The sequence below is a fragment of the Falco punctatus genome, assembly GCF_963210335.1.
Source record: "Falco punctatus genome assembly, chromosome: 2".
NCBI lineage: Eukaryota > Metazoa > Chordata > Aves > Falconiformes > Falconidae > Falco > Falco punctatus.
Genome location: NC_137581.1, coordinates 12,487,739 through 12,609,634, shown reverse-complemented (window position 1 = coordinate 12,609,634; position 121,896 = coordinate 12,487,739). Strand labels below are relative to the sequence as shown.

The following is a 121,896-nucleotide window of genomic DNA, read 5'->3' as shown; positions in this document are numbered from 1 at the left end:
TGGTTTGTGTGAATTCACAGAAGCAGCTCAGGCATGTAAACCCTTCCAGTCCAAACCCTGGATCTGACTGGACAGCCGGGTGCTGGCATCCCAGCTCTGTTCCCACTGAAGGAGCTGCACCTTTACCCCTGCAGTGCTAACCCATGGGGAACAAAGCAAGGACCCACCTTAGAGCATCTGATAGCCTCAGTGGTCACGGCAGGGATGCGGGAGGTCTGAATGAATATTGATTGAGGCAGGGGATAGAGTGAGAAGTGCTCAGCATTGGTCCCTTGGGTGCGTTCATGGCTTACACACCCCTGGGTCCCTCTGTCTGGAGGCGATCGGCCACCCGTGGTTGTGCAGCAAGACCTGGGCAGTGATGTCTTCTGCCAGTCTGGGTGGAGCACTGAAGTGAGATGACACAAATACAGTCCCTGGTGCAGAAAGGTGCATGTTGGCGTAGCCAGCGGCTGTGCAGCGCTTCTGTGGTGGGCAGTGATTGCAGCAGGGGGGATCCAGCCACCCTCTGCGATGTGCCTGGGTGGCAGTAGCCCGTCTGGACTTGTGCTTTCCAGGTCAAACTCCTATGGTAGGACAGGATGTGTTGGAGCAACATGGAGGAGATGGGAGCATTTATGTATCAAGCCTTTCCTTTTCATACTGCTGCAGCCTGGCTAGCTGGCTCCTCTTCAGCGTTTGTTGGTTTGGAGTGGGTTTGTTATTTAATTTTATCCATTTTTTCCCCAATAGTTACTCCTTGCCAAGAATATCAAACCTGAGAACTAGGGCAAGCGTGTTGCGAGAAAACTGAGAGATGCCATGGGATGCCTTGGTACAAGGGAACGCGAGGGGGGACTTGACAGAAGGCCTGGAGGGCATTTGGACTGTGCTCAACTGGAGACGGACACAGTGCAGAACTAGCAGATGCAGAAAGTTAAAGTAAAAAATAATAAAATGGTGAAATTAAGCAAAGAGGAGAGATCAGAAGGATTGTGATGGATGAGCAGGAAAGATGAGCGGAGTAATGTGGACAGAGAGAAGCTCTTCCCACCCCTGTAACACGCCTTAGCCAAAGAGGTGATAACTCACTAACTAGGACCAGATGGGCTCATTTGTCTGCGCTCGACAGCTCAGCAGAACTTGTTTCAGCTGCCACAAAGGATGAGTTTCAGAGTCTCAGCACAGATCATTGCTCTTTTGACAACCAGTTCAGGGGCCTGTCAACAGGTTTTCCAAAGCACTAAACATCTGCAGAAAAATGCTGAGCAACATCTGAGATTGTGGTCAGCTAAGAAGCATCTGAAAGGGAGCTGGGAGCTTTTGGAGATCTAATTTCTGTCCCAGGATGCTCAGAAACCAGTGCTCTGAGACATTAATCCTGTGACTGGCACGGCTCTGGTTTTATCCCAGCGTTATGCTGCTGGCTGCAGTGGAGTTATTCTTGGTACTTGCTACTGTAAATGGGAGAGCAAGACCAAGATGTTTCTAAATACTTGGAATTCTTTTTTTAGTGAAATGTGTTTTCTAAGTGGAAATAACAATAAACCAAAGACTTTTTTTAGAATATCCTGAACATCTTAAGAGTCAGCCACATCTTTTCCTGCTGAGTGCAGGGAATCTGGTGGGATGAGCCGCCCCCACCAGTCACAGGGACAGTGAATAACTGAGTGTCTGAGAGCACCAGCTGCAAATCAGAGGTGGCAAGCTGGGCTCTAGAGGGATGGGTCAATGCCGAATGGCATCATTACGGGACTAACCCAGCAGCTGCTCTTTCTAAGCAAAGAGATTTGTCAGTAAATTGAAAAATCCCCGCAAGTTTTCTTAGCCGATGTAGCAGAAACAGAGGAGACATGGGGACAGCAAGGAGGGGGCATGAGGGACATGGTGGGACTAGCACTGGGTCTTCAGCTAAGCCAACTCCTGCCAGCAGAGGAGTGAGTCCAGGCTTGTTTTCTACTCCTGGCTTTTAATTCTCTTCTTTCCTCTGTGATGCCTAGATTTTCAAGAATGGCAAAGCAGTGGAGATACTATTTTTTTCATCCCACATTCAGTAGGACAGAATATAAATGGTAGTTTTAAAGCAATATCCAGGGGGCTTAGAAAGTATGAAGATACTCCTAAGCGTTCTCTTCCTTTTTATTGTGAGCTGGGAACAGGGAAAAGCTTGTTATCTGCAGGTATCTGCTTGTCATCAGTGAGGTGCTGCCTTGTGCAATACAACATGAATTGGCATTGGACACCAAAGCTAGGGAGAGCTTTGCTGTAATAATTTTTGCCCATAAACTGAACGGGACAGATGCAGCAGGAATGGTGGCTCCAGCTCATACCTGTCACCTCCCATAGCAGATGTATCCTCAGCCTCTGGTGCTTCCATGCTGGTGTTATCGTAGGCACGGTAGGAGTGGGGGAGTGAGGAGGAAATGTGATGCTCACAGTTTGAGGTCCTGAACTTGCCCATGGAGCTGCTGCCAAGCAGAGCGCTGGTTCAGTGGAGCCCTGCATCTCGGATGTGACTTTGAGCAATGGTTGGTTTCTTGTATTGCAGTTTGGTTGCCGTTACCCCATGCTGCCACATAACCACAGCCCCATCACAGGTTGCTCGTTCCTTGATGGAGTGTGAAAACACAGGGTCACCCCTTCTCCTCTATGCCAGGCACATGGAAGGAACCCAGTGCTTATGAAAACACCCCCAAATTTTTCTTCCTTGCTTTGAAGCATTCAGATCCCAAAGGCAAGCCTTGGGCTTCCTCGGCTGCATCTTTGCAATCCTTTAATGCAACCCCAGTATGATGCAGAGATCACAGTGAAGACAAAACAACCTCACTTGCCCATCAGGGATTATCTCTTGCAACGGCCTCTTTGTTGTTCCAGCCCAAGGGGCTCTTCCTTCTTACGGGCTGTAACACATAGTGTGACGGGTCAAGGCAAGGCCGGAGATCCCAAGAGAAAGAAATGAAAACAAGCTCCTTTAATATAAACTACATGTTTTCTTGCCATGCTCAATTTACACACTGCATTTTTGACTCCTCTCTGATGAGCAGTGTTTATCTGGCAGGGGACAACTGTCATTAGCAACGAAGGGCAGCACGAGATATTTCTGTGCCTTGTTTAAACAGTATCTTTTGTTTCTCTTTTCCTTTTAAAATGATTGAGCAAATGACTCAAAAGCAACTGAGGCAAGGCTACAGCACCCTGCTCCATTTCTGCATGCCTCTAGCTATTTTATGTTTGAGGGAAAATAAAACATTAAGTAAAGCATTTCAACCTGCTGATTCAGAAGGGTCAAAGAAAACCTGTCTCCAGGAGACAAAAAAGAAGTGAGCTTTCGGCTTCTATTGAAACTGCTGGCTGGCATTTATGAAAAATTTTGGGTCATGGTAACACAGACTAATTTTTCAATAATATTTAGAATAATCATGGAGACATAGAATCATTTAAGTTGGAAAAGACCTTTATCGAGTCCAACCGTTAACCCAGAACTACCAAGTCCATCACTGAACTGTGTCCCTCAGTGCCACATCTACACATCTTTTAAATACCTCCAGGAATGGTGACTCAGCCACCTCCCTGGGAAGCCTGTTCAAGGGCCTGACAAACCTTTCGGTGAAGAAATTTTTCCTAATATCTGATCCAAACCTCCCCTGGCACAGCTTGAAGCCATTTCTTCTTGTTCTGTTGCTTATGTGGGCGAAGAGACCGACCCCACCTGCCTGCAGCCTCCTGTCAGGCAGCTGTAGGGAGCGATAAGGTCCCCCCTCAGCCCCCTCCTCTCCAGGCTGAGCACCCCCCGTTCCCGCAGCCGCTCCCCATCAGACTTGTGCTCCAGCCCCTTCCCCAGCCCCGTTGCCCGTCTCTGGACACGCTCCAGCACCTCAGTGTCCCTCTTGCAGTGAGGGGCCCAGAACTGAACCCAGCGTTCGGTGCGGCCGCACCAGGGCCCAGCACAGGGGGACGGGCACTGCCTGGCCCTGCTGGCCACGCTGCTGCTGACACCGGCCAGGGCGTTGCTGGCCGCCGTGGCCACCTGGGCACACGGGGGGCTCATGCGCAGCTGGCTGTCACCCAGCCCCCCCAGGCCCTTCCCCGCCGGGCAGTTCCCAGCCCCCTGCCCCAGCCTGTAGCGCTGTGGGGGGCTGGTGTGACCCACGGGCAGGACCCGGCACTGAGCCTGGTTGAACCTCAGACAATTGATCCCGGCCCATTGGTCCAGCCTGTCCAGATCCCTCTGCAGAGCCTCCTGCCCTCAACCAGATCAACACTCCCCCCAGCTTCGTATCATCTGCAGCCTTACAGAGGATGCACTCGATCCCCTCATCCAGACGGTTGATAAAGACATTAAACAGAAGCGGGCCCTGATACTGAGCCCTGGGAACACCGCTTGTGACCGGCCACCATCTGGATGTATCTCCCTTCACCACCACTCCGGGCTCAGCCATCCAGCCAGCTTTTAGCCCAGTGAACACTCATCCAAGCCATGCGCAGCCCAAAGCTGGGGAAGTGGATTCACCCTGGGCAGAGATTGCTGGAGCTCGCTGCACCGCAGAGGGCCAACAGGCAGATAATGTACTGTGGGCACTGGGGTCCAGCGTTTGAGCTTACCCCCTCACCCACTTTTTTTAGGGTGTAACATCCCAGGTGGGGCTAATTTAACATCTGCACCCACCTGGTGCTTAGCTACCTGCCTGTTCCTTCAGGGCAGAGATGCCTCCTGCATCTGGCATGGAGGTCTCGGTGGGACAAGGTCCCCCAGGCTGTGCCTGGCATGCAGTGGCCGGGGGACACCAAGGGCTGATGTGCCCATAAGTGAAAAGGAGGGTCTGAAACCTGGGACCTCCTCAGGACCCTCCGGTTCCTCTGCATGGATTATTTTTATGGCTCTGTGGATGTAAAATAAAAGGTTTATTTTTATTTTAAAAGAAAGGATTTACCCACAGCCTAAGACAGGCTGGAGGGCTGATCCCCACTCCAGCTCCCTGGAGAGCTGGGGAGGTGCTTTGGGCCAGTCTCAAGGACAGTGAGTAAATCCACTTACTTAAGTGGTGGGCTTGGTTCCAGCCTTGCTGGCTGCCCCAAGGCCTGTAGATGTTGCCAGCAGGAGCTGGGACCAATTTTGCACCTCCAGGGAGACAGAGGGATTTAAGGGTCTGGCTCTGAGCACCTCCCTCCTGGGGGATGGCAGGCAGCTGCCCCTTCAGGGTGTCACAGAAGTATGTCCCTTTACCTTGTGGAAGTGCTCAGTGATCCTTGGGTGGATTTTTGCTGTGGAAATGTCACATACCATGACGCATTTGCAACTCCCTTTTCAATTCCGCTCTGCCAGACAGCAGATCGCATTGCCATGTTGCCTATAGCAACATCTCCTGGTTGAAAATAAGCGAGCTTCGACAAACAGATAGGTTTGCTGGTGGATATGTGAGAAGGGCTGATATTATTATCGTTATTGTTGCTATTACTGTTATTGCTACAACTATTTTTTATAGCTTTAGGGAGCCTCACACAACCCTTTTTGGTTAGGGATGCAGCAGTATGCAATTCAAAAGCAGCATCACCTAGAGGGCACCTCTGCAAGCCCCAGGATGCAGCAGCCTGGGGCGAAGGGACCAGGGTCACAGCAGAGCTCATCCTCTCCTCTTGCTTAAACAACTGCTTTTCTTGGCAGGGATCTTGTGGGAAGAGGCCTACAGCATCACTAAGGAATCCTTTTTCCTGGAAAAAAATACATCTGTGTCAGTGCGTCCAGGGCAGATGGACAGTGCGGCGTGTCACCGATGCTAAGTCTGTGTGATGTGCTGCCAGTCTCCAGGGATGGTGCTGCTCGGTGAGGTTCCTGCTCACCAGGTCACGACCATCACTGCACAACACGGAAGTCAGAGGTTTCTGGCAGAATGTGTCTTTGGGTGGGCTGAGCTGTGCAGGAGTGACTCATGGCTTTGGTTTCTGGGTGACCCCGTTGAGTTGTTTCACTGTGCTCTTGGTTTTCGTTGCTATTTCGTGTTTCAGGGAGCTCATCAAAACCTGTAGCTCAGTGCTCCAGGTATGTGGTGGGAGAGGTGACTTCTCGTGGGCTCTGCATCCAGGCCATGGTGAGCTGGCAAATAATAATTAACAATTAAGAAATTGTTTCATAAGAAGTTATTTTTCGATGAAGAGTGCCCAGTGATTGGGGGGGTGGACTTTGACCTCATAAGCTTTCATTTTTAATCATTTTCCTGTTGACTGTTGAACTTTAAGCACTTTTCTTTCTGAGGCTGAGGTCATTACTCGTGATTAAAAGGATGTGGCTCACACGTGAGTCTCCCTCTCACCTCCTGAGCACTCAGCAGGCTCAGGCTTCCTGAGGTTGGATCAGAAGTCATTGTGCCAATGCGCAGCTTTCCTGGGATTTCTGGTTTGCAGCACGTTTTGCCCAAATTCCCTCAGAGCTTTCTGGAAGGAGTCTGGGAAAGCACCAGACCTTCAGGGCACCATCTCCTGCTCCACCACCCTGGGACCTGTTGACCACTGTGGTAGCATCCAGCCAGGGAGGGTGGAAGTGGGCACCCCAAGGTGTGGTTGTTCAAAACGTTCTTGCTTCAAAGTAGGGAGGAAAAAGAAATTCCCTTTAAGCAGCTGTTTGGTGGTTTCCATCCATTTAGGGCTGGTTTCCATCATGTGGGTTCCCTGCTGCGGATCCACTCTCACTTGTTCACTGCCAGGTCACCTACTGAGCATGGGGATGTCCTGGCCAGGATGGTCCCAGGAGGGAGACAGGGTATTTACAGCTGGGATAAAATGTTCTCCCATGGTGTTTTCTCTAAGAGCAGCAAATCCCAGAGGTTCCTCCTGACCCTTCCTACTGGAAACGAGATGAAAAGAGACAAATTAAATCCCAGTTGCTGCAGCAGGGGATGCTCCTGACAGCTTCCCCATGGAGAGCAGTGGCAGGGAAGCAGCTCCTGGTACCAAGATTTCCTGGGGCTGAGCCAGTCACCACACAGTCCAGGCATGGTGCATCCCCCAGTGTCATTGCAACAGCTTGGGCAGCTCAGTCACACAAGAAGCACAGCAGAAACCTTGGGGTCCGGTGTGGTGTAAGGTGGTAGCTGGGGGTATGCTTCAAGCTCGTGCAATCTCAGATTTCATGTGCAACTTGATTCAGCATCTCTGGGCTTCTGTTCCTGCTATGTAACATACACATGGCCAAATAAACTTGGGGACACACAGATGCTTTGCTGATGGGGACAGATCCATCCTTGAAGGAGATTACTTCCGACCCTCCTGGAGCTGGCTGGGGTGGCATATGGGGCGCCAAAGGAAATGAAACTGAAGATGCAGCGCAGCATCCCGAGGGCAGTCTGGTAATTCAGCATCTCTCCAACCTTCCCCAGTCACACTCTTGACAGCAGGCAAGAGCATCCATCCAGCCCCTTTCCTGCAATCTGGAGATGCCAAGCCACTGCTTTCTCCTCTCTGTTGGTGTGCTCTGCATTGCTTCACTTGCCAGTTTAAACTAATTTTCTCTCGAACGTGGCTGTGCCGTGTTTCCCCGCTTCATGGCTGTCTCCTCCAAAACCAGGAGGCTGCTGTTAGGTGCTTGATACTCCTGTGAGGGTACTTGGGTTTTCCAGGACACCACTGTGCTGATGGCTCAACATATATACACATACACGTACACATACATATACACACATGTATATACATATACATATGCCTACTAGCGCACATTGCCATTATCCATGAATCCAGGTGTTTTGTCCTTATTAATTTCATCTCATTTCTACTATTCCACTCCACAGGGTTGTTCAGTTCCTCTAAAATGACAGTCAAATCATTTTTTTTTTTTTAACAAGTGAAAACTATTACATGTTTATGTTACAACAAATTCATGAGCATATTATTTGTGCCACTGGCACTGGCAGAAATATTAAATGATCCTGAAGACTGATCTTTGAGGATTGCCAGGAGTTATCTCCCTGAAGCCTAAGAAAACCCTTACTGAGACAGAGCACTGGTATCTTGTATCTCCCTTAATTAATTTGCTACCCATCTCACAGTTTCCTTCCACCAGGTATTGTCTTCCCCATTTTAACTAATAATTTCACATGGAATGCAATAAAAAAAAGCGCTAAAGTCCAGAAAAATATGACTGAATGCCTCTCCTTTGCCTAGAAAATCAGTTATTCAGGACAGCTTGCAGAATTCTCTGGCAAGAATTTTGTTTGGCAGACCTACCATAGACAAGCAAAGCTGTAGTTGCCCAGGGCATCTTTCTTGACTTTCTTAAATTACTATTTTCCAGCACCGTTTCTAAACCACCATAGATTAATTTCAAATACTTGCTGCTGAACTTGCAATTCTATGGCCATTTCTTCCCTGCCTCTGGGGTGGAGCTGGTCCAGTTCCTCCAATTTGCATGCACCCAGCTCTTTGAGATTTCTTTCTCCTTTAGATGTGGTTGTTTCCATATCCTTGATGCACATCCATCTTCAGTTTGGCCTGAGATTCAGCATCCTCTTCCTTCCCAAAGCCTGACACCAAACAGCCACCTCATTTGAGGGATGTAGTTCTAGTATCTTTAGACCCTGCCACACCCTGGGCATGCAGAAGCCACGTTTCTTTCTTCTTTTTTCGTTTATGACTCATGAACATTTTGCTAGTTGTTCTAATTTCCTTTGCAAGATCTAACACAGCTTGACTTTGGCAATTTTCTTGTTACCCCTGCACTGCCTGACCTTTAGCATAAACCTCTCTTTGCTGGTTAATCCCTTTTTCCATCCATTGCAGGCTTGCGGTTATTCCTAATATTCTTTTTGTGGTAATTCTTCATCCAATTAAGGCTTTGGCCTTTCCCCTGAGAGGTTTCCTCTCTTGTCTGGGATTGCATTCCAGATTGCTGTAAGTTCAGTTGATTTCCCTGATTAATTCCCTTAATTTCTCAAAATTCCCCCTCTGAAAAAGTTAGCAGCAAGCTAACTACTTCTTTTTAATTTAAAGTGAAGTACCATGAGGACATTCAATCCAAGATATTTTCTATGAGAAATCCCTTTATAATGTCCTTACTTCTTATCAAAGCCAACCTAAAAAGCCTTCCCTCCTATTGGATTAATGACGCTTCAGTGAAGAAACCAGACTGTTGTGTCCAGGAGTAGCTACATCTTATCATTACTAGCAGCGTGATGGGAAGTTGAGGTCTTCATTAAGGACTCCACTCCCATGCTTGTCAGTATCAGCTCTACGACAACGGCCCAGACACCCCTGTCCATACCCACATGACCCCAATGATCTAGAGGAAAGTGCCGGCACTACTCTCATTGAGCCCTTCTGATGCACCCGTCCTCCATCCTATCACTGCTGACACCTACTAGGTACTTCCCAGCCAGAGCGCTGGAGGATGTCATTCTTCTCTCCTGGCTGGCACGCTCAGACCATGTTTCTGCAGAGCCACTATGACCTGCGTGAGCTCCTCTCCATCCCCGCTGCTGAGTCTGTGTCCCACTCATCGGGTCCCACACGCTTCCCCAGCCTGACCCAGCTGTTTTCCTGATCTTGCAGACTCGCCCTGGAAGCTGCCATGAGAAACAGCTCGTTTGCTTGGTATAAAATCAGCCCCTTTTGGACTATTTGTTCTATTGACTTTCCCTTTCTTTCACTAGGTCTCAGCCAGATCTAAGCTCATTAGACCCTGCTTTACCTTAGGCCCCTAATTAAGGTGTCATTTGGAAGCGCCTGTAGGTAACTTGGTTGGTTGGAAACTAGGCTCCATCTTCAACCTCAAGGCTAAGGGTGACTCCTGCCTAGATTCTTTCTCTATTCATCTTCTATCATCTATTGCCTCTTCACTGCTGTCATCTTGCATAGCTTTGTAATCCTCCTAATCCACAGGAACAGGCATAATTTAAAAAAGGAGCTTTGAGGCTTATGCATCTTGGGAGACTGAATTCTTTGGGACCTAGGTACAAATGGGATGTCAAATAGCTACTCTACTGCTGCCACAAGTTAGCATCTGGTAGTAATTTAGGAGGAGCTCTACATGCTATCAACCTCTCTCCAGTGGTTTTCAGCACCATTATTGCAAAGCTCGGATAAATGACAGCAGTATCCTGAACCATTTCATCCTCTTCTCCGTATGTTGCTTTAGTACCGTCCAAGGACCCAGCCCTGCACCTTCTCTTATTTTGGCTTTCTGACCTTAGACCATCTCCTGGATGTGTCTTGAAACCTGCCGGGATGTGCTCTGCCTCCACCGCAACACGTGGTTCTCTTTACAGCTGCGTGGCACACTGCTAACTGGAGGCCCAAACAAACATTAAAATGACAGAGCTATTTGCTTTATTGGTCTGGAGGGAAAAGTTTAGAAGTGACTGGAGGGGTCCAACGGGGGTGTTTCACCAAGTGCTTTCCTGGTGGTTCCATGGGCTGGCACAGGGGGCACATGGAGCCGGTGGGGTGAGAAGGAGATTGCGAAGGGGATTATCCCAGCTGCTGGTAGTGCCCAGCGCCGGGGCAGCGGTGCCCTTCCATGCCACCTCTGCTGGGGCCAGGAGGGACGAGCCCTGGGTCACAGGTTTTGCACATGATGGTAGCACAGCACTGCCAGGGGGCTCTGGTGCCCCGGCGCTGGTCCCACCGGCAGACGCCCAGCACGGCGCGATGCCAGAGCTGCTGCTGCAGTGGGTTTGCTGGCAGGGCTGGGCGCTGGGGAGGCTGCGGGGGGAGAAGCTTCTGTGAGGAGCTGATGCCAACAGGCTATCGGCCTGGCCGGCCGCTGGGCACAGCTGGGCATCATCGGTGACTGCGGCAGCGCCTCTGGGGGAGCCTATTGAGAGGGGAGGAAAAAATCTGCACCAGCGGCAGCGAGGGGGGCCGGGAGGGGCGAGCGGCAGCCCCGCAGCCCCCCGGGGCAGGGCCGGGCCGGGCCGGGCCGGGCCGGAGGAGGCCGGGGGGGCTCCGGGCGCCGCAGCAGAGGCTCCCCGGCAGCCCGCGGGGAAGGGCAGGGCAGGGCAGGGCAGGGCAGGGCAGCCCCCGGCGGGGCAGGCTGTGCCCCTCAGCCCACGGAGCCCGCGGGGGAGCAGCTCCCCCCCGCAGCCCGGGGCAGGGGGTGCCCGCAGGGGGCTGTGACCCGCGGGGGCCGCGCCGGAGCCGGCTCCGGGCAGGGCCCGTGGCCCCGCGGGGAGGAGCCCGGGCCGGGGCCGGGCTGCGGGCAGGGCCGGTGCCCCCGGGGGGGCTGGAGCCGGCCGGGCCTGAGGGGCTGCGCCCCGCGGGGGGCCCCGCGCTGGGGCCGGGCAGGGGGTGAGGACCCTCCCCCGGCGGGGCAGCAGCGGCCGGCACAGCCCGGGGGGCGCCCACCGCAGCCCCCGGCCCGGCTGGGGGCAGGGGCAGGGCGGCGGGGGCGGCACCAGGCCCGGCCGGGTTGACCCGCCAGCTGCTCCCGGGGCAGAGGGCACCCCGCACTCCAGCGAGCTGGGGGTGAGTCCAGGCGTTCAAAAACGTCTTTTCTACTTAGGACTTCAAGTGCATTTTTCACATGGGAAAAATCTTGCTGCTGGTGAAATATCCAAAGAGAAAGCCAATGTGTGCCGGGTGGAGGCTGCCAAGTACCGGTAGATGTTTGCTCTAAAGAGGTGTATGAAATTCCTCTGTAAAACCAAAATGAACCCCGTCTGTGGAACCTGTTTTGGGTCTGAACAGATCGACTGGATGATGAGGCAAGGAGGACTTACACACCTAGAGGCCATGTAATAAAATAGTTTTCAAATGTGCAACCCAGGTCCCACAAGCACGTCATCCCATTTCCTCCATAGAAACTCAAAGCCCTGTGCTTGGGTCAAGTTTTTTAGCAGGTAAGGCCAAAGTGTGAGCTGGCCTGGCCACAGCCACTGGCAACAGGGGAATAACAGACATTTTTCCCCTAGCGTGGACATGCAGTACGCTCCAGAATCAAGTTCTTCACCTTCAAACCCTTCTTTTGCCACCTGCGGTGAACAAACTTATTCTTTTCTTATTTTTATTAATTTTTTATTCTCATTCTTCATTCTTATTCTCACTAATTTTCTTGTTCCCTGTGGTGAACTGAATTTTTCTTATTCCTGTTCTTCTTGTTTTTCTTATTTTCTTGTTCCTGTTACAATTCCAGTTCTTATTCTTTTTCTCATTCCTATTTGTACTGTAGAATCACAGAATGGTTTGGGTTGGAAGGGACCTTTGAAGGTCATCTGGTCCAACCCTCCCTGCAATGAGCAGGGGGGCATCTTCAGTTAGATCAGATGGCTCCTATTCTTATTCCTATTCTTAGTCTTATTCCTCTTGCTCTTCCTCCACTATTGCTATTACTAGAATTGCTATCACTATATCACTACTGATATTAGCATCATCATCACCGTTCCAGGCAGGAGCCACCCTTTGGATCAAAATCTGACAGTGCTGTGTGCTGCGCAAACACACACTGTCCGTGACTCCCATCCCAGAGCCTTCCCCGTTTCCCTGCCAGGGAAGAGCAGGCAGGGCAGGGCAGCAGGGGCAAGCAGGTCCTGTGCTGCTCTGACACATGGGCAGACCCCTGGCCGACGGCTGGCTTTGCCCAGGAGCTGGCACGTGGCTGCTGGAGACCGGGGCTGGGGACCTATTGGTGGCTGGGTACAAGGACGAGGGAGGCTGGTTGTGCAGCCCCAGCCAGGGTCAGGTGGGGCTGTGGGGCCCCACGGGCAGAAGAGCCAGCGCACACAGCCAGCTGGGCAGGGCAACAGGGTAAGTAGCTCACGGCATCTGAAAATAAAGGCTCGTCTGTCTGAAAAGAGCCCTGTGGCGAGGGCGAGGCATCACTTAACACCGAAGTGAAAGGGCTCTTACTCCTGCACCAGATGTAGGCTTGGGGAACTTGTGCAGTGATCTAATTTTAAAAGCAGGGGTACACTGAGCTGGTGTGCAGATACTACTACTACTACTACTACTAATAATACCAAGCTGTAAATAATAATTGTAATAGCAATAATTATTATTATTATCGTTGTTGCTGTTGTGGTTATTATTATTTACAGCTGGAGACTGTGCTTTTGGGCCACGACACATGGCCCCACTGTGCAAGGCGCTGAGCAAACACCTAATGAAGGGGAGCCCTTTCCTCCCAGCTGTTCAACGTTAAAACTAAACCAGGAAATGTGGATAAATGGTGGCACACGAGGACCTCAATGACTGACTGGCCTTTCGCTGCCTGTTTCTGGCAGGGCTGAGTCAGAAAAAGACCCGAGAGGCAGCAGGGTGAGAGGGATGGAGCAAAGAGGTGGTGTGGGATAGGGACTGCAATGCTGAGCAGCAGCAGGATGGCTGAGCAGGATGGGGGACAAGGGCATGTCCTCCCTGCAGGGAAACAGGGCATGGATGATGATGTGTCGCTGCGGAGGAGCAGGGCAGGGATGGGGACAGCCCACTGCAGCCCCTTTTGCTGACCCCACTCCCCACCGCGGCAGCCGGCGGGTTGCTGCTGCCCTGGCCCAGACCTGGGTTTGTGCAGGCGCTGGCTCTGCCTCTCTAACCCGCTTCAGCCCCAGACCTCACTGGGCCAAACCCACACAATGTGGGCTCCCTACAGGCGTGGGGTGAGCGTGTCCTGCCCGTGGGCCCTTCTCCAGCCCCTGTAAGAGGTGGCCAGAGCCACACACCCTGTGGGTTCCCCGTCCCTGCATCCTGCTTTGCCCGGCGGCAAGGAGGGGAGAGGCTTCCCACGGCTGGGGTCTGCACCTGGGCGACAGGCTGATCCTGCTCTTTGACAGTCCTGGGGCAACCGATTCCAGTGCTCCGTGGTCCCCAGGGGGTCACCAGGTCCCACTGCTGCTTTGATGGGCTCGGGGTATATAGACAGCGTAAGAGCAAAGACATGGTTGCCACCAGTCCTCCAATAAGAGCAGAAACCCACTGGATTTCATGCTTGGGCTGCTCATTTCTGGGTGTGCTATGAATTCAGATGGAATTCATCCCCTGAGCAGCTATTTTTTTGTGCACTAAATGGCAATGCAATTATAAGACTAAGCCTACCAGAACGGGCTGCCTTAAAAACGCTCTGAATAACTGGGCCAGCTCCATCTCCTCACAGCCTTGTGACACTTTTCTTCCTCCCAGCGGGATTTCTCCCACCTGGGTTGATCAAGTCCCAAACTAGGGACTGGTGGGGGGATGTCAGCTGCTGGCACGGTCCCCCATCCTCGCCTTGAGCCCAGCTGTCCCGTGGGAAGCTTCACATGCCTGGAGGGTCACCGGCTGCCCACCTCGCTTCTGCAGGGGCCTGAGGGTGCTACCAGGGTACGTGGGCGATGGGGGGCTGCAAATGGGGAGTCAGAGGCCACCGAGCAGCCAGGTAAGCCACCACCATGGCCAGGAGTGGGTATGATCTCCTAGGACAGGTGGTGGCACTGCCATCCTCCAGTTTTTAGCCTGATGATAGCTTTGTCGCTGCCTCTCCCAGTGGCACCTGGAAAACACGAGCTCCCATCCAGCAGTGAGCTTTGCTGTGGGTCCTCAGCTCCCCACAAGATAGGGAGGCCAATGTGGACCTGGATCTCATCTCTCATCACTGCCCTGCTTTGCATCAAATTGGAGGGCACTGGCATAGGACCGAGGTTCAGGCTGCAGCAGGGCCATGCAGGGTTATTCCGGAAAGTATGTGAGCTGATATTTTATTCATCTGAATTTGAAGCGGTCGGTATGAAAGAAAATAGCTTGTGGGCTTTCATACCTCAAGTCAATGAATTCCTGGACCTTTTATAGCTCAGGAATGCCGGGCGCTCTCAGTTGGTTTTACAAGGCTGTGAAGCTGCAGCTTAAGGTCTGGATGAACATTAATCACGGCAGAGACAATGACAGCTGCTCATGCTTTACCCGGCTTTCAGGCGGGTACCGCACTTCTACACATTGAACACCGTTTTCCCCATTTGCTTTGGTCTGCAGAGAGAGGGGGTTATTACCTTCAGCCTGTGGGAGCACTGGGTCCACTAGTTTTAGTACTGGGATTCAAGGGGTGGGTCCATGCCCAGCACGTAGGGGCAGTGCTAGCATGGGTTGCAGCTCAGCACTGGTCTCAGGCACATCCCTGCACTTTGCTTTCCCCCTAAGGCTGCCTTTTGAACAACACTCTTGCACCATGGGGGCAAGAAGGACTGTTTCCCAATTTCCATCATCTCTGGAGCAAGAGCTATAGACCTGCAAGAAAATGGGGTTTGGGATCCAGGTGCATTTAGTCTCTCAAGCCCCCACCACTGCAGGCTGATGACCAGGAGAGGCAGGCCAGCACAGACCCCCTCAAGTACCACCAACCCACCAGGGCTCTCCCACCCTTCCACTTTCTGGGTGAGCAGCTCCTCTGCCACAGGGTACCCAAAAAACTGACTAAGGGTGGTCCAGAAACACAGCAGGCGGCTCAGACCTAGCCCGGTTTGTTTGGCTGCATCCAGAGCCCAGGCTGGGGATCCTGACGGCAAGGAGACACCTGGCAGCATCCTCCCTGCTGGCAACGGATCTCTGCACTTTGCACGTGTTTCACTGCAGCACGCCTACAGTCCATCACCAAGAGGTATTTCACGATGTGAGAAATCACAGCTTTTCCCCCGAGAACGCACCTCGCTGCTGTCTGTACGCTTGCTCCTCTACAACAGAGGGAGGGCAGAGCCCTGAACACGGTAACAAACCAGAGCAGATGTTGCAGCTGTACGGCGTGCTGAATCCAAGTGGATGCTGAACAGGTCCCATCGTTTTGGGTGGGACTTAACTCGTGACTTTTGAATGCCTCTAAATGGCAATTTTGTTAATATTTTTAGCCCTTCTGAGCTCTCTCCCTACACATGGCAAGTAAGGAGACCACTGCCCAGTATTTACTGCTGGGAGCATGCAGTGATCAGGGGTTTTAATGTTTGAACAAATTGACTCTGGAAGTTTGTTTCTTTGCATGTTTTTTCATGAGGTTAGTATGCAAAATGCACTTAACCAGGAGACAGCGTTGCAGTGATGTTCTTGTTTTTGCTGGAGCATCTGTGGTGAAGACACAACCCAAAAATGGGATAAAACCGCTCCTTGTCATACCTGAACACAGCTGGCCACGTGGCTTTTCTCACCCTAATAGTGGTTTGTCCTGTGTTAGTTTCTTCTCTCCCATGGCCTTGAAAAACCAAGCTAAGCCCCAAATTTTACTGTCAAATCTTGACTGGAAGAAAGTTGAAAAGCCACAATCACAACAATCACTGAGTTTTTCTTCTTGATGGTAAAGAGCCAGGGCACAACAAATACTTCCAGCTGCTGTGTCTTGAAGATGGAATAATCAGATGGGTCAGGCTGACCTGTGCTTGCACAGGGAACATGAGGTGCTGGGATGTGCGTGAAGCAAACCGCTGCTCCAGTTTCTGCAAAACCCCTGGATCTTTGCTGACACAGCCCTGCCCAGGGCAGGCTGTTCTTTTAACGTGTGTGAGGACTTGGGGAGAGGAGGTTGGGACAGGCAGAGGAGAACCCAGAGGAGAGAGATGCCCTTAATGGCTTTCATGCCTTTCATGCCTGTAGCTCCCTGGGACCTGATTCAGGAATTTTCTAACAGACACTTTCAAGAGCATGTGACAGCCTGCTGAGCAAACCTCCCTTACTCAAAGCCAGACACTTGGGTAACTTTTGCTCCCCTCCCCCCCGTTTATTTCACTTGCATAAGCAAACATACAAACAGTATTTCCACCGGGCCAGAGCATTCCCCTTGCCCACACAACAGCTTGAAACGGAATCTGATCTTTATTCCTTACTGAGGATGTTACAGTAATTAAAGAATATCTAGATCTACAAGGTGTTTAGGTATCTCGCTCACACTAATACAACACCTGTCAAATAAAGAAGCCCCTGATCCTCAACAACAACAACAAAATAATCAATGGGAGTGCTATGCTTAGCGGGAATATAGGGCTAAAGGATCTTCAGATCTTCACCGAAGTGTCTCATTAAGTTTCCACCCTCATTTCCTTCAGGTGAAGACAATCTCGCTAAAATCCTTCTGCTCCTGCTTGGCAAAACTCTCAGTTTGATGCTCTGCTTTGCAGGCCCACTGATTTCGTGCCCACATACACCTATCCGTGGCACCTGCTGTGGGGCCTTTCATTAAGAGCTATGAAAAACAGAAGATACAAACCTTAAAGTCCCCGAGGTATCACTTCTTAGCCTTAGCACATTGTGCACAAAGCTTAGAGAACTGTTTAAAAAGTCCTTTCTTCTTGGGGACTGAATATAGTCACACTGGAAAAGTGAGAAAATAAACATGTTTATACATTTATTATATACAATATTAAGGCACAAGTTTAAACAGCAAAGAATAAGAAATCTTTGGCTGACCAACAGTATCAGTATTTGCTGTGGGTGACACATAACACTCTTCATTTTCCCCGCTATGTACAAATAACCCTCCAGCTGTACAACACTGTACACCAACTTCTCTATACAACCAACGACAATAAAAAATGACAGTACTTTACAACTAGTTACCAACATCACCTGGAATGGCTACAGCACGGTTTCCCAAAACACGGAACAGTTCAAAGAGCTGGGAAAACCAGCACAATGGAGTTGCGCCGCTCTGCTGAGAGGGGCTGATATATGGCAGTAGTACTCCACACAAGTCCTGCTAGTGCTTGGGCTGGGGGGAGACCCGCTGGTCCTCCAGGAAAACTAACATCTCTTGGGTTCAACACATTAGAGGAGAATGAACCTCTGGGTTTATTTGAGCTGTTGCCTACAACAAGAGTTGCCTACACCATAGTCTCTAACAAACAGTTTCCTGTATGTGACCATGAACCTGGTGCAGCATCAGTTGTAAACACACGTTTGGATACCAGAACCTGGAGGGACTGTGGTCTCCATGAGGAGGAGGAAGAGTGCTGTACTCCAGCTGACTCGGAGAAGCTGAGCTGAACCACTACCAAACGTAACTGAAAGCCACTTCACGCACGCTGATCCAACACTGTTTCAGCTGGATGCCTAGCTGTCTGCCTGTACACAAGTTACTAAACAGTTTCATCAAAAGAAGTAATACAGTGGTAATAAAATGCTTAGGGATTTCCAAGCACCTGGGTATCCTTATTCCTTGGAGAAAAACGACAAAATGAAACATTCACCATCACTTTACTGGTATTCCCTTCCTTTGTCTTCCTCCTGCCCTGCTCCTACCACAGACAACTGAGGAAGGGCCATGGAGGTGGGTCAGTGCTGATGCCACACACAGGCCCAGCTTTTATGCAAACACTTAGAATGTTTAAATTAACTTTAGAGGAAAAAAAATATTTTACATGGCATATATTAAGCTGCATAACATCTTACAAGGGTTTTACACATTTGGTTTCACAATACAAAGCTGCTAATACTTCGAAATACACAGTTCACTTGCCCGCACCACCTACCTACCACTACTTTGTTTAACAAGTGCAAAAATCAGAAAGAGGGTGACACCAACGTATGCCTAATTCTATATACACACAAAAATAAGTGCATAGATTTAATATAGCAATTTTGTTTTTTAAAAAGGTTATCAGCCAGGCAGTACCAAGCACAAGGCTCCGGCCCCTGAAGGCTTTGAGGTTGCAAGGACTTCAGCTTTCAGCAAAAGCAGAATTTAAAGTGCCTGTGTGTTTTCACAATCGAGGGCTCTGATTTGATACCTACAGGCAGGGCTGATCTTGAGCCAGCCCTGAGCACACAATTACTTCCAGCACCCATCACTTTTCCACTCTAGGCAGCTTCACCCCATCACCCTTTTTCCCAAAGCCAAGTTCTTCTTAGTGTCATTATTATGGTGCACCACAAGGTTCAGGAACTGCAAAACCAATACAAAAATACCTCACAGAGGAAAATTTCCCTATCAGCATGCGCAACGTACGAAGCAAATGGTATGCCATGATTAACACAGCTGGTGAGTGGCTGTCTTACAGATGGTCACCACCTCTTACAGAAATCAGGGACTAAACTGAAAATGAGAAATGTTCCATCCTGGGTAAAACAAGGCGACAAGGAACTGCAGCTCAGCCCAGAAAACAGATAATGCTCATGTACTGCTTTGCAGTCAAACCCTTCCTGGCCTGATCCTACACCTCTTAATGCCCAGTCCCACGTCAGCTTGAATGGCAGGTTTGTATGCTCAAGGAAGGTAGGACTGGGCTGTAGGCACTGAAAATAAGGAAAAATCCTGTTCTTAACACAAACACGCCGATTCTTCCGCTACTGTGAACCACTGCACAGTAAGAGGCATCTTCTGACCTCACATGCAAACCCAGATTTAACTCCTCTGAAAACGCACCCACCCAACCCCCCTCTGAACAAGCTCCGTAGTGCACAGCCCTTCAGGGAGCTCGGGGATCCTCCCCTGACTTTCGCTCCTGAAATCTTCCCATCACTGCAAAAGGGGCTGCCTCAGCAGCGTCCCCCTCCCCCTTGCTACATTCATCCTCCACGGGAATTCCAGCTAACAACTGCTCCTACCAAAAAAAGAAGTCTCAGCAAGCTCTGAGGTTGCAAGGCATGAATATTTGCACCATAAATCCAGCTCCAAGAGCAACACTTGTCCAGCCAGGAAAAAGGCACCTGACCTGCCTGCCCAGGAAAACCACACCACACCACTTCAAACGAATACTTACAAGAACCTGCTGTGTATATCTATGGACCAATTATTCACTGAAATTAAGCAGTGAATACTTTTGAGAAATGAATTGGTACTGAGAAAGATGCAAGTTTCTCTGGGGTTATTCAAAACTCCCTCTGGCCTCAAAAGAGCTGGGATTTCGCTCCCTGTCCCAGCTGCAGAGAGGCAGGAAAACACAGTGGCAGTTGTGTACCCAGTCTGTAACTTTGCTGCTTTCTCTTTACACCAGAAAATGCAGTTTCCTTTTCCCTCAATGATCCCGTTCTCATGCCACCTTTCATTTTCAATGCCCCTTTCTGCTCAGAAAAGCCCAGATGTTCGTTTCGTCACTCCTCTTCAGCGCTCATGACTTCTCGCCTGGTCCGAAGTCTCAACATATTAGACTCAAGCTTTGTTTCAGGCATAAACTTTCTCCATCTTTTTTCAAACTCTCAGGGTTAGTTTTTAAAGTTGGCACACCAAAGACCATCTTGGACCTGGGTGTATGCACACAAAACCCCAGAGATGCTGTCCTCTGCTCAGATGAGGACTTCCATCATGTCTGTATCTGGAAACTCGGGCTTGTGGAGCAAGCTGCTCACTCTGCCTTTGCTGTCAGGCGGCTTCCCATGGCTGGAGTTCTCTGCAATGGAAAGAAAGGAAAGCTGGTCTTCAGCTCAATTTCAACAGCAAATCGTTTGAAGCAAACATAAGCCCATTTTGGGGGGATGATGATGGGGCACATCTTAACTGTATGTCCCACATACTGAAAGCCAAATTCGATCAGGAGGCTGAGAACATGTAATGCTGAATTCCCTGCACAATGACAGCAGGTGTGTTGGTGTGCACAGACCCCAAGGGCAGGCACAAAGATGGCATTTAAGAGTTACAAACCAAAGTACCTCTTTAGCTGTGGCCCTAGAGAAACAGGCATTTGTGAAAGGTCTGTATCACTTTACCAAGTAACTACTCATCATCTGATCCACAGTAGCTCTCTGCACGCATACTCCTATTCTGCATCACGTACAAAATTTAGGAGTTTTAAAACATCACAAAGGCAGCACACAAATAATCAGGTAGTTGTTTTAATGTAAACTGTATTACTTTGCCAGTGGGATGGGAAATTACTCTGTAATTTTATCTTTGGCAGCATGAATAATTTCATTTGTGGACACTCTGCCTGCCGCAGGCAAGTGGAGCTTTACATAACTTACTGAGCATGTAACTCTGCGAAGCCAGACCAGGCAGCCTTGGAAAGTTCTCTCCGTAAGATTTTAGTTTCCCTGAAGAACAACACTCCACCCCCAAGACCTTACAAATTGTGAAGGCATCACCCTCCCCCATCAATACTGGGGTGTCTCTGGGGATCTGCTGACAGTCCCGGCGGTGCTGGCATTTTGCACCAATGTAGGGATCCGGCAGAGCTCACCTAGTTTCTCGCTGGCCGTTCGTGTCCCTGGGGGCCGCGGGGCCAGGCTATGCGATGGGGTGGTACCCAGCCGTCCACGGCCAGGGAAGGAGGCAGTGGCAGGCCAGAAGAGCTCAGCACTTTTGTCCGTCTGGGTACTGCTGTCTTTGCTGCCTGTCTTTGCGTGGGAGGCTGTTGGCACTGGGACGGGCATGCAGGACAAGGAGGGCAGCGGAGGAGGCAGCGAGGGTCCCGATGAGTGGTCGTGGTGCTCCTTCCCCAGGAGAAGCCCTGAAAACATACAGAGGTTGTGGCAACATATTTGGAAGAAAAGGGACACCTGGCCTATCAAAAGTCGCTCTTGCTTTAGCAGCTTGATAAGATTAAAAGCTTTATCTGCTCAACAAGGCTACAAGGTTGTGGGAGAAAGACACCTGGAACGAAGAAAACAGGACCTTTGGCAGTTAAACAGGCAGAAAAACAGGAGCTGACCTGGTAACTGATGATCGCAGAATGTCAACAATTTTAATGATGGGACTGACCACTTGTATGCTTTTAACCAATTAGTATCTGTATAGCAGCGTGTGAACAGTGTATGTAACCAGTAGAACTAAGGTGTGACGTGTGTATGAATATTAAAATTGTATATAAGCTTGCAGTAAAGTAGCTTCAACTAGGATCATATTGATATGTCATTGAGTCCATGATTTTTGCTCCTGCCAGAGGTCAGTCACATCCTGGCTCGAACACAAGTGCTGTCTCCCCATCCCACCCCAGAGCTACAAGGCACTGGTGTGGATGTCCCCAGCCCTTTAGCTTGGCTTAACTTTTCCCCTTGATGCTACCTGTTGCTCTTCTCTTGATATCCATATGGTACTTTCCCACAAAACAGCCTTTTGAAAGCAGCTGCCCCTTCCTGCATCACCTTCTGCATGCCCATCCCAGTGGTACCTACCGCTGGCACAGCCTGGCAAGCCTCCACACCCCTGTCCTATGTGGCCCCAAACCACAGGCAGTCCTGCACTCATCTTCCCACTTAGCTGCCACATCACATCATGCACTCCTACCCAAGGGGATGCTCATCCTATTGATTAACTTTAACAAGGCTTTTTTTCTAGCCTAAATTTGTTATTTAATCCCACAAGGTTGAAAACATAATTTGCTTGTGTCTGGGAGGATTTCCACCAACTATGACTTTCTATAATCAGTGCAGAATGATACAATATGATTAAAAATATAATTAAGATACAATCAGAGGTTAAAAAAATGACTGATTTCTTACTTCAGCACAAGGACACATGTTCTGCCCATGGGAAGTGCTCTGGAAATGAGCTGTCAGGGCAACAAGTGCCATGGCCGAGGCACTTTTGCCAAGCTCAAGCAGAAGGATTAGGATGAAGTGATGGATGAACAAAAGCTTAACCAAAAACTGAGCTCACCTATGCTTCCCTTCCATATCTTCTCTTCCTTCTTCTCCTCAGCTATCTGGTTGCTGGTGAGTGAGGTCTGGCGTGAATGCACGCCTGTAGCAGCAGCAATGGAGGGGACGGACCGAGCCGGTCGCAGGCTGGTGTTATCGGCTTTCCCAGGGTCCTTCCGTGACCGCTGCTGAAGGACCTTGATCATGGCATCCTTCTCAATGATTTTGGCATGGAGATTCTTTATTCTGCCAAAACACAAATGCTTTGTTAACAGGAATGGAAATATATGGGCAAGTCTTCCCACCCTGGGGCAGCACGATGGGTCCCTGGGTATGTGCCCTGCTGCTCTGTCCCCTCCGGTTTTGAGCAACTCGGACAAGGCAGCTCTCACTAAAGATAACCCACTGAGAATATCCCTCTGAGGGTAACCATACACTTCAAAACAGGCAGAGTTTCTAGCTAGTAAGCCAAATCTGGGAACGCTTTTCTGCAAGGTTAACTGAACCCATCTATTGCTGTGGCTTTACCAACCCAGCAGGAGCAATGAGGGCAGTATCCCTCCTGCCCAGGCTGCAGATTGCTACCTTCACCAGAATACAAACACACAGGCAATTTCCACCTCCAGAATACATTGGGGCCAAATCTGGAAAGCCTCCTTTGGCAGGCTGATTTAACCCCATGATTTTGGTCTGTTGTCAGCTGGAGTAGAGACCTGCTGAAGTGAGCAGAAAGGTTCCCTTTGGCTTCTCTAACAGCTGGCCTGGGCTCTTGCTTCTCCCTCACTGCTGCAGAAATTATCAGCACATGGTGTGCAGAGCCAAGCAAAGCTCGTACTTCTCTCATACAGACACCAAAGACTCTCAAATCACAAAAAAATAGGATTATCTGAGACTTTTCTCCAGGAATGATTAACACCAAACCATACCAAAAGACTACAAAACGACATTTAAAAAAAAATAAATAATTGTATATGTATAATACAACAGCCAGATGACTACAGCTTGACTCTGATATACCATATATAGTCCAATGCAGCTGCATTTTATGAAGCAGTGAAAGCTAAAATGCCACATCTGGAAAAACTATATGTACAAGGGAGATATCTAGTAACTTCATGTTGGTGTTAGCTTTCATAATCAGATGTCTAATTTGCAATGAAAACACAAGATCCTAATCTATCTTTAATGAAGTCAATGGCAAAAGTCCATTACTTCACTGGAAGCAGGATTAGCTTGCATCTATGAGCAGAAAACAAAACAAAGCCATTAAAAACAATCACTGATATTTTCCACAAATAACAAAATACATCTTTTTATAAAGGTGTCTACAGACCAGTGTTTTTGTGGGGAAGCCAACACTGAAGAAGAGATTTTTAAATAGCTTTTCAATAAAACCCTAGAGGAACACACACACTTTCTCAAGGGATTTTTACTCATTAATGGGCCACTTTTCACCAGGAAATAAGTCTGCATTGAAAGTACTGTGCAGGTCTAATGCTCATTGAACTACACAGCTACATGTCCACTTGTATGCTGAACGTGGAGAAGTATCTGCAACAACAAATATTACTCTTGATGACTGCCTGTACCCCAAAAAGTTAATTTTATATCTTCTACTACTTGTAAATGCATCTTTTTTAGTGGTGCTAAATTTTGCAGGTTTGTTTCTAAATGCCAATGTGACCGTCACAAATCTACAAAGAGCAATAAGCATGCAAGGAGCAAAGAGTGAGGCAAAAGCAAGCCCTCGTGTTGCTGATTATGTAGGAGTGAGATTACAACTTCAGCTTTTACAACCAGACGCCCTTGTTTCCACAGGGGGATTTTCACCGAGATTAAACAAGCATTCAGCTTCCTTGCATGCCAACCTACTTTCAACAGTGGAACTGTCTCTGTTTTGTAAGAAGGTCATTTTTGGCACAGAGGTTTAACAGCAAGGCAGGGAGGAAGTTATCTAATGACAGCAACTCTTTAATCCCTATTTTAATGCTGAAGAGCAAAACTAAGTCAAAGTGAAGATAAACCCATCCTTTCCAGGCATGCATGAAGGCACAGAAGGGCATCCTGGTTTATCTGAACCCAGCCCAAACACCACAACAAGCAGGTATGGCGTGACAGCCCCTTACGTGTACTCCATGTCCTGGCAGCGACGGTTGGCTTGCACAATCTCCTCCTCCTCCTGCCAGCCCCGCACCTCCAGCGCGCTCTCGCTGTAGCTGCCGTTGCGTGAGTGGCTCGGGGCTGAGGCATCCCTGGAAGATCAGTTCAACATGGTGAGTCAGGCTCCTGGGACCGTGAGGGTGGCTTTTGCAATTGAGATTGGCACTTGCAAAGAAAACTCCAAATGAACGTTCAAAGAGCAAACTAATGATGGTTGCCTGTCAGGTGGATGGCTATCTGGCATTGGGTCATCTTGCTGCAGACTACTCTTGGCTTGGGTTTAGTCATTAACTTCATTAATTAACTGGGCTGATGGAACAGAGAGCATGCTGAAATTGTGGGTGACCCCCACAGGGCTAACAACCATCCTGAAGGACAAGGTTCAGACATCAGAGGGACTCATCACCAGGGAAATGGTCCCAAGTCAACAGGACTATATCACAAACAAGAAACGAAACTACATTTTGGAAGGTGAAAAACAGCACAGGAATTGCTCCCTAGACTGGAGTGCAAAAGTGTCCTGAGCTGCACACTTCACCACATTTCAAAGGGAAATCTCATTTTAGGATGTTTTCATGGGATTTGGCTTCTTAAGAAACTGGGCAAGAAGCAAATTATCCCATCCTCCTCATCACTGGAAAGCCTCAGTGCAGTGCCCTGTGTGCTTTTGGGCATCATGCTTTGACACAAGCGAACTGGAGACAGTCCAGAGAAATGCAACATGAATGGGAAGGACACGTGAGGAATGGCTGAAGGAGGTAAGTTAGTCCAGGCCAGGGAAGATACAATGGGGGCTATCTGTTTTCCAATATTTACAAGGCTGTTACAACATTGACAGTGATCTGCTGTTCATCGCGTATACGTGGTATGGACAAGAATCAACTGAGGTAATTTGCAGTGAAGAGGTTTAGCTTAGCAATCAGGAGAACCTTTTCAATTTGAAGCTTAATGAAGTGGAGAAAGAGTGGACTTAGGCCACAAAATTTCCCGTTACAGGTTTTTAAAACTAGGTTAAACAACCACGTTGCAGACTGTGAGATGGACACAGCTATATACCAACAGTCCCTGCTCAGTCCATTGGTGCGGCGGGGAGGAGCTGCCTTACCTATGCTGTGTAATGTGGTAGCTCCAGACTGCCCTTGAGGCCATAACTTGGGTCTGGCGGCTGGATTTGATAAAACTTTTGGGCCGGGTCAGAAAGGTAAATCCTGTCTTCACCGACTGCTGTATCCCACTAGCATGATACCATAGAGACGTTCACTAACCCTGGTGGTGAGACCCAGCAGGGAACGGCAAGCAAAATCCAGCCTTAAGAACATATCCAGTCCTTATGATTTCCCAATACTTTCCGCGGTGAAGAGAGCTGCCTGCTTGCAGCAAGGCCATCTTACCTCTCTGTTGCAGCTGTGGCTGCAGCGTTCATGGCAAAGTGCCTGATCGTACTCTCCTCCAGGTACTTCTGCTCCCACTTGGTCATGTCAGCTTCCAGGGCCAGGATCCTCTCCTCCTTCTCCCGCACTAGCTCCATCAGGGCTGGGGCATTGTGCTCCGGGAGGCTGCTTGCCTGGTAGCTGCCCTGCCTCTGCCAGTGGGAACAGTGACAGATACACACCCTCTGCCAAGAACGAGGAGCTACCGACCCTTTTTCCCCCACTTCTCTAGAGCATGCAAAGACATCGCCACGTCTTTTGGCAGGGGCAGGTGGAAACCCCGGGCTAAACCCCTTAGTTTGCAAGAGGACGGGCAGGTTGACCATTTGCGCAACCCCAGCACACGCTTCTCCATACCATGCAGACAGAAGTAGGGATCTGGCTGTTCTCTGGATGGGCAGGGATTTCATGGGATACCCCAAGCCAAGGGAAAAGATAGGGAAAAAATCTGCTAGGAAAAAGAAGCAATGAAGCTTAAAAGAAGTATCTTCTTGCTGGGACTTCATTGTATTGCTGGGCAGTGCTCGGTCTGGACAGGCAGTTATTACTAGAATGTTCATACATAAAAGCAGAAAAAAAAGCCACATGTAACCTAGCTACACGTAACCTATTTAAGGCAGCAGCTGGGAAAGTACCCTAGACATGGATTTACGCCTGCCTCTTCTTGCACATTAGCTCTCATGTGCCCTCAGAAGATATTTTCTGTGGTGCAGGAGGTAACTTTCTGAATGGAGGGGCAGAGGAACTCCAGGCACTGCAGTGTGGTTCCATCGGATGCTGACAAGCAGCAATGGGTATGCAACACTTTCCACCTATGATGCAAGGAAAGCAGTTACCCAGGCAGGAGTTATGCCACCTAGTCTTGGGCAATTAATTAAAGTATCTAAGTAGTGTGGGTAGCCGCCCCAGGCTCCTCTCACTGCTGGTGGAGAGCTGAGGAGGATGGAGATCCAGTCCCTGGCTCAGCAGAGGTTGGGTGGGATGAGTGCACACTGAGGGGAGAGGCACAAAGTTCCAGAAGTAAATGTTTTTTCAATAAAAAATGCAAGAGATTTGTTATACTCCATAGTGCACAGTATTGTGTTAAAGGGGAAACCCTATCTCAGGAGCACCAGCTTCTTATCTGTGCTACACCACAAACTTCCACCAGCAAAGCTGTACCATCACACCACTGCAAGGGCTGCAGCAACTGTTTCCATTTGCCAAACCACATTTCCTCCTTCTAGACACTCGTCTCCTGCTTGTGGGAAAATAGAGATATCAGGAGAGGGCTGCAGCCTTTGCCTTTGGCGCAGTAACAACGTGTTTGGAAACTGCTTTCTGGAAATGCAATATGGAGCAGCCCTTAGGAGCAACAGCTGCGACTCTGCTCCTGCAAAAATATTGTCAAATTTCCAGCAGGAAGGTAATATTTTAGAAGCACAGTCCTGGCCTGTAAATGGCATCTTGGGATGTCACAGGTACCTGTTGTCTTCCGAGTCAAAACCTCTGCCTTCCCTGCACATTGAGCCTGCAATGCTAAGTCAAAGGGATATTTTTTTGGTCCTTGCTCATGCATCAGTGACAATGAAGACTTGCTGTTTGGGCTCAGTTACCAGCAAGCCAGGAACAGAAGAGATTCTGGCTCACTATCTCCTTGTGTGCTGCATCTCCTCTGCTGACTCCGGTAAAAAGGAGAAAAAAAGCTCTTTTTTTCCTCTGTGATGAGAAAACGTTTCAGTAGATATAACTTTGATAACTCAGAGAAAGCAGCTCGGAAGTAAAAGTTGGGGTATTTTGATGCAACACGATACACTGCAGCATTTAGCTCATAAAACAAAAAGTATAAATAACAATAGTAAAAAATACCCCAACGTCTCCTCTCTGATAGGTGAGACTTGAAGTTAGAGTATCTCTCTTCTTAAAACTTACTAGAGGAAACTGGTGCAGGCATTTAAGAACCACTGCAATCCAAAATCTAATCGCTAATTATAGTGAAAAAAAAATATTAAAATGAAGCAACCTAAGTTACTAAGGAAACTAAGGAATTTTCTGCCAAAATGAGCAGATGTAGCCTGAACTCCCAAGACAAGGACTTCAGTGACAGTCCATCCCAGTTAATATATTGATTTGTCCCTATATTCCAGTCCAGAGAACAAAAACTTTCCTAGTTCTAGTTTTATCTTCACTTGAATTTTCATTGTACTTTTCTCAAACGTTCTTCCATTTACACCAGCATCACCATATCATACTCCATGTAACTTCTTTGTTAAATTGGAGGAGAGCAGGCTAAGGGGCAACTGAGAAAAGCTACTAGAACACAGGAACAGCAAATCCATGGTGGACAGGGCAAGAAAGACTTAACACACTTGGCAAGGAAGAGCCAAGATGGATGGGAAGGGTTTCCAGGGAGCAGCAGTGACAGCAATGCCATGGGATGGGTGCTGGGGGTCCTGCCCTGCCCTGGGGCTGCCAGCAAGAAGGGGATGGGATGCTCTCAGGTCTGGCCACTTCATGACTCAGCAAACCGCTGATATGCCTCTATAGCAATTTCCTAATCAAACCCTGCCAACAGCATCAGCCCTTTGCTTTCCGGCAGCACAAGCTCTGTGCAGCAGCTGCTTTGGTCTCCACTAATGGGTCATAAATAAGGAAGGGTTATTGTAGCAGATGTGGGTGCCGACAGAGATATGAGTGAGCCCTTCGAGAGTTACAAGAGCATCATGCTTTGCCTGTGTTGCTGTTTTCTCCCCAAACAGTGGTTTGATACACACAGTACATCTGCTCGCTCTCCTCTGGAGCCAATGCTCATGTGTTTGGGCCTGGAAATCCTCCCTGTAAACACCTAGTGCCCTTTTTTTTCCCCCCCTTTTCACAGATGACTGCACTTTGGGACTTGGGGATGGAGGAGAAACAACAAAGGAATAACTGTGCATGAAATACAAGAATAACACTATCCCTCTAAGGACAAAAGGGCTGCCAAAAAACAAGGGGACATACACAGAAATGCAAATCTATACTTTAGCCCATTCTGGAGTGGAATGATATTTAAGTAATTTATTGCCTGAAGATGACACCATCTATCTCCAGATCTGTCATGGGTAGAGGTTTCTGTGAACCATGTACATCAGCTCTGCCCAGAACAAATATGGCCCAAGTTCTTGCTCCTACATCATGCCACCTTGTTTTTTCAATGAAAGATCTGCTAAAATCTGCGGGCTAAATCTCATGCGCACATGTACCTCTCCTCTTTCAGTGTGAAGCTTGCACAACCTGTGATTGCTGGAGAGAAATCTGGAAGGATGTTTTCCCTTGGCTGGAGTGGGGGCACACAAGGGGACAGAGCCCTGCCTGCCCTGGGGCAGGGCAGCCAGGACCTCCCAGCCCCACAGCAGGTGGGGTTCGGCTGTGTCCTGCAGCCCCACTGCAGAGCTTCCCGGTCCTCTGCTGAAGATTAGAATCATGGAACGGTTTGGGTTGGAAGGGGCCTTCAAAGACCATCTAAGTCCAACTTCCCTGTCATAGGCAGGGACATCTTCCACTAGATCAGGTGGCTCAAAGCCCCATCCAGCCTGGCCTCGAACACTTCCAAGGACGGGGCATCCACAACCCCATCTAAGGGGAACCTAAAAGTAATGTGGCACCTGGCAGGGCTGTGAGCAACTGTTCCTCTTTAAAAGCAATGGCAAATGTGCTAGGGGCCTGCACAGACCACCCCATCCTCACCTGCTGCATCCGCAGCGAGTCCAGCTCTCGCTCCAGGCGCGTGCGCAGCCGCCGCTCCATCTGCTCCCTCTTCTCGCAGGCCACCTGCAGCTGTGTCAGCGCCTGCTGCAGCTTCTCCACCTTCTCCACATAGGCCTGCTTCCTGCGCAGCTGTGGGAGACAAGGGGTCAGGTCACCCCTGCCCTGGGCCGCCAGGACCCCTGCATACTTGCAGGCATGTGCTGGGCTTGAGCATGGCTTTGGCCGTTTGCTTCAGAGAGTTTCTCCAGGGGAAGGATGGTGCCCCTCTGATGGGCAGGGAAAGGGCACAGCAGGCATCACTGGGACAGCTCTACCCCTTTCAGAGGGAACACTGCCCAGATCTTCCACCCACTGGGGATCTGCTAGCCACGAATCCCCCTGGCCATTTCTAGGCAAGAGCTGTCATGTTGGTGGATACTCTTTTAGGCAAGCTCACAGGCTGGCCTCAGCGAAGAGGAATCCTGGTGGGTTTTATCATCTGGTGACACTCGGCACACTGTCTGCGCCCAAAGAGAGCCTCTCTTTTCAAACCTGTGAATCTCTTCAATGCAGGTGGAACAAGTGGAGTGGCAGCAGCCAGAAGTGCTCCATCTGCTCTATCGTGCTCACAGGCTTGGCCATGCTGATGTATAGATGTGCTGGCAGCTAAAGCCAGGCCCTCCTTATATAGATAATGCGATTACTGAAAGGCTAAACATGACACAAGGATTTTGCAATACAGGGTTTTATGGCCACAGATTGCTCAAGCAGCATACTCCAAAAGGAATTTGCAAATGGACTGCAGACATTCAGGGTGCTTAGTGGCTATCCCCACTTCTGGCCTCCTACCATGCCACCAGGCACTCAGTGACACCGCAGGGTATCATAACTGGGGCTCACAGCAGGGGCTGGCATGTTTGAGAGGCCCTGGGGAGAGAAGGCTGCAGACACCAGACACACTGGGCATCTGCTGCCCTGGGCACTGGGACGGGCAGCAAAGCCTGCGCTGATACCCGACCCCCTGCCAAAACCTGGCACAGAGAATAGGTGAGTTCACAGGGGCCAGGCACACCTGGGTGTCTGTGAGCCATCCTTGTCCCCTGGGAGTGTGGACACTGACCTGAAAACTTGCCCAAGGGGCTGCGGCAGCAGGGGCTGCCTGCTCACCTCATGAAACCTCCCAACCTCAGGAAACCCAGTTCTCCTCTCCCCCAACCTTCTGTCATGCATTTTCTCTTCACAAGCATGAATGAATTTACCTTTCTAAAGGTATTTGCCTTGTCGTAGAGAAAGCAACAGTGCACACAAACTGAAGCCGCAAATCCAAAAAGACCTCGACAAACCCCAAAGGACCCCAAAACACTCTCAATTGAACCACCTGACTTGGAAAGGGAAGATGAATGGGCCTGAATGCTGGATCATGCAGGCTTTGCCAAGCCTCAGAGCTGGGGGTTAATGGGGCATGCTCAAGGTCATTGCCATGATCACTAAGATCCTCTTTAGGACTTTTAGTCTCCCTCCTTTATTTGTACACTTGTTTGAGACCTCAGGTTTTTGAGAAGCAAAACAGGAGGCAGAAAAACACATCAACCCCGGTTGACATTGGGGAATGAGACAAGTAAGAGAAGGTAGAAAAATGCTGTGAACTGGCAAGGCCAGGGCCAAAATGATATCCTAGTGCCTACCTCTGTGGGTTATGATATAGAACCCATAGCTACAAAGTATCTGTGTCTAAATATCTAGGGGATGTAGTGAGAAGTTTGCTGCCTTGTTCCTGGGCATGTGGACCAAATAAACACCAGTGCAGAGTACCCCCTGCTCTGTGGGGCTCCCCTTCACCCCAGGTCCTCTGCTTAGCCCAGGACTCACACGATGCAAAGCAGCTGTGATTTTTTTTTTCCACTTATACAGCGCTGGACTCACCCAGGTCCCCTCCTGCTGATTACAACGATAATAAACCAACTTTTTTCTTGAAATTGTTCTTCTGCCACCCTAAATCCATCCATGTCACAGGTGCAGTGAAATACATGCTTGTTCGCGGCAAAAGAAAAGCTTGGCCTACACAAACATTCCCAGCCAGAGCCAACAACTGGCAGCGTGACCTCCCCAGCCCTGCTGTAATCCAGGCTAATGCTTATGGCTCCCAGGGCTTTCCATGAAAATTAATGAGATTATAATCCCTGCTAGTCTCTGGCAGCAGCATGAAGACTGAATTCCTTGGAAGCTCACAACTCGGCAGAACAGACGCAGCAGTGGCTTCTTGCTGGATGTGCTATTTTGGCAGTAGGAGGGTGCCTGTGCCACCTCCCAGCTGCACCAGCGTGGATCGGAGTGGGGAAGGGGGCTCCCCCAGGGTCCCTCCTTGGCAGCAGCCCTCACCTGCTCCCCCACATCCTCCCAGATGCTAGAGGGTCCATCTGCACCACAGCAGCCAGAATTTTGCTTTGCAGCAGCCCTCTAAGCCCCAGGGTTCACATGCTCATGCACAAGTGCACCTCTGCCTGCGTGTCTGAGGTGATGCACACGCGTCCACTGCCTTAGAAAACCACTTTGTTGGAGTTATGCCACAAGACAGTTCCCACATTCATAAATTTGTAAGGACACTCTTGAGCCAATTCTGACTTCTCTATCCTGCCTGTAGATTCATAAGCAAAAAATTCACCCATACATTTAAAAAACTGAGTACAAAATATTTTGTTTAAATTAATGGGCATTGCATCCATACAGGAGGGGAACTGCAATCAGAAATACATGATACTGAGCTCCACTACCTCACAGACACACAAACTCAAATAAAAGAAAGCTGGATGGCACCTGGAGAGGTACCAGTGTATCCTTTCACCGCAAGGTAGCATCAACTCTACCTGGCACATGTCTATATAATCTGTGTACAAAACCCTCCAGGAGTAGGGACTCCACAACCTCCCCCTGCGAACTACTTCATGGCTTATTTTCCTTTACTGCCAGAAAACTTTTACCCTAATGCCTAATCTGGCTTTCTCTTAGGCAATTTAAGCAAATTACTTCTTATTCTGTTTCCAAATTGTCATCTATTAGAGCAAGAAACATTTAATGAAACAATTCATACATTTACAAGATCAGCAAACTTGCCTGGACACTGTCGAGGGCTTAGGAAAATAAAGATGAAGAAGACCTAAGGCTAAAAGGGGGTGATCCATGCAAATAAGTCCGAGTAAAGATGAGTGGGTCTTGGAAAAATATCTGCACTAGGAACATAACTCCAGTTTGAGAAACAGACTATCGTTCTGTTGATACGAGGTTTGAGTTAAAGACTAAGAGATGGAGAATCCACTATCACCCTAAGTAGGTTGTTTCATTGTTAATGACTATATTTCTGGCCTGATTTGCTCAGCTTTAGCCCCCAAACACTGCATCTCATTATTTCTTCTTACATTAAAGAGCAACGTTTAATCTGGGTGATTAAGCAACCCCTTCTTCATGTTCATGTGCACGGACTGGAGCTCAGCCACCTCTTCACTTCATTTGTTCACAGCAAACAGCAGCTTCTGGGCCCAAAATAAATTCTACAGCTGTTTTCTGAACCCTCTTTGATTATTCAGTCCTCTATCCAAAGCATGGACCAGGCACGTGATTCCAGCAGCAGTCTCCTAAACGACATGTGGTGATAATGCCACCTACATTTTTTGAATTAAATCCTTCTACCAGCAGGCACTCAGGATAATGTAGATTTACATAGTACACTATCTTATGTTAATTTAACTTAGTAGCTACTGCTTATTTCTCAAGCATCAATTTAAAAAGCTGTTAAACTTAATTACATTCTGGTGGTAGGTGAAATCTGGGTGGATTTACAAAGCAGTGCATGAGGTAGAGTTCTGTTAATAATAATAGCCGTTTTCATTTCAGTGATTTTGTGTGTCCTTCAATATATTTTAAATTACAGTAAAAATCCCTAGTTTAAGATGAAGGTTCTAAACTTCAACAGTATCTGCTGCATATGTGTCAAACTGAGCTCCAGAAACACTGGAGACTATTGAAAAGGTGCTTTGATTTAGTGATGAAAACAGGCCAAAAAGCAAGAGAAAGGAGCCTGGGCACACGCCAGCAGCCACAGATTAACTGCACTTCACCCAAACTGCATGACACCACCTTGAACAATTAAAACACAGCCGCCGGGATAAAATTCATTCGAACTCCCCCCAGAATGCAAAAGCAGTTAAACACTACCAGGTCAACACGGGTTTGCTCAGGTTGAGGGTTCTGACAGACAAACTCTGACAAGTACTGTTGTATCACCTTCACACATTGTCACCTCTGAGATCCACCATGCCCTGGCCAAGACATTACCACCTCCATAACATCTGCCGTGCCCCAGGCAGGAGGTTAGCAGCTCTCTAAAGGGGAACATTTGCCCTCTCCTCAGCTCCACCAGTCCCACAGTCCACGACCCCTAGCTCTGATGCTCAGCAGAGATACAATTCTGTTGGATGACTAGACCAGAAACCGGCAACTGAAAAGCTCTTAGAGATACAGCCCTAAGGCTGCAAACGTGTTCGCTACAAACCAGCAGGCACAGGGTAGCTTCTTATACCACCTGCCTGGCAATCTGTGTTTATGCTTCTGCTGCCTTCACCAGTGGGTGTTCAGCACGTCAATGTTACCTGCCAATACCACAGCAACAGTTTGTGGAGCAGCCAGGAGCTAAACGTATTTCTTCCCATCTCCTGCCTTACGCTGCGACTGTGGGAGCAGGTGTTGCCACCTAAAACATTCTTTTATTCAGCCACTTTGTAATGAAATGCAAATAGAAAACCTCTGGTTGCCTTTAAGGCAAACAGCATTAAATGAATTATGTACAGATTAAAGGTATGCTAGCTCCTGCAGCTACCCTGAAGGGACTGCCCCAAGTACACTGGGACAGTAAGCAGGCTTTAGTCTAACTAACAAAGGAGCAGTTAAACTTAATGTGATCCTCTTATTGCTGCTGAGTGTATCCACTGGAGGGAATGGAGTTTCTAGAATGTTTCTAAATAGAAAGTCAGGAACAATAAAGCAATGCCTTCAGCATTTACATACAGTACCTTAAATCTTCCCGACTTTTAAAGTAACCATTACTTAGCCTAACAGGGGATCTGTCATGCTGGATACCCTGACAAAAAACTTTTAAATAGCACTGACGTCAATTCACCCTTCATCTTTTCAAGACAATGAACTGCACATAAGTTACTTGCAGGTATTTGAGAAAAGACCTTCCCTGGTTCTCACAAGACCCCTTGCATCCATGCACCCAGCAGGTTCCTGTGGGTTCATCCCCAGGCTGACCCTGGAAGGGGTGCAGGTGGGAAATGAGGCGATGAAGGGGAACAGACCTGCCCAAGATCATGCCAGCAGTCTATGCCAGAGCATGAACCCCTACCAAGCCTGCTAGGGTAGAGGCTCACCAATGATCTGGCCACTCAGATACTGAAGATTAAGTTTCTTTTATTCCACATAAAACATCCTCCCTCTTTCTTGGTCCCATGGACAGAGATTTTAGGGCCAAAAAGGCCTGGTTTGGCAGTCTTGCCTGATCTGCCAAAATACATAGGCTTTCAATTAGTCATTAAATCCACACCTCCTGATTGAAGGTCCTTAAGGAACACAATAAACTGAGACTTAAAGACCTCCAGTAACAGAGAATTGACAACATCACTCTTAGTTATACTTAAAACTGAGCATTATTTGCATGTTGAGTTCATTTAGCTTCAGCTTTCAAGTACTACATGTTGTTCTGTATTTGCCTGTCAGTTTGAAGAGTCCTCTGTTCCTGGGATTTCTCTTCCCATCTGAATACTTATTTTCACTATCAGGCTTATAGGATCATTGCTTAAATACCTCTTGGGAGATTAGCGCAGATGGCACTTCTTGGGTCTCATGGTAAGATGGGTTTTCTTCAACACTCAAATGAAACCTGCAGCTCTTAGTACCTCTAAATCATGGACAGTCTGCTTCCAGCCAGATCAGCCCGATCTTTTAAGACCACTGTTTAGATGTGAAGTTACTGAGCCCTGCACTGCTGTTCACATCTCAAAAGCCTCCTGGCATTCTTTGGGGAGAAATGGAATACACCAACATCACACATTTGTACCACAGTCCCAAGTCAGTGAGTAGTCAGCTTTTTATTCGATATTTCTGTTAAGACTTACCATTACCTCAGCCACCAGCTAGTTGAGTTTGTTGTTCCTGGTTACGTGTTGGAAGCTCTGCTCTGAAAACAATTGTGGTCTCCTTTGCTTGCTAGTTTGGCTCAGTATTGTATAACTACACGTTTTCTCTCTGGGATGGCCAGTGCAAGGGGAGCAGGAAGATCTGCCACATCATGGCTACAAGAGATTTGGGACTTGGAGAGAGAAAGCGTTAACTACGAGCCACCACTATCCTCAGAGCACAGAATGTTGCCCGTGCCTCACCTCCTCTTCCAGTTTGATGACCTTGGCTTGCGCATTGTTTAGGGCCTGGTCGAGGATCTCAATGTGCCTCCGCTGGTCTTCATTGGCAGAGCGCACAGCTGCCAGCTCCATCTCCAGCTTCTCCTTCTCCTTCAAGTGCTCTTTGTCTGGAAGAAAGACAAGAACAAGAGCCACTCCAGGAGGACAGCTCGCAGGCCCTGTGCCACACACCAGAGGTAAGCTGCCATCTCCCTAGAAAAGCAGAAATTATGTGAAGCAGCAGTGATTAGGGCCATTACAACACAGTGCCGAGACACAGTGGGCAACAAGTCCGTACTGCCAAGGCTCAGCCCCTCAGTGGCCAGCCTTACACAAGCACCAGCAGCAGAGACAAGTGGCAACTTGGGCTGCATCTGCACTAGCAGAGCTTGTGGACCTGAGCACTGCCTCATAATTGTCCATTCTGCTGAACTCAATGTTCTCCATGCAAAATTTTGGCTTGCACCAGCTACTTCTTTCCCATACAATGCCCAGACCCTGCTTGAAAACAGCTTATGTCAAGGACTCTTTATAGGTGCCAGCTTGGATGCTGCTGCTCTTCTTTAATGGGCAAGAAACCTTAGCCCCATGGATGTGGGCTGTGCTGTGCCTGGTCTGTTTTATTTGCAAGGATGGGGAGCACGAGAGATAGAACATGTGAAGAAGCCAAATAATGAACACAGATCTGTGCTGGACATCCTGAAAATGTAAACAGGAGAAAGCAATAAGGAAGAATAAGACAGCAGGCATCTAAATGGGCTTTCTCTGGCCATGCAGAGAAAATGAGGTCATGGCAGGTATTTCAACTCCTGCAGGGGCCCTGGGTGACTTTCCAGTCCTACATCATCTAAGGGTTCAGCGACCGGTGCTCCCCTCCTGTTAAACACCTTAACACATCAGTAGTGAGACTAAAACATGTAGATAACCTCTGTGCTAAAAAATCATCTGTTCTTTGGATAAGATTTAAAAAACATTAAAAAAAACAGCTGAATTCAGTCAGCTTTACTCACATCTTTTTCTTCGGCAACAAATTGCAGGCCCACCATTGACTTTTCTGGCAAGCTGCCTGGGGAAATGCTTGGCTCCATCTACCTCTGCCCTGACTGTGCTGAGAGCCATTTCAGGGAACATGAGCATCGTGGGCCAAGCACAGGATCACCAGCGCTGGACCACAAACAGTTAATGATTGGAGCAAGCAGGGGATGGAGGTTTTATTCACTGAAATCTGAGATTTCAAAATCTGGTTTTTGTTCTAAATGATGACAAAAATAGAGCTCTTGGAATGCCCCCAGGAAGGAAAATTTCCTCCAAAAATTAATTTGGCACCAATTAAACATTGTTTTGATTTTTGACTTTTTAAATACAGCATTACAGAATTTATTATTTTTTAACTGAGGTGAAAAGTTGCTCCAAAAACACTGAAACATGGAAAATCTGCCCCTAACATGCAGCCCATCCCACCCAAGTGTGACCACTCTAGCTGGAAGCTCTACCATCCACCTTCCCGCAGGGAGGGTCTGGAAACTCCACATGGCCAAAGCCAGCCCATTTCAGACCTGAACTACCCCAGAAGTGCCTTATTCTTCCTTAATTACCGGAGGGATAAGAACAAGTTTAATTTACACACTATCAGTAGATGCCTGCGGCGAGGTGAGATGCATACAAGCTGAGCCATGTGGAACAAGGCACAAGTGCACGAGGTGAGCCCAAACCCACCCAGCTGTCTTCCTATTTATCCTAAACAGAAGAATTCAGCACTTCACAGAAAGAAATCCTGGCAGCACCACTGGCACATTGGCCTCTGCAAAGCCCATGAGCAAAGGCCAGTGAGTGCTGTGCACACCATGCTACAGACTGTCACCATGAGCCACCTCAGTATCATGTGGCCCTAACCTTCCCATGTCGGTAAGGAATTTTATATTGGACACGCAGGCCTCTTCCTTCAACACAAATACATTCGTTTCAATCAAACTAACCATAAGGAATATTAATCCATTGTACAAAAGTATAAATCTGGGCAAACTATCAAGCAGCTAATTTTATTAGAGGGTGAAGAAGCTGGAAGATGAACGCTATTTAAGCCCTGTGGCACTCCACCACCTCATGCTGGGACCATGCTTGATCTGCTCCGGATTTGAAACCCATGTTTCATGTTACACTTCAGGACAGCACATACAGGATTTGGGATCTTCACATTCAACTTTCATCCCAGGAATTCAAAGCAGTCAGCCTGCCCTGCTGCATTATGTTTTCTACCCACCCCCTCCAATGGAGGACAAGATTATGCTGAACCCACCAGAAAGCTGGCAAGACAAAATTACTTAACAGCTCTCAACACTTGTCTACACCAGCTTCTCCCTGCAAAATGCTGGAGGCGCATTTTAAAAGTACTTTCTTAGACTGCATTAATTCTTAGTAAAGAAGGACTTTGTTTAATATACTATAAATTCTCTTCAAGTACATACAAGGTATCCTTCAAGTCAAAAAATACCGTTTCACTGTGCTACCCTTGCATACATGTGCCCAGACACATGTTTTTTCCCTAACAGACTCCAGCTAATAACTGTATCTATCTTCTGGTAGGTCACTGCCACATCCCATTATGAATAGTTCCCAAAAGGCTTCTCTGCTGCAATTTACAGTTGTAATCTCACAGCTTCCTATCCATTGCCTCTGACTGTTGTACTTCAACAACACTGAGGACATTACACCCATACTCTGGCTGGGTAGAAGAAAGAGGAGATGAGGCAAAGTGCCTGCTTCAGTGCTTCACAAGCAGGCTTTTTGAGTTGTCAGGCTGGGTAGGTACACCAAGAGTAGACCAGTCTTGACCCTGCTTTGAAGCAGAAACATTAGGCAGAAAGATACACTCAATCTGTGCCACCTCTTCCCTACACTCACATGGGACCCCCAGCTTTTCACACATTATACCTAAGTATCAACTTATCTGACCAATTTAACGACCATCTCAATACATTGCAAGCTGCTTTTCTCCTTGCTGTGATATTGTGGAGTAGTAACATGGACATACTTCAAAGACATTCCTTGTTCCTACAGAATGACCATAGCTGACAGAAGAAAATATATCCCGTTACGGCAGTGAGAGCCTTATTAGGCTGCAGGAGACTTGCTGAAAACAAGATTGGCTCCTGTACCACATCCCTTGTGGCATTTCCAACAATTTCTCTTACACAGGTTTGCACTTGCCAACGGTGGCTCTTCACTCAGAGCTGCTGATTCCAGACGCTCTCTGGTGACCATGCCTTTCTTGAAACCTGCGGGATTTCCTTAGCCTCTTGTCAGTCTTGCAGCTCTGAACATGGCAAGTGTACGGAGGAGCTCTGTCATCCGCTGTCCATGGGCATGGCTGTGCGCCACGGCAGCTGCTACGGTTACCCTCGGACCAGCTGATTAACCAGGATGGGGCATCAGAGTCACCTCTTCTGCTCATCCAGCTCAAGATGGGACTTGGCTAATCTAGTGCCCTGATCTTCCCAAAAGGCTGCTGGGGCAGCGAGGCAATGGGCTAAAGAGTGGGATGGGCCCATTATGCCCTGCCACTCCGCCCGGAGTGTCCAGCAGAAGGAATCTAAAATGAGGAAAGGACCTTGTTGCCTGTTCCAAAGACCTTTCAGCGGCTGGTTTCCACCCCGTAAGAATAAGCAGAATGAATAAATAGAGCTCATTCACTCCATGCAGCCAGCTGGGAGGTTTTCCACAGCTTTACTAAATTCTCTGCACATTAAAAAGGGCCAGGTTGCCAGGTCCAGATACTGACAGTTCCCTCCAGAGGAGCAGCAAAGCAACCATCCACCCATGAGTCCACTCATCCCTCTGGCCAAGCCTTGCTGCAGCCCTCTGCAGCTGCGGTTTGACACCGACTAGGCTGGGCCAAGGCAGGCCTGGAGCAGCAATGCAGAACTGGGAAATGAAGCATTTCTTTCCATGCTCACTGGCAGGTCTCCGTGAGAAAAAAAAAAAAAAAAGGAAAAAAAGAAAAAAAAAGACAGACACAAACGCCAAAAGAGCTCATTGCAATCTTCTCCTCCAGTTTTGCTCACAAATGGCAAGCACCCGACAGCTCTCCAGAGTCTGGGCCACATCAGCACGAAGAAAAGGCTGAGAAGCTGCAGGAGGTCATGCCTGAGTCTCTGAGTCTGTTTTCTCACGTGGTGATTAAGAGATTCTGCATTGGAATTAATAATTATGATCAATTGTAACGTATTTGACAAATGGTTCAGGGTCCAGAGTTTCTCATGGGTACTGACCTAAGCAGGGATGCAGAAAGGTTTGGTGCTCTGATTGTCAGAGGAAGTCACCAAATCTCCATTGAAGCTCATGATGGCCTTCCTTACCCTACAAAGTATCGCAGGCAGCTTAAACTTGGTCTGATTTACATCTTGGGCATTTCCATTTGCATGTCGTGACGTACAAGTCAGGGGAGAATGTGACCTTCATGTCTTGAAAACTGATATCAGATTTCCCACGCTACTTTCCTTCAGAGGGTAGGGGGAAGTCAAGCAAAACAGACTCATTTTTCTATATGACACTGTTTCTTCAGGATGCTGCTCCCTGTGCAGGTGCCCTTGGGTACATGGGGGAAGAAGCTCCCCAACCTCCCTGCGTGTAGCTGATGGCTGTGAAATGAGGTCTCTTTCACTCACTCCTCACTTCTGCCTCTGCCCTGATTATTTCCTGTCTTAACATTGAATGGTTCTTCGTCTGCCCAAGACCCCATTCTCAGAAACACCTATTGCAGGCATTTTCTTTGGCTGGATTAATTTGATGGGAATATTTCTTTGCCTGGGATATTAAGGACAGATATATATATATATACACAAAAGTATGTGGCACATCCACTGAATACTCCCACGAAGCATGAGGCTCTATCAACATACGGTCAAAACTATCCCCACTAATGGGTGCAGAGCCACAGGGATGGGCACAGACCCCAATCTGCCTCAGACACTTGAAAAAACAGCCCCTTGGAGGAACCTCTGCTCTGACAAGGCTGCCTCTAAGTCCAGAAATCCCAGGAAAACACACAAAATTCTCAGGACTTCACCAAAACATTTTTTTCCCATGATGTGCTGCATCATAAACTTTCTCTCTGCCCTAAGCCCTTGAAAATGCCTTCAGTCTTCCTGCCTCTCCCTTTCCACAGCATCTCTCATCCTCCTCCTGCCTGGCTTTTCGCTCACCTGTATGGGTCCATACGCCTTCATTGGTCACTGTTTCATGTCTTTCCTTAAAAGAACCTTTTTATCTGACAAAGCATCACATAATTATCATGAAACTAACAGGCTGTGAGTTCTCTCCTACCCCTGATACAACAGTAACATTTTTCTTAGGCACAAATGCCTAGCACTTAATACTTTGAGGCATGCGGCCTGGCATTGCCTATTACTATTACAAAAAATAAAAGTTTTTGTCACCTTTGGTCTTCATCTCAGAGCACATGACCACTCTGCCCTGTTGCACTGCTAATGGGAGAGCTCTGAATGTCCTGCCTTGCCAGACCTATTTTTCAGGGAGTTTTTCCTGTTACTGGAGTTTAACCACAGTATTAATTCTGTGTTTGCAGTACTACCAAGGACAAGTGTTAAAAAAACATTAACAGTTGTATCTTTCCTTCTTCATCCCATCATGAGACTGGCTTAAAAAAGATAACTTTTAGGAATCTGCTGATGTTGGAGTCTTTTTATGTAATTTGGGTTGGGGGTGTTAAGGGTCATGTTTTCAAGCTGTTTCCCATAAACATAGGAACTAGAAATCTACTTTTGCTTTCCTAATGAAAACGAAGATGTGCATTTACTAATCTGACTTAATAAGCTACTACCCTTATGAAAAAAACAAACATGAGTTTCATGAAAAATTGCAACAGCTGATGGGAGCACATGCAAGTACTATTTTTTCTCATCTTGTAAAAATGACTATTTCAGTCTTAGTAGACAAGTGTACACATGGCAGCTAAAACAAGCTGCACTCCTCCTCTCAGTTTTCTGCCTAAGCATCCCATTAAAAGATGTGAGGAAGGTACAGACCGTGCTTGCAAAACCTCCAGGTTGGCAGTGAGGTGCAACGCCAGTCGTGGTCTGCCCCTGGATATATAATATCCTTTTTATATATATATCTCTATATATATGACTCAGCATATAAATGGAGTCAGTAACAGAGGATTTCCAAGCAAAACCTTTTATGGGCTTTCAGAGGGATGTTTTAGGCTGAAACTCTGATACCAAGGTCATTACTGCCTGTGCCCCAGCAGCCCAAAGAACACAACTGAAGAGAACCTGCTTTACACGTGCCCATTTTTCTATTCCTGGAAGCACTCTGCATTACATTAGTAACATTTAGCTCTCTGGCCTAGCCAGGAGACACTCCAAGCATCCCAACTGTCTTATGTGATAGGATCCGAAAAGCTATATTTGTTTGTAAGCTGTGAACTGATAGCAGCAATATGCTGAGTGCACAGCACAAAGTTTTATTGCTAGATATTTATCAGTAGAAGCACAGAGCATGTTTACGTGCTGGAAAATGACTCAAACTGAGTCCATCCTTGGGGTTTAACTCCCCCTTGTAGCTACCAGTATATGGGAACATTGCCAGGCAATGCCAAGGCTGCCAAGACAGCAGATCCCAGTCTGCAATTTGCACTGTGCAACTTACCCTGTCTGAACTTTTCCCAAGGATGAAAAGACTTACATAGCAATGCTATTTTCTTAACAGATCATCCCCTTGGATTCGCAGCAGTATCTCCACACCCTTGTGGCATCTGCTAATATGGCAAAGCTAACAGAGTCATGGAAAAGGTCATTAGCTTCTCTTCTGGTTTGTGCACACATCCACTAAATTATCAGCAAAGCTGCCACGCTGGCACCATGACTGCTGGTGGGAGCTAGGAGAAGGCCCTCCTGCATTTGGAGCAGCTGGTGGATGTTGCAGGGCTGGTGGTGAGGCACGCTGAGTGGTACTGCTAATGGAGGTGGCTGGTTCTCCACTTAAGGATCTGCAGTTGCAGCTCATCTTCCAAGGAAGCTCTTGGTGCAATAAATGAAACAGAAGGATTAGCTGTACACGGAGGTTAGTTTCAGTGGCATTTAAGCCCACAAGGTACTGCACAGCTCCCAGGTGGTCAAGCCCTTCTGGAAGCATGCTGAAGATGCTCAGGATACAAGAGAAGCCACACGCTGTCACGCAGCAACCAGCTGCTTGGGTCTTGATCTGGATGGTCACATGCAGCCATCAGCACGTGGCAGGGAAATGCTGCAGCACTGTGCCCAGTCATTATGGGAGCCTAAAATTTGTTTGAAATAGATGCTTTTCACAGCATGAGCAGTTGTAAAATCTTTGCCTCTTCAGTCCTTTGTGAAAAGTATGGTCCAGCTCTGCTCTCCACCCTGTTAGTCGAACCATGGCCCTGACAAGTCATCAGAGGTTGCTCTGGGCTTTTCCCAGCCAAGAGAAGAATCCGGCTTCTCTAAAAATCATGCATCTCTAGAGATGATCCCTGCAAGCAACACTTCACAATGTCAGATAAATATTTATCAAAAATAAGCTAAGCTGTGTTACCATTAACTCCCATTGCCTGGTTCTGGTGCTCAGAGAGAAAAAAAAATGGCCTAAACAATCCAGTCCGCAGCTTAAGTAAGAGTATGTGACGAGCTAGCTGAGTTAAACCAAGCCATAAGGACAACAACAATTAATAGAAATATTCACCTCCACTCCATCACATATATATATATGTGTACGTATGCGTGTATATATATGTACCTTCAAAACAGATTAGCACAGTACTCACTCTGAGTGACATAAAGGCCCTCTGTTGACTTATCTTCATGTCCATCAAAGTCTCTGCTGGCAAGCTGCCTATTGGCTGTCTCCAGTCGTTCTGCAAAAAACAGGAAATACTTTAAGTATAAATATATGTATATAAAATTTTAGGCCAACCAAGAAAATAAGATGCATGCCAGCAGAGCAGTATAAATAGACTCTCTGAAGGAGGACATTAAAATGGAGGCTGACATATACATAAAAGATGAGGCCCTTTGACCTCTTCCATGAAGCTGTGTCATTCAGATTTACAGAAGCTGGGGGAAAAGCCTCTGCCATTAGCAGCTGACATGCTCAGGCAGTTAATCTCTCACACTGTCCAAAATGCACAAGGCATTTGCAATCTGAACTACCCAGCTTTGCAAGGGGATGGGTGCCTTCCTGCAGTGGAGTGCTGCCCTGGGGCAGTGAGACACCCTGGGGGAAGGCAGCCCCCAGCCCAGTGACACCAATCCTTGCTCTGGGAGGAGAGCAGCTTTCTGGAGCCAGAGACAGCCTTTCCTAGGCAGGTCCTGCCTTCAAGTGCCTCCTTCCCCCAAAAAGACCACGTGAGCCTCCTTGCACTATTGCAAAAAGCATGAGCCAGATTGCAGAAGGCACCTCACTGCACAAAGAGCTACCAAGCTACCCCTATCAGGAACTTGGACAGGTAACAGCTACCCAATATATCCTGCTTTCTCAAAAGGATATACCCTCAGTTTTATGCTTTTAATACAAAAAAGAGATATGCTTTGCTACTTGCTACTGATTTGTGAAGGCACTGAACTTTGAGATTTATGGGTTGCACAGCATTGCTCTATATTGCAACTTGCTCTTCAGCTTGTTAGAGCTGGACAAGACCTTGGAACTGGTGGGCCTGCTGTCAAATCAGTATTTGCAAGCACTAAGCACAAAGGCACCATCTGAAGCCGACTCTCATATTTTGCCAGAAGGTTTCCTTGCCACCAGGAGGGTGACAGCAATTTTGTCTCATGCCAATGAGCAGGGCCTGATTCTCAAGATGTTTACCTAAAACACAGGTGAAGCTACTCCTCTAAAGCCTGCTGCTCTGGAGCTTGTGAGAAATGAAACACCATGTCAACCACAGGAAAAAAAAAACCACACAAGCAAGAGTAACATACCACGGAGATCCCTGTTGAAGTCATGAAGTCTCCTAATTTCTCCTTCGAGTTTGTTTCTCATTGCCTTGTCCAGAGACTCCCTCTTAGTGGTGGTCTTGACCAAGCCCTCATAAGCTTCTGAAATCCTCTGAATCTCTATTTCAAACTGAAAGGAGAGAGAGCTCCTGTTAAAGCCGAGCAGGAACATGTTGCATCCCAGTGTTTGCCCAGAGTGTTCTGATGCTGTGTGGGGGTTGGGGCAATGCTCGTGCCAAGTGTCACACCAGCCACCAGCTCTACAATGACCAACCTCCCCAGCAGAGGACAGAGTGAAGCTCTGACAGTGCTGGAGGTTCCTACAGTTGGAATCCCTGCAAACACCCTGTGGGGTAGCTTGCCATGCCACAATGCCCCCATGACACCTTGCTGGAAGCTCCCCAAAAACCTTGGGGTGGGCTGGTCTTGATGTAACTGCTTGGTTGCCTTTCCTCTACAACTGAGGTGGCTTCTTTAACCCCATCCAGGAGGAGTAACGAAGGAAACTGTATTTGTGTGGACCATATTCTTTCCTCGAAAGGGTTGTAAGAGGCAGGACTTATTATTCTGCCAGATCCCCGATCCAAAACTTAGCTCTGAGCTCTGCAGGCCACCAGAAGTGGTTTAGGCTCAGCTCTTGACCTCACAGCAGTTTTAAACTATTGTGGTCTACTCCTTTCCATCCTTGACTGAAGACTGCTCTATACAAGAAGAAACTCTCTATAACAGACGAAACCAATTGGTTTGGGTTTTCAATTTTCTTAACTTCATCTCCTTAAAATCTGGCAAACTGCAGGCAGGGTATGCAGAGGAAGCCCTTAGCAGTGAACCTGCATCTTAAGACCTGAGCCCAGAAGACTGACAGGAAGATAGTCCTGGGCAAAGTTTTGCTGTTCAGGTCAATCCATCCAGCTCTTCTAATAAGCTAATGTCATGTTGAGTGTTACAGCTTTGCTAAAATCATTGCTGCAGGAATGAATAACACTGATGTGGAAATCTGCTCCTGCATGCCTGGCCCTTGTGTTTGTAGAGAAAAGCTTGATAATGAGCACAGGCTGGAAAACCATGAGATATATATATAGCCTCCCACATACCTTTCTAATTCTGGCACCTTTTTAGCCTCTTGAATTGTGGATGGGACAGTTTCATGATTTGTGAAACCAGGGTGCAAGCCCACCTCCACTTGCTTTGGAGGTAGGTCCCTCTCCAGGGGTCATTAAGCTTTAAGTGTAATTTGCCAGCTGCAGCACTTGCAGAATAAAAGCTTCAGGGATTCTGGAGCTGTCACCCTACTGTCTGCATAGGAACCTGCAGCCAGGCTCCAGCAGCCTGGACCTGCGCTTCTCACAATGCTAGTGCCACTCTGTCTGGATACGGCCCGTGAGCAAGCAGCACCTCCAAACCACGCAGCGAGGAAAGCCTGGCAAAAACTTGGGAAACTCGTGTTACCCTCCCCGATTTCTGCTTTCAGCTTGCTCAGGCACAAAACCTGAAACAAGTGTTATGTGCAAAGCCCACAGTGTGGCCCCCAGGACAGCAGCAGCTTTGCTGGGTATCACATCACATATCTCACTTGGTGGTGATTTAACAGTTCACAGGCATTTCACACACATACAAGCCACTCCCCTACATGCATAAGATTAAAAGGTACCGTATGTAGATTAGTTCTCAGCTGACAACTCTCCACAGCTCCAAGAAGAGGATGACCTGTTGAACTGGCCATATCCCAAGCTATGACACTCCTTGGATGCACTACAAACTTAGTCAGATTATTCTGGCCTTCCATTCTGTTTTGTTTAAAACAGGAGCTCCAGGAAGCCTCGTTACATTTTCCCTAACCTTACCTAGAAAAGCTGGTCCTTCTTCCCCACCTTGCTGATGCATGGCCAGACACCAAGCATATTCCCACCACAAGGACCACACACTCGGAGGAACACTGAATAAATCCAAATCTGTTTGAAATTCAGCCTGAACCTTACAGTGGTTCAAAAAAAAGTCAATTAGTTTTATTTTGCCTCATATGCATGGCAACACAGGCTTGTACAAAGCCTCACCAAAAAGTCTGAACTTTTTTGAGAAAATCACCTTGAGCACTGTGTGCAGTCCTGGGCCCCACAATGTAAGAAGGGTGTGAAGGTGCTTGAACACATCCAGAGGAGGGCAACAAAGCTGGTGAAAAGGAAGGAATGTCCTGTGAGGAGTGGCTAAGGACTTTGGGCTTGTCTAGTTTGGAGAGAAGGAGGCTGAGGGGTGACCTCATTGCTCTCTGCAGCTCCCTGAGGAGGGGAAGAGGAGAGGGATGTGCTGAGATCTTCTCCCTGGTATCCAGCGACAGGATACATGGGAATAGTTCAAAGCTGTGTCAGGGGAGTTTAGACTGGACATTAGGAAGCATTTCTTTACCGAGAGGGTGGTCACTCACTGGAACAGGCTTCCTAGAGCGGTGAATGATGCCCCAAGCCTGTCAGTGTTAAGAGGCCTTTAGACAATGTCCTTAACATCTTTTAACTTGGTCAGCCCTGAATTGGTCAGGCTCGGACATGATGATTGTTGTAGGTCCCTTCCAATGGAAATATTCTACCCTATTCTACGACTATGACCTACAATCAAAAATCTGTTTCATGTGAATCTTCCACAATCAACATGAATTAGTTACTCCGATAACAGTGTAATTTCAGCTACTTGGTTCTGTTGCAGCTTTTTCCTTAGATCAGTGTGACCTCTGCTAGCAAAAGTTGTCTCTTCCTATAAGTATTTAGAGGCTGCATTCAAGCTACTTTGGATTGCTCTCCTCAACTATTTAAGCAGATTGAGAGTTTCCTTGAAAGGAAGGTTTGGCTTAGCAAAAATAATTTTTAAAGCACTTTCCTCAATCCTTAACTACACAATCCCAACCAGACACCGTGCTCAGCTGGGTGCCCTGACACCTGCAGTTCCTGTGCCTCCTCTCTCGCAGGCGAGCCACTATCTGCAGGAGAAGACGCCTGCTCCAGAGAGCTCGTACCACAGTGAAGCAGATTTGCCAACATGGCAGGGGGGTTCCACAGCCCAATAGTCCTACCCAATGCTGCTGGGCTCTGCTCTGCCCGTTACCTGCTGTTACTTCCCAAAACACATCACCACGCAAGTCTCCTGCAGCCCTGAAGGCAAAGACTTGCTGCAGAAAAAGAATCTCCATCAGCACTGAACAAAATTAAAGGAGCGCAGAAGAACAGCCATAAATTGTGTCGGCACTTCTCAGCAGCTCTGGGTTTTCCTTCCCCTTTTCTACAGAGGGAAAAAGACAGTTTAGCATCTTCTCTGCCTAGTAGCTCCTAGAGCTGACCCACTCAAACAACCCCCACACACAGCACAGGGAATGGCCAGCCCAGCCTGGCAATTAAACTTCAGCAAGGTAACACTGCCCAACAACAACAACAAAAAACAACAGAGAAGAGAAAATAATGCATTTCTTTTGCAAAAAAAAGCTCAGAATTAAATGCACACAACCCCTGTTCCCCCCAACTCTTTTTAGCTAAGAAAACCAGACAACTTGTCAAAGAGCACAGGGATTAATGAGCACCTTGTACCTCTCTGCAAAAAGTCTGTTCAGACATGACTGAAAATTTGACAACCCCTAGGGCTGGTCTGTTCTTATGAATGTCCAGGGAGCCCTCTGATTTTCTCCAATTTCTTCTCCTATTCTGTAATGAATAAAAGTGATGGGAGGGTGGCCCTAGCTAGAATAAAATTATTATGCACAAGACAGACAAGAACTACTACTCCTCATGACCCTTCCACTTCCAACAAGAGGGAAGAGTTTTCACCCACAGAGTATGTAATTTAACTCACTTTCACGCTTTCAGAGGTGAAGTTCAGCTGAAACTGTGGGAACAGAGAAGGACCTGCCCTGTCCTTGTGTTCAAACACAGGAAAAACAGCATGGGAGGGATACTGTGTGTAAAGGCTTTGGTTCATGACATTTTCCCAAAGAAAGAATGCACTTGAGCATGTGTTTCACTTTAATACTCCGCTTACATTCCCTCAAAGTCAAGGCGACTAGAGTCTACACTCCGTTGACTGAAGTGAGACTTCAGCCCATGCTTGAATACCTTTCTGTTGGTGTCTGATGCAATCGACTTGCGGGGCATCCAAGATAAAGAAAGCCATTTCCCAGAGTGTGAAAGGAAATAGGAATATTTTTAGGGCATTGCACTCAAATACCTTTTACTGAACAACGCGGCTTTTGTAAAATTAATAGCTGGAATATTTCTTTTTGCCCACAAATGCCTCAGGGAAATCGGCATTAAAACCTTTGCAGACCTCTTCACAAATAGTTAACATTGCTGCAAAAATTTCTCAACTACATTTACTAAATTCTGTGAATAAACTCAACTTATCTGGTTGCAGAGGAGGAGGCTGAAAAGACAACAGCAGCTACAAAACAACAGGTCTTTTTTCTAACCAGCTTCAACAGACTGTCACAGATTTTTCCCAAAGCTGAGGCTGGGACATGGTCTCTCAGAGCTACCTCTTCTCCTGTGACTGGTGTCTCCAAGAACACTCCGATCCCACACAGCACATAAAAAACTGAGCTCCTATTTAGAATCCTGAATTCAGAGAGAAAAGACCTGCAGCCTAAGCCCCTTCGTGTATAAGCAGTGGGAAGACATAAATGAAACAGCAGTGTAGGATCCTAAATAACTCATTTGATCTGGGCCCTTGGGACCCAAAGCCCGCAGATCTGGGGAGCATTTCTGCTTTTGCTCCAGTGAGTTCTCATTTTTAAGCAACTTCTAATTCATTTGATTTGACTCTTCATCTTGTCACCCGAGGCAGTGTGCAAGACATCACCCTGCTCCACTGAAAATGCCAGCTTGCATATAGAAAAGAAGGTGCAGGATCTCTTTGGAAAAAAAAAAAGGGGGTTGAGCAAAATCTTTACCAAATGGTTCCTTCAGATAAGGGGGCAGTGCTTTTTGAACAAACGTGTTCAAAGGTGGTTGTCTTAACATCACCTTTTAGAAACCCATAGAGCAGTCACTGAAAGCCTCTCAGATGACCAAGTTAATGCATTTCCAAAAAATGGGCAATCCCACCGATGGCTGTTACACTTCCAAAGAGTGTGAAGTGCCAAATGAGCATATTGTGGTGGAGAAGACCACCTGAGACAGATGTGGCTGTGCTCTTCAAATGCTTCTCACCCCACTGCTCTACCACCTGTGTAGACGGTGCAGGACCCAGCTGCAGCAGAAACAGACTCTGCCTATGGGAGACTTGCAGGGAAAGCTGCGGAGAGGCCAGCGTAGAAGGATGGAAGGGGCCAGTCCCCAACTGAGAGGCATGTGATGGGCTGCCCCATTTCGTCCTAAAGGCAAGGGAGCCCACAGGCCATGGAACACAGGATTACACTTCTGGGAGACCACCATGGAGAGGCATTGGTTAGAGATGGCCACTGGTGCATCCTCATTGCAGTGACAGGACTATGAACAGCTTGAAGGACCGAAATGCAGGACCACCAAGGTGGCTACCCTGCCCAGGCCCCATCCCCACCTCTCCACGTACCTTCTGCAGCTTGTCTGCCTTCTCGTAGTACCCCTCCAGCTCCTGCCGCAGCATGTGGTTCTCCTCAGAGAGCATCTCTACCATCTGCTGTGCCCGCTCCACGATGGCAAATGCATCAGGCGTCAGCTGCTGGCCTGGTGGCATCGGTGTCTGGGCAGCGGCAGGGGCCGGCAGCGGGGGCAAGGCGCCTGGGAGCAGAGGGCCGGTGGTGGCAGTGGTGGCCTGCGAGGACATGGGGCTGTGCTGCTGGGCTGGCGGCGGTGGGAAAGGTGGTTGGCATTGTCGGCTGTGGGAGAGCACACACAGGGGAGGCGTTAGAGCCGTGCACCCTTGAAATGCACACAGGAGCTTTCACCTAATGACTGCATGGTTTATTAATAGTTATAACTGTATGGTCATGACTCCAGTCCTTAGTCACTCCTAAATACCAACAATCACAGCAGGGACTGGGCAAATTGTCTCCTCGCCTGCTCTTGACAGTGATGTATACATCTGGCATGAACGGATAAAAGAAGCATTGACCCAAAACCAGCATTTTTGCCTAGGTGGGCAGCTAACATTTCAGCAGCCAGCCAGCCCCTCCCTGGCCCCCCTTGCCACAAACCCCACTGCTGAGAAGCGTAAATCGGCAGGCTCGCAGGACACACAAGGGATGCATTACTCACCCTTTGAACAGCGCTCCCTGCCTGGAGGAGACCGGCTGATCGGCCGAATTGGGAGGTGAGAGGAAGTGATGGGAGCAAAGCTGCATCCCCGAGTGGCTTTAGCAAGCGGCAAAGGGAAGGGCTTCTGCAGAGCTGCTGGAGGCACAGCTCCGGTCAATCACGGCGAGCCATGAAACCCATCTTCCAGTGCAAGACCTCATTGTGTCACTCCCTGACTAACGGCATCCATCACCCACTGGGCTCATGTCAAGGAAGGTGAAGAAGTGAGCGGGCGGTGGACCTGCATGTGGGATAGGCTTTCTGATGGCAGGTGGCTCTTTAATCCACCCGAGTCACACTTTGCAGTGGCTGGAGGATAACCCAGGAGAACATCTTAGCAGTGAAGGTAACCCTGCAGGTAGGACCAGAGACCCTCATTTCTGTCCCGCATTTCAGCCCTGCAAGCTTGAGAAGGGAGACCGCTTCAAAAGAAGGAAATTCCAGCAGGGAGTAGCTCAAAGCTTGACTGCACCAGACCCATCTCCATCCCTCCATCCACCACACAGGCAGCCACGGAGCCTTGGCCAGGGCGAGCGGCCCCATGCAGAGCCTTGCTGTGCACAGGCTGAGCTACTCCTCAGCCCAGATGCCAAAGTTGTGAAATTTCTACACCATGCTTGTCCAAGAGACTCAACTCACACCACGCGGGACATCTGTGTCAGAGCCCAGTCTGGCTGGAAAATAAGCTGGCTGCTGGATCCCACCTGAAGTCTGCAATCAAACACCTTCTGAAAGTTGTATTTTAGATTAACCACAAGCTAGCAGGCTTGCTGTAGATGTTGCTGCCTTTATTTCTGTACCCTGCATGAAGCAGGAGACCTAACGAACAGATGTATTTACCTCATTTCGCCTCAAAGATCCATGAATGCTATTTTTTTAGACAATTTTGTGCTATATACATAATAAATATGATTACTGTTGTTTTCAGCACCTACACAGCTTCCCAAAGCAGGGTTTTCAAAAGCTCTCAGCATTGGCTTAATTCTACTGACAACAACCTGCCACTGCCTTCAACTGCAACAGAACAAAATGAAAAGCAAAGGCAATTTTAAAGCCCTGCCCTAAAAGCGAATAGCGCTGATCTAACAAGCTTGTCCCCACCCATCCACAGGATGGTGAGGAAAGCCAGCAATTAAGTCCTATCTTCTGTCCAAGCTAGAAGGAAAGCAAACAGGGCCCTGCAGCCCCCCAGAAGCAGCACGCACACAGCCCCACACTCCCATACTGGCTCTCGTGCTTTGCCCAGTGCATCCACCATGGCATGAAAAAGTATTGAAATGGAGCAAAGACCAGTGATGAGCCCCTTCCCAAACCTGAGCCCACTGCTAGCCTGCCCAGAAGCACAGACCCTGGCCCAGGCTCTGTCCTTGGCAAGAAGATCCCAGCAAAGCTTCATGCAGCCAGCACTGGGAAAGCCTGTGCTGAGCTCACCCTGGCCTGGAGATGACTTACCTGCAGAGCACAGACATACCCTAAGGCTGCGTCTCCCCTAGTAAATTAAACACCCATGGAGGCAGCTCAGAAGCACGGGAGAGGAGCCATCCCCCCAGGCAGCTCCCGGGGCCAGAAGGATTTGCTTTCAGCCCCAGGCACATTACTGCTCTGGCAGAGGTGCAGGCTAATGACTAAGGAGCTAAGTATCTACTGGAAGTGGATAAAACTTTTCAAATGCAGGAAGTCTGGGTGACACTACATAGGGCCAGCAAAACATACAGTAATTCACAGAATCACAAACTGGGTTAGGTTGGAAGAGATCTTTGAAGGTCATCTAGTCCAACCTCCCTGCAGTAAGCAGGGACATCTTTCTCTAGATCAGGTTGCTCAAAGCCCCACACAAACTGACCTTGAACACTTCCCGTGATGGGGCATACACAACTTCTCCAAGCAACCTGTGCCAGTGCCTCACTATCCTCAGCATAAAAATTTTCTTCTTTACGTCCAATCTAAATCTATCTTTTTTCAGTTTAAAACCATTGCCCTTTCTCCTGTCACTACAAGCCCTGTCTCTCCATCTTTCTCATAAGCTCCCTTTAATTATTGCAAGGCTGCTGTAAGGTCTCCCTGCAGCCTTCTCTTCTCTAGGCTGAACCCCAACTCTCTCAGCCTTCTTCATATGAGAGGTGCTCCAGTCCACCAATCTGTGGCTCTCCTCTGGACCCACTCCAACAGGTCCATGTCCTACCTGTGCTGAGGACCCCAGAGCTGAACGCAGCACTCCAGGTGGAGTCTCATCAGAGCAGAACGGAGGGGCAGAACCACCTCCCTCAACCGGCTGGTCACACTTCTTTTGATGCAGCCCAGGATACAATTGGTTTTCTGAGTTGCAAGTACACAATGCTAGCTCAATCTTTCATCCCCAAACCCTTTTCCACTGAGCTGCTCTCAATCCCTTCATCCTCCAGTCTGAACTGATACTGGGACTCCCCCAGGCGAGGTGCAGGACCTTGCACTTGGCCTTGTTGAACTTTATGAGGTTTGCACAGGCCCACTCCTCAAGCCTGTCAAGACGCCTCTGGTAGCATCCCTTCCCTCTAGCAAATCAGCCATACCACTCAGCTTGGTGTCACATGCAGACTTGCTGAGGGTGCACTCCACCCCACTGTCTGTCATTGGTGAAGATAATAAAGAGTATTGGTCCCAGTATAGACCCCTGAGGGACACTGCTCATCACTGGTTTCCACACGGACATTGAGCCATTAGCAGTGACTCCTTGGATGTGGCCATCCAGCCAATTCCTTATCCATCTAAAAGTCCATCCATCAAACTATCCATCAAAGCAGATGACGCCAGTAACTCTTGCCTTGTCTACTGATGCAGTTGCTCCGTCATAGGCCACTAGATTATTCAGGCACGATCTGCCCCTGGTGAAGCCATGCTGGCTGTCTCTAATCCCCTCCCTGTCTTCCACACGTTTTGACATATCTTCCAGGTGGATCTGTTGCATGATCTTATAACTTCTTAAGAAACATTGCAAAAGTTTACCTGCCACTGCTGGTGAAAGCTCTGCTCACGCTGACCCTGCATACTCGTCTCATGCTGCAGTGCACACCACAGCAGCAACACAACAGCACAGAGAAGCAGGAGAAAGGAAACTGCAGCAGTTTTGCTATGCAAAAACACCCCTCACCAAACGCCATGCTAGCTGAAGCTGAAAACCATCCCACCCTGCCACAGGAGAGGATGCTGCCACAGCTCTTTCTTTTGTACTGGCTACAGTGATTTGCAGTGGTGCTCAACATTGCCTTAGCAGGAAGGGGGCATTACAACAGGGGGCATATAATTTTAATTCAGGGTGCTAGGCTGCCTTGCTCTCTTGTAGCTGTCATGAGCTGCGTGGCCAGAAAGGAGAGAAGCATGCATTCCCACCTCCAAGCTGACTTTCTGGCTGGTGTGTATCTGCACTGTGGCCTTTGGACAGTGCTCAGCAAACCCCAGGGCTGCAAAACAACTTCTCATTCAATGTGGTGGTCCCACAGTAGTCCCAGAGCTCCCAGACAGCAGCACTGGATTAAGATGCTGCTCCCTGCTCACCTGCCTTTGGAGTTTACTGCCTTTTTAGCCTCACCACTTCTGCCTGCTGCTGGGACCTTGCAGCAGGATGCCCTGGGGGGTGTGTATGTGTCACACTGACCTGGGGGGCTCATGTACCTTACTTAGACCAAAACCACATCTCCTAGCTGTGCCCAGTGATCCAAGGCCACTGAACCAGTAAGCCCCGTGAGCCCTGTGCCGAGCTGGTCTGTAAATTGCAAGGACAGCCTGCCATGGGCACAGCTTTCACACTGTCCCCACAGTGCCTCCTTCCTTCTGGTGCTCCAGCATGTAAAATCTGCCAAGGGATCCCACACCCACTGTGGAACTGGAATTTTTTTTTTGCTCAGAAATCTGAACAATAAAGAACCATGAGTGAGGGATGTCACTGACAATGCAAAAGATGCTCCATAAGCACATGCAGACACAGCCAAGCATCTAGTACCTCATAAGCGCTGCTGACAGCAAGTTTGCGTTTGCACATTTTACCACAGCAATTAATTCAACCAAGTGTGAGTTTTCTTTACCAAAATAAGGCCAGAGCTGATCTTATGCAAATAAAAGCCCGGCTGTCTGGACATAGTTATACCTCTACAAAGACACAGATTTGCTACAGGTACAGATTTTCTCACTTCTTTATTGGAATAGCTTAAAAGCAATGTAATTATTGAGTCTAAACTGAGTTTAAACCGGTGGAGATATAGCAATTTTCCTTTTGCATTATGAAGTAGAGCAATCTTTGATCACCGACACACCCTTTAAATGCTTGCAGGAATTCTTGACATTGTACTTTTTGGAAATCTCAACCTCTCATCAATTTAACCTTTTCACATGCTCTTCAGTCTGTTTGGCTTTATGCCACAGAGGAAGGAAAGATTCTTGGGATCTCCACTTTTTTCAGCTGCAAAACACTTATTGAGCTACTAAAGATTTACACCCTGTAGCACCAGCCAGGCATCAGTTTCAGTAGCCGGGGCCACAGGAGAGATTCTTTGAAGTGTTTTCCAGCTTGGAAACTGAACAGGCACAATGGACATCATGCTTTTTCAACCACAACTGTTCAACATAACGAACATGTTTCTGACTTTCTTTTTACTTGTGTAATCTGTCCCAATTTAATTCTGATTTAGCCAACTGCAAAACCTCTGAGTGTCTATGCAACAAAATCAACACAGCGATTCACATTAACCAATCAACACTTGTAGAAATCGGAAAGTTATAACATCAGCTTAGTTCACATCCAACCTCTCACATAAGAGCTCCAAAGAAACGAAGCAATCAGGATTATCCTGAGCTCCTTTGGGCTTAGTAAAGAATGACATTGTCAAAGCACTTCCACTGTATTTTAAATGTTGATCTTACTCTGTATTAGGGCAGGTTAAAATCTTCCAGCTAAACACATTTTCATCAAAAATCGTCCTTCTTCCAAGCATGGAACAGTGGAACATTATGAGTTTTGCGTATCTCTGCAACATTTTAGCTACATTTCTATTGAAAACATCTATTTTTGTTGGCATTATCATAGAAGCAGGGCTCTACATATTTCTGCATTGCAATGTAAAGAAAATAAAAACAAAAAAAATGAGGAAACAGCTTTTTGAGTAGGGAGCACCAGGAAGGCAATGAGCCTTTCAAGGGCCACCATGCCAGGGTCACCAGACTAGACTCCACCTTTAAAGTCACGTATAGCTTGCGATATATATAATAGGTTGTTCTATGTAACCTGCAATACAGTGTCTGCAGCAAAATGCTTGACCATGGACTTTAGTTCCATGAGAAATCCCTCAGATTGCAGCAAGGCTACCCAAGCCCCCAGATTTAGGCATGGTCTTAATACACTTAATATACTCGAACTCCGGGAAGCAAGAATGACCAACATAGCGGAATTCTGGGGGAACTTGTAGCTGTATGTAGCAATAAGAAACCCTGAAAGGACAATTGATGATAAAATCCACTTGCTGTTGACCACCAGGAAATCATAAATACAGAAAAGCTATTGCTTGATAAAGCAGGACAGTATTAGGAGTTAGTAAAATGAAAATACCTGTAAATGTTCTGGAAAAGAAATTCCACCTCCGCTCTGCTGCAGGTAAAATTCAGCTGTCCTCTGTGTGGGGAGGGAGAGCAGCCAGTGGAGGAAGGACTTTGCTTCCAACATACCATGACATTTACATTCATAATTATAATGCCCTCCTCTAACCTATTTCGCCCATCTTTCCTTGAACGCTCTGCCTTCCTTTGCCTCTAGGGCAGACTGACCTGCTTCATCTCTCCAAGACTCTCCCAAGGGACTTCATCTCACAACTTCACATATCTACTGCGGATGCTCTAGCTGAGTGAGCAAAGAGACGGAGATGTTTCTCAGGTGCAGTTCTTTGAAGCTGCCTTAGGCTTTTATCTTACAATAAGAGTCAAGCGTGTAAAGGGTGCTTATTCCTGCCCATTGACTGGGAGCCTTGAGTCTGGATACCAACCTCAGACCCAGGTGTCTACCTGACTTCAGCTATGATCTCTGATGAGTAGTCATGAAGCTGACTTCAAATGCTATTCTTTGTAGCTATCAATAACAGAGGGGTTAAGCAATTAAACAGAGGGGAATCTGTTGTCAGCATGCAGGAAAAAGACAGGATCCTGGGAAAGTCAGTAAGCCCAGTCTAATGGTCATGGTGCAAAGAAAGTTATACACCCATCATTAAATGCTGATTGCAGCCAGAAATGGGAGAACACTTTCCATAGTCAAGACATAGCTCTCACGGCATTCTCTGGCTTACGGAATCAGCAACAGTTACAGCACGTTGTAAACATAGAGGTTTAATTTCAAAAAACGTTTTGCAGACTTGGACTCACATCTCCAGAATTCATTATTTTGTTAGTGATGTTTGTTAGTGCTGGAATGACTTGGTCCGTCTTTTTTGGGGATGATTGCATCAAGATTTGCAGGGCAAAATTATAATCTGAAAAGACACACACTGCATTAAACATATCTTCCGTAGTCAAAAGAGGGGCAGGATATCCTATTTCTTCACAGAGATCCACACTCAGAACAGATATTCTTTCTAAAGCCCAGCTGATTTTCAGTAAAGGAAGTAAGTGTAAGTAAAGTACTTTAGTAAAGTAAAGGAAGAGGTGCCTTCCTCAACCTCTGTACTCCTCGAGGAACCAACCGCGACAATAACATAGAAGGGTAAGGAGAAATTAAGTGGGCATCACCTAAGCTGTGGGAATGGCTTCATTTAGCTTTCATTTATTCTAATGAATGGCAGATTACATCAGGAGATGATACAAAGTTCTTCTGCACGGCTGCCAGCCTCCACGTCAGCTGGAAGCGCAGCCTCCGACCCACGCTCATGCTTGGGCTATCCTCACAGGGCAACGCCAGCAGAAGTCAGCTTGGGCACGACATCCCTCGGCTCAGCCACGCTGCCAGCACGCCTGCCTGCCTGGGGTGTCTCAGGGAGGAAAAGGAGTTCCTTGTAGTCCCCTCTGCGGCCACAGACACGTGGTTGAATGAGTAAATATCAACAGGTTACCTGAAACCAGCCGTAATAGAGTGGTGGTGGGGGAGTGATTAATACACAAATAACCAGAGAAGTCACGGACTATTCTGGCAGTTAAATATAGGCTTCTACATCCAGGCAGGGTGGAATTTTATGAGGACCATAAAAAACTGGGCTATCTTTAAAAACAACCCAGATTTATTCTTCAGTTGCATGGCATCTTTTAAAATGCAAGGATTAAATCAGAATTAAAAGGTGCCTGCATGATTGACTTCCGCATGTAGCCACGAATGAAGTCCCCTCAACAAGCAGCGCTGTTTCCAGTTCAAGGCTTCATTTGCATTATACAGGCTTTTTATTAACAGTGCAGAGAAAGAAATCATTCTGGATGAAAGACATCAGGACCTGACAAGGGCCACTGGAAGCAATTAAGAGGATTCATTGCACTGAGTGATCTGGATCACTGCTTAAGCAGGGCATGGAGAAACAATATGGACTTGGGCAGGTCCAAATTCATCCTCCCCGGAATAAATACGGCAAGCTACAATAAAAGGGTGGGAAATCCTATCCTGGGCTGTGACTACCCTCACATGCCTGACCGGATAACAAGCTGGATGGGGAGCTCCCAGAGTGCCAACGTCTGAAACAACAAGTGTTAACGAGCTACGTAAGCAAGGAACATCGAGTTGCATTGCAGAGGTGATATTATACCTGATTAGCCTCTGGTTCAGCTGGTACTGCCATGGTGTCCAGGTTGTCTTTACATAGTGAAAAAACGTTTTTTGACAACAGTGAAATAATTATGGGACTCCAGGCTCCATCTGTTAAATGTATTAAAGGACCGACAGCACAGGGCTCCTCAATGTATCTGACACAGATACTGCAAAATCCCAACTGGTAACTAGAAAATCCAGGCTAAAACCAAGATGCAGACGTGTGCCAGAGATGGCAAGTAGCTAGTGGAACAAGTGTGTAAAGGCTGTGATGGATTCTCCAGACAGAGAGTGTTACAATCATCAGGACTGAATGTTTCACAAACTGGAATTAATTCACAGCATTGTACAAAAGATTAAATTAGATCTTTCCAAGTCCTTTTACCTGACAAGCTGCAACTCTCTGAACATGCCCCTAAGGAAAATTAGCAAAGACACCGTTCAGGAATAGCCGCACGTCTAGGAAAAGAAAGGTTTTCTAAAGATTGTTACACTTGGCCAACTTAGAGCATTCAGAAATTGTGAGTCAGAGCCCCAAGCACCATGCAACTGGCTTAAAAATACTGGTATTTTAAAACAGGAACAAATACCTGTTCCTTTTTATTTGCTTTATGGGGTTCTGGCCTTTTAAACTTCAGGGTTCAAGCTCTGCTCTGCAATCATGATGTCCAAAAGGCAGGGGTCCCTAAGTCTAATTTCTATAAATGCTGAGATTACCGCAGCATCACCTGACTCCAGGAGGTCTTCCGGACAATACCAAGTATCTTGAGATTTACAGTAAAGTTGTGAGATTTCACCACAGTGATTCTAAACGCAAAGTTTCCTTTAAAACCAGCCATATGCAAAAAGTAAGCCAAACCAAAAAAGCAAGTTAAGCAGCAGCTGCAGTTATCCCATCTACTTCAACAGCTCCCTGCCAACATTTGTGGGTTTCCAGCCACACTTGTTCACAGGACGGAGGGATCAGTGACCCTACAGGTCTTTTTCTGGCCCTGGTATCTCTGGGTGCTTCCTCTGGACCAATGCAGCTCTGTGCTTCTCTCCCCTCTTTTCTAGAAGGCAGAAGCCTTTTGCGTAGTCCGTGTTCAGAGGATGCCAGAATGGATGGGCTGGGGAACAGATATAGCCAGGACAGAAGGAAGGAGGTGCTGGGATATATGAGATTCCCATCTGACCACAGGCAAAGCTGTGTTTCCATTAGCTTCTTTCCCAGGCACTCCCAACAAGATGAAAGCTGGAATTTCTCACCTCGCTTGCTCCTCTAACAGAAAAAGTAGCCTCTCCAAGTCCTACTCTTTTATTAGCCTTATGAAACCGGGTAGTCCCCTAACTTGACCTCTCTTATCAAGGTCCTCTATTCCAGCCAGATGGCTGGCTGTGAGCCTCCTCAGAGCCCAGGTAAGGGGGGAAGCAGTGAGCAAGAGCAGAAGCACAGAAAGGTTTGAGCTTGGGAGCAACCCAGCAGTGTAATAAGTCCCCGGCTCTCCTCCAGCAGTGCTCAGGGGCTGCCACCCAGACAAATTCTCTAGCAGAGATGGGGCTGATGTCCTCAGACAGGTAGCACGCCTTTACCCTCTCCATAGAGAGGAATGTTTGGGGCAGAGGCCGTCTTGTGAAATTGCATTTTAACCATTCCAGACCTTGGCAAGCCTGTCCTGCAACGCAGCGTGAGGTGCACGGAGGTGCAGCAGAGCACAGCTGCTGCAGACAGAGAAATGGCAAGTGATGGAGCACACAGGGATTACAGCGACTTCCTAAAAGCTTTTGTCATCCAAATCTTCCCAGGTAACAAAGACTGTAAGGGGATCCTGCAGCCCACGGGGCCAGTTATAAACTGGGATATGGCACAGGAGAAGAGACCAAATCAGTTCATACCAATTAAGAACAAGTCCAGGTAATGCCAGTGGTGAGTATTTCAGTGCGCCCAAACAAAGTGAAAGGTTGACATTCCTGTATCAAAAAAATATCATAGAAAGAAGTCTGAGATGAGGATGAAGACCACGGCTTTGCCAAGACCCAGAGGCTTGCTGTCTGACATCTCCTGCACAAACATCTCCCCAGCCACTGGCACTGTGCAATGCAATGGCACAAGGTACAGTCTGCAAGTGAGCAACCATCCTGCTAGTGTTAATTACCACCACCTCACATGTAGGGGACAAGAACACGTGCACAGGAAATAACCTCCAAAATCCAGGCATCGTGTGAAAGGAGCCAAGAAGGGCCTGAAAATCCCCATCTGTACACCAGGACCCAGAACCATGTTAGAGAATATCACAAGAGCGGTAATACAGTTTAGACCAAACCTAGCTTTGGTGGAACACCCTCCAGCCATGCCAACTTCCTGAACTACCCCTGGAAATGCATGCTGGAGCAGCCAACAGGGATATACACAGACCAACAGCTATTAAGGCCCTTGCTCAGCTGCAAGAAAGACACCACCTAAGGTGTTTTTTACATCTAAAAACTGCAGCAGTCTGTCACACTGCCTCTGCTGCACAACACATCGCTCCAGTGCCCCTATACCAGCCAGGAGGGACACTACCCCACAGTCACGCAAAGAAAACAGAACACAGGGGTACCAGGCATCCCCTCTGCAGTGCGATTTGGGGATTAGACCATGCTGCCTTACCAGGAATGAGGAGTAACCACAACCAAGAGCTAGAGGGTTTTTCCCCACAGTTGCTGGGGTGATCCAGCAGCACCTTGGAGTAAGGCTGGGGGCTGGCCCGTGCTGCCAGCATGGAAAACTGCACTGAAATCGAAGGGTTTCTCAGCATTAACCTTGCTGATCAGGCAGTGGGGAAAGGTTCTGGAAGTGACACCAAAAGGTTTCCCGCTCGACACCAGTGCTGTTCCTGGTTAGCTGAAGCAGTGCATGCAGTGCCCATGTCCGCTTGCTTACATGGACGCTGCAGAACAGGATCTGTGGGCATTGAATCAGCATTTTCTAAGTGGGATAAAAACCCCCAAACCAGCTCCTTTTCTGTGGGGATGAATCTGCTTGGTGCTGGAGACGTTTGTTAGCACTGCAAATGGCTGTGGGAGAGCATGGCCCCAGCTGGGCCCTGTTGCCCTCAAGTCCATATAGCTGTTTCTTAGCATAAACAGTGATTTTCGCTGAGCTCTCAAAAGTATCATCTTGCTCTAAAAAAATTGCATGACTCCGCACAGTGGTAGGCTGGTAACCAAAACACACGTGTAGCTGGAGGAAGGCCAGCGGCGCTCAGCGCTGGCCCTCCGCTTGTCACACCCATCTCGCAATATACACCAAAGCCATGCTCAGAGTTTCTCCCCGCCTGGACACAAAACCCATCACTTCTGCAAACATGGAAAGGCAGAGCATTCTTTCCGTCATTCTGTGCCTTACAAATTTTGGAAAGGAAGAGCTGGGTCAGCTGTGCCACCTTTTCTCCATGCCTGCACTGTGGCAAGGTAAGTGCATGCAACTGAAGTTGATGCCAACAAAACCTTTGGGGATTCTGGGGTCAGCGAAGACCTAATGAGACAGTTTGCAACACAAACCCCGCTAACATTCACACCAGACAACTCCAGCCCTTCAAATCCAGCAAAATACTGTCCAGGAGGTCAAAAAGGCAGGGATGTGACAGAGAAACACTTGCATTCAGGTACAGCAAGGAAAAGGGAGCCCTCAAGGCACAGGCTCGCCTTTGAAGGAGGCAGTCCCGCCCGGGCGCCGGGCAGGACCCGTGCCGCTCGCGGGGATCAGCACACGGCGAGTAAACACTCTGGATTACTTTTAATGCGCTTGGGATAAACCCATGCTCACGAGGAGGCCTGGCACGAGGGGCCCCATAGCGTGAAAGCCCCACGTGAGCTCCACTGGGAGGATTTAAGTAGGGCATAATATGCTTTCTATAGCCCTCTTGGGGACACAGGTGCCTCCACCTGCTGTCCCGTGCGGGCCCGGCTGCAGGAGTGTGATGTCCCCACGCATGGCCGAGGCTGAAGCTCACAGAGGCCAAGTCTACATGAGGCCCAAGCCCCGCAGCAGCCGGCTCCTCCAGCCAGGGCAGGATCAGGCCCCTCCAGCAGACCCACCCGCCCTTGACGGCCATTACCTGCTGACCCCATACTCCGGGGGCGGCTGGTAGCGGACGATGGCCACCTCTGCCCGGGTGGGCTGGGCGGCGGCGTAGGAGGCCTTGAGGACATCCTGTGCCGGCTGCTCGCCATAGAAGAGCCCGTGGTCCTGCGCCTTGCTGCCGGGGGCTGCCGCCTTGCCCTTGTAGGGGTACTCGGGTGGCGGGCCCCGCGGGTCTGCGGCCTTGCCAGGTGGCGGGGTCGCCTTGAAGCCCTTCCCGCCCCCCGGGGCTGGGGGGTGCTGCTTGACCCCATTCCTCTCCAATGAGAGCTGCATGATCCTCTCGCTCAGCGAGCGGACGTGGCCCTGCTTCAGCTCCTTCAGCGCTTCATCCTTATGCGCCTGCCCGCTGTTGGCCCGGTTCACCGTCGGCCTCCCCTCCGTCCTGGATTTCTGGCCGGACGCGCCATAAAATCCCGGTGCGGTGGCAGTGGCTGGTGGCGGCTGGCTGCGGAAAAACTGAGACTGGGCCTTGGCCTCCTCGTAGGTGGGGAGCTCCTCGGTGCCGTGCGGGGGCTGTGGGGCCCGGGGCTGCTTCTCCATCGCAGCACCGTCCCCCTGGTGCTCCTGCCCCTGCGGTTCCTGCCGCCCCGATGGCTGGACCATTGGGGGGTCTTCGGGCGCGAGGTTTTCTGCGGAAGAGAGAGTGCTGGCAGTGCTGTTGGAGGGGCCGGCGCTGCCCGTCGCCTGGTGCTGTATGGCCAGCAGGTTCATGTTCTCGCTGGGGTTGCCATACCTCAGCCGCTCCTGGATCAGGCGCTGCAGGACGGTGCCGGCTGCCACCTCCTCCGCCCCTCGCATCTCCGCCTCTGGGACCCGGCGGAAGCTGGGTGGGCGCAGGGTGCAGAGGGCCTCCTCGGCTGGGCAGGGAGAGAGAGAGGCCACCATTAGCTCTGCCGCTCAGCAGGTCCAGTGTCCCCTCCTTTCTTCCTCTCCTACACCCCACAGCTGTGACCCCCTGCCCAGGACGCACCCCAGGGGCAGTGCCCTGCCAGGGTCACCCTGGGATCAGAGGGGACATGGCTGGGAGCCACCAAAGGAGTCAGGGCACTGCTCCCTGCTTGTCCCCTCGCTCCAGATCATCCCTAATTCTGTTTGCAGCGACTCCTAAAAACATGTCCCCATCCTCTCCCTGACCTTCCCCTCCATAATACTCCAGCTCTGAACTCCCTCCCAAGTCAACGAATGGACAGGTGATGTCACAGGGAGATCTGGTCTTATTTTAAAATAAGAGTAGAGAGAGTAGAGAGAGTAGAGAGAGTAGAGAGAGTAGAGAGAGTAGAGAGAGTAGAGAGAGTAGAGAGAGTAGAGAGAGTAGAGAGAGTAGAGAGAGTAGAGAGAGTAGAGAGAGTAGAGAGAGTAGAGAGAGTAGAGAGAGTAGAGAGAGTAGAGAGAGTAGAGAGAGTAGAGAGAGTAGAGAGAGTAGAGAGAGTAGAGAGAGTAGAGAACAGAACAGAACATTTCAGTTGGAAGGGACCTATAATGATCATCTAGTCCAACTGCCTGACCACTTCAGGGCTGACCAAAATTTAAAGCATGTTATTAAAGGCATAGTCCAAATGTCTCTTAAACACTGACAGGCTTGGGGCATCGACCACCTCTGTAAGAAGCCTGTTTCAGGGTTTGACCTCCCACCTGGAGAAGCCTCACACGGCTTAGAGAGGCTGCCTGTATGGCAATACTAAACGAGATGCTGCATTTCTGATGACCAAAGTCAGATGAGTCAAATCCCCTCATAACTGCACTCCCTGCCACGACAAAATAAAACGTAGAATGTGTTGCAGAAAAACTGTGAAATGACACTGACAATAAAAGGGTCCTAAAAGTGGTACTAATCTGTGCTCTGGCATCTTCCCCTAAAACTACAAATTCCCTTCTAGCCAATAACGTTATTTCTAAGGTAGTCAATACTAACTGTTGTAATTTCGCTCAGTGAGTACAAGGAAGGTGTTATGGTCATGGATGTATGACTTTCCAAAAAGAGCACAGACAAATTAGCTACACAACCCCTAACACAGGCTACTGAAGCCATTCAGAGGCAATGACACCATTTTTGCACTATATATGCAGTGGACCTTGCCTGGAGCTAAGTATCTACTGGTACATAACCACAGCAGGGGGGGGTGGAATCCCTCCCTCCTGGAGCCCTCCTCCCACACCCATCCCCAAAAGTGGTGTAAGATGTCTGTCTGAACAGTGTCTGAGCCCAGAGGGGTGCTTCCGAAAGACCCCAGTGTGGACAAAAGCGAGAACAAGCCCGCAGCTCTGGACAGGGTCCTCCCATGTCCCTAGGCAAGAAGGAGGTGCTGTTTTCAGTTCAGTTTTTTGAGGTCATTTTTGGCAGCTTTCCGTTTCTCTCATGCTGTTCGCAATTCTCAGAGGAGTTCGTCACAAGGACTTACATTTGTTTTTTGGCATTTGCAAGTAGTTAAAAAGCAAACTTTCTCTTGGGGTCTGGTATTTCCCTGAGGTTTCATCAGTTACTGCACATGCTGTGGGATAACTCACATATAACCCGGATGCCAAAGGGGAAGAAAAGCCTTCAAGAAAAGCCTCTTAACTATGAGTATAGGTCATTTCCACTAACATTTCTGTGGCAAAGCCTTAAAGATGATTGTGGGGCTCAACAGAGAGAGAAGATTCCCAGGCTGTTTCACTCCATGCCTGCCCTATGAGATACACCTCTCCTGCTTTCCCTGAGATGTTATCTGCCTGCCAGCCTGACTCACGAGGGCTACAGCTTTTAGAGGGTCTGTCAGCTCCCTGGGCCAGTGTTTGACCCAGCAAGATGCACAGACGTGCACATCTCCATCTACCTGTCTGCACAACAACCAAGTACTCACCTACTTTATATGTCCCTGCAGTTACAGCAAACTGTTACTGCTCTATGCACGTTATCAGCACACCGAAACCTCACCATACTGGCAATTTTTGCAGACATGCAATAAAAGGCTCCCTAACATACCAGAAAGCTCACAGTCCAGTTATATCATGCTTGCGATAAGCCTGAGGAAAGTGGATAAAGCCAATGTCACATGGTAAAGACAGCTCTTTATCATATATAGAAGGATTTCCACTCCTGCACTAGTCACCTGTTACTTGTACTTGGGAGATGTGCTTTAGTTGCCTATTACCGAGCTTCAAAAGGATCAGCCACAGTGAGCCTTCCACAGGGTGCCTGTGGTCCTGCTCCATCAGCAAAAAGCCACAGACCTCAGTCCATCTGTGTAGGGAAGAGCAGCCATGCCCCGAAGGACAAGCAGCATCCTCCACAAGCACAGCTGACCAGTGACAGTTGGTCACGATGCTCAAGTGAAAGGTAACTCCCCTTTGGCTCTACCAAGGATGAGAAGCTGGCCTTCAACTCCATAAATATTATTTCTAAATGGTCTAAACTGCTCAATTCATGCTTTGGGAAAATCCTGAAAGTTAAATGTGGTGGATTCATACGGAAGTGTGGCCATGCACTTACCAGCTTTTTCTTTGGCACTGATCGCTTCAGCTGTTAGTGGAGAAACTTCATGTCTGCCAGCAAACAACTGGTGATCCTGGTAAAGAAAGCCAGTGTCTTCCAGTACCTGGACTGGGCTGGTAGGCTTGTAACAAACAGATGTGGAGCCTGTTAGAAAGAAGAATGGGGTATCAGTAACGGAGACCGCTTGAATGACAAAATATAAAGCCGTGACTTATGACAGAAGTCCAAAAAAATTTTGAGTATGGCTAGGGGCCCGAGAAGCCCTGCTGAGGCCACTGCACAATCCACCTCTTCTGATCTCACCACCCAAATAACACATTAGCTCTGAGGAACAACAGGCAGCCACCAAGTCATCAGCGCTGCTTCATGTACCAACCCTGCCTGGCCTTCAAGGTCTCCAGTTCAGGTACAAAGCAAGGCTTAGAAGGGCTCACAGTGACAAGTGACAAGCTTACGAATCAAGGCATGGCCCCAGGACATGAAGCTAACAGAGCCAGCATAAAACTGGAAGAGGTAGTGGGTAAAAAGAAGGAAAGAAGGATAGGTGAGGACCCAGCCACACAATCAATAGGGCTAAAGTCTGGGAAAGGCTTTACCACAAAATCTGCTAATGAATAATAGTTCAGCAATACAGAAAACTGCTGAGACACAAAATACAGCCAACACTATCAAAGGAGAGAGTTTATAAATCACTTTGTACAGATGTTCTTAATATGGTAAGGAGAGGACGTAGCTAGAGGGCCATGGGAATGTGTCTGGCAGACCGACTGCACAGGAGCCGCACGCCCAAGCTCCAACATCCCACAGACATCAACGGCTGGACTAGTCCCCCAGCCCCTTTCACAATCAGTGAGTGAGAACAAGCTCTCCTGGCAAGCAACAAGGCTCATCCTAAATCTGCTCACAGGGGTGGCTTTCTCAAGTGCTGCTTGTTTTAACAAAGTCACACAAAATGCATCACAGTAGTGTTAAGCCAGAAGCGACATTGGCTTGATCTCACGATTCAAAACAGGAGTGACATCGGCATGACTCCACGACTCAGGAAAGATGCCGACAGACTGGACAGGGTGCAATGAGGGTCACAACGATGATCAAAGGGCTGTAGAACCTGCCCTATGAGGAAAGGCTGATGGAGTTAGCTCTTTTCTCCCTGGAGAAGAGAAGGTTGGGGGGGCGACCTCATCACAGTGTTCCAGTACTTAAAGGGTGGCCGTAAAGAGGACAGAGGTGCTCTCTCTTCACAAAGAGCTACATGAAGAAGACAAGTGGCAATGGGTACAAGTTGCACCAAGAGAGGTTTTATCTTGATATAAGAAATAGTATTTTTACAGTGAAAACAATAATTTACTGGAACAACCTCCCCGGGAGCATGGTAGGGTATTCATCACTGGAGGTCTTCCAGATGCGACGAGACAAGGTGCTAGATAATCTCGTGTAGGCTCCCCTTCCCACAAAAGGTGAGACCAGGCAACCTTTTGAGGTCCCTTCCAACCTGGGCTGTTCTATGATTCTATGATTTTCTAATTCCTACTTATTTTTCTGAGCACTACCTAATTTTTGTGAAGGGAAGGCTCTCTGAGGTCCAAACCTTGGAGTTGAGCATCTGCTGGCCCTGAATACCTGGTGCAGCAGGGACACAGCAGAATCACTCTCCACTGCCATAGGTTTTAGACTAAGGGAATGGCCATCAACCTCCAGCACCGGCCACTGCCAAGGGGCTCGCCTGAACAGGAGGTGGAGGGCTCAAAGTGGCACCAGTGGTGTGCCCATCCATCCCAGCGGGGCATCTGCCCACCCCAGTGGGGCAGGAAGCCCATGAACATAGGGAACTGCAGCCCCCTGCTCTGCGGGGAAAAACATCAGCCATGGATGACCTGGATTTATTAATCTTGACTGCTTGGTTTGTGCTCGGCTAACTGTGGGCTCACTGGCATATATTACACAAGGAAACTGCTTTGCTCTCCTCCTTACAGGGCATCACTAACATCAAGCTCCTGCATGGAGCAGGGCAGCAGGGTGGTAGCAGGGGGCAGGATCCAGCCCGTCTTCTCTATAGGCATGAAGATACTATTTTCTTCTGCGCCCAGAGGAAATAGACATTTCTACAAAATGTTAATGAATTCATCACTTTACCATTCATATTGTGCATGAATGTGTATGGCAGTTATCTATATTTAGAGAGTAAGAAGGAAAGATTGCTCAGTTGAGTAGATCTAAGCTGAATATGTTTGTGAAAATGGGCATGGTAGCCTAATCTGGAATTTGCGCTGATGCCGATACAGACCCCAAAAAAATCTCAAGAACCCTAATTTCCAACATTATTATCCTATTCTGGTACAGATTAGCATTAAACACACCCTTTACTGCTCTTACACACACACAGTCCTGCCTTGGAATCAGGAATTCTCTGCAAAGCAAGGAAGTTTTGAGCGCAGGCTTGTTTTATGAATAAAAAGGTGAATTAAGGTGACACAAAGAAAATCCACGTGCCCAAGAAAGACAAGCAGCTTCAAGCATTATAGGCAACTTGAACAGCCAACAACTACTGGCTTGGCCTCACTGCTCACCAAACAGAATTTAAAAGAAAGAAGTAAAATTGTACACTTGCTTTCTACATTTTGAGTCTGTAAGCATGCTTGGCTCATGTTTTCAATTTTCCAAGACGCAAAATGGAAACTAAAGACTTATTTTTTCTGTAATAAGAGCTGAAATTCTCACCTAACCACTTGTCTTTGGTGGCTGGGGCAAAGCAATATTCTACTAAAATAAGGACTGGTAAATGCTGGCATCTGCCAAACTGTTCGGTTTCTGAACTCTGTTAATATTAAGAGTCAAAACCAAGTAGCTCCAACCCAGAGAGAAACCACTGCACTTTGCTGTACACATGTAGATGTTTTATCATCATAAAATGATGTAATGATGGTTTATGATGCTAAAAATTATGTAAAAATATTTTATGTTCATTCACAGTAGGTTTTAATAAAATGTCAGCTGCAGCTGGCACAGAAAGCCAGTTTATGTGTAAAACAGATAATGACTGCCGAAAGATCAGTGCTTGGCGCACGGCCACAATCCAGATCATGGGCTAATGCACCACTTGAATGCTTAGTGAAGACTCATGAGCCATTTGGAGCAAGGCAAGAGCCTTTTTTCTTCCCTCCCTTGCTGTCACAGGAGCCTCCCAAATCCCAGCTCCCCTCTCCACAGGGAAAGGCTTTGCTCCACCCAGCTCTGCTGGGGTGCAAGGTGCCTATCCAACGCTCAGGAGTTTGCTCCTTTCCCAAACTTTCCCATTCTTCCACAATGCTCACCAAAATAACAATTTTCATCCCTATAACTGAATCCTGGCACCAGAGCAGCCATGTCCAGGGGCCACAGGTAAGCAGTCAGTTGAGGGCAACCTAGGACAAAGACCACCACCCCACCAAGGACGTGTCCCTGGGGAAAGGCTTTCTCTCCACATCTAGCCCAAACAACCTAAGCTCCAAAACACGGCTGCTGCCCCGTGTTTTGCCACTGCCAAGAAGAGCCAACGCCATCACCTCAGGAGGTGCCTGCAGGCAGCTGCCAGCTGTGCTATGCCCTTTCCTCTCCCCCTCCCAAAGCCAGTCCAGCCCACTTGAGCCCAGCATGCCAGGATACAGTCCAGTCCATAGACATCACATCTTCAATCGCCATATATCCAGTGTCTCTTACAGCCAACCCCATAGGACATGGTCACATTTCTGGCCCAGTTCAGTCCTCTACATCTCTACCAACTCTCCCACATCTAAGTGATTGCCTGACACCAATTAGTTTTGTTTGGTTTGTTGTTGGTTTGTTGTTTGTTTTTGTTTTTTTTTTAAGATAAACAAGCATTACACAGTACAGAAGCAGATGTATTATCCTGGAGGTTTATTACATAGCAGTGTAACTCATGTGAAGATTCAGAACTATTTCAATGAATCATTTGCTAAGATTAACGCCAGACAGTCAGCAAGGACCAGAGACAGAGGAGCAATGCTTAAATATTTCCTGTTTCTGATGTGGTTTCAGTCTGGTTTTGAAAAGGATCTAAAGCAAAACCTCATAGGAAGCTCACTGCTGCAACAGTACAGGAAAACCATGTTTTTAGAGCAATAACAGCATCCCCAAGGAACAAATTTCCTCCTCACAAAAACAGTTGAAGATGGTTTTCTTACAGCCAAACTGTACCACTACTCTGCATTCAGCAAAACACCAAAAAAATGCCCATTGTGCATTTAGAGGCAACATCTCAAGCCAGCGCCCAGGTGATGAGTTTCTACATTGCACCCCGCTGCCCACCCAGGTACCATTCTGAGGCTGCCTGCAGCACAGCCCAGGCTGCTGTCATGTGCAGTTCCTCTGCCACCCAAAAGCCACCCAGCCAAACAAAACCACAGAGTTATCATCCAAAAATTCTTCTTTCAATTTGTACCCTACCGACTGAGAGGTTTGAAAGAGACTGAGGCGTTTCAAATACCATCCAAAGCAATCATCTGAAATTAAAAAGTAGGTAAGGCAGCTTTACACTTTCCTATAAACTCCGCTGCGGTTTGTAAGGGAGGTCCAAAAATGACAAAAAAAAAAAAAAAAAATGACACCATTTCCAAGCCCACATCTGTCCTTCTGTCTCATAGCCAAGCCGGAAAGGAGTATAAATACCTTATTCTACATTTAAAATATTTTCTTTGCCCTGTCGCTGCATAAAAATCTCAGGTCAACAAGAAAGGAAAATAATTATTGAAGGGAAGTAACAAAAGGACGGTTAAAGCACTCCAGGGTCCCAGAGGCTGCCCGAAGGCTGCGCCATGAATTCCCTAGGGCAGACCCATTAGTACCTCCAATGGGTCACAGAGACCCTCCACTGAGGCTGGATGCCCCTGCATGTGTGTCCCAGCCCGCAAACCTTACGTTCTCTTGTAAGCATCAGCTTAGTTTTGAAGAGGCATTGCCATACCCCAGCCATGCGGCTCTCCCAAGGCTGGGAGAAAGGCCTGAGTTTCCTTTGGCTCATAAAAAAATAACTCACATGTTCTGCTCCTTGGTTTAGGTACAAAAAGTGGAGACAGCACTTCCAACAGCATCACAAAGGATGCTCTTGGTACCTCCGGCAGCTCTCCTCCAGTGGTGCTGGGACTCCTTTGCAGGCCCAGCTCTGACAAAGTGCAGGAGCTCAGGCAGACATCAGTGATGGTTTCCCATTACCAGCTCCCCAGCTGATGCACAAGTTCTCTAGGTCACTTCTGTAGTGGCCGACTCACCCTCACACCCTGCAATTCTGCTTGGGAGCCTTGCATCTGCTGCCAAGGCTCCTGAGCCCCATGAGGACTAAACAAGCATCGCTAATATTATTTTCACGGGAGCAGAGCAACATCTTGCAGGACAGAAATCCAACCCACATAATGCAGACCAGATGTGAGCGAGCAGCACCTCTCGTAGCCCACATGAAAGTCGGAGATCTACCACATCTGAGCCAGGAGAAGCTTCACCCCTGTGCCTGGCAGGATTCACCCTCCTCCACAGTTGCCTGCTCTGGGATCTTGAAGAAAACTTCAGAATCCATGTTGTGCTGTTCCCTTGCTCGAGAAGAGCTCCTGGAGTCTCCCATCCTCGGTACTGTGATTTCATTCTCCAAAAAGTGCATCGTCAAAGAAAGCACTAGCAAGACTAATGGGAAAAGGCAATGGAGGCAACCAAACCCCACCTCTCCCAAGGAATCGTGCTACCACATCCAAATTTAACTGCCTACAAGGACGAACACTTCCTGTGAAACTTCAGCCTCATGCACTTATTTTCATACGTACTTCCCCTCAGCAAAAAAACCCAAAGCAGACAAGCAAAAAAGCTCCAAGCGAAGCACAGCAAAGGCGCCTTGAAAGCAGCTCCTGAGCCTGGCACGAGATCAGATGGATACAGGGAAGAGCAGAGCCACGTCTGTCTGCCTGGGAGATCCCCCCCCGATGCCCGCGCCTCCCCACCTTCCCGATGCAAATCAGGTGTGCGGGCGTGTGGGGGCAAACGATGCTCTTTCATCTCAGACGGTTACATGTTTTACAACATAGGATAACCCACTGGGGGGTTCCCCCCCATCCCAGGCTCACCCCCGGAGTAGAGGCAGGTTGCAAGCAGAGTATTTTCATCACACCTCCAGCCGCCGAGCAGTTACCCGGGCACTAACCCGACAGAGGAAGGGATGCATGCTCCTTAGGTGGCTGCGCTAGGCCTTCCACAAATATGTGCATTTTCAAGGCCTCTCTATATTATAAGCTATACATTTGCCTCTGCAGCTGTAACATTTGAGTCTACAATATGCAGCCAGCCTAAATTTGTTCAAAGAATTGAATCAAAAATTGAAATTTCTACTGTGATCGAAGTGCCAGTGGCACAATGATGACTCGTGTCAGCGTTGCTGCTCTGCGATAAAAGAGTGAGCATTATCCAGAGCTGAAAGTAAGGGAAGACATTCCGTAAAAGTGAAATACAAAGGCTGACATGGAGCTTGTGAGGCAACGCTTCTGCTACCGCCGTGCCACTTGTCAGCACAGCAAACAGTCTGCAGACATTTTCACTAGGCCATAAATTCTGATTTCCAAGCCATAAAAAATATCCAAGATAAAAGTTCATCATGAAATTTTTTTTCCATTGGAGGAAATAAAAAGATTATCATAAATCGATCAGCTACAACATACAGAGAAGACACTCGCAAAGCAGGAGTTTAAGCTATGATTAACTTTGCTGTACTTACTGCTTTTAAAAACGATCACATTACAGAAAAGCACTGGCATGATCCCTGTCACTTGGATATTTAAGCCCTTCCATTAATTAACCAGAAGTGAAATAGGACCTAGGACTGTGGATCATTCAGCTAGTTCCTCATTATTGCAAGCAACCATATTGTAAAATTCTCAAACTGAACAAACAGCATCTGAAGAAGAGAATTATTTTTTTTTGTCCCATTTGGAGGAGGTTTCAGGATCCTCTTCCTCAGATACACAAAAATATTCTTCTTAGTGCCTGGTCGCAGCCACTGACATCGCTCTTTATGCATCTATTTTTTTTGCCAGTGGTGTCCTTTAGGTTAAATAGCTTTCTCCCTGAGTCATTCCCACAAACTTGCAGCGTACAAAGGAGCCTGGGATAAGGACAGAACAAAAATAGTACAAAGACTGTACAGTACTCTCTAACTGAAAATGCAGGCATTGAACTCTATCATATAGATCTTCAGATTTCTAGAGCTTTTCCTTTTTTTTTTTAACACAGGCAACAAACCACAGGCTAAGGATCCACAGCTCTTCATTTGATCCATGTGAAAACCTGCTGTGGTAACCCTACACCGAGCAGAGCCTTTGCATTATTATTGTCATGTCTAAAGCAAAAAGAAATTAAAGCTTCTTCCCACCAGAATATATATTAAAATTATGAGCCTTCCATTATTAAATCATTACACACCATCTATATTCAGCCACTTTTAAAATACAGAAATTTAATACAGGTATTATACACAGAAGTGCTAACAAGATAATTGCTTTTAGTCCCTGTTCCCAGATGGCTGAGCTCAGAGTTAGAACAGGGAAAATCACAGTAACGGCCAATAGCGTGGAACTGTCACCTCAAACACGGCCCAAAACCGATGCACATCTCAGGCAGGGGGACACAACCCTGGGGACGAGACATGTCCCTGGCAGGGACCCCCTGCCCACCCCGGGTAGCCATCCCGAGGGGGAATCCTGCCAAGAAGTACCTCCCCGCCTCTGCGGGATGCAGGAGCCCAGACCACCTCCCTAGGGGGGGACCTGGGTGCCTCCTGCCCTGCAGGCACCTCAGGGGACCCATGTGGCATCCCTCAGCCCAGAAGGGACTTCACTGAAATACCTGCTCATAACACACACGTTGGGGAGGGAGGGCAGAGGAATAACAGTTTTTTAATTACTTCAGTTGGTTTAAGTCTTAAATGGAGACTTGATTTCACTAAAAGCATTTTAATTCATGGAATCATTCATTACATTATATTAATAAAATAATGTCATTATTTTCCATACTGAGCCATGGTCACCTAAGTCACTATTGTCTAAAGCACATCTGTATCTGTGCTGAACCATATGGTCAGAACAGATAATCCCAAGTACTGCTCAATTATTTAATCCCACAACATGTTTTCCTGAGATGTGGCACCCCCCTACAGATCACTCCGCTCCTCAAAAGGCATTGCCTCGATGTATGCTGGCTGTCATCGCCGCTGGCTGTCAATGACCCGCTACGACTTCAAGACACGGTACAGACGCTTGTGGGGAAAGGGACAGCCACACATAGCCATGGGCAAGGCCACCAAGAGCCAGCAAATGCCGCAGGATCTGCTGTCACACGTAGGATACACATCACTGTGAGGTAAAACTGCTCTCATGTGCTGGTCCAGATCTAGAGTGATTTCACCAGCTTCTACAGATTTGCTCCAGATTTACATGCACAGCAACATCCCACCTACTGGGAAAGTCACTGAAAGGACCAAAAAAGAACAGATACGCTTATAAATGCAACATTTCAATACAAAAGTTGCCCTAACAGTTTTGGTTTTTTCTAGAAGTGATGTTGTTGTTATTACTATTATTTTCTACCTACTTCCATCTATTTCTACTTCTGCCTTGAGCCGAAGACAGGCTGTTCCATTTAAAAATTCAGGATGCAAATGGGAACCAGATTACTCTATCCCAAAGCTGCCAAAAAGCAATTGCTGTATGAAACCAAAAATCCTCCTGGGATTTTTCCCAAATCCACAAAATATTCCTGAGCACTACAGTTTCCACAGGGACTATTACATTAGCAGATAGTCTCTGTGTGAAAACCTGAGTACGCAGCCACCCTCCTAATGGTTTCCAGGACAAGAAGGCTGTTCAAGGCACGTACTCTCACCTTAGTATTGAATAACATTTATACCAGATCTGGCCTTTAAAGTGAGTTATATGCCTATCGGTGTTAGAAAACATGGCACCGGGGACCATCAGCCTTTTGTTTCCCAAAAGAAAGCTGCAAAGATCAGCAGGAACGTCTATCTCCACATTGTCCTGAAAAATCTACATGCATCCCAACAGTCCAGCTGAGCCTGACCCCCCAAACAGCTCCACGTACATCCCTCCCGGGGCTGCTGCCGAGATCTTTACAAACCCCCTTCGGTCTCTCTTCACTGGAGAAACGCAATGCCTTTAGCTCTGTGCCAGCATCCCCTTGCAGAGGAGCACCGGTGCTGCATCCATGCATCAATTCCTCCATCCAGTGCGCTGATGTGCAGAGGCTTTGGTCCAGATTGCTGTGTGGGGCCAGGACACTGGGAATTGTCTCTGTGCTTGTCCACAATCACACGTGCATGGAAATGAAAAGTAAGTGAGAGCAGCCACTGATCCTGCAGGCATCGGGGCTTCAGAGAGGCAGCACGTGCTTGTTTGGGTCAAAGCCGCCCTCCTCCAGCAGCCAAGTGCTTTCCAAAATAAAAGGAAAAGCAAAGCTCTCTGTGCCAAATGCTGGCAGACAGCAAAGGGAAGTGATAGGCATCAGGATGGAGGAGGAAGAGGACAGACATGCAGGTGATGGGGGTCTCCTGCCAGCCCCATACAGTCTGGGGAAACTGAGGGGCCCAGTCAAAGCAGTGCTGGAGGGGCACATCCTTCCCTATTTAACAACCTAAACCAGCGCCCCAAAATTCATCCCCTCACACCACTGCTCCAGTCGGGGCTGGGGATGAGGAAGGTTGGGCAGGATGTGGCCCCTCCATGCAGGGCCACAGCACGCACCCAGCACAGCCCTGGAGAGGGTTTTATGACGAGCTCTTACCCACCCGATATTCCCTGCCCTCACCACTCCGGCATCGCTTCAAGAGGTATTTACAGGACCCTTTAAAGAGCTTTTCTGCCCATTAGCGATGACTACATACATATAAAAAAATACATGTTTTATATATACACACAGATAAAAATACAAAAACTTATGTAGTATATTTTATACTTTTATATATAGAATATATATGCAGTCATAACCACAGAATCATAGAATCATCCAGGTTGGAAAAGACCCTTAAGATCATCGAGTCCAACTGTTAAGCTAACACTGCCAAACCACGTCCCTAAGTGCCATGCACATACATATACAGACATATTAAAAATAGATAACCACATACCTACACTTATTTTATATATCTCTATGTATATGTAAATATATACATATATCTGAAATACATATATATCTCCATGCTCACCTATGAGCTAGAACGGCACTGCCAGTTAGCGACACACAGGGAAAATCAGGGGACTCATCTTCACGGCTACCCCTCTCTCAGAAAGCTTTTTAAGCTTATTTTTATAGGAGGAAAAAAAAAAAAAAAAAAAAAAAAAAAAAAAAAAAGACAAACGCTGAGCGCAGCGGGTGCCCGCTAAGGGCCCGCAGCCGGCTGGGCGGGCAGCTGCTCCCCGCTCCCGGGGCGCCCGCACAGCACCAGGAAAGGGAAAAAAAGGGAAAAAAACCCACAAAACTCTTTCCATCGAAAGAGGAAAAAGACCAAGCGGCGACCTTCCTGTATTTAAAACTACGAATCACCAAACCTGGCTGGAGGATTTGGGTTAAATTCACGTGGTTAAAAAAAACCTCTTCTCCTCTTTCAACGCTGGGGTTTGTGTTTGGTTTTTGTTTTCTTTTCTTTGGTTTTAAAAAGAGGAGTTTATCTTTGTTCTCCCTGCAGGGCTGGGAAGGTGAAATATAAAAGTTCCCCCTCGCCATCCCCCTACCACGGCAACGTGAGAAACCGCTCCCCGGGGCGGGCCCCCCGCCCGCAGCGGGACGCGACCGCGCTAGCCCGGTCCCCGGCGGAGAGGCGGGCTGGGGGGTCGCCCCCCGGGGCTGCGCCTGCCGGGCCCCCCCGGGGCTGCCGCTCCACCGGGCCGGGCCGGGCCGAGCGGTGACAGCCCGGCGCGGCGGGACACGCCGGGACGCCGCGATCGCTACTGCGGAAACACAAGCGGCCGCGGCGGGTTCAGCTGGAAACGCTCCCCCCGCGGGGCCGGCCGCTCGCCTCGCCCTGCCCCGCGGGAGCCGGAGCCCCCTCCCAAACAAACGGCCGGCACCCCCGCCGGGCCGGCACCCCCGCCGGGCCAGCCCCGGGCTGCCCCAGCCGGCTGCCCCGCCGGCCCGCAGCGGAGCCAGCCCGCAGGAGTAACGCGGGGCGGGCTCAGGGAAACATGGAGCGGCCGGCGGCGGGCGGCAGGGCTGCGCGGCCGGGCGGGGCGGCGGGCCGGGGCACGGGGAAGCTCGCCCCACTCCCACGCCGCGGGGCTCCCCACGCAGCCCGGGGAGCAGCGGGCAGGTCCCGCGGAAGCGGCGGGTCGCGGTCCCGGGCAGCGGCGATCGCCGCCCGGCCCGGCCCGGCCCGGCCCCCCCCCGCAGCGCCCGCGGCACGCACGGGTGCGTGCGGGAAGGGGCAGCCCGCAGCGGCGCCCCCCCCGCGGCGCCCCGCACGCCGGTGCGCTCCCCGGCGCACACGTGGACAAAGGCACAGGCGCTCCCACGCACACGGGCGCGCACAGACACGCACTTGTGCGCTGACACACAGGCGCACACCGCGCGCAGGGACGGACGGACGCGCAGACCCCCTCCCCCCCGCCCCGCCGCCGTTACCTCCGGCTCCGCGCCCCGCCGCCCCCGGCAGCACCTTGGCCATCCGCGCCGCTCCCCGCCGCCCCCAGGCGCGCACCGCCGGCCGCCGCGGGCCGGGGCGGGGCGGGGGCGGGGGGCGGGATCGGGGCGGGGCGGGGCCTGCACCTCCCGGGGGAGGGGGCGAGCGCCGCCCGGGCGCGGGGGGGGGGCTGGCCCGGCCGCCGGTGCCTGCCGTCAGGTCTACGGGGCCGGCCGCGGTCACGGGGGGCCGGACCCCTCGCCAGGGCCGGCCACGGGCTTTGCTGGAGCCTCGCAGCCCCGAACGGAGCCACCTGGATGCCCCCGGGGCTGAACCCGTGTGGCGACACGGCCCCCCTGCCTCATGCCTGGGAGCGCTTGGGACCTAAATCCCCCCCTGGATACCAGCACAGGCTCCCCGAATCCCACCCCACGCCGCGCAGGACAGCTGACAGGGGTCACCCCGCGTCCCAAACCCAGAGGTTTTGAGTTGCTCAGAGGTTTTTTGGATTTTGCTTAGGTGCAAGACACAGGGAAACTATGCTATGGGAAACGGGCAAAGAGGGAAAAAATTACCGGTGGAGAAATCAGGTTCCTCAGTTCCCACAGCTGCACATCTCCCATGGCAGCAGTTACCCCAGAACTATGCTTCCCATGTGAGCCAAGCACCCTCCGTGTCGGCGTGCGAGGTGAGGTGCCGGCCAGGTGCTGTCCCTGTGGGTGTCTCCCTGAAGCTTTGAAAGTGAAGCATGGATTTGGTGTCTCCCTGAGGTCACCTAATACAGGCTGGGGTTACGTTCGAGCAGAAGAGCAGAGAACTGCAAATACGCCGTTGTTTGAGGGGAGGGTGAGGGGAACTATCGCTTCCTTGACCTCAGAGGAAAACCCACAGGCTAGTGCTTCAGGTACCAGGTTTGGACAAGAGAGGGATATTCAGTTCCCTTGTCTCCTGCAGATAGATGTCCTGAGTGTCTCAGCGCAAGTTAAGCCCAAATTCAGGCTTTTGAAGGCCTAAATGCTCTGCAGTCATGGGAAAACTTGACTATAAATAGAGTTAGACACCTCATTCCCCTGGAGGAACCGGCCACTTTTTTTCAGATTTTATAGCTGCCCTCTTCTACCTCTCCCAAAGATAAATGTTGGCTTTGCTTATAGGCACAGGTGAACCGTGAACTTGCTCAGTTGTAAATGAAGGTGAAATTTTGCCCTCGGCTTGTTAGGTGCCTGTTCAACAACGGTGGATGAAGTTGGATGAGAGTACAACTGGCTGAGCCCAGATCAAAATGGCAATTCAAGCGCTACTGTTTGTCATGCTCCAACTTTAGCATTTGGTTGGGCAAAACAGGACACATTATTTTGGTTATTCTGCTTCGCAGTCTGTGTCGTGGGGGACAGGGAGTGATCTAGCTGTATTGCCCTTGGCCAAGCAGGTCCAGCCTGTCCAGGGGCTTGTGTTATTTCTCATTCTGGCCCCACAGTCTATGCTCCCCTTGTAAATCTAAAAACCCTTACTGCTGCATGATGATCAGTGATGATTTCAGTGCTAGAGGAACAAATATATCAAGAAAAAGGATTATTTGCTGTCCTGTCTTTCAGTAGCATTGCAAGGACCTTGTGAACCATGCTGTTACGTTTCCAAGGAAAAGAGCCCTTTTTCCCTGGCGAAGTAAAAGCGTCATTTCTCTTTCCCCCACATTTTCTGGTGTGTCTTTCTACATGATCTTCAAAACGTTTTTCCTGTTCAACTCTGCTTTAATTTGGTAAGCTAAGTGGCCACAAAGGATGGCAGGTTGGAGAGGGAGTTCTCTAATGCCTCTGTGGTTTGATACATCTGATAACCACTGGGGAGCTGTGTCTGCCCAGAAGGGCAAGGCAACTGTCACTCAAGCTTCTTCCCTTTGCAGCTCCATTATATTTATATGTATTTATTTATATTTTGAAATACATTGTTCCCTCAATTTGGGAATAGATCCACTTTTTTAAAATTTTTTTTTAAAAATATTATTTATTTATTCATTTATTTAATGTTGTTCCTCCAGTGAATTTGGAGAAAGAAGGATGTTCATCCTTCCAGCCCTTTTGGTCCTAACCTGCTCAGCCACAGCCAAGTGCCACCACAACTCTAGCTGTCAGGCCAGCAGAGTGGAGCTGCCACTGCCATCTCGCTTCACTGCCTCCCTCCCTCTTCTCCCTGGTAACTACGGATGCGCTACACATCATTGACAGGCTGGAAGCACATGTTATTATACCCTTCCATGGAAAAGGAACACCTCTATGTGGATTTCCCAAGCATTTCTGTGAGCTGCATAGGACAGAAGAAGCATTTCCAGGTGTCTGGCCGGCTCGGCCATTGGCAGCCCCCAGAATGGCTCAGCATCCCCGCACCATCCCGAATCCCTGGTGGCTGGGGAGCTCTGAGCAGTTGCTACCACCAGACGCGGGGCTGGACCACCAAGGCCCTGCAGAAGGGATGCGGCCATCCCAAACCACAGGCGCACCCGGGTATTGACACTTGTTACATTTGCACCCACCCATGCGTGTAATCCCACAGATTCCTAATGCTGCAAGCAAACAAATAATTGTCCCGCTCCGCCTGACACTGCGGCAACCCCAAATGCCTGCATGCAGTTTCACTTCTTGCTGTCGCTGCTGCTTTTAACGACAGCCGACGGGCAGCCGGAGAGTTACAGCCTTGTTAACACCACCACTGTGCAATGTTAGGACCACAGCAAGATCTGAATCAAGAAATCAGAATACCCTGTGTAAAAATCTTCATCCAGGTAAATTCAGTAAATAAAAGCCACAAAGCCCTAGACATGAGAGACGCCCTTACCATTATCTCAGGCAGAGACAATCCTATTTCTTCTTGATAGTCACAGGTTTCACCTGCCCCGCAGAGACTCTTCTACTCATCCTCAGCATCCTGAAGCATTTCTAGCTACTGAGCAGAGGCAAATCCTCTTGCAAGCGCTGGAGCAGCGCTTTCTGAACCACATCTGCAGAAGGTCTTTAATCTTGCTACCAGGCAGCCAGTGAGCCCAGCGGTTCAGGGATCTCTGAAGAAACCCATCCTGCTAAATTAATAGCCACTGTTACAGCCACTGTTAAGATTTTTACAATGACATCTGTGCATGTTTATCAGGTCCCCTCTGATACGCAGTTAACAAGCAGCACTGTATTTGGAGGCAGCAGAAATGTCTCCACACATCTGTTTGTCCAGTTCTGCCAAAGAGCTTTAATTTTTCTCTAATAACTTGACCTGTTCGGTTTCTGGCAGAAGACAGCTAAGCAGAGCACTGGCTCTCTGGATTCATTCCAGTACAGGATGAGGTCAGGGCAACAAAGAAAAAGAAACAGCTGGATGGCTACAAAGCAGTGGGAACGAACAGGGCAGGGACCAGGGCTTTTTCTTTCCTTCCCTTTTTGTTTATCCAATGGGATTTCATTCCTAGGCGTACTTATTCCCCAGGCAGACAGTATCACAAAAGCAGTGTTTCCTGCAAGCGGCTGTGGTGGGGAGCCTCCTCCAGCATGCTGACCATACCCAGGGCGCACGTATAAATAGCACAGCCAGCTAATCCCACCTCTGGCTGGCTGTCAGGAAATGCGAGGCACCGGGTCCTAGGGGGTTCCACTGAGATACTGCATCTCCTACACAAGCATTTTCATCTTGATTTTGGCAGGGTGGGGTTCATACCCCCCACTCCCACTTTATTTTCCATTTCATCACATGCTCATTAGTCTACCAAAGGCTTTCACCTTGCGTCTTTCAATCAGTCTTCTTTTTTTCTGATAGTCAGCTAAATCATCTTAAAGCAGCAAGCAGCTAGTAGATTGCCAGCAGGGTGGGAAGGAGGTGGAAAAGAGGGGAGGGATGAGGGGATAGAAAGCAGGGAGCACGGGAGACAGGCAGCAAAGCAGTCTGCACAAGTTCCCCTGCTGGGAGAGTTTCTCTCTCCCTGACCTCACTTTCTCCATGGCCAGAAATTCCGCCTCAGGACTTGCCAAGGAGACAATGCAGCCTTCCTCTGCTGGGCCACAGAGCAAGTGTGAAATGTTCTGTTTTAATCATTTACAGAACAAAACGAACACAACAGTCACTGCCTGATTCAAATCTGCTGAAATCCAGCAGCCAAAAGCCGTGAGAGGGGAGACACAGATGGAGAAAGGAAAGGAAGAGGAAGTGTGGGTTTGGTTTGGTTTTTTTCTTCTGGTTAGTCACTGTGGACCTAAGGAAAGACAAGAAGGACCACGATGGATTATACCAAAGTTTAAGAGCTCCTGGTGTCCTCTTTCGGATGTGGCCTCTGGCTGCATCATTAGGTTTGAGAGCTCTTCATAGACTTTTCTTCCATGATGTTTTCTGATTCCTTTTTCAGCTGATTCAAACTGTTGGCATCCTGGACAGTCTGTGGCAGTGAGTTGCACAATATAATTGTGCACTGTGTGAAGTTTGGGTTCCTTCCTTCCTTTGGGTTGTTTTAAGCCTTATTTCACAGAATCTCAGACTGGTTGAGGTTGGAGGGGGCCTCTGGAGGTCATCTGCTCCACTTGCCCTGTTCAAGCAGGGCCAACTAAAGCCACTGGCCCAGGACCATGTTCGGATGGCTTTTGAAGATCTCCAAGGCTGGAGAGTTCACAGCCTCCCTGGGCAACCTGTGCCAGCACCCAGTGACCCTCACAGTAAAAAAGTGTTCCCTGATGTTCAGAGGGAATCTTCTGTGTCTCAGTTTGTGCCCATGGCCTCTGGTCCTGGCACTGGGCACCACTGTAAAGAGCCTGATTCTGACCTCCTTATAACCTCCCTACAGGTATTTATAAACATTGACGAGATCCCTCTGAACCTTCTCTTCTCTACACTAACAGGATCCAGCTCCCTCAGCCTTTCCTCACAGGAGGGATGCCCTGGTACCTTCATCATCCTTGTGGCCCTTCACTGGACTATCTCCAGTATGTCCATGTCTCTCTTGCACTTATTTACTTCTATGCCATTCATATTTCTTCTACTGCTACCACATCCTCCTTCAAGCACTTCTTTTCCATGTCATTGAGTTGTAGTTTACTCAGTGTCTGCTTTCACAGAAGCTTCTCTGTCCGTTGGTTACCTGTGCCTCCCTTGGCTGGTACTTCTCCAGGGAACCTCAGAAATGTGCCCACTGCTCAAGGTACAGGTGAGCCATGCGCTGACTTACACAGCAGCAAATCACAGAAAGGTTTCCAAAGGCTGGGCACAGCAAGCAGGGTACTGTTCTTTTTAAGACAAGAAGAGAAAGAAGAGTTAGGAAGTGATTTTGCTGTCGTTGTTAATTCTGTCCTCGGAAGCACTGGAATAACCAAAGGCTTTGAGAACATGTAGAAAAGGAGGATATGAGTAATAACCAGTGCAGGCTCAGCAAGAACAGAGCTTGTCAGACTCATCTAATCTTCTGCAATGAGGTAATAAACTTTGTAGTTGAGGGGGGAGGTGCAGATGCTGTATATGTTGGTGTGTAAGTAAGGCTTGTGGTACTGCACCATATGCTATCACTATAAGCAAGAGAAGGACACCTGGACTAGAAAAATGAAAAGACAGGTGCATGACTGGTCAAAACCCTCCTTGGAGGTTACTTACTCATGGCATGAGGTGACACAAAAAACCTCTCATAAATCTAGTACTGGTCAGCATTTCCACAAATAACTCAAAATCCAAGCATGGTTTTTCATGTTTGCAGTCAACAGCAGGCTGGAAAAAACTGCCAGAAAGCTGGATGCAGGACTAGAGGTCAAGGCAGACTTGATGAACAGGATAAAAATGATGCGATCCAGTGATCCTCCAGCCTCCACACAGAGGACAAGAAATTCTCAGGCTGACCCGTGGAAGGCATTTTCCCTGCTTACGCCTGCTTTCAACAGCACAATGCATAATTGGCTTCAATTACAGAAATTTAATTAGACACCAAGAAAACCCTTCCAGTGCAGTGAAGCACTGAGGTGGAATGCCTGGGAAGGCTGCTTGGACAGGCTGGTCCTCCATGCGGGGTGATGGGTGAACAGGAGACACTAGCCCTGCCCTCAGGCAGGTGGGAGGCACAGCTGACCTCTGAAGTCCTGCTCAGACCCACCTTTCTGTGATTTTTATGGTGATGATGCTTTGTTACCTTATTGATGTTTTGTCTCAGGCTGCTGTTATTATCATGCTTTATTCTCTGCTCCTCTACTAGTAACTCCTGCTGCTCAGGTGGCTGGTTTGACCAGGGCCGAGTATTTCTGACCTGGTATTCTCAGGCCCTGCTTACACGATCACTTCAACACAGCTTAAATCCAAGCTGCTGCTGGGATGGTCTTGTCCTCTCCCCCTCCAACATTTGCTTGCTCTTACCCCCTTGCTTCCCTGGCACCGCAGACCACACAGCTGTGCATGACTCAGGTCAGGAGACTGATCCAGCTGAAAACTCACCAGCCAGGAGGGAGGCAAGAGGAGAGATCAGTTTTCCATTACTTGTTCTGCTATCTCACATCCTTTGTCTGTCTTGTCTACCTTGGATGGAGCAATCACGTCTTGTGCTATGTTTGGAAAGCAGAGTGGAAATGTAAGGTGATACAAGCACTGGTTCGAATAATCTTTTCCAGACTGAGGGATGTCTAATACCACTGTGCAGAGGAAAGCGGTGCCTGAGGAGCTCCTGCTGTCCTTTGGCTGGGGGCGAGGCTGTGCAGAAGCCCTGGGAGATGCCAGCTACCACCTCAGGAGGCAATGGATCACGCTGGATGGCACAGACTGTTTCCCCATTAACACGAGGAAGATGCCAGTAAGCCAGCTGTCCTGTGTTTCAGCCTGATCCCTGCCCCTCCATGTAGGGGTCACCATGAGCCTCGTTTTGCACATATAAAAAAATCTGTCTAGCTGTTAATGCATTTCTTTGCTACTAAAACAGACTGAATCTTTTTATCTGGGAGACAGTTTGTTCTTTGTCACTGAATACATTTGCTAAGACTTGGAGGGTTTGGCAAGGTCAGGGAAATGGGCACGTTTTACTGAGGGAGGGCACCGTTCAAGGGATGAGATGACGGAGACCAAGCAGAAAAGGAGCTGGTGGAAGCTGTGTCACAGAAAATACATTTTAAAGTTACTTGACTTGTTTGAACCACAGTCGGGTAATGAATGAGGCAGCCAAAGGAAAGCTCTTGGCTTGATTCCCGTTGGGTTAGACACTCCTCTGGGCGAACACATGTCAAAGCAGTCTCTATCCTGACACCAAGTGGAGAAAGCTCACAAGGACTCCTTCAAAATATGATCAAGTGTATGAGACTGACAGAGGAGAGCTGCCAGCCCCACCACCCCTTCTAGCACCAGTGAGGCATCACACAGTTTATAAGCATTTTTGTATTTATAGGATTTTTTTCTAGAGCCTGGCTCTTAGCAGCAGAGGTAGTTACACATGATAAAATTTCCACTCTGGGCTCCCACAGTTTCACCCTCCTACCCCAAGTTTCCACCAGTGCCACATGCGGTGAGCAGCCCGGTGGGTGCACATGGACCATCCTTACTGAGGACAAGGTGGGTTTCAAGAGTGGTGAGCAAGTCACAGGATCACAGACCGGTTGAGGTTGGCAAGGACTTCTGAAGGTCATCTGGTCCAACCCTCCTGCTCAAGCAGGGCCACCTAGAGCTGGTCTCCCAGAGCCATGACCAGACAGCTTTTGAGTATCTCCTAGGATGGAGAATCCGTTGCCCTGAAAGTGAAGAGGAGGGTGCCTTTTCCTTGGGAGGAGTGGCCAGTGCTTGGTCACGTAAGGTGACAGGTGTAGCGGTGTGCCAGGGCAGTCCTACCATGCTGCCAAAGAGCAAGGCAGGGTGCACAGATCTGAGCCTAGCATCTCTCCCAACACATCTAATTTGCACTTCCCAGCACACTCCACCTCCAGCTTTCACTCATTTTCTCAGGAAGGGTTGGGGGCTTGATTTTCCCCTTCCCTGCACATCAGACATCCAGGGCTGGGAGGCCAGAAGCCCTGCTGCAGAAGCTTCCCATCATGCAGCTCAAGTCCTCCCCCCAACCTTACTCTGAGCACCTCAAACTCATCCTGAGAAACACACCTATTTTTACCTTGGCTCTGGGATTAAAGGGAGATTACTGCCAGATAGGGTTCCCCCATGGATTCAGCCTCTGAAGCCTTCATCTTCCCATGCCCATTTGAAGTTGTTTTCTCCCTGGGTGTCTTACTCTTCACTCTCACTTTACACATCTCTACTTCTGCCTCCCCAGGGGAAAAAAATGCTCATCATGTTGCAAGGCACCAGAAAGTCACAGAAGCTCCAGTGCCAGCTGCGGGCTAAGCCTCAAACCCCCAGACAAGAAGCAGCAGCATCTGAGAGCACTTTGCACCAGAAAAGTGACAGCTTCTCTCCCAGGGGGAATAAAATCTGCATTTAACACAGAAAGGTACTAAACACGTCTAGCATCAAGTTGTCCCATCCTCTGATGGATGGCATTCAAAAGCAACACGGAAAGGAGGCACTGGCGAAGATAAATTTATACAGTGCAAAGCATTCAGCAGCTACTCCGTGTTTTAAGTCATCTCCTACATCTACACAGGAAAAAAGGAAAACATATCACTCATGGACTTACCCAGCTGATCCAGAGCAAAGAGGGCTGGGGCACCTTCGGAGAGCTCATTGTCTAGGGAAGAAGAACAAATGCTCGGAAAGGTCAGCTGGAGAGACAGATGCGGAGAGCTGGGGTGACAACGTTGTTTTAATTACACTGCAGATAAGTCCCTGTTCAGCTTGCTTCCAGTTCACCCCTGACAGCCTTCGTATGTGTGTTGTGGGGTCTTTTTTTACTCCAGATGTTGCTGAAAACCCTTGGAATCAGCTCAAGAGAGAGACTTGTCAGGATGAACCCTTATGCCCTCTTGAACATTGCTGTAGAGCAAGAGCTCTGCTGCCTCATCTCTGCCCAAGCTGGGATCCCTGGCCATACTCCCCTTTTCAGCTGTGCCACAGCACTCCTCTCCCTTTCCCTGGCTTGCCCACTGCTCAGGCCAGGAAAACCTGCCTGCAGCAAAGCTTTTCCGTGTGCTACAGTCTCCTCTGACAACGGCAGTTGGAGTAGGTTTAACTAGAGGGAGCAGGAAAATGTTCCGTCCGGGATTTTTCAGAGGCTGGGCAAACTCTTGAGTTATCTCATAATAATATTGCTGTAACTCAGTGCCTGTGGCACGTCATACCACGGGCTCTGGAAACCACTGAGCTGGTAGCATCTCTCACCAAAAGCTTGCAGGAGATTAATTTGGATCCCAGGACCAAAGCCACCACAAGCCCACTCATTCTTGCCTGCTCCCAGCTGCAAAGCACAGCACACATGGATCCCTCACTGCCAGAAACACTTGCAGCCCCATAGAGCACATGGCCAAGTGTTAAATACCATTTGTGCCTTCGAGTTGGCAGGGATTTTGTTACTTTCAAACATTTCTTGCAATGTAAAAATGCTGCTACATTGCAAAAACTCAATGCAATTTAAAAAAAAAAATCAGAGTGGGCTTTTTTCTGTTGTTTTTTTTGTTTCTTGGTGTTTTTTCTTTTTCTTTCAGGTTCATGGCATTTGTTCAATGCATGGGTTGGACTGAAAAACCTTTTGGTCTGGAATCTGTGGACTGTTCCTAGGAGGTTCAAGGAGGATGTTTAAGAAGAGTAGGTGCATGACACCTTACAGTAATCCATACCTGTGACCTTTCTAAGAAATCTTGCCCTCTACTATGAAACACTGTTAGCTTATGTCAGTTAGAAAAAAAGCTGTGAGCCACCAGTTTAGGATAGCAATGGGCTGCATACAAAACTGAAAGCCAGTGTATATCCACATTTAACAGTTTTGGATTTTTATAAACTGATAGCAGCGACTCTGCCCTCCTCTACTTTACAGACCAAGCACAGTGGGATCCTAAACTTGACAGGCATTTGACCACTACAGCTATAAACACTAACACAGACCATGCACATGGCGAAGATTTTTAAAACATAACAAGCAGAGTTTGTCCTAATGGGGAAGAAAGATGGACTGCAGCAAGCAGCCCCGTGTTGGTCCCTTGGAGGGACCCTGAGCGGGGCACCTGCAGCAGCAGCAGATGTGCTATCATAAGGATGCCACCCAGTGGTGCTGGGCTGGGGACCTTGAACCCAGGGCTGCCACATTCAAAAGCATAAACCTACTTGTCTAATTCAGCTCTCAGGGAAAAGGAGATGATATTGCATCTCAGACTGTCCCTTTCCCCTTCCCCAGGCACGTGGTTTATCAGCGGGAAGCCAAGGGAAACAGATGGAGATAAGCAAAGCATTTTACCAAAGCAAAATGTTTCCGTTCCCAAGGTGCTGTTGTCTGGAAGGCTGTGGGTTTATTTTGGTTTTAGTCCGGGGCACAGCACGTCCCAGCCAAAGAAGGAGCTTTGCCCAAGGAGGGGCAGATTGTGCTGGCCCAGGGGATGGGGACCTCCGGTGACAAAGATGAGCAGGGACTGAGCAGGGAGCACATGTGGCTGCTTCTGCCGTATGTTCAAATGGGGATTACAAAGCAAATTACAGCAGCTGGCTGGAAATTAGGTAGAGATGAATTGATAGAGGAAATAGGTCTGCTGGCTGTTTCCCACTGTATCTGCCCTGAATGCTTTCTGGAGACTGGCAATTTTTGGAGAGCAACAGACCCCAGCCTTGGGGTGGGACACCTTTTGTCATGCTAAGGTGGGCTGAAACCTTGAATGGTCCCGCACAGGGAGCCCCAGCCGGGGCAGCCCTCACCCTCCTGTCACTGCTGGGACAGCGTGTCTCCCTGGAGCCAGCCTAAATTGTGCCACGCAAATATGATGGAAGAGAGAAGGGAATATTTTACCAGCTGTCCTCCTCACTCCTCCCCAACCACTGTCATCTGCAGAGTCCTGCTTGTGGAGAATGAAGATGGTCACATCTAGCACAAGTGGCACATTAAATTGCCAAAAGGTGGGTGTTGGGTTTGCTTTTTTTGCAAAAGGCCACTCCAGAGAGGGAAGGTAAGCCACAGAACGCGTGCCTGTGTCAGTGTGCCAGCTCCTGGCAAGACACTGCAGTTTGGGTCAGACCTTTCCCACCTCCTTAGGGAGTACCGCCTTGCCCTGGACGTAGCCCAGCAAAACCCCTGGGACCACTGCAAGCACAGTGAATGGCAGCAGCACATCGGGAAGGCTCCCAGCACATTCACTGGGTGGATTAAAAGCCAGCAGTCATGTCCTACCTCCTTTCACACTGGCAAAGGGATGGATCCCACCATGAGACAACCAGTTGGTTTCTTCCAGCTTCCAGTTTTCAGCAGGGTCCATCTCTGCTCGACAGCATCCAAGGTCTGCTTGCAATGCCTCCTGCCGTTCTTTCTGGGGAATAACCAGAAGATACTCAGTGCCCGTTGCGGTCTGCGTCACGGCCAGCTGCTGAGAAGCTTACCTCAGCAGAGGAAAATCTCAATATTTCAGGGAAAAAAAAGTAAAAGAAAAAAAAAAAAAAAAAAACAACCAAGAAAAACCCCACATGGCTCACAGGGTACTATTGGATCAAGGAGTAGCTGACTCTGCCAAGCTTCAACTTATCATATCAGCAAGTCTTCCAGCTGTGTCAAAAGGCCACCAATGCTTGGACCTCTTCCATTTTCTGTTGTCAGTCTGACCAACACTTAGAAATTCCTAATCCCCCATGATATTCGCAGGCATGGGGTTTTATTTCTGAGCAGGGTGATGTGCCATGAGGGCATCCATCAGGGATGTGTGTCTTGGCTCTACATGCCCAGCCTGACTGTTATGGGGTCCTGGACGGCGGGGGGAGTGGGCAGTGCTGCTGGCCCTTGCTCCCGTGTCCCACCCTCTCCATGGACAGGAGTTACAGGCTGGCAGTTATCAGTTACACGTTACAAGCTGATGCTACCACTGGCTGCTTGGCTCTTGCAGCTGCCCTAGCCCCGGAGCAGTGGCTGTGAGCCACCAGGGAAGGATGGAGATTGTTGAGCAGTTAAAGATGGAACTCCTAAACCCAAGAAGTCCCTTTCTGATGTAGACACTGAATTATTTTCCTGACCATCAGCCACTCAGCGCTACCTACATGTTTGCTGCAGCTGGCAGTAGATGGAGGTATGTGGAGACATTTTCCCTCCCTGCCCCCTTGGACCCGTGTATCCCTGGTGGGGCAGGCACACAGGGCATTTTATGCACCCCTGCGTTTTCAGGATTACATGGATTAGGGAGGGAATAGAGTCCTTCCAGCATCAACAACCTCTAATTTATCAAGGAAGCACACAACTGTGTTGGGATGCAAGAAAAAGTTACTGCAGAGCTTTTTTGCCTCTGTGGGAACACGCTGAAGAGAAGGTAACAACAGGACTTTCTCTAATGCTGTCTGAGGCAAACTGGGACCCCAAGTGGCACCAATGGAGCTTGTGTCATGGCAAGATGAGTCCCCTGAGACCCACCACAGTGGCAGTTGTGCATCTCTACTCAGCCTCTGATTTTCTTCATCATCATTTGTAGGAATCTGCTGTCATTTAATGTTGCCAGGACCCTAATTCACAGTGCTGCTGGGAGTGACAGGCAGGTAGTGATGGAGAGACACCATCACCATTTCCTTAGGAAACCAGGCAAACAAAGAGATGGATGGGCCCTGTCTCCATGGGGAAGCGAGGCATGGCCAAGCCAACCACTGCACTTCCAGTGCATGTGGTACATGCCAGTACCTCTCAGCCACCTCATCTCATCAGGGGAGATGCTGAAGCCAGGGGGGCTGTGGGAAGGGGCAGCAGCCCCACATTGGTGTATCGCCCTGGTGGTTCCCAGCACAGAACAGCCGAAGTCCCTCTCACCAGGGTGAATCATGGCTATGCTGATGCTTCACTGGCTGGCCAGACCCATGAGAGGTCATTTCACATAGTATCTTGCTCAACACCTTAATTAAGTAGAATTAAATACTTGTGCATATACGTTTGCTGAGCAGCAAAAAGGACAGGTCACTGCCACATGCAGGCAGAGTTTGATTGGAGTTTTTTTATGTAGCAAATTTACCTGAAGTGCAATTAAGAGACACTGAGATTCTGGGCAAATTTGGGTTGAATATTTAATTAGTTTTAGCACAAAGAGAAGAAAAAAAGTTCTGAGAAAAGCCGCAAGATTCCATTTTGACATATAAAACATGAATATTTTTTTTTTTGTTGTCCTTTCAAAAGATGTTTTTGGTTTGCAAGTGACCTAGTTTGCTTTTTGTTTTCTTTTCTTTTCTTTTTTCTTCGTTTTTTTTAAGTTATGAAAAGCACTAAATAATCTCAAACCAGAATGTCTCATGTCATACTTATGAATTCAAAGAAGAAAAGAAACATTCTCCTTTAGGGGGTGACCCACAACAAAAAGTATTTTCAATTTTTCTGTTCAGCCACTGAAATGAAAACCTATTATTTGTACAGCTCCACTACTGAAAGGCATCTCATCAATGTGTACTGCTGGCAATTTCTTCTTTCCACCTGCCAAGGGAGAGGTTTGTCAGCAAGTTCAGTAAAAGTATAAGACAGAAAAAAAGAAAGGGCAATTTATCAATGTAACATAGAAGATAAAATGGCTTTTCCACATTTACTCATTTCTCTGAAAGAAATAAAAAGCAAATGTCTGGAACTCAGCTCTTTGCCCTCTGTTGCTCTCTGCATAGAATCATATAGACAAGAAATCATATAGACACGAGTCCTGAGCTCCCATCATACAGAAGATTAATTGCAAATGTAACATTTCTGACTTTACCAACACATAAGGTCCAGTCAATGTCAGAGAAAGCAAAAGCCAACTTTTACTTAGGACAATAATACCAGCAATGAGAAACACCTAAAAGATCATAAACCTCAGTCATTGCTGTAGCTTTGGGGCATCCATCCCTTCCCTTCACAGCAGAGCTTGGGTGACAGCAGAGGCTGGTGGTGCCAGGTCCTCATGGCCAGCATCACAGGATCAGGGATGGGTCTGCGGTCCCTGTCTTACTACAGATCATTTGTTGTGCCCACCCTCCACTGCAGCCACCCAGCAGAATGGTGTGGGAGGGAAAGGGATGGGTACGGACACAGACCAGGGCCCACCAGCTGCATTAACGTCCGTGCAATAGACATCTCGCTAAAATGCACAGCTGAAGAAAGCAGCATTGCCATTCAGCCTGGTGTCTCACGAGGGCTGGGATTTATGCTTTAGCTGCTTGAAGCGCTCAGCCTTGTTACAGTCAATAGCTGACCCCTATTGCCTCCATCTTTTAAGAAGACAAATCAAATGTCAGATTTTCCAAAGTGTCTGCACTTAGATCCTGCATTCAGTCTTCACTTAGGGCAGGGGAGCTCATTTTGCACACCTACGGCTTCCACCAATCCTCTAAGAAAAAAACGAGATGAGAAAAGACTTGACTCACGTTCCTGCTATATGTCGTATCCTGATACAATATACAAAAATAAAAGGGGTGGAATGAATTAAAACCCCTTTCATTTCACAGCTTTCACTACACCTCAATAACACCCACACAGATCACAAACCACTGTCCATTTCTGGCCTAACCTGCAAATGTCTTCCAAACTGCAGAATAAAATAGTGTAATATTGAAATGACCATTTTAGCAATATCTTACAAACCCTCTAATCTGTAAGAAGTGGCTGTTGGAGGACAGGACTCAGTTAAGCTTCCCTTCTGGAGCACTTCCAGTTTAAGACAATCTGCCACAGCCTCTCTGGGCACTCAGCAGCTGCATGGGGATTTTTTTTTTTTTTTTTTTTTTTTTGTAGTACCATAAACTGCAAAATTCACACGGCCAGAACAGCAGGAAAATAAAAGTTAATGACCTGAGACTAACCCAGACAGACAAGAGATTAAGGCGTCAAACCCTAAATGCTTCAGCATGCAAGGGCTTGATCTAGAGGACAAGAAGAAACTGGCAGCATTTGCCCAAGCATTGCCCTCAAAATTAGCTCCATCCATGTGGCTCACCAAAACCAGGCACCGCTGAGCAGAGATGCAGATGCTGTAGGAAGGATCCCCCATTTCTCTGAGCTGTCATATCTCCTTGTATACAGTTCAACTTCAGGGCTCGAGCAGCATCAACCTACTCGAGGTAAAAATCAGTGGCATCTTCCAGAAGGCGCAGACTCAGCTACTTCTCCTCTCCTCCATGAGGAATGAAGGAAGGCACAGTTTTGTGAGATGCCCAGTCCAATCTAACCCAGGCATTGCTAGGGCTGGTGTTAACCACATTACACCACCTTGCCGGTCCAAGCCCCCAGAGCAGCACTCAGGAGCCTTTTGTGCATAATGATCTGTTTGTTTAGATGAACAACCTTTCCAACCCCTTGTAGCACTTAAGAAGAGCTCACGTGTGAACCCTTCTGAGCAGGTTCTGGCCTGGGGGAACTCGGCAGCACAGGGTGCACGCAGCTGGTTCCTGGGCAGCAGAGCATGGTGCCTACATGTTAACCTGGATTCTTCCCACTCCCAATGAGTCCAGAGAAGTAAAAGCACCCCCTGACCCTCAGTTTTGCTCAGAGCAAAACTTTTTTTGTGTCGAAAAGGCCGTGTATGCCACATGTGGGAGCAGTGCAGAGGTGAAGTCAGATCTCCTTGGCAAGCAGCAGCTGCTTTGGGCAGGTATCACTGCCCTGCGAAGGTTTCACCCACCTGCACCCACCTCTCTGCAGATATTCATCTGCCCAAGGATGAGCATCCCAGTGCGAGCAGGAATGAGAAGGTCTGACCAAGCCTTACAGACACGTGTAACTGGGAGCACAAAGGCCACAGCAAAGGACACAAGGTGATAAACTGCTTCCCCCATACCACAGAACTCAGCCTGACGCTGCCTTTAATCACCCACTGCTGTTCTTTACTGCCTTGGATGTGCTCTCCCTTAATTAGCCCAAAAGGTGACTAATGAGCTATTTGTTAATGCAATCAATCAAAAAGCTCTATTTGTAGCTGGTCTGAAAGAGGTTTTTTTAAAAGCAACAAGTTTCAGCCAACTGGCACAGAGCATGATCACAAGTTAATTACATGATCTCATGGCAGTTATCTCAAACTAATACATCATTAATCTGATCTTACGACAGCTAAAGGAGAAGTCCAGAGCCAAGAAGCACTTGAAGGCTCCACAGTCCCCAGAACAGAAGCCCTTTTTATAAAAGCTGTGGGTTTACACATAGCAGGCACATGTCAGGACAAGCTGCAAGCTGTATCGCTCCCCTCACCCTGATGAACAAACACATTCAGAAGCCAGGAAACACACCACCTCCTCTGAAGGGTGCATACCCCAAAGCGCAGCGGCCATGCCCCTGCCTTTGGGACGGTGAGGTTCAGGGCTGTGAGGATGGCCAGAGCAGGAAGGGGCTCAGGGGCAGGCTGCCAGCATTGCTCAGGTCCCCCAAGGCATTTCTGATAAGCCCCCTATATGATGAAGCCCTTTTGGAGGACGTGTCCCAGTCTGGACTCAGGAGAGATATTGGTAGGTGGCTAGTTTCAAGTCACCTGTGCCGCCATATGGGGACAAGTGCTAGAAGCTCCTCTATATCCTCTATCTCCCTCTGAATTTAAAGGTAGGAGGCAAATCCATAAATACATCCCTATTCACCTGGCATGATTTTATTTAAACACCTCATCCCTAGCTAGGGACACGTCTACACAGATACCCAGGAACCAGAACAAAAGCTTGAAAAGCTTTTGAAAACACTAGCTTCAATTTCAGCCAAGCCCTTGCTCTCACTTCAGTGCAAGAGTACCCCCCCAAAACACCCCTGAAGGAGCTCACCAGCCTGTCCCAGCCATCCCACAGGCACGGCCAGACACCAGGAGCCACCTCGCAATGCTCCAGGACCACCGCTTTGATGACAAGGTACAGGAGATACTGGGTGTGCATGTGGACCCAGATTTGGGCTGGTTTTAAGATCTGTAAGGTCCTCCAAGTTACCACATGGAATAAAATTTCTCTTATTTATTATTATTATTATTTCTTATTTGTCTGGTTTTCTTCCAAAATCAGCAAATTGAATTACAACTCAACAATTCAAATGTTCAAGCACTTGAAGCAAAGCTTGTGTCCCTTTGTGTCTTTTTCAGAGCCGTCTGCGCTAAACCAGCAATACCAAACACCACCGCACCTCATTTCTGCCAGTTATCTTCACAGGCAATTAGCTGCCAGGTTGTTTTAGCCATAACAACCACTTATCTATTTGAGAGAGGACAATTTCTCTCCGCTGTTCCCGTGACCTCTCAGAAAGCACACAACTGCCTTTTTTTTTTTTTTTTTTTACATTCATAGCAGAAAATGTTCCATTCCAGCCTCAGTTTGGAAAAGATCTTTCAAAACCCAATAAAACAGAAACAGCAAATCCTACCTGACAAAGCACCCGTGATTTCTCTGGTGACAAAAAGTGTCCGTGCCTCAGTGCTGCAAGACCAAAGCTTTGTTGGGGAGATGGTTGTCCTCCGTCAGGCAAGGGCTCCACGAAAACTATGCAGCCATTGCCTGGACTTGCTTTGGTTTGGGTAGGTAAGTCACGGGAATTCAGCTGCTCTTGTGTGTTCAAAGGGCTTCAAAATGCTCTACACCACCTATCGGCATTATGGTTTCCTCAAGTATGCGAGGTATGCGTTTGTCTTCCTGAGTCATATAATTATCTTTGGGAAAGTAACCCACGGAAGCACAGCGGAGGGAGAAAAAGAAAAAAAAAAAACAAAAAAAACCAACAACTGGCCTTGTAAACCCCTCGATTGTCAGCAGTAGCCCAGCAAGGACATCACCTCACACAGAGGCTTTGATAATTCCTATGTCCCAAACGTCAAAGCTAGCAGAGCTGTCCGCTTTCATTCTTGCCTTCCTCGGCGGTTTGCGGCAGCACACGCAGGGAGTGCTGAGGAGAAGGAGCAGCACGGTCTCGAAAGCAGCCCCAGCTCCTGGAAGAGCTGATCTGAAGCTCAGCGGGTTGCACAGGGTGGCCTCTGGCCAGGAGGAAAGGTAGGGTGAAATAGTCCCTGATGACTGCTGTTAATGGAGACTGAGTCATCAGTGATACGGGCTGGAAAAATGATGTGATGCGGCAGTGTCTGGGCTAGTTACATCTTGATAAGGATGGTGGGTGTCTTTCTGGGTTTTCCATTGAGTCAGAAGCACCTGGGGAAAGGTGACGGCAGGAAAGGGACTTCTGCCATGATCAAATGCCACCTCAGGCAGTCTCAGAAGAGTGATAGATACCACGAGAGAATGGGATACCAGAGAAGCCTCTTGTGCCAAGCATAAGGGAGGAGACAAGGCTGAGAATGGAGAGCAAACAGTGAAGGGGGCCTTGGTTACATCATCTTCTCGCAAGGAAAAATATGGGCTTACTATTGAGTGAACGGCACCAGCAGATGTTCACACCCTGCAATGTTTTTTCAGAGTTGCAGTTTTCCCGGATGACCTGTAACAAGGACATCTCTGAAGTGAAGCTCCAATTCATGCATGACAGCAGCAAGCTCACTTGAGCACAGGCAGTCCGTGCACCTGAGGCAGATATGAATGGATCTTGGTGTTTGCTCCGACTCCCAAAAGACCAGCTTCATCCATCATCTCTCTTGATAGCTTACGGTACTTAGGAAGTGATTTCAAAATTACGAGTTCAGCCACCAGATCAGACAGAAAACCTCGTACCTGGGAGGCAAACAGCTCCCATTCCCAGGACGAGGAGGACTTCAGACACCCATGTGCACTGAATGACAAAGAGAAATGTGCTGTGCAGCCTTTGAGCCAACTCTGATCAGTAGCGACATTTACTCTTTCCAGCTGGGGTTGGTTTTATCACCCCATCCTGGCTTTGGCCAGCATTGCCTAGCACCTCTGACAGTATCGGTCTGTGCTTGGCTCCTTCGTGTGGCGTGAGCAGGTTGGGACACTGCTAGGCATGAGGTGGGTTGCAGGCTGCCTGTGCATTTAGAAAGCCAGTGGGTCCCAGAGCAGCAGCCATCAGCCAGGGAACAAAGACCTTCAAAGACCCTCAAAGACCCTGAGTTCCCACACCTCCTCCAGAGGCATGTCCCAGCTCTGATCACAAAGGAGAAAGCATCCAAGCTCTTCCCAAGAGGCATTCCAGGGGCTGCCAGCACAGTGCCAACTGGTCCCAGCTGCAGCAGCAGCCGATGTGTGGGGTGGTGAAAGATTCAGGCTGTGCCACCACCTCTGTGCTGGTGAGGAGCTGAGAGGAGCCCTGGCTGTTCTGGGATGTCCCAAGGCCATCCTCACATCCAGGCTTACCCACCACAGCTGCAAAGCAGCAGGAGCAGCCCTGGCAGTGTTGAAGCTCTCCCACCAAGCCCCTGGGATGCTGGTGCCCCAGGGTGCACGCCGAGGATGGGGATGTCCCAAAGCTTCAACTCTGTAATGAGAGAAACCACTGCACTTGGACAGAAGTCAACTGATGGAAGCTTTGGATTAAGCTTGTTTTTTCCAAAAAAGTCCTACATAGCAGGCTTGTAATTACAGCGACACTGAGCCCTGATGGCTTTTCCAGGCCTGCTGACATGGAGCACGCTCTTACCCACCTCCTGACGTGTCTGTGCGAGGCTGCGGTTGCCCTGCTGTGGCACAGGCTCATTCAGTCCTGCACAAACATCCCGGGGAGCCAAAACTGCCTTCAGAAAGGTGAGCAGCCGGCGCTGCGTAATTCACCGTGCTCCATGGCTCCTACACTGTGAGTCATGAGCTCCCTGGCACACTTACAGCCACCGATCTGCCTTGGAGACAAATGGAGCGGACAGTTGCAGCCCAAGCCAAGCTCCGAGGTGAGGCAACTATGAGCAGTCATTGCACGGCATTGCATCTGCTGCGGAAGAGCTTGCCCACCACATGGGTGTCTCTCACCTCTTCCTGCCACGTGCTGGGGGCAGGGGGTGGTGCTGGATGTCACCAGCCTCCTGTCCCTTCTCCAGCCATACTGCCTGAGCCTTGCACCTGGGTGCCCAGGTCAAAACTCCCGTCGCTCACCGCTCATCCTGCTCACCAGTTCTTCGGAACTGGTGGGGGAAGGTCTTCACACCGGGGCCTGCCTTCTGCTAAACATCTGCCCAGCTGCAAGCACCGTGCTCCCCCAGCAGAAAAGGGCAAATGGAGACAGAGAGCCACACCGGGCAATGGGATGCGAAAGGCCATCGCACCGTGGCTGGCAAATTCTGTCTGAAAGCAGACACTTTTTCCTCGGAAAGTCTTCCTGGGCACCACCTCGCAGGGCAGCTCACAGAGGAGCTGGGTGCGAGCTTGTCCATGTCCCCAACATGGGGGGGGGGGGTGCTGCAGACCCTTGTGGCTGAAGGCTGGCTTGTCCCCTGTCCCCACGCCCGTGCACATCGTGCTCTCCCGTTCAGTAACACTGTTGGGTTACCTGTGCGGAGCGAGGGAGAGGAGGGAAGCGTGGCTGGTGGGAGGAAGGAGGTAAGCCCTGGGCCAGCCGCAGGCAGCAGGAGTCTCAGGTTACTCGTGGGGCAGGCAGAGACAGGCAGCAGCTCTTCGGTTACTCAGCAGTGGGAGAGTCAAAGCAGAGCTGTGTCTCACCGAGACCCTGACAGACACCACAGCCATAATCATCATCATTTTCTCCCTGGTGAAGGACGAGAGCAGGCTGAGGAAGGTTCTTTGCTCAAGAGCCCAAGTACCTCATTCAATTCCAGGGAGGATCTCGCTGGCAGATGGGAAATACTTTAGCTTTTTGTTTAAGCTGCAGTATTTTTCAGAGAACTAAGTTAGACATCAAACATTTCCAGCTGTCTCTTCAGAGGAAGCTGCTTTCGGGGATATCATTCTGTGCTGAAAAAACACCAAAGCTCTGCAGGGAAAATAAAGAGGGACTCCGACCTCTCGTCAGATGGCTTCCCCAGGGTCAGACAAGAGCAGACAAGGGGCTGGTGAGGTGGTGGTGGTGGTGACTGTGGGAGGAGTTACATGGCAAAACCAGACCTCAGTGGCCAGTGTAAAGGATGCCTTGTCCTTCCCTCCTCATCTGGCTGCATATAGGGGATATGGCTCCCACACCTGGCTGGGCTCCTAAACCATCCTCCCTCCGTTCGGGGTTAACCTTTGCCCACTACAGCTCACCCACGCATGGCAATGACCTTCCCCAGTCCCGTATTTTGCCATCCAAGGGCAAGCCTGTGCTTGGTCCTGGCACAGCCGGCACCCAACGTGCCTCTCCCCGGGCTACGGGAGCTGGGCCACCGGGCATCCCAGCCCCAGCTCCATCAGGGAAAGATGCTGGTCCTCGGGAGGTGCTGGTGCAGGGCCCCTGGTCCTGGCTGACCACCTAGCCAGCCTTGTGGCATGCCTGTTGGACAGGCACCTGGATGCGTGCTCATTGATGGTTTCACACGGTGGAAGAGGGAAGACTCAAGTCTTGCTTGGGTAGGCTGGGATATTTAAAAAGCATATAAAGTGGCACCTCCAGATAACGGTAAACTGCAAGCTAGCTCATGTCTACCACATAAAATGGAGCGTGAAAGCCCTGCTGTGGTGGTGGGGAGAAAAGAAACAAGTCTCCCTCCTCCTTCCCCCAAAAGAAATAAGTCTCCTTACTCCCAAGAGTCTACTGCCAATTCGTGAGGGTGTGATCCCTGCCTCCAGGATCAGTCATGGCGCAGACACCTCATGTCTTGCTGCTGGGATGCAACCGTCAGCCACTTTCTCCTGATTTTCTCCTGGCTTCCCACCCTTCATGGGATGCTGCAGCCAGCTCTCACCCCACACTCTCTGCAGCTCCCTCCTCTAACTGCGGGAAGACCTGGATTCATCCAAGGCTCAGCCCATCCAAGGCTCAGCCCCACTTGACGCAAAGTCCCCTCTTCCTGCTGGCATAGGAGAAGCCGGGGCTGCTCACTGGACATGAAGATGGCGCAACTATAAGCCCCCACCACTAATTACACTGAGCAAGGCTTTGGCCACCAGTCGCTGACATGGCATGGTGGAGGGTGAGTCCCTGTCCCCAAGCCCCTGCCTCACTCCCTTCTGTTCTTGTGAAAAAATAAAGCCAACCTTGGTTTTGCTCCACATCAGAACAAACCCAAAAGCTGAAACCTATAAATATCTCCTAAAAGAAAAATGCTGTTTTCCAGCCAGTCTACTTGCTGCTTAAGAAAACAAAATTGTCTCCACCATAAAAATATCAGCATTGCAGTGGCATTTATTCCAGCTGAAATGCGAAGCACGCCAGCTCCTCTTCTCCTTTCACTTTACTGCTTGAGTATTCTTTAGACTTGTGTTTTGTAGCCATAAGGGGCTTTTGATTTGTGCATGTGATTTAAACTCTCAGCAAGGAACCAAAGTAACAATTATCCACCCCATGGTCTGGTGATTCACGAGAGACTAACACCGTGATGCCATGTAACTAGTATGAGCTATTGGTGAGGAACAACCATAAAGAACGTCTGCTCAGGTTAATTATGGAAGAACAGCATCTAACAGGATGTGTCCAGCTGCATCCTGGAGACCGAGACACCGGATGATTTAATAATCTCTTGAGGTAATTACAAGCCAACCATTACTTTCACAGGCACATTACTGAAAAATTCATCAGCAATCCGATGTTGGTGGGTAACACTTCTGAAACGAAAACAGCTCCAGGTGCGGGGCAAAGAAAGACCTCCTCAGATCTCCAGTGTTGTCCCTGTTGACTTCAAGAGAAGATGGACCAGACCCCCCAGTTGCAACAGACTGAGTGGATGGGGATAGCTCTCTTTTTTTACTTTATGATACACAATAGCTGTCCTATACTTCTTAGTAGCCAAGATGACACCTCCTTTAACAGTGATGCTGCCAATAAACTGAAAAACTTTCTGTGGCTTTACCAGGCAGTTCACCATAACAGTCAATCCTACACACGCTGGTCACTATGATTCTCTAATCAGAGATATCATAGATATGAACTCTTTTCAAAGGGTTGTTTAGGGTTTTTTTTTTTGCTACTACTCATAAATGAAGAATAAGCTTTAAATTCTATTTAAAACATCAATTTTTGCCTGAGTCTCTCTCCTCCAAAGAAAGCAACTGCTCTCAAGCCTTCTGTTCTTGCTGTCACCCACATGCTGGAAGCATGCCTGGTAGGTCTGAACAAATTGGAGGCACCTTCTTCTAGGGCATGGAGCAATCCCATGGCTCTTCTCCAAAAGACGGTGTGACAAAGGCCTTTTCTTTCCCTTCCAGTAGCTGCTTACCTCAAGCTCCCCCCGCCAAAATGGTGGCACTCCTTGATTCCTTCCTTATCTCAAACTCTTCTCTCCCCACTGAGCAGGCAGGATCCACTGCAAACCCACCTTCTGCTCCCTATGGGGACAGTGAGCCACACTGGATATACAGCTTGAGTTATCTGAAAAGCCAAGAATTAGGCTTTTCCTCCAAGATTTTTCCATGAAGGATGAAACATTGTGTATGTGCCCTGGATGGGAACTGAAGGAGACAAAATCAACCTCTTTTCTCCCATGAGCAAGCTATAACAGCTCATTCTTGGCTATCTGTGGCTTGGGCTGTGCCTGTAGGGTTTCCACTGCTGTTTTTTTTTTTTTTTTCCCCAGGCACTGGGGCATGCACACCAGCCTCCACAGTTTTCCAAAGCGCTGTCATTTGTGTCAGCAGTGGTCAGGACACATGGAAGCCTCAGGGCTGCTCTCTGCCTACGGAAGAGCCTCATCTACCTGATGCTGCACACAAGGGGACCCACAGCAGCTCCCGCAGCCCCTGTGCCCACCCTGCTGCCTCACAATTGCCAGAGAAATCAATATTCCCCTGGAAAATTTCAATTAATCTTTTGTTTTTCTCATTTTAGGAGTATACCGCTTTCAAGAAAACTTCTGCCAGGAAAAGTTTCTTAGGCTGGAATTCTTAGTCCACGTGTAGAAAAGCAGCCAGCAGCTAGGGCAAGGGCAATGGTGGGACCTCAGACAGCCTGTTTCAAATGCTCAGACCTGAGCTTCCCACATCCTTAACCCTTTGGTTATGATCTTAGGCCCTACCTCTTTTCCCAACAAAATCAATAAATAAAAAAAGATAAAAGATGAGGTTTGCTCCTCCTGTGAAGCTGGAGAAAAAGGGTAAAGCTAGAAAAGCGTTTCTTCCCAGCCATAGCTCAGGCTGTTTTACACCCAGGGAATGTTCTTCACATGTTTCACATGATGGCTGCATGTCCTGAGCTAAGATTGCACCGTCCATGCTGTGGCTGCTCTCTGCCACTCAGCTCTGGGAGACAAGAAGGGCTACGTCCTTCAGCGGGTGTTCAACAGCCTGCAGCCAGACTGAAATGCAGAGGTGATGGTTCTCCAGTGCTAACTTGGCTCAAGCCTTCTGTCCACCTATGTCCTGCCCGGGCAGCAAAACATCATGCGTGGCTGTGAAACCCTAATAGCAGACAAAGAAGTCCATCCTCACAATGTCCCACCGAAATGCCTTCATGTCAAAATTCCCATCCCTCACCGCTCGTCCTGCTCACCAGTTCTTCGGAACTGGTGGGGGAAGGTCTTCACACCGGGGCCTGCCTTCTGCTAAACATCTGCCCAGCTGCAAGCACCGTGCTCCCCCAGCAGAAAAGGGCAAATGGAGACAGAGAGCCACACCGGGCAATGGGATGCGAAAGGCCATCGCACCGTGGTTGGCAAATTCTGTCTGAAAGCAGACACTTTTTCCTCGGAAAGTCTTCCTGGGCACCACCTCGCAGGGCAGCTCCAGGAGGAGATGGGTGGGAACTTTTCTGTGTCTCGAACACTGGCGGGGTGCTGCACCACCTCTCGGGGGCAGGAAGAGAAGGATGGGGGTGGACAGGGAGCTGGCTGGGAGGGCTGCCACCCTTCCAGCATTTTTGTGAAATGAGCCCTTTGTTTCCCTTGTTTTCCTTTTACCAGCACCCAAAGTGGAAACAGCCTTTTCCAGCCCCATTCAACGTTTAGTTTTGAACAGAGCTGTCTCTTCTTTCCTTTGCAGTTTTGATGACAAAAACAACAACAAAAAAAGTAACATCCATTTAAATCCACACCGGAGTGGGTTTTCTTTCCTCCTTCAATTTGTCAGTTCAGCAGCCAAACCAAACACAGCTGTCCCCATGCCTGCTCTCCGGTCACCACTGGATCAATAAATAACACCGCTCCGTTTCCAGCTTACCTTGAGAGGTCTCTCCTTGCGCTGTCGGCCGTATCCAGCTCTCCTGCTGTGAGTTTGCCCAGCCCCAGCACCTCCTTCCCCGCAGCTGTGGTGCTGCTCCACCTGCACAGTGATGCCTCAGGGGTCTGTGCATGAAAGTGGGCATCGGGCAGCATTGCTCGGGACAGGATTCAAATCTACGTGGTGGTGGTGCTGGTGGAGTTATTCCTGACTCACGTCGGCGGGTGTGGGTGCAGGACTCAGTGCAGGGAGCTAACATGAGCCTTTGACATCACTGGTTAAATTTAGGGGATTAGCACAGTCCTAAAATGGTCTGGAGAAAAGCTACTGCCAGGCTGACAGGAGAGAGACAGCACCCTGCAGCCACCTCCCACCCAAGCACAGGGCAGTGGATGGCGCCAGGAGTTTCTGCACCAGCCTCACTGCTATGCCATGTCACCCCTTGTGTACGTTGCCACAGGGTTATTTTTGAAGGGGTGACATGGCATAGCAGTGAGGCTGGTGCAGAAACTCCTGGCAGAAACTCCAAGGTGTAGCTTGCCACAGCACAAAAGCTGATGGCCTCCCTGGCCTTGCCCATGGCGGGGCCAAGGGGACCCTCCTGAAACCGCTCAGCCCCATGGAGTTGCTAGTCCTGCTCTGCTGGTCGGGGTGGAAGGTTGTGGGGTGACAGAGGTGCCCCCCACATGGCAGTGAGGTGGGAGGGGAGGTGATGCCAAGCAAGTTCCAGCCCACAGACTCCTCCAACAGCCTCTTGCAGCCACAGTGGCCCCTCCCCAGGGGTTGCTGCAGCTCTCACTGATCAGCCCAACCCCAAGAGGAGCATCCTTCCAAAGAAAAGGCATGGAAAACAGTCACAAAGGAGGCAGCTCTCCCCAAAAGATGAAGAGGAAACTCTAAAATCCAAGAAGTCTTTGAATCCCAAGTCTGTCTGCTGTTTGTAGAGGTGGGTGGAAGCTGTAGCTGTGAAATTGCAACTCTGGTTGGTTTGGGCAACTTCAGTGCTTACAGAAGATGGCTTCTACAGTGTATGGTGTCTTTCATGGACACTGTTTTTTTCTCTTGATTCTTCATTGATTCTTGCCAAGCCCTCTCTAATCTTTGTGTGTCTTTGTGTGAAGAACATCCCAGAAAGCTATTGCAATAATACCTTTGAATTTTCACATACCTTCAGTATGGAGGTTGTGGGGCACCCACATTGGACATGACCAGAAGCAGCAGCTCTCTGTTTCCGAGTGTACTGTCTTGCATGAGCAACTGCCTTGTTTTGCTGCAGTCGTGTGGCACCTGAATAATGGAGACTGGAGCATTTTGGGTGTGAGAGAAGTGCCATCTGTTTGCTTTCCTGAAGGAGTAGCTCTGCAGCCACCAAACAGCTGGTGAAACAGCAGACACAGGAAGCAATTAATTTCCAAGCCAAACCATGAGAAGCAAGATAACCCTTAACTGCATTCTCAGTATTTGTTCCTAGCCCGTGCTAATAACAAAAGCAGTGGAGCTGAGCAGGCTGATCGCCTTCAAGTCCAGCCTCTTGTTTCTGACATTAATGATGCCTTAGAGGACACTAATGTAATCTGGCCAACAAGTTGTAGAGCTTATTATTAGTATAATGAAATTTTCTTCAGATCTTAATCAAATTTATTCGGTACATGGAAGAGCTGCTGACAGCATTTCCAAATTTCTCTGTCTCTAGGAAAATCATCACCACAGCTTCCTCCGTGACTGCGGGATCTGAGAGGCTCAAGTTTAGGGTCTTCCTTCCACAGCCGAGCCCAGACTTATCAGCACTGTGCAAGGGAATAATATGCTCATTCCATAAAGGGGTGATGTGTTTCTCAAAAATCTGGAATAGCCGTCATTGCAAAATTCAAATACTCTTCACTGAAACGCCCATGTTTCACTCTTCGGGAACAAACACCTGGCATCTTCAAGGATCAGGTACCATCACTTTCATTTTCTTTCCAATGTTGCTACTTCTGCATCTAGCCACTAATTTACCTATTTCACAACCACCCTTCACTACACATCATCCTCCAGGTTTTCACAGTCTGTGACTACTGAGGACATTTCCTGCAATTTGACTCTCCAGCTAATGAGCAAAATGTGTTGTTGTTCTCAGATCAGTCATTCTTCTGCCCTTTTTTGTTCCTCCTTTGATTAATATGTTCTCCTTTGATGCCGCTCACGCTCAGGGACACGTTGCAAGCGCCTTCATCTTCCTACCTCCCACTGCATTCACTGAAGGTTGTCAGCTATTTCCACAGGCACAATTACCTCCGCAGAAGAAGACCTGGTTCTGCCTCGCAGCTTTCATGTTGAAATGCTTGAACATAATGAGCTTGATGGCGATTAGTGTGGATCCAAGCACTCGTGAAAAAACATGGAGGTTATTTACATAAAAAGTACTCATTACATTATACTAGAACAAGAAGATGGCTGGAGCAGAGCTCCTGGGTCATCATACTCCATTGCTGCCACAAGGAATCACATCATGAGATTGTGCTAAACCAACCAAGGTATACCTCAGAGCTAGTTTCATTCTCTACATCCATTTTTCCTATTAGAAGGATGTTCTCACCCTCTGATGGTTAAAGATATTCTTCTCATTTCCAATCTAAATACATTTATGGTCAGTTTACGTCCATTTGTTGTGAAGCCTATGTTCTCTTTTAGTTTAAATAGTTCAGTCCCATCCCCTTTTTTAACCCAGGAATTTATTTTTAAAAGAGCAGTCGTAACCTGTATATACAGCAGTGAGCTGTATTACACATTTGGCTGCTATATACTGGCCCCCTAAGGCTGTGACATGCAAACATTCATCTGCTTAATTTTATTCTAGCATGTAGGCCTATTAAAATTAAAGGGACTACTCATAAATAAATGAAGCATAACTTTGCATGAACATTGGTTGTGGAATTACTGCATCTATGTATATTCTGCATCTAAAAAGTCTGCGCTGCTTTTCGAAAAGATTTTAATATGCATTTTCTGTTGATAGAAACAAATATTCTTTAATTAGTCTTCTTTCATTATGAAATTACAGAGTTCTATGACAAATTAATACAATCATTCAGGTTTAAAAGATGTTACAAGCCTATCTAAAGCTGTAGCACTGTTTCAATAATCTTGGGTTAAGAGTAATACAAAAGCAAACCCAAACCCCTTCATCCAGCAAACCCCTTCATCCAGCAAGGTGTAGAAGAGGGCAAAGGATACGCAGCTTTAACAAGGCTAGCTCCTTGTTGCTCAGTACGCAGTGCTCTATAATTTCTGATGGTTATATGTGGATTTTATCATGCAATTTAATAATAAAAAGCTAGGAAAACTTTGGCCAAGTTAACAACACACTCTCTGGGTGCATGTATATACATACATACATACATATATATATATCTGCAGGGCTAGACAGCCGATTCCCAGGTTAACACCTTGCTTCAGATGTCAGCCCTGTGAAGCTGCATCCAACACTGCATGAATAGTCTGATTGAACAATGCTTGAAGTCCCATCCTCAGAGGCTACTCTGGGAGTCACACTTCTTATTTTGTCGGAGATCTGATAATATGTGGGGGTTTATTTGGTTGGCATGTGTAAATCAGCCTTAGGCTACGCTCCTGCACTTCCGTCCCATGCTTTCAGCAGTGCACATACAACTACCAAAATCATTCTCCAGTTCTCTGCCTGCAAGTAAACCCCTGCATTTCCAGCTCATAAAATAGTTTCTGTATTCCCAAGAGGCCTTTTTTTCCTTATTTTTAAGCAGTTTTTGTTAAGAGTGACCTGCCTTAACAGAAGGCAGCAAGCATTTGCAGTGGATGATTCAGCCAACCAGCCTACCAGCTCTCCTAAAACATTCATCTCCCTCCAGAGGTGCCTGCTCTTCTCCACCAATGACAAAGGAAACCTAAAGCAACTACTTCAGACCTAAAGCAACTACACAGACTTGGGTATCTGATTTTTGAATGTCCTAAAGAGGGGGAGATGATTCCCACCTAAAATGGATCTACAAGCACAGACTACTTTCAAAGCTTTCTAATCTGGAAGGGGTACATGTATGGGATTAGCTTCACCTGATTTAAGCTGTTACATTCATCCCACCTGAACGGAGGTGCCGACCTACTTTCAGGACGAGGTGAATCACACCAAATTCCTGACTTGAGCTGATGGGCTGATTCACCCTCAAAAGTGGCGTGCCTTTCTCACTTCACCCAACACCAGCACCCAGATGGCCAGTTTAGATGAGCCATAGCTGGCAGAAGATGGCCACTCCCTGCAGTCACTGTGCACCAGGAGGGCTGGAGCTGGGGCACCTACAGTCACCTTGGGTTTATATTCTTTGTGTTTAGAAGTTGGGATCTTCTGAATTCTTTTTGTTTCTTAAACTTTAGGTAGATTTTCATCCCATGTCCACTGACATATTTGCAAAGCTAAATTAGGCATGCGCATGACCCTACCACGCCTGCTCCGTGAATCATACTGCTAAGCTATGAGGGTTTTCCCAGGAAGACATGATGTTCTGCAAACTTTGTTTTCTCCTGGAGTTTTAGATGCTCTGTGTTTTCCCTTTTGGTATTTCTTCAGTCTATTTTTACTGCTGGTGTGTTCAGGCAGACTGGTGCCTTGGTGAGCATGGCAGAGGGATGCTCCACACAGTAGCTGCATGTGCACAAGGCAGCAGCTGGCTCCAGAGAGAAGCTTCCCTACAGACTGGTGTGATGGAAAAATTATGTTCCTTTGCCTCTGTTAAACCAAAACATCACACTTCAGTTGAGTCATCCACAAATCTCTAAAGAAGCAAGCAGGAGACTGTGCCTATTCTCTGGACTGCAATTAGCAGGTGAATTCAGGAAACTTGAAGTAAAGCTGACACATTGGGTGGAAGACAGCGTTTCTTTGTGTAGCATAGCTGTGTCTCTGCCTCTCACACATGCGTGCACACACACGCACACGCACACCTGCATTTGGTCCTCTTTCTCCATTCTCCAATTCTTCTCCTTGCACATTGCAGCGATTTCAGTTTCACTTCAGAGACACTTCACACTTTCTCAGTTTCAGAGCTGACTTTTCCTTACAGCTCCATGACTGCAGGCACCATACCATTTTTTTCTGGCCACTTGACTCCGGAGCTTCATTAAGGGCTGCTCCAAACACAGGAGCTGCAGCTTTGTAGCTCTGCTGTGAACAGGTGACATCCTCTGGAGAGACAGCGCGGGCCAAGGTGCTGCTCGGAGCACAGTCCCCTGCACCTGCCAGCTGGGACCTACATGCAGGTTCCCTCAGCTACTTGAACCAAAACAGGTCAGATGACTGGCAAAGCTCTACTGTTTGATCCATTTAAATCTGAATAAACTACAAATTGGTGTGGACCCTCATATGATAGCCACTGTTGTCAGAAGCCCGCACACCCAGGGTTGCGCCAGTTTAATTGAAGCAGTGCAATGCTGCATGTTTAAGCAGATCCATCTTTCAGTTTCGTACTGAACTTCACCATGACGCAGCTGGGTCCACACTCAGTTTAACAGAGTCAAAACCAGACCACTCTTGTAAAATTTGGAGTATCACGGGCCTCATTCTTTTCTGGTTTACTCTGGTAGATGCAAAGCAGGCGTTACTCCATTCCCTTCAGTCACGCTTCTGCTAAACCTGAGGGGAAGGGAGGGGAACTGGCACACACTTTGTTTCTTGTCTGGCTGAAGCTACAACTGCTGAAGCAAAATTGGTTAGTGTTTTGATTTCCCAGAACTCATAAAAACAAAGCTGGCAAATCGTTGGGGAATGGTGCTGAACATGAAGAATAACTTTGTATTATTGTGATATTCATTGGTCTCTGAAGAATATGAGACAGAAACCTGAAGAAATTTGCCTGGATTCCTCTACCCTGCTGCTCAACAGGGAGAGGAGAAATTCCAACAGACCAGGAACGGGCAAGAAGAAATTATTTTTTTATTAAGTGTCTGTACACTTGCTGCCTTTGGAAGTAGAAAACAAATTCGCTGGGAAAGGATTGCGGTGTGTCGGCCCCGGCTGGAGGCAGGTGCCGCCCCCGCCCCTGTCCCTGTCCCTGTCCCTGTCCCTGCCCCTCAGCCGGGCCGGGGGCGTAAGGGCCGGGCCGCGGGGCGAGGCGAGGGCAGGGAGACACTCGCCAGCACAGGCTCGGCTTGGGGAAATCAGTTAAATTCGTTACCGATCGCACCAGAGTGGGATAATGAGAAATAAAACAAATTAAACCCGCCGCCCCCCACCCCTCCGTCCTCCCCGGGCCCGGCTCCGCTCCCGCTGTCCCTCCCCCCTGAGCGGCGCCGGGCCGGGGGCTGCGGTGGGCGCCCCCCGGGCTGTCCCGGCCGCTGCTGCCCCGCCGGGGGAGGGTCCTCACCCCCTGCCCGGCCCCAGCGCGGGGCCCCCCGCGGGGCGCAGCCCCTCAGGCCCGGCCGGCTCCAGCCCCCCCGGGGGCACCGGCCCTGCCCGCAGCCCGGCCCCGGCCCGGGCTCCTCCCCGCGGGGCCACGGGCCCTGCCCGGAGCCGGCTCCGGCGCGGCCCCCGCGGGTCACAGCCCCCTGCGGGCACCCCCTGCCCCGGGCTGCGGGGGGGAGCTGCTCCCCCGCGGGCTCCGTGGGCTGAGGGGCACAGCCTGCCCCGCCGGGGGCTGCCCTGCCCTGCCCTGCCCTGCCCTTCCCCGCGGGCTGCCGGGGAGCCTCTGCTGCGGCGCCCGGAGCCCCCCCGGCCTCCTCCGGCCCGGCCCGGCCCGGCCCTGCCCCGGGGGGCTGCGGGGCTGCCGCTCGCCCCTCCCGGCCCCCCTCGCTGCCGCCGCTGTTCCCCCCCGCGGGGGTTTTTCCCCTTCTCAGCCCCTTCTCCCCGCGGCGCTGCCCCCGCGGCTGCGGGGCTCGGCCTCGGCCAGCGGCGGGCCCGGCCTGGAGCCGGGGGGCAGCGGCTCTGCCGGCCGGGGGGAGCTGCCCGCAGCCCCCCGCAGCAGCCGGCCCCCGGCACCGACACCCGGCCGTGCAAACGCGATACAAATACAAAATGAATTACGACCTTTTAAGGAACCTTACGTTTCTGAATAGTACATTTAAAATTTATAATTCAAAGTACATTGGCTAAATTAGACACTGGATTCGCAGCTGTCCCGAATAAAATCCGTTGAATCAAAGCTCACGTCCAGTTTTTGGCTTTATTTACTCTCTGCAGTTAAAAAAAAGGCCTTTGCAATTCTACTGTTATTAACCAATTTACTGCATATGGGAACGTGGTGCGGGGGGCAAGGGGGCTGCCGTGCCAGCCCATGCCCAGCCCCAGCGGCGCTCCCGGGCTCCAGGAGTGGGGTCCCTGCCAGGCCATGCTGCTGGACCCACCTCTCGTCCTGGGACTGCCAGGGCAGAGTCCAGGCCACTCGTGGCCGTGGGTGAAATGCAAGGTGAGATATTGCAAGGTGACATTCATCTCCTGGTCCTCACCGCCTCTGCGAGTTGGCTGTTTGCTGTAGAAGTAGGTTCTTTCAATAAAGATGCGAAGTATTGCATACTGATGGTTGAAGATCCCATAGCTTTCCTTGATCCACAAATTATTATGCTGCAATGTTATCAGGGAATAAAAACATCGAGTCAAACCTAGTTTCATCCTGTTAAAACTCCCACTCACTCCTATTTTGAAGAGTTTATTCATTTTGAAAGGAATTCTTTCAAAAATAATCTGAAAAGATAGCACACAAGCAAAAGTATCGCCTTTGCACAAAGTACACGTGTTTATTAGCCCCACTGGATTGACTTAAAGAACTTCTGATCCAGCTGGTTATGGCACGATAGTAAGAACTTAAATACATTTGGATATTGAGAGATGTCTTATTGATCTATTAATAAAGACAGGTGTTCCTTGTCCTTGACAGTTCTCTCAGCCCTCAAATAAACTCATGTGATCCTTTTCCCTTCACTCCTCCTTGAAAATAATTTCCAGAAAGTTTCCCTACTGTTAAAGAGCATGTCGGCTGTTCATGTGTCAGTATTTAAACTCAGAGTCACACATGGCTCACTTCTCCTATAACCATCTTGTGGATAAGAGCCGGGGAAAGAGCTTGGCCCAGCATGGGGCTAAAACACAGGGAGATTGTCCAGTCCAGGAAATGGCAGAGGTGGGCAAACACTGGATGCCAGCATCAGCCAAACCAGCTACAAATAAAATGTTGTTAGGCAACTCGTTAGCCTCCTAATATTTACATTATAAGCAGGAAATCCTCAAAATACTGCCATTTGAAATGCGTGACATGATCTTTTTAGCTCTTTGGACTCATCACTGAATAGCAATGCTTATAAGTACATAAAATTCAAACCACAGTAGAAGGGTTATTTAATGCCGTATTTTGCACAGCCAAATGCTGTGCTTTTGATGTGGAAGCTGTTTGGACAGAAACCCACTGGTGTCCAGCAAGGCTTGACTGGAAATTTATGAACTCCCTGCAAAAAAAGGCTTAGTTCCTAGTTCATCATTAGAAATTATGTCTTTTGGGAGCCAAATCTGCACTGCAGGCACTGCCTGAGCACAGTCCTAATTCAAGTGACTGTGGCGGGGAGACAGCAAGAACATAATGACTCTCTTGAGTTGTACAAACTGAGCCCAGAGCAAGGCCTGGAGCATTTCCTCCATTTCCAGCCCATGTGTCAGTGTGTTTTAATATATTCATCTGTTCCTACACTGCGCTGCATCGACATTAGGGTTCATTTTCCAAACCATCTGTGCCAGTGCCTGTTTCCTTACCAAGATTACCTCAGTATCAAGATTAATAACAGAATGAGCTCAGAAAAAAGATCAACATAATATATTTTTAGTAATCTAATGTTCATATTATGTATCAAAAATACTCCTGTGATGCAATGAAACTTTATTTCTTAAAGAAGCGTTGAAATCTCATGTAAACAGACAGTAAAAAAATTCTATAAATGAAGAAGTGACTTTGAAAAGGAAGCCAGAAGTGAAATGTGTGTGCCTGCAGAGTAAGACTCCGTCTATTTATGTCCTGTGTCTTAGGGCACCAGCGAGGGGTTTACCCCTGGACACCAGAATGTGAATTTAAATATCATAATTCCTGATGCTGTGCTACACTGGGCACACAAAGTCCTCAGCCGTCCTAATTCAGAGAACAGATTATTCCTCATTTTAAATATAAAACCAAGTATTTTCCCCTCTCTAATGCAAGAAAGAGTTGGAGCAAGACTATATTGGCAGCCTTGAGATTCCAGCGAGGGTTCTAAAAATAATTTTTACAGTATGAGGTTATTCCCTTTGCTAGACAAAGAAGCTGGCTGGGCAGCCCCATGGCTCCTCTGTCCCCCCGTTCCATGGGCATGGGGTGCTCAAAAGCCAACTAGACCCTGTGAAAGAAGCATTTGAGAAAAGTAAACGGTCGTTTCTTATCTGCACCACTGCTTTTTTCTCTTTTTTCTGAGAGAGACAGGCCCCAGGGAAACACCATTTCTGTACACGGTGCTGTTGCAGCACTGCTCTCCTCACTGCTGATGGGCATGGGCCACCCAAGGTCACATTCCGCATGTTCAACCAGAGGCTCGATTTCACTATGAAAACTGTGGGTTTTGGGGACATGATCTATGTAGTTGGTGGAAGGAAATCCAGTTTTTAGCATTTTGTGAATAAACATGCATAAAGCTCCTTACAAGTCAGCTGAGGAGCAGACATGACGCCTTCAGGGCTCTTCTTTCCACCAACACAACTGGATGCTCTCGGAGGCTGCTGCTTCTCCCTTCCTGAGCTTTCCTTATCCTGCTCAAGTTAACCTGATGGGTGATAAGTCACCTGCCTGCCTGCTTCTGCCCATGCAGGGGCCCTGCCTTCCTCATCCATCTGCCCCCGCCAGGCTCAATAGCAGGGCTGGCAGCAAAGCACCACGCTGCTGTGGTTCCTGCTGTGATGTCCTTGGTGAGGTGGAGTGATGTCTGGTCAGATGCCTGCTCTCATGCCTGCTGAGATGCACTGGTGGGATTGCTCACACTGATACCCGCTGTGCTGCCTACTGGGGCCACACCTGGTGGGATGTCTCCTGTGATGCTTTCTGTGTTTAGCCGTCTTTCAAGACAAGTGAGACCAAGCTTTTAAATCTTTGTGATTTTTTTCTTTCACCATGTGCTTGTGCGCTGTGTGCAGATGTGCAGATATATTTAAATATTTGTTTTTACAGGTTCTGTTTTGTTCCTGAAGGAGTGGTCCCAGGCAGCCCAGGCTCCAAAGCCATGTTTCCAGCCAGCCCTTACAAAGGCATTCAGTCTTCCCTGAACCCTAAGCAGGGAAAGAGCAGCTATTAGCTGTTAGACCTTCTCCTGCTACTACCAGCGATGCATTTTACAGCCAGCAGCCCTGACACAGGCACACTAACAACAGGTTCGGACCACAGTCATGTTTAGGAGTTTTTCAGCAGCTGAAGGATTTCTGGGAAGACTTTGCAGTGCCTGGCAATGCCCCCCATGCCCCTGAGGACCTTCAGGCAGCTCTGTCAAGGGAAAGGCTTCTCTGTGGCCAGTTCCAGCTTGGACAGAGAATCCCATGCCATATCCCAAATGAACCCTGCTATTCACCATAGAGGAAGTTGCATCTTGCTTAGCTCTCCCAAGGCCCCCGTGGACCCCTGGGGCATCAGAAAGGAGCTCCTGTGCAGGCAGCACTGCTTGTGCCTGCTGAACCTGCGCTGCAGGACGTGGAAGAGTATTTTGTGCACATAAGCATGAAATTACTTTGATGCAGAGGCTGCAACAGGGGCAATGAATAGTCACAGTGTCACACACATCGAGTGCCTCTGTTGTTAGCTCCATGTTCACCTTCCCTGTCTCCTGACTCATAGCTCAGATACCTATATGAGTTGTGTGGCAACCCTCTTGTTTATATTCTAAGAAAGTCTTTCTTCTCTGAGATGCCTTCAATTCTGATTTTGAATGTTACGAAATATCCAAATGCAGACTTCTTCCATGTATGATTTCAGAATATATTACCTGTTGCAATACCTATTTAATATAGTTTCTTGGCCATTAAGGTTATTACAACACTTCACTCTGAAATTGTATTGGCAGCAACGCAGAACTGCTGTGAGAAACTGTGGAATCAGATTTATATGAATTACTTTAAGAGAAACTCTGCGGTTGTATTTTTCTCTTCCAGGAGGGACATGTATTATGCATTACCTTTAAAATCTAAGACTACAGTGGTGAAATTGGTCTATATGCAATGTCTTCTATTTTTAATGAACTGTGATCCTCCTAAAGCAATAAAAAAGTTAATATGGATTGCAATGCACCCTTTGCAACCTAACTAACAACCCTGTCAGCAAGTTCCATATTGGAATTTTGAGATATATATATATGTAATTTTAAAAATATGAGAATTTTTGTAAATTTATTAAAGCAAGGCAAGTTTTATTAGAAGAAATGCTAAAAATAGTCATGCAGTTCTTCATTTGGTCCGGGTATATGGCCTGGTTTTGAACTGAATATTTTCTCAAAAGACTGAGTGATGGCAGATACCCTCTGAACAACCATACCCCCCTCAGCCTGGCTCTCTTTGCTGGGCCATATGCAGATGCTAAACATTTGCTCAGCATGATGTGAATCTTCCCTTGCCATTCAGAGTGCATGCAAGGAACTAAGGGGTACATTTCTTCCAGACCACAGCTGTGACACTTTGGGTCTTGAAACAACAGAGAAGACAAAAGCACACAACCCCAGGTACTTAAATAAGTTATATTTCCTAAATGTAAGTGAATTTAAGCTTAGCTATATCTCACCTAAGGATGCACTCGTAGCAGCTAAGTCCTAGGATCCTGACCTGGCGCCAGGATCCCTATGCAGTCACTGCACAAGCTGAGCGCCACTGAAGGGGGGATCAGTCCTTATAAGATCTGGTTTCCTTCCTGGAGCTGCATGGTCTTCTTCACTGTCTAATGGTGGAGCCTACAGCAACAGCACATCTCATATAGGTGTCTATCTGAGCTATGTGTCAGGAGATGGGGAGGCAAACGTGCAGCTAACAGCAGAGAGAGTCATTCCGCGTGTGTGACACCATGACTCTTCGCTGTGAATGCAGCCTCTGCATCTAAGCAATGTGTTAGGCATGAGAGGAGAAAGACATCCACTGATATAAAACTCGGCAGTGTCTCCTTACATCCAGTTTCCTTATAGAATTAAGAAACATTAAAACTTAAAGGTTTTGTGTATATATTTTCTGGGCGAAAAACCCCAAAACTCTCAGAGCAGGTAAGAGCTGAACCTGCTTGGGCTCCTAGAGTGTGAAAAGGAAAAGAAGAAATCTTCTGTATCTGTCCCTGTGCTGAATCCTGTGGTGACGTTTAGCAGCTGGGGAACCTCAGCAACCATGGCCATCCCTGGCTGATTTTACTATCAGGATAAAGAACGGAATGGGTGTATAAGGCATGTGAGATTATCCACTGTTACATGTGACATTTAAGACATCCTCATTGTTTAAGATGATGCCATACTCTCAGTTTATTAGAAATCACTTCTCCATGCTCAGCAGCAATGATGGGAGTTGTTTGTGGACTGAGAAGAAAATGTCTTCACATTTCTCAACCAGCATGGATGGCAGTGACATATAAAGCGGGTGGCCTGGGAGGCCTGATTCCCGGTTAGGGCTCTATTCCCTGGCTCCCACAACTTCCACATGAGTCATTTCTCATGACTTTGCTTATCCATCTGTGCTTCCTAATACTCATTCACACCTCAGCTGGCAGCACCCTGGCGACCGTTAGCTGACAATTATTGTGACAATATTGTGGCAATAGCCAATTGATGGATGAAAATGTAAAGGCACTTTCCTAAATAAAAAAACTCCTGAAAAGATGGTGCTCAGCATTGCAGAGACCAGTGTTAGTGTGAGGAATTACACTCAGTGTACCGCTGGTCCTCAGCACACGCTCTTAAAATCAAGACATTAGCATACTATTGCTCATCCTTCTCATAAAAATGCTGGGCAGTCAATTAGTCAATATTTAAACGTATTTAAACCTCTAGATGAAAACTGCTCTATAAAGTGGAGTACATCATGAGCGCTGGTTAAATATGCAAAGCACAAAGTGTGTACATTTTCTACTGTGAGCTCAGGTTAAGTTTGCATTATTTGAAATATAGATTAAGCCTGTGACTGTCCAACAGTTGCCACACAGTAATGTTCATATGTGGCTTTCATCAAAACTGTTTCACATTTGGTGAATTACAGAGAGATGAGCAATGAAATGCTGCATTTTAGCCAGTCATTGTCTGTGATATCTGTCACTGACAGTGATAGAAAGTGAAGCACAGAAAGCTAGACCATCCATGCAACCAAGTCATGGGAACTAAGTGTTATTTAAGGCGTTTCTTCATGATGTATTTACAACGTTAGAGTAAGACTAAGTATTTTGCTGAATCTCTATCCAAGTGTCTAAATAGAGCATCAGAGACAAAGGTGAGGTTTTGTGCCAGGCTCCTGAGCACAGCTTTGTGTGCCTTCCCTTGTTTGCACTGGTCCAGGGGATGAGGTCAACACCAGCTGCTCAGGTTCAGCCATTTGACCACCTCAGCTTGCATCATGTGGGACAAGGAACTCACCCAAATGCATTCCTCTTTAAGGTAGATCACATGTGTCAAATAAATATATTTGATTTAAAGATGGCTCATAGTGGAGGACTGATCATGACCCATGGCAGTTTTTTTCCAAAAATAAAATATCTTATTAAAATGATTTATTAATGATTAATGATGACCTCTCTCCTGAATCCATCTATCTTTGACTTCAGCTACTGAATTTTCCTGTGACTTTATCTGATACACTGGAAAGTGCATAATCAAATTTGTTCCTCAAATAAACAGCTACAGGGATCAAAGCTGACTTTCAATCTTCACTTCATTAAGCTAAGTAGATGAGCTTATTAAGAGTCTCACAACAAGGCAGTTTTCCCAATACTTCATTAAATCTGTGACTCAACCCCTAAACTGCCCCGGTGTTAAATGTTTACCAAAAGCATCACTGCTCAAGAATTATCACAACGCTGCCAGGTGAGGAGGTACAGTAACTCATCTACTCCTATTTGATATTTTCCTGCCCACCTGCATTTCCCCTGGTAGCATTAGGTTTTTCCATAGTATGAGAGGAAAAATCAGTCTGGACAGGACCTCAGGAGGCCCAAGATCCAAGATCAGCCAAAACTTCTCAGAGCTTCACTCAATTGGGTCTTGAAAGCCTCCAACGAGGGAGGCTGCAGAGCCTTGCTGGGTGGGTGGGTGGGTGTCCTCATGGGGAAGAAGCTTCTCCTTATGCCCATCCAAACCTCTTTCTTACATTTTAACTGGTACCCATTGCCTCTCATCCTCCTGCCCTGCACCACTGTGCAGAGCCTGGCTCCAACTCCCCTGTGCACTCCCCACAGGTGCTGGGGCTGCCTGTGTGTCCCTCACAAAGGCACGTGCTTTTGGGCAGGAGCAAAGCCCCATGCCGTATAACCAGGTTCACCATATGAGTCACTACCTCTTGCTCCTCAGTGAGAATCTGGCCACTGCCGGAGGCATTTTGGGCTGCTCAGCATCTGTAGGCTGTCCTTCCTCTTCTTTTACCCATTTCCTGAAGCTTGGGTCAGCTGTGAGTTTTACCAGTAAGGATTTTGCTGTTTTCCAGTTCAGTGATGATCTGATTTGTCTGAGGCAGTTCAAGTAGAAATTAAACCTCAGACTCCCCTAATAAGGAAGGCAGACACGGTGATAATAGTGGCAGTGTTAGCAAAGCCTTACCTCATGATGCTGGAATTAGGGTGGGCCACCAACCTCATTATCCAGCCTTCTGCATCGATGGGGTCTTTACCAGCATCTATCATCAGCAGTGATGTGAACTGTGAAATAACATATTTAAATTTGGAGTGATTTAGTGATAACCTGGTTTTGAGCAGCTGCTAATGCATTATTACATTTTATACACTAGGTTTTTTATAATGCCTGATGCTACTTCCTGCACCTTGCACAATCCCTGTGCGCTGTTAGAGGCGCTGAAGAAAACAATTGGATTTATGGCTATAACTGAGGTGGGCATGTGGCCTCTACTGGAGTTGGTCCCTGACACCCCCATGCACAGAAGTCAAACCAAACAGGCAGATTTCAAGAATGAGGCCAATAATGAATAATGGGTCACTTCAAATCAAATGGTGCGACCCAATTATACCAGTGTTTAGACTTCTACGGTGCTGAAAAACCTTTTTTTAATAACTAAGATGGGGAGAAAAACAGTAAAGATATCCAGATTTACTGTTGGTATGTCAATAACATAGAGACAAACTTTTCCTATTGCTAATACACTGATAAAATGTGCAATATTGTCTAAATAACTGTCTAATTGTCTAACAGCATCTGCTTATTTTTGAAGAGCAAGAAACATTTTAATGTATGGCCAATCCATCCTCAAATGACCAATTAGAAAAGGAGATATAATTAATTTCTGATCTGTTGATGAATGGAAAAAGCTGATCAGTTTTATAGGATTCTTCCATGTCAGCTGCTTCACGTGACCTGGCTGAAACATCCTACACACAGCCCCTTCTGGCTTCAGGCTCTGCAATGCCAAAGCGCCAGCAGGACACATGGTGACCCCAGGAGCCAGGCACCTTGCACTGGTTCTGGTGCTGCACCCAGGGTCAAGTCTACCTGTGAAAACCTCCTACATCACTTGGTAGATCACCATTCCTCTGGGACCTATGTGAAGAGCAGGCTAAAATATTTCCAGCACCCAATTTGCAGAGAAAGAGGTTATCTCTGGCTTGTCTTTCTGCTTGCGCAGGAGGACAGTGTCCCTGGCCAGGTAGTCCTGGTGGTAACCCTCCCTGCTGTCTGCTCTGGGCCCTGGCACGTGCCTTTTCCTACCCTTTATGCTGATAGTCTCAGATGCCTCCAGTTTTTTTATTCAAGCAATGTTATAGTTGTATCTGCATATAAACTTCACAGCACCCACATTCCTTCCCAGGAGACATGGAAGCGGTGGTGCAGTGCTCCACTTCCATACATCTCCTCAGGTTGGAGGTTCTTCCATTATTTTTAAACACATACAGAGGGTTTTTTCCCATGAGACAGGAAGAATTTATGAAGTCTGACTGACCTGCTTGTCCTGCAAACTTCTTTTTCATGCAAGATGACAGCTGGAAAATGAGATCCATACAATGGGGCTGAAGATATCTACCTAAATGGACCACGATGAATAAACTGGTGACTCCACTTTATTCCACTTTATTTTAGCTCCAAGCAAAATCCTGCCAGGAACAAATGAGCTAAAGCACTGGAGGGTGAGACCCCTGTGATGGTCACACTTCCAGGCAGGTAAGCAAATGCTGCATGCTTACTGTAGCCCTGTTCTGGGGAGGGGGAAATAAAGCAAATAAACTTCATTAGAAGAAGTGTAGCAGGACATGAATTTTTGAAATTTGTTACCAATAATCCAAGAATACCTCTATTCTGCATCAGTAATGAGATGAGATGCAAAGAGCTGTCTTCAGTTAATGGCTGGACTCGATGATCTTAAAGGTCTTTTCCAACCTAAACGACTCAATGATTCAATGTTTGCATGGTGTTCCTGTAGCTGCCACCCCTGCACCTACTGTGCTTCCACCTCACTCCCTCCACAATATCCTCAAGTCTATCCTAAAAAATAATGACAGCCCCTTGCACAAATATGCCTTATACAGCTTTCAGTCGACTACTCCAAATACCAGTCGCAGCCATGCCATGGGAGCTAAGCCTCCAGTACAGGTTGCAGGGCAGAATGCAGCCCCCTCTCCCTTGCACTACCAGTATCCAAACTAAGTGCTTTAAGGTTTCGGATCTCTGAGCTGTAAACACTCACTTCCTTCTCCATCTCCTCTCCCTAAGGGCCAGAAGTCAGGCTGCATCTTCTTCAAATATAGTACCAACGGGTGCCTGAGTAAATAAAAGGCAGTAACCCTAGCTGTGCACCAGAATTTACGTGCTGCCGCCTTGCCTGTGCAAATGCCACCCGGCGCTCAGGCACTTGTAATCGGAACAAAAACACATGCAGTGAACACATCCAGCTGTGCACTGACTGTGCAAATATCAGTTTGCTGCTCATCTTCCAAGACAAGATGAGGACCAGTCACTAGTATGATATCACATCTATCCAACTTAAAGCTCATAAACCTTCCAGGTTTGGGGGGTGGGGGGTGTGTGTTAGTTGTTTGGGGTTTTTTAACCTGATTTTTAGGGGTAACTAGTCTTTAAAAGGAATTAATTCCTTCCACAATGAGTCTATAAAGGATGCTGCAATAACTTGCATGCTGCAGTGTGCCCAGCAGCAGCTTCTTGAGGTGGCAGCAGTAACTTTGGCCACTCTGACCCTGGAAATTGAGGCTTTGCAGACATACACACCTTGTTCAAACATGGACCTGTTGGAGCAGGTTCAGAGGAGGGCCATGAAGATGATCAGGGGGCTGGAGCCACCTTTCCCATGAAGCCAGGCTGAGGGAGCTGGGGTTGTTCAGCAGGGAGAAGAGAAGGCTCCAGGGACACCTTGTAGCAGCTGCCAGTGCCTAAAGGGGGCCTTCAGGAAAGGTGGGGAGGGACTTCTTACAAGGGCATGTAGCGATAGGATGGGGAGTAATGTTTTAAGCAAGAGGGTAGATTTAGATTAGATATTAGGAAGAAATTCTATACTGTGAGGGTGGTGAGACACTGGAACAGGTTGCCCAGAGAAGCTGTGGATGCCCTGGAAGTGTTCAAGGCCAGGCTGGATGGGGCTCTGAGCAACCTTATCTAGTTGAAGGTGTTCTTGCCCACAGCAGGGAGGTTGGCCTACATGATCTCTAAGGTCCCTTCCAACGCAAAAATTCTATGATTTGGTGGTCAAAAACAGCTAACAACCCCAAGTAAGCCCACCTCTAGCAGGAGCTGAACCTAGGAAACATGCTCAGTAACGAGCACCAGCAAAGCAGAGATACCAGCACAGCAGTTGTGGGTGCAGGACCTGCACAAGCTCCTGGCCAATGCTTGGTCTGTGCATGCATCCCTGCAGCTGGGACAGCACCAAGATCTGCACCCAGCCCTGCCGTCTCGGCTCTCCTCTGATCATGGCTGTTACTTTTGAAAGAAACCTAGGCGTCATACAGCTGGGTGAAATCCACAGGGCAGTTCACAGAGCTGCTTGCAGTCACCTTGCAAAAGGAAGAAGGTGGCCACACAGCCAGTGCTGAGCTGCCCACCGGCATCATTGCCAAGGAGCACCCAATCTCCACACCCACCTCCCACCCAGCGAGAGCTAATGGCACGTTCAGAGAAGAGTGGGCAAGTGAATCACAGAGGAAAGACTCACATTACAGTTCCAGCTCAAAAGGCCAAGCTGCCAAACATGGTAATTCAATGGAAAAGTGTTTCAAGATA

General features: G+C 48.4%; 1 protein-coding gene and 1 long non-coding RNA gene across 4 annotated transcripts; one reads left to right on the top strand and one right to left on the bottom strand.

Moving 5' to 3' along the window:
• Positions 1-17,226: 17,226 nt before the first annotated feature.
• Positions 17,227-95,321, bottom strand: AMOTL1 (angiomotin like 1). 3 transcript variants are annotated; one of them, XM_080376978.1, is made up of 14 exons: positions 89,588-95,321; positions 86,957-87,007; positions 66,690-66,836; positions 63,195-64,077; positions 50,671-50,956; positions 45,112-45,256; positions 43,959-44,048; positions 36,140-36,285; positions 29,709-29,858; positions 25,965-26,155; positions 24,540-24,665; positions 22,433-22,659; positions 21,015-21,284; positions 17,227-20,228 (listed from the first exon to the last, which is right to left on the bottom strand). In XM_080376978.1, exons 1-14 carry the CDS (start codon positions 89,670-89,672, stop codon positions 20,125-20,127), a joined length of 2,901 nt encoding a protein of 966 aa, XP_080233104.1. In that variant the 5' UTR covers positions 89,673-95,321; the 3' UTR covers positions 17,227-20,124. The 3 variants fall into 3 exon arrangements, with proteins under 3 accessions (XP_080233104.1, XP_080233102.1, XP_080233103.1); XM_080376976.1 differs by lacking the exons at positions 86,957-87,007; positions 89,588-95,321 and adding an exon at positions 78,351-78,487; XM_080376977.1 differs by lacking the exons at positions 66,690-66,836; positions 86,957-87,007; positions 89,588-95,321 and having other exon boundaries at positions 63,195-63,849; positions 63,954-64,078.
• Positions 72,212-75,254, top strand: LOC308059522. Its single transcript, XR_013926279.1, has 2 exons — positions 72,212-72,691; positions 73,956-75,254. It is a non-coding gene; the product is annotated as an uncharacterized lncRNA (long non-coding RNA).
• Positions 95,322-121,896: the final 26,575 nt, after the last annotated feature.

Coding starts and splice junctions, on each gene's coding strand:
- AMOTL1 (XM_080376978.1), bottom strand. CDS start 89,672: ATGGACCCTGCTGAAAACTGGAAGCTGGAAGAAACCAACTGGTTGTCT. Junction 45,257..50,670: donor AGGCAGACAAGCTGCAGAAG/GTACGTGGAGAG, acceptor CTCTCCTTTCAG/TTTGAAATAGAGATTCAGAG. Junction 20,229..21,014: donor AACGGCCAGCGAGAAACTAG/GTGAGCTCTGCC, acceptor TTTCCATTGCAG/AGAACTCCAGCCATGGGAAG.